Source organism: Schistocerca cancellata, chromosome 3 (assembly GCF_023864275.1).
Source record: "Schistocerca cancellata isolate TAMUIC-IGC-003103 chromosome 3, iqSchCanc2.1, whole genome shotgun sequence".
In the NCBI taxonomy this organism is placed as follows: Eukaryota; Metazoa; Arthropoda; class Insecta; order Orthoptera; family Acrididae; genus Schistocerca; species Schistocerca cancellata.
Window position 1 is genome coordinate 46,723,541 of NC_064628.1, and position 144,179 is coordinate 46,867,719.

General features: G+C 43.6%; 1 long non-coding RNA gene across 1 annotated transcript; it reads right to left on the bottom strand.

Moving 5' to 3' along the window:
- Positions 1 to 15,019: 15,019 nt before the first annotated feature.
- LOC126176041 (uncharacterized) lies at positions 15,020 to 71,414 on the bottom strand. Its single transcript, XR_007535638.1, has 2 exons — positions 71,121 to 71,414; positions 15,020 to 15,174 (listed from the first exon to the last, which is right to left on the bottom strand). It is a non-coding gene; the product is annotated as an uncharacterized LOC126176041 (long non-coding RNA).
- Between the last annotated feature and the right edge of the window lie 72,765 nt (positions 71,415 to 144,179).

Here is a 144,179-nt window from a genome sequence, read left to right on the forward strand (position 1 = left end):
TAGCGTTTATTATTTTCCGTTGCGCACATTCATTTTACACCCGCCTGGAGTAGCATCTTGGTCCGTAACTAAGTCAGCCGAAGAGTTTGGTGTTGCAAAAGGCATCGTATCGTATACTGTAAACAGGGAAAGCTGAAAACATCATCGGGTAGGTCACAAAGAGGACGAAAGTGTGTTCTGAATTATCGTGACAGTGGGTCTTCGAAGAGCATTCTGCCCGCATCTCGTGGTCGTGCGGTAGCGTTCTCGCTTCCCACGCCCGGGTTCCCGGGTTCGATTCCCGGCGGGGTCAGGGATTTTCTCTGCCTCGTGATGGCTGGGTGTTGTGTGCTGTCCTTAGGTTAGTTAGGTTTAAGTAGTTCTAAGTTCTAGGGGACTTATGACCACAGCAGTTGAGTCCCATAGTGCTCAGAGCCATTTGAACCATTTTTTTGAAGAGCATTCTGAAAAAAAAGAGACGTCAGATGTAAAAGTTACTGCAGAACTGAACGTCGCACTCGCTAATTCTGCCAGCACCGAAACAACACGGAGGGAGCTCTGCAAACAAGAGCTTGCAGGGCCAGCTGGAATTCCAACACGACTCATGGGTGATGACGCTGGCCATAGTAAGAAAAAGTGGTGCCGAAACGTGTACTAGGGAGCAATGGAAGAGAGTTTCCTGATCGGTTGAGTCTTGTTTGACACTTCTGGCAGAGTTTACGTCCCGAGAGTGAAGCGCGGCGGTGGTTCGGTGGTGATTTGGACAGCCATATCGTGGTATTCTATGGGCCTATGATTACCCTACAAGGTCGCATCACTGCGAATTATCATATAACCATTTTGGCTGGTCCATCTCATGGTGCAATTTTTGTTCCCCATTGGGGATGCTGTGTTCCAAGAAGACAGAGCCCGTGTCCACGCAGCTCGCATCGCCCAGGACTTGTTTTGTGAGCACGAGGATGAACTGTAGCATCTCTCCTGTCCACCACAGGCACCACGATTCAATATTGAGGGCTAATTGGGAGACAAGGGTTCGTGTTCGCTCTTCACCCCATCATTGTTACCTGAACTTGTCACTGTTTTGCTAGAAGAGTGCTAAAAGATTCTCTTGCTACACACGGCCTGTGTTTATCAGTTCTGAAACGACTGGAAGCTGTTATGAATGCCAAAGGGTTTCCTACACCTCCCAACTGTTGTTTGCATTTATGTGCACATCTGAACTCGATGGTCTCGGCGGTCAGCGTTCAAGAAACTAGGTACTAACTTTTTATGCTCTTATCTCCTGTTCAGTTCATCGGCATTAACATATCGCATACGAAACTCCAACAATTTTCGAAACATCATGGACTGTCTGCATTCTGTCACTGTGGTTCAATTCATGCACTTTGGCGATCGTTACAGGAGTTGCGCATGATGAAGTTCAGCCTGAGTGTTTGCCCTCCGCGACAAACGCACCGTCATATTTAAAGCAATTAAACTGCTCAGTTGCTCTTGCTTGGGACAAAGCTTGCTCACGGAACGCATTCCTTAGCGGGAGGTGGATAGCAGGTACAGTTTGCCGAAGCTTAAAATATAATTGATCCTTTGTTCCTTCAATCCAACCACTTCGAGATTCATATTCACAGTAGATCACGGTGTAAGGAAATCAGCTAAGACTTCCACCCCGATTGTCTCACAATGACGCCATGTGGCAGAGGGGCGTTTGAAAGGCACGCTTGGAGGCACCTCGCGACGGAAATTTCCGCTGCTGATTGTTTGGGTGTAATATTCAAATTCTCGCCGATTTTGGGTATCACCTCGTATTCCTATATTTCTTTAGGAGCTTCGCTTACTATAAAGAGTGATCTCAAAGTGCTATTACACCGTGTTACGTGCCCACAAATTCATAGATGGTCGCATCATAGTAATGTTGGATCATGGCAGAGGAAAACATTGAGGTTCAAAAAAATGGTACAAATGGCTCTGAGCACTATGGGACTTAACATCTGTGGTCATCAGTCCCCTAGAACTTAGAACTAATTAAACCTAACTAACCTAAGGTCATCACACACATCCATGCCCGAGGCAGGATCCGAACATGCGACCGTAGCGGCCACGCGGTTCCAGACTGAAGCGCCTTTAACCGCAGAAAACATTGAGGTACTTGGGCTATTATTTATTATTTATTGCAGAGTGTCCTCCTTAACAATATTATTTTCATAACAGAGTATGATTCTTCTCTATGTACGATCCGAAACGCCCCTCAACATTGCTGGCGTGATGGCGGTAAATGCACTTCGAACAGCATCCTTAAGTTCGTCAGATGTACGAGGTGCATTCAAGTTCTAAGGCCTCCGATTTTTTTTTAATTAACTACTCACCCGAAATCGATGAAACTGGCGTTACTTCTCGACGTAATCGCCCTGCAGACGTACACATTTTTCACAACGCTGACACCATGATTTCATGGCAGCGGCGAAGGCTTCTTTAGGAGTCTGTTTTGACCACTGGAAAATCGCTGAGGCAATAGCAGCACGGCTGGTGAATGTGCGGCGACGGAGAGTGTCTTTCATTGTTGGGAAAACCAAAAGTCACTAGGAGCCAGGTCAGGTGAGTAGGGAGCATGAGGATTCACTTCAAAGTTGTTATCACGAAGAAACTGTTGCGTAACGTTAGCTCGATGTGCGGGTGCGTTGTCTTGGTGAAACAGCACACGCGCAGCCCTTCCCGGACGTTTTTGTTGCAGTGCAGGAAGGAATTTGTTCTTCAAAACATTTTCATAGGATGCACCTGTTACCGTATTGCCCTTTGGAACGCAATGGGTAAGGATTACGCCCTCGCTGTCCCAGAACATGGACACCATCATTTTTTTTTTTTTTTGGTGGCGGTGAATCTGTGTGCTTCCATTGAGGTGACTGGCGCTTTGTTTCTGGATTGAAAAATGGCATCCACGTCTCATCCATTGTCACAACCGACGAAAAGAAAGTCCCATTCATGCTGTCGTTGCGCGTCAACATTGCTTGGCAACATGCCACATGGGCAGCCGTGTGGTCGTCCGTCAGCATTCGTGGCACCCACCTGGATGACACTTTTCGCATTTTCAGATCGTCATGCAGGATTGTGTGCACAGAACCCACAGAAATGCCAACTCTGGAGGCGATCTGTTCAACAGTCATTCGGCGATCCTCCAAAACAATTCTCTCCACTTTCTCGATCATGTCGTCAGACCGGCTTGTGCGAGCCCGAGGTTGTTTCGGTTTGTTGTCACACGATGTTCTGCCTTCATTAAACTGTCGCACCCATGAACGCACTTTCGACACATCCATAACTCCATCACCACATGTCTCCTTCAACTGTCGATGAATTTCAATTGGTTTCACACCACGCAAATTCAGAAAACGAATGATTGCACGCTGTTCAAGTAAGGAAAACGTCGCGATTTTAAGTATTTAAAACAGTTCTCATTCTCGCTGTTGGCGGTAAAATTCCATCTGCCGTACGGTGCTGCCATCTCTGGGACGTATTGACAATGAACGCGGCCTCATTTTAAAACAATGCGCATGTTTCTATCTCTTTTCAGTCCGGAGAAAAAAAATCGGAGGCCTTAGAACTTGAATGCACCTCGTATTATAACGTGTGGCAACAACATTCTGTGTAATGAAACCCCTTAATGCATTGTCGCAAATCCCATTGGGATGGCTATTCCAAAGGTGCAAGCAAATGGACAGAACCACATCCAGTGCGTTTATCAGGAAGTACCTTATGGCGCTCCATCCTGCTGGAACCATACACGACCGAGCAGTTTTCGAACTTGCGGATGTGGAATAAACCAAATACGTACAAGGGTGAGACACTCACTGTGATTCACAACGCAGTCAGAGAAATATGGATGTAGCAAGTGCGTTTCAAACACTGTAGCCTGGATAGTGACATGCGATGGGTTATGTTTCGAATTCTTCATAAAAATGTGTGTGGTTATTACTCCAGAACGAAAAGTTTCTCGCTTTTGCACAGGGGTATATTGGCACACTCGTCTGGGAAAAATAACTTTTCCCCTCGATGCGAGATGTTCGAAAACATCGAGCATCCGATCACAAGCTTGATAACGTTTTTCCATTTCATTATCACTCATTTCGTTAACTTCAAATCATTCTTCATACATTTTTGTAACGTCGAGTGTTCCTGTGACCGATTACAAAAGAACATTTTTGGCGAACTTGCGACAGACGCTGCAGCTTCCACACATATTTCCAGTCGTGTTGGTGGTCGTCCTGAAAGGGCTTATCTTTCATGCAACCAGATGCAAAGAGCTTTTTCTCCCACCGCAATACTGTTGGTTTTAGTGGGGAAGATTTCTGAAACTTTACAATGAAATTATGCTGAATATCTCTCACTGATTTTCCTGTATCCCCGTGTTCATTACGACCCGTTCCTCTATGGTGTACGTCGAATCATCAGCTACGATTTAGATGTGTTTCAGGACCTGCAACAATAAGAGACAACAGTTCATTAACCGATATATTACACAGGGCATAATAAGGCTTTGTGATCACTCCCTATAGTTGGCAGAATACATTTGGCGCATGCCGACATATTGCGCCAAATATGTTTCTTCCAGCACGTCACAAAATCGCAACATTTTACAACTCTTACACTGCAAAGGAAGAGAGAGAGAGAAAGAGAGTTCAAAGCTACTGAGATATGTTACGAAAATTTCAATTCTACATAACAGCTCAGTAGCATGTGATTAGTTTTTAAATTTCAAAACATAATTAAAATATATTGTATTAATGTTCTCAGTGCGCTTGTCGCGTTAATTTTCGATGGGAATTCTGGCTTTCGACAGTAACGATCTTTCATCAGGGAAGCAACTGACTGTGTAAAAAGTAACGGAATCACACAGTTGTCACAGAGCCGTCGCAAATGCCTTCGCCGCTGTAATATGAAAATATTATGAAAATCATTAATTTGGAGCTACAGATTTTAGCCAGTTTACATTACTGCATCACGTACTTTAACCCGATTACAAATGTTATTTCTGTGGGCCACGTAAGTATTGTTTATAGATTACTGATCTCAGAGTAACATACACTATGTCATCGTAAGTATCCGGACAGCCCCAAAAACATACGTTTTTCATATTAGGTGTATTGTTGTGCCACCTACTGCCAGGTACTCCATACCAACGACCTCAGTAGTCATTAGACATCGTGACAGATCAGAATGGGGCGCTCTGCGGAACTTACGTACTTCGAACGTGGTCAGGTGATTGGGTGTCACTTGTGTCATACCTCAGTACGCGAGGATTTATGCACTCCTAAATATCCCTAGGCCCACTGTTTCCGATGTGATAGTGAAGTGGAAGCGTGAAGGGACACGTAAGGCACAAAAGCGTAGAGGCCGACCTCGTCTGTTCAGTGACAGAGACCGTCGACAGGTGAAGAGGGTCGTAATGTGTAATAGGCAGACTGAAAGGTCTCTGTTGGATTCCTTTCATGTTAATTTCTTAAATCTGTTGTCATTTACGGCATAAACTCCTCTTCTAAATTTACTGTGGTGTTTCTGACTATCTAGGAGGAGACTGAGCAGTGAAACGTGTTACTTTTAAACATAAACAAGAGCGATCTGTCACACTACTACTCTTTAAAACACAGTTTAAATGTAATTCATGTCACACAGTCTCATACGGAATCTACATCCGCTTTCTTTTATATACTGTATATGATAAGATACTGTCATTCCCCTTCCCTTCTGTGTGAGAGGATGAATGAGCAAATGTATTTCTAGTTGCATGCTTGATGGGAGCAGACAAGCCTGTCTGCTAGAGAACAGTAGGACCAACGTCGGAACAGGTAGCTATGCTTTCTAAAAGCAGAGAGGTTTCTATTCTTAGTATGGTCCTGTCCGTCCCTTGTCATATTGGTATAGGAAGCTGCCTCTCTGGTCACTTCCGTTTGTATCTGTTAAGCACGCTCGGTAGGAGCCCAGGTCAGTCTGTCTGCGGCGAGCGTCTGAAGTGGTAAGATCTCCGGCTAAGCACGTGTCTGCTAAGTCCGTAGGACAATGGATTTCTTAAGTTCAGCCTAACTGAAAATTTGATCACCTTTATTTCAGGTTTAGCTCTAAAATATCTAATGTTATCTTAAATTGCAACACAGTGTATTTCGAATGTGAAGTTGAGAATATCTTCCGGTAGTTGCTTTGTTACTACTTTGTGAGTAAAGTGGAACCACGTATTTATCAGTAACTCTAACTAAGATCATCAATCTTAAATGCGAATGTGCGTGAGATTATAATGTCTCGTCTTGAAAATATTTTTCTTCTTCTTCTTCTTCTTCGTTTCACCCAACTTTGGGGTACGTTGAATCAATCACTTCTGTGTGTTCTGTGCCTTTCTTTTCGCCCAGTACTGTTTCATTCTTTCTGATCTTGCTTTTCTTTCCTCATCAGAGATGACAATCGTTCTTTTCTTTCTATTTTGGAGCTGGAATCCCTCCTTTCTGTCTTTGCTTATCATTTTTGCGGTCCTGTCTGTGAGCATTTTTTCTGTGATGTGTAGTTATCTTAAGTCTTTCTCTGTTTGGATTAACCAATTTGGTTTGGATTTTTTATTCCTGAAGTAGTCAAACATTCTTTTTGTAAGTCTATTTGGGTTCATTCTGAGAATGTGCCCATAAAACTCAATTCTTCTTTTCCTCATTGTATCCGAAAGTTTTTCTGTGGTTTTGTAGAGTGTTTCATTTTTGGTATGAATTAGTTTGTCGTTATGAAATTTGGGGCCTAAAATTTTTCTCAATATTTTTCTTTCTTTGATCTCTAGCCTTTCAATTGGGCCATGGTTAGTGATAGATAATGTCTCAGCTGCATATAGTGCTTCTGGTTTAATGACAGTGTTGTAATGTTTTATTTTTGAATTCCATGAGAGGGACTTTTTATTATAAGTATTTTTAGTAAGCTGAAAGGCTAGTTCAACTTTGTTTCTTCTTAATTCTATTGCTTTTTTCTCAAGGGCGTTCCAGCTAATCCATTCACCAAGATATTTGAATTCTTTAACATTTCGATCTTTTGGTCTCTTACTTTAAGATATTTCATTGGCTTTTTTATATTTGTGATTATTTTGGTTTTTTCAAAAGAAATTTTAAGGCCTATTTTCTCTGCTTGTTTCTGTAATTCGAGGATCTGTTCTTTGGCTTCTTCCCATGTTTCAGCTAGTAGGGCCATATCATCTGCAAATGCTAGGCAATTAACCTTGATGCCTTTGTTTTTTGTTCCTAGTCGGATTCCACTATTGATTTTCTTGTTCCATTCTCTTACTATTTTTTCTAGGGCACAGTTAAATAACAATGGAGAGAGTCCATCACCTTGTCGTACTCCAGTTTTTATCTCAAATAGGTCTGAGAGTTTTGGAGTATGTGTTGGTGATGGTTTCTCTAATTAGGTTTGTAGTTTTATTGTCTAGGTTCAATTCTTTTAATATGGAGATTAGAGATTCCCTGTCTATGGAGTCGTACGCCTTTTGAAAGTCAATGAATGTGATGACATACGCTTTTGCTCTCGATTTTTGGTAGGCCATAAGATTTTTGAGGTTTAGAATTTGTTCTGGGCAGGATCTTCCCTTTCTGAAGCCTGCCTGGTATTCTCCAAGTTGACAGTCTAGCTGGGGTTCTGCTCTGTTCAAAAGGACTTTAGACAGTATTTTGTATGTTACGTCAAGGAGCGAAATCCCTCTGTAATTGTTGGGGTCTGTTCTGGATCCCCTCTTATGAATTGGGTGAATGAGGGCCATCTTCCATTCATCCGGAATTCTTTCTGTTTTCCATATTTCTTCAAATATGTTTTGGAGAGATTCTATGGCATTTCTATTGACATTTTTCCACAGTTCAGCTGTAATTTGGTTCTCTCCCGAAGCCTTATAGTTTTTGAGATTCAAAATGATTGATTGTAGTTCCTCGACGGTGGATGGTTCTGAGTTAGGACTTGTTGAAGTTGAGTTGCTGAAATCCATTTTTTCAATTGGTTCTTTACAGTTGAGAAGGTTTCTGAAATATTCCCTCAAAATTTTGCAATTATCCCTGTTGTTGTGTGCAATATTACCATTTTTATCTTGTAATTGGAGTGTCGGTGGGCTGTACTTGGTTATTTTTTGTTTAAAAGTTCTGTAAAAGCTCCTAGTCTTGTTTTTGTTGAAGTCTTCGTTGATCTGCAAAAGGAGTTGATCTTCTTGTGCTTTTTTAATTCTTTTGAGGTTTTTACTCACTAGTTTTCTTACACTCAGGAAATTTTGCCTATTATATTCATTTTTCTGAGATTGCATCTGTTGCCATGCTTTCTTTCTTTGCTCAATAAGTTTGTCACATTCCTCTGTCCACCATGCGTGTTTTTTGATTTTGGTTATAGGTGCTATTTGTTCAGCTTTGGTTAGTAGGCTTTCCTTCATTTGATCCCAATTTTGGTTCCTTATATCTTGAGTCGCGAGGGGAAACTCCTTTGAATTCATTATCTTTTCTGGATCGTATCTTCTGCTTTTGGGTTTACTGTTTCTATCTTTCCTTTTGGGGATAATTTTGACTTTTATTTTAGAAAGATAGTGATCAGAATCCAAGTTTGCTCCTCTGAGTACTTTGACATTTTGTATTTCTGTATGGTGTTTCCATTTTATCGCCACATGATCAAGTTGAAATTCACCCAAGTGTGGGTTTGGTGAGGTCCATGTCTTCTGTTTTCTGGGTAGTCTCTTAAAGGCTGTGGATTTCAGGATCAAGCCATGTGCTTGGCAGAGTTCTCCTAATCTGACTCCATTTTGGTTAGTTCTATTGTGCGCTGGGTAGTTTCCAACAATATTTTTGTATTTCTTCTCTTTTCCTACTTGAGCATTGAAGTCCCCCGTAAGTATGATGTTGTGTTTGTCTGGGATCTTTTGCACCGCGTCATCTAGTTGTTCCCAAAAACGTTCCACCTTTTCCTTATTTTTCCTATTGTCTTCATTTATGGGGGCATGTGCATTCACAATTGTGTATACTCTATTAGCAGATTTAAAAGTGAGTGTGGAGAGTCTTTCCGATTGTGATTGAAAGCTGATAATGGAGTCTAAAATACTTTTATCTATTATAAAGCCCGTTCCGAGGTGGGGTGTGTTTTTCATTATTCTTTTGCCTACCTTTCCTTTGTATATTCTGAAACCTCCGGAATCAAAATTGTTTTCATCTATGTATCGAGTTCCTTGTAGTGATGTTATGAGTATTCTATGATGTTTGAGGGTATCTGTAAGATGTTTTAATTTTCCTGTTTTTAAAAGAGAGTTTACATTGAAAGTAGCTATGTAACTTGTTTTTTTACATTTCAATTTGCTTGATGTCTTATCATGTCCCGATTCATCTCTGTGCAATGCTGCAGACTCCCAGAATCCGATAGTCTGCTTGCGCACCTTGGTGCAGTGGATTGTCCACCTGGGGTAATTTGTTTCACATTACACTCTTCCATGATTGATAGTATTATGTAAGGGGTGACTCTTCGAGCCACAAATTTACAACCACGGTTGTTAGCCCTGGAGGTTTTTCCCAGCCGCCCCTAACCTGGGGAACAGACGCTGACCAAAGATCGCCCAATGTGAAACAGTCGCCTTTGGATTTCTGGTCCTGTGTTGGTCCACGGGTGGTATTTTATTTCCCACCTACCCTACATATCTGTAGAGCTTTCCCCTATCCGCCGCCTGGGGACGCGCCCGGTAGGGGAACAGGTTCCCCCTCGGGAAAATATTTTTCAATATAAGCAACTTTTCTTTATGTTCAACCCACGTGGGCTAAACTTTGTGAGACCAGTACCACGTGCTTATACAATTGTTTGACCCAGCAGGTTAATAGTAAGACGATAGTAACCAGTTCGAGGTTTTTCTTTTGTATATTGCTTTTCGATCTAATTTATTTTAATTATCAAAATTATTGTGGAGTTACACTCTTTGTGTAAACCAAGTTGACCACGTGAAGCATGTGGTGTAAGCATCAAAGTAGCCCTCAGCTATTCTTTTCCGGAAGATTTCACAGAGAGTTAGTATGAATTTAGTATACGCGTGTGTGGTAATTTCATGACGGACAGGATTGCACTACAAACGTAACTTTTTTGGGTCAAAATTGAATCTGTTGGTTGTGGTTAATTTCCTCTTGGATATGTTTCAACGTTCTTCGTATGTTATTTTATGAATGCAGTGTTGTATGTAGTCTCCCAATCTTGGCTCCCTATTTGATGTGTTCTGTAAGATTTAAAACTCACATTTTCACAATCCTAAATTAGGCACCAGTTTAGTTATGAATTAAGTTTGATATGCTGAAATTTTAACGGAACAATGATCAATGTTAAAATAAATGTCCAAATATAATCTGATTTATTTCTTTTTATTTAAATTGTCTTTATATATATATATATATATATATATATATATATATATATATATATATATATATATATATATCACCGGTTATCGTAAGGTGAATACTAAAAGATTATAATTAATGTTAGTCTGGTTGGGAATTTGGTAAGCTAGACTGGATCCCTGGTGAAACAGTTGCGCAGTCATGCACCGCTTACACCTCAAATTAATGCAACAACATTACAAGACATCTATCCAGAACGTCACAGAGGAATTCCAAACTGCATCAGGATCCACTGCAAGTAAAATGCCAGTTAGACCGGAGGTGACAAAATTTTGATTTCATGGTCGAGTGGTTGCTCATAAGCCACACATTACGCCGGTAAATGCCAAACGTCGCCTCGCTTGGTGTAAGTAGCGTAAACATTGGACCGATTGAACGGTGTAAAACCGTCGTGTGGAGTGACGAAACACGGTACGCAATGTGGAGATCCGATGGCAGGGTGTGGGTATGGCGAATGCCCGGTGAATGTCATCTACCAGCGTGCGTAGTGCCAACAGTAAAACTCGCAGGCGCCGTCCGCTGTGGCCGAGGGGTTCCAGGAGCTTCAATCTGGAACCGCGCGACCGCTACGGTCGCAGGTTCGAATCCTGCCTCGGGTATGGACATGTGTGATGTCCTTAGGTTAGTTAGGTTTAAGTAGTTCTAAGTTCTAGGGGAAAATTTTTGAAAATTCGGAGGCGGTGGTGTTATCGTGTGGTCGTATTTTGCACGGAGGGGGCTTGCACACCTTGCTGTTTAGCGTGTCACTATCGCAGCAGAGGCCTACATTGATGTTTTAAGCACCTTCTTACTTCCCATTGTTGAAGAGCAATTCGGGTATGGCGATTGCATCTTTCAACACGATCGAGCACCTGTTCATGTTCTAACCGTTCAAATGTGTGTAAATTCCGGAGGGACCAAACTGCTGAGGTCATCGGTCCCTAGACTTACACAATACTTGAACTAACTTATGCTAAGAACAACACACACACCCATGCCCGGGGGGGGGGACTCGAACCTCCGGCGGGAGGGGCCGCGCAATCCGTGACAGGGCGCCTCAAACAGCATGGCCACATCCTTGTAGTGGACTAGCCTGCACAGTCCTGACCTCAATCCAATAGAACACTTTTGGGATGTTTTGGAACGCCGACTTCGTGCCAGGCCTCACCGACCGACATCGATACCTCTCCTCAGTGCAGCACTCGGTAAAGAATAGGCTGCCATTCCCCAAGAAACCTTGCAGCACCTGCTTCAACGTATGCCTGCGAGAGTGGAAGCTGTCATCAAGGCTAACGGTGGACCAACACCATACTGAATTCCAGCATTACCAATGGAGGGCGCCACGAATTTGTAAGTCATTTTCAACCAGGTGTTCGGATACTTTTGATCGCACTTTGTCTAAGACAAAGATAAAAGTTGGTTAGGTTGGATTCAGTTTTTTTCATTTAGCAATTTTTGTCTGATCTGCATAATGCGTGCGACAATCAACAGATTTCGAGATCAGGTAATACTATTCAGTGATGCAAATTAACGCTAATGTTTCTTCACGAATCCAAGACGGCACATAACCTTGTCACTTCGCTGTATGCCAAATGGAAGACACATGCGCGTGTTACAGATAAATTCCGCGACGTAAAAACATCCTTATCCATCGGATGTGTGTGGCTAGGGCCTTCCTTCGCGTAGACCGGTCACCTGGTACAAGTCTTTCTAGCTGATACCACATAGGCGCCTTGCATATCGATGGGAACGAAATGATGAGAACAACTCAACACTCAGTCCCCGAGTGGAGAAAATCCCCGACCCGGCTGGTAACCGAATTTGGGCCCTTTGCAGGGCATTCTTCTGCGCCGACACCTCAGCTCGCACGTAATGATGGAAAGACCATTGAAACGCGAAATGATTTTAAAAATATAAGTGACTGAAGCAGCAGATCGGTAATGTTTTGTACTTTACCTATTTAGTAGCTGCCCTCGAAAAATGGTTATGGATATACACTCCTGGAAATGGAAAAAAGAACACATTGACACCGGTGTGTCACACCCACCATACTTGCTCCGGACACTGCGAGAGGGCTGTACAAGCAATGATCACACGCACGGCACAGCGGACACACCAGGAACCGCGGTGTTGGCCGTCGAATGGCGCTAGCTGCGCAGCATTTGTGCACCGCCGCCGTCAGTGTCAGCCAGTTTGCCGTGGCATACGGAGCTCCATCGCAGTCTTTAACACTGGTAGCATGCCGCGACAGCGTGGACGTGAACCGTATGTGCAGTTGACGGACTTTGAGCGAGGGCGTATAGTGGGCATGCGGGAGGCCGGGTGGACGTACGGCCGAATTGCTCAACACGTGGGGCGTGAGGTCTCCACAGTACATCGATGGTGTCGCCAGTGGTCGGCGGAAGGTGCACGTGCCCGTCGACCTGGGACCGGACCGCAGCGACGCACGGATGTACGCCAAGACCGTAGGATCCTACGCAGTGCCGTAGGGGACCGCACCGCCACTTCCAAGCAAATTAGGGACACTGTTGCTCTTGGGGTATCGGCGAGGACCATTCGCAACCATCTCCATGAAGCTGGGCTACGGTCCCGCACACCGTTAGGCCGTCTTCCGCTCACGCCCCAACATCGTGCAGCCCACCTCCAGTGGTGTCGCGACAGGCGTGAATGGAGGGACGAATGGAGACGTGTCGTCTTCAGCGATGAGAGTCGCTTCTGCCTTGGTGCCAATGATGGTCGTATGCGTGTTTGGCGCCGTGCAGGTGAGCGCCACAATCAGGACTGCGTACGACCGAGGCACACAGGGCCAACACCCGGCATCATGGTGTGGGGAGCGATCTCCTACACTGGCCGTACACCACTGGTGATCGTCGAGGGGACACTGAATAGTGCACAGTACATCCAAACCGTCATCGAACCCATCGTTCTACCATTCCTAGACCGGCAAGGGAACTTGCTATTCCAACAGGACGATGCACGTCCGCATGTATCCCGTGCCACCCAACGTGCTCTAGAAGGTGTAAGTCAACTACCCTGGCCAGCAAGATCTCCGGATCTGTCCCCCATTGAGCATGTTTGGGACTGGATGAAGCGTCGTCTCACGCGGTCTGCACGTCCAGCACGAACGCTGGTCCAACTGAGGCGCCAGGTGGAAATGGCATGGCAAGCCGTTCCACAGGACTGCATTCAGCAACTCTACGATCGTCTCCATGGGAGAATAGCAGCCTGCATTGCTGCGAAAGGTGGATATACACTGTACTAGTGCCGACATTGTGCATGCTCTGTTGCCTGTGTCTATGTGCCTGTGGTTCTGTCAGTGTGATCATGTGATGTATCTGACCCCAGGAATGTGACAATAAAGTTTCCCCTTCCTGGGACAATGAATTCACGGTGTTCTTATTTCAATTTCCAGGAGTGTAGATCAACGAGGACGGGTGAAAGTGTGTGCCCCCACCGGGACTCGAACCCGGGGTCATCCGCTTACATGGCAGACGCTCTAGCCATGTGTGCCACGGAGGGCACAGAGGATAGTGCGACTGCAGGGACTATCTCGCGCACGCCTCCCGCGAGACCCACATTCTCACCTTGTATGCCCACACTCTACATTCGTAGTGCCCCAGCCCAACACACTCATTACTCGTGGAAGACATTCTTACCAAGTCCTGTAAGAGTTCGGGGAATAAGAGTGCATCCGCACAGAAGAAGAAGGTCATGGCCGGTATTGCGAAAACTATATACTTATATAGATATAGTGTCTGTTTTTTCGGACGTGTCCGAAAGAACACACACTATATCCATATAAGTATATAATTACGGTAAAAGTATCAGTCCAGTAGCTGTTACAAAAATATTTATTTTCTTCTGTTTCCGGCGACGAGGAAATGTAAATAATGATAGCGGTACTGATTTTCGTAAAATTAATATTCTTGCTTATTTAGAATAAGAAAACGCAAAAGAGAGAAAATAATATACGACGGATAAAATACGAAACGCTAGTCAACGAAGCGGAGAGCAAGTTTGGAACTTTACCAGCTCATTCGTACTGCAGTAACTGACGAGGATTTCCCTCGAGCGCTGGCTGTCGAAGAGCCAGTACGGTTGCTCTCTTTTTGTCCTCCGTGACCGCTGCGACCCTCGCACCAGCCCGCCGGCAATCGATAAGTCGATGTGCCTGACCTGGGCTTACGTCACTCCGCGGGTCCCCCATCACGCCACCAGTGCTCTCACGTCCATCTTTGTGCACTTTGCGCCTGAGCCAATGAGGGTGGGATAAATAGAACCGTCATCCGGAATAGGAAACGGACGTTTCGCTAAAGTTGGCCTCATTCTGGATAAGGCAGACGGTCCCTGTGATTCTGGAACTGAAACTGGTATGAATTACAGACTGACAAAGCAACAACGATACGAAATGGCATACGATCTCATCATCTATCCTGAAAAATAGAGTGTGGAAGAGGGGTGATTGGGGGGGGGGGGGGAAGGGGCGGTGGATGCCTCATTTATGAATATATCCAAGATTTTCATTGTCGGAGGAGAATGATTTCACATCAACGTTAATGTCTCAAATTAAGTGTCCGTTTTCCACAGTCAGCCAATAAATTAAGCAATTTTTATGTTCTTTTTTTGGAAAAACTGATGAAGTAAATAAACGAAAATCTTTTTTGCACAATATTTATTGATTCATGTACAAAATTTTCCTGGTTTTGTTAAGAAATTCGGTCATCATTAAGCCTCCAATCGAAGAGTTAAGGTTCCTCTGTCCAGAATGAGATGTGTCCATGGCGGAAGCGCTGCACTCTGCAGATCTTATCTGAAATCAAAAAACAAACAATTTTGTTTTGGTATAGAATATTGCGCAGAGAATAATAACAGGTTTTTTTAAATTTGAAAAAATAATAAAATGGCGGACGTTTGAAACAAAGATGTAGTTTTCTCGAGTGTTTTTAGTCACGTTTATTGCAATAACTAATCAATAAATTAAAACAAAAACAGATTATTACTGCTTACGAACATGTCCGAGGAGTAATTCAACCGAATTTCAGAAAACGACATGATTATTAGAGTAGATGCACCAATTAGCTGCTTATAATAAGTAGCCTTTATTGTCCGCCGCTCGTGGTCTCGCGGTAGCGTTCTCGCTTCCCGAGCAAGGGGTCCCGGGTTCGATTCCCGGCGGGGTCAGGGATTTTCACCTGCCTCGAGATGACTGGGTGTTTGTGTTGTCCTCATCATTTCATCATCATCCAGGAAAGTGTCGAAATTGGACTGAGCAAAAATTGGATAATTGTACGGGCGCTGATAACCACGCAGTTGAGCGCCCCACAAACCAAACATCATCATCATCATCATAGCCTTTATTTACGACAGAATGTTTCGGCTTTATCGCCATTTTCAAATACCTGCAATTAAAATTTTGGTGAGAACAGATATGGATGCCAATGTCATTTATATTAAAGTAGCTGTACTGTACTCACGATTAGATCGATGTGACTTTCATATTACGTCGTTAGTGGACTGTTTTATGTCACTGCTTTAATAAGATGGTAAATGATGTCAAGATGTTGAAAATAAAATGCTAATTACGACGTGACAGCCGTTTGACAGTTCCACTCTTAAGACGCTATATGTTTACAAAGATAGTGCAGATGAACACCGATATTATTTTATTAACTAGAATTTGTTACGATTATCTTTGGTTGTTGCATATGTTAATACCGATTTATCCATTTTCGTGTTCTACAAGTTTAATAAAGTTTCTGAGGTAGTTCTTGTGTCTAAATTCTGTATGTTCGTTTAATATTTCTTTTGTGTATTTTATCGTATACATATATATTTATAATTCTTCAAGAAGTTCTTTGCAAAACCTTTTGGTATTCTGTGCAGAATCTGTAGTGCATTTTCGGTCGCATCAGCAGAGTGATTTTGATTTTTCAAGTCTAATAAGAAGCTCGACTGACTATATTCGCTCTCTCTAATGCATTGTTTATAACTTACGTTAAAATTTCTTCCTGTTTGGTCAATGTAAAAGCTATTTCAGCTGAAAATGGCGATAAAGTTGAAACAGTCTGTCGTATATAAAGGCTACTTATTATAAGCAACTATTACATCGAAAAGAAACAGTGAATCAAGAACTCTGTGTAGCACATCTAAAGTTAAATAACAGTGTAACACCTTTAACTTTTGATAATACTGCACAGTTTGTACATAGATATATGTGGAACACAAGCAGACATATTCGACGCACGCATAACAAGAAATTCACAAAAATAAATGTTTTATTATAAGTAGCTATTTGGTACATCTACTCTAATAATCATTTCGTTATCACACACATATTACGCTGCTGGCTGTAAAAAAGGAAAATTTCACAAAGACACCTTTATTAATGTACCGTATCTCGAGCTGCGGAACTGGTTGCGGGGACACTAATAAAGATAGCTTTCTGAAATTGGGGTGAATTTAACCGTCGAACATGTCCGCAAGAAGTAACAGGCTAATTTTTAATTTGTTCGTTAGTTATTGCAAGAAAAGTGACCAAAAACATACGACGAAACTACTTCTTTGTTTCAAGCGTCCGCCATTTTATTACTTCTTCAAATTGTTCAAATGGCTCTGAGCACTATGGGACTTAACATCTGTGGTCGTCAGTCCCCTAGAACTTAGAACTACTTAAACCTAACTAACCTAAGGACATCACACACATCCATGCCCGTGGCAGGATTCGAACCTGCGACCGTAGCGTCACGTGGTTCCAGACTGAAGCGCCTAGAATCGCTCGGCCACACCGGCCGCTGGCATTACTTTTTCAAATTTCCAAACAGCAGTGCTATTACTACGTGCCAATGTCCTATAGTTTAAGAAAACTCTTTGTTTTTTGATTTCAGATAAGATTTGCAGATTTCAGGACTTCCGTTACGGCATTAACTCCTCGGATGGAGGGCTTAATGATGTCCTAATTTCTTTACACGAATTTCTTAACTAAATCCGAATATGTCGTCCAAGAATCAATAAATAATATGCAAAAAGATTTACATTAATGGATTCATTAGCTTTTCAAAGAAAAAAATTGTGAAATTCACTTATTTTGTAGGCTGATTCAGGTGAATGGACCCTTAACAAAAGTGAAGATCATATTTTGAACTGCAGTTTTTACTACAGAGCTCCACGACGTATTCGATAAATTTCTCGTAAGAGTGGCGGTAGATATTCAGTTTGTGGGTCACTGGAGTCATGGGACTGTCGATGTCCTATTCACATTGTGCTAATTCCATGAAAACTGTACTGTAAAGAAGGGTGATTCGTACAACAGTTTTTTAGACTTTCAGAAGGCCTATGTTGCAGTAGCGCGTGAAGCACGTGAATGTTTACTGCAAAAAATCGGTTGTCCCCAGCCATTTCTTTCGGTAGGAGGATCTCACCTTGAAGACGCCCAATTTATGTTGATTTTTGATATACTATGAGATGAATCTACATCTGTATTTTGCGAAACACTACGCAGTGTCTGAAAGGGGATAATTTTTTTTTTGTATTTTGTATTAGCGTTTCTGGAGGCCGAAAGGCTTCTCTGTAGGAATAAACATGCGTTCCGCGGAGACCCATGTCACCAGAATCGATCCCGTACTCCCTGACCTCTGGAAGGCGTTCAATACAGTTCCGCATTGCCGCATAATGAACAGAAGACGAGAGCACGAACTATCAAAGCAGCTTCGTGATTGGATTTAGGAGTTTCTAGCAAACTGAAGACAATGTGTCATTCTCAACGGAGAAAAATCTTCAGACGTAAAAGTATCTTAAAATGTACTGCAAGGGAGTGTTGTAGGACCATTGCTTATCACAACGACCTAGTGGATAAACTCGGAGGCTCTACGGATAATGTTGTATACGGAGAAGTTGTAATGCTGAAAAATTGTAGGGCATTGTAGGAAAACCTGGAGAGGATTGATGCTTTTTAGGGGGGAATTTTAGCTGACCCTCAATATTGAAAAATTTAACGTCTTGCGCATAAGTAGGCAAAAAGACCCATTGAAAGGTCTCTGCTGGATTCCTTTCATGTTAATTTCTTAAATCTGTTGTCATTTACGGCATAAATTCCTCTTCTAAATTTACTGTGGCGTTTCTGACTATCTGGGAGGAGACTGAGTAGTGGAACGTGTTACTTTTATACATAAACAAGAACGATCTGTCACACTACTACACTTTAAAACACAGTTTATATGTAATTCATGTCACACAGTCTCATATGGAACCTACATCCACTTTCTTTTATATACTGTATATGATAAGATACTGTCATCCCCCTTCCCTTCTGTGTGAGAGGATGAATGAGCAAATGTATTTCTAGTTGCATCCTTGAGGGTAGCAGACAAGCCTGTCTGCTAGAGAACAGTAGGACCTACGTCTGAACAGGTAGCTACGCTTTCTAAAAGCAGAGAGGTTTCTATCCTTAGTATGGTCCTGTCCGTCCCTTGTCATGTTGGTATAGGAAGCTGCCCCTCTGGCCACTTCCGTTTGAATTTGTGAGCCACCCTCAGGAAGGGACCAGGGCAGTCTGTCCGTGGCGAGCGTCTGAAGTGGTAAGATCTCCGGCTAAGCGCATGTCTGCTAAGTCTGTAGGACAATGGATTTGTTAAGTTCAGCCTAACTGAAAATTTAATCACCTTTATTTCAGGTTTAGCTCTAAAATATCTAATGTTATCTTAAATTGCAACGCAGTGTATTTCGAGTGTGAAGTTCAGAATATCTTCACGTAGTTACTTTGTCACTACTTTGTGAGTAAAGTGGAACCACGTGTTGATCAGTAACTCTAACTAAGATCATCAATCTTAAATGCGAATGTGCGTGAGATTATAACGTCTCGTCTTGACAATATTTTTCAATATAGCAACTTTTCTTTATGTTCAACCCACGTGGGGTGTACTTTGTGAGGCTGGCCGTATTTGCCGTGCGGTTCTAAGCGCTACAGTCTGGAGCCGAGCGACCGCTACGGTCGCAGGTTCGAATCCTGCCTCGGGCATGGATGTGTGAGATGTCCTTAGGTTAGTTAGGTTTTATTAGTTCTAAGTTCTAAGCGACTAATGACCTCAGAAGTTAAGTCGCATAGTGCTCAGAGCCATTTGTACTTTGTGAGACCAGTACCACGTGCTTATACAATTGTTTGACCCATCAGGTTAATAGTAAGACGTTTGTAACCAGGTTTTTCTTTTGTAAATTGCTTTTCGATCTAATTTATTTTAATTCTCAAAATTATTGTGGAGTTACACTCTTTGTGTAAACCAAGTTGACCACGTGAAGCATGTGGTGTAATCATCAAAGTAGCCCTCAGCTACTCTTTTCGGGAAGATTTCACAGGGAGTTAGTATGAATTTAGTATACAAGTGTGTGGTAATTACATGACGGACAGGATTGTGCTACGAACGTAAGTTCTTTGGGTGAAAATTGAATCTGTTGGTTGTGGTTAATTTCCTCTTGCATATGTTTTAACGTTCTTCGTGTGTTATTTTATGAATGCAGTGTTGTATGCAGTCTCCCAATCTTGGCTCCATATTTGATGTGTTCCGTAAGATTACAAACTCACATTTTCACAGTCCTAAATAAGGCACCAGCTTAGTTATGACTCACGTTTAATATGGTGAAATTTCAATGATCAATGTTAAAATAAATTTCCAAATATAAATTGATTTATATATATATATATATATATATATATATATATATATATATATATCACCGGTTTTCGTATGACTATTACAAGATTATAATTAATGTTAGTCTGGTTGGGAATTTGGTTAGCTAGAGTGGATACCTGGTGAAACAGTTGCACAGTAGTGCAAGGTTAACTTCCCCAGACAGCTCACAGCTTTTAACCTGCTTTTATTGTCTATCAGCACCGCTTACACCACAAATTAAAGCAACAACGTTACACCATCACTGAGTACTCGATTGCCGAACAATTATTGGAAGCATTCACAGCCATAAAATACCTAGGAATGTGCGTGCGGGGCGATTTGAAGTGGATCTTCCGCATAAGACTAAAGCAAATGCCAGCGTGATACTCACTGGGAGGCCCTCAGGAAATGTAGTGTCCCCACAATGGACGTACTCGCAAAACCCTCGTTCGACCAGTAGTTGAATATTGCTTTGTAGTCTGGGATGAGTACCATGTAGGATTGACAGAGGAAACAGAGAAGATCTAACGAAGAGCAGCGCGTTTCGTTACGGGTTCATGTGCATAGTAAGCACGAAAGTGTGCGAGCTAACATCCCAAAGATGTTGGGGCTCACATGCGGGTCGTCTTCGTTATCTAGGGGTTGAACCGCACGTGTCGCATTACACACCGTAAATTAGACACTTGCGACCCTTTGGTTAAATTGACTGGCTGATGGCACGTTTGCGAAATACAAAGTTAACATAATATATCATCATCATCATCATCATCATCATCATCATTTAAGACTGATTATGCCTTTCAGCGTTCAGTCTGGAGCATAGCCCCCCTTATACAGTTCCTCCATGATCCCCTATTCAGTGCTAACATTGGTGCCTCTTCTGATGTTAAACCTATTACTTCAAAATCATTCTAAACCGATTCCGGGTACCTTCTCCTCGGTCTGCCCCGACTCCTCCTACCCTCTACTACTGAATCCATGAGTCTCTTGGGTTACCTTGCTTCTCCCATGCGTGTAACATGACCCTATCATCTAAGCCTGTACGCAACATCTATAGAGTTCGTTCCCAGTTTTTCTTTGATTTCCTCATTGTGGACACCCTCCTGCCATTGTTCCCATCTACTAGTACCTGCAATCATCCTAGCTACTTTCATATCCGTAACCTCAACCTTGTTGATAAGGTAGCCTGAATCCAACCAGCTTTCGCTCCCATACAACAAAGTTGGTCGAAAGATTGAACGGTGCACAGATAACTTAGTCTTGGTACTGATTTCCTTCTTGCAGAAGAGAGTAGATCGTAGCTGAGCGCTCACTGCATTAGCTTTGCTACACCTCGCTTCCAGTTCTTTCACTATGTTGCCATCCTGTGAGAATATGCATCCTAAGTACTTGAAACCGTCCACCTGTTCTAACTTTGTTCCTCCTATTTGGCACTCAATCCGTTTATATTTATTTCCCACTGACATTACTTTCGTTTTGGAGATGCTAATCTTCATAGCATAGTCCTTACATTTCTGATCTAGCTCTGAAATATTACTTTGCAGACTTTCAATCGAATCTGCCATCACAACTAAGTCATCTGCATATGCAAGACTGCTTATTTTGTGTTCACATATCTTAATCTCACCCAGCCAGTCTATTGTTTTCAACATATGATCCATAAATAATATGAACAACAGTGGAGACAGGTTGCAGCCTTGTCTTACCCCTGAAACTACTCTGAACCATGAACTCAATTTACCGTCAACTCTAACTGCTGCCTGACTATCCATGTAAAGACCTTTAATTGCTTGCAAAAGTTTGCCTCCTACTCCATAATCTCGTAGAACAGACAATAACTTCCTCCTAGGAACCCGGTCATATGCCTTTTCTAGATCTATAAAGCATAGATACAATTCCCTGTTCCACTCATAACACTTCTCCATTATTTGCCATAAGCTAAAGATCTGGTCCTGACAACCTCTAAGAGGCCTAAACCCACACTGATTTTCATCCAATTGGTCCTCAACTAATACTCACACTTTCCTTTCAACAATACCTGAGAAGATTTTACCCACAACGCTGATTAGAGAGATACCTCTGTAGTTGTTACAACCTTTTCTGTTTCCATGTTTAAAGATTGGTGTGATTACTGCTTTTGTCCAGTCTGATGAAACCTGTCCCGACTCCCAGGTCATTTCAATTATCCTGTGTATCCATTTAAGACCTGACATTCCACTGTATTTTATGAGTTCCGACTTAATTTCATCCACCCCAGCCGCTTTATTGCACTGCAATCTATTGACCATTTTTTCCACTTCCTCAAATGTGATCCTATTTCGATCATCATTCCTATCCCATTCTACCTCGAAATCTGAAACATTACTGATCGCATTTTCACCTACATTGAGCAATTCTTCAAAATACACCCTCCATCTGCCCAAGGCATCCACAGGATTCACCAGCAGTTTTCCTGACCTGTCCAAAATACTTGTCATTTCCTTCTTACCTCCCTTTCGAAGACTGCTAATTACACTCCAGAATGGTTTTCCAGCAGCTTGACCCATAGTCTCCAACCTGTTTCCAAAGTCTTCCCACATAATACACTCCTGGAAATGGAAAAAAGAACACATTGACACCGGTGTGTCAGACCCATCATACTTGCTCCGGACACTGCGAGAGGGCTGTACAAGCAATGATCACACGCACGGCACAGCGGACACACCAGGAACCGCGGTGTTGGCCGTCGAATGGCGCTAGCTGCGCAGCATTTGTGCACCGCCGCCGTCAGTGTCAGCCAGTTTGCCGTGGCATACGGAGCTCCATCGCAGTCTTTAACACTGGTAGCATGCCGCGACAGCGTGGACGTGAACCGTATGTGCAGTTGACGGACTTTGAGCGAGGGCGTATAGTGGGCAAGCGGGAGGCCGGGTGGACGTACCGCCGAATTGCTCAACACGTGGGGCGTGAGGTCTCCACAGTACATCGATGTTGTCGCCAGTGGTCGGCGAAAGGTGCACGTGCCCGTCGACCTGGGACCGGACCGCAGCGACGCACGGATGCACGCCAAGACCGTAGGATCCTTCGCAGTGCCGTAGGGGACCGCACCGCCACTTCCCAGCAAATTAGGGACACTGTTGCTCCTGGGGTATCGGCGAGGACCATTCGCAACCGTCTCCATGAAGCTGGGCTACGGTCCCGCACACCGTTAGGCCGTCTTCCGCTCACGCCCCAACATCGTGCAGCCCGCCTCCAGTGGTGTCGCGACAGGCGTGAATGGAGGGACGAATGGAGACGTGTCGTCTTCAGCGATGAGAGTCGCTTCTGCCTTGGTGCCAATGATGGTCGTATGCGTGTTTGGCGCCGTGCAGGTGAGCGCCACAATCAGGACTGCATACGACCGAGGCACACAGGGCCGACACCCGGCATCATGGTGTGGGGAGCGATCTCCTACACTGGCCGTACACCACTGGTGATCGTCGAGGGGACACTGAATAGTGCACGGTACATCCAAACCGTCATCGAACCCATCGTTCTACCATTCCTAGACCGGCAAGGGAACTTGCTGTACAACAGGACAATGCACGTCCGCATGTATCCCGTGCCACCCAACGTGCTCTAGAAGGTGTAAGTCAACTACGCTGGCCAGCAAGATCTCCGGATCTGTCCCCCATTGAGCATGTTTGGGACTGGATGAAGCGTCGTCTCACGCGGTCTGCACGTCCAGCACGAACGCTGGTCCAACTGAGGCGCCAGGTGGAAATGGCATGGCAAGCCGTTCCACAGGACTACATCCAGCATCTCTACGATCGCCTCCATGGGAGAATAGCAGGCTGCATTGCTGCGAAATGTGGATATACACTGTACTAGTGCCGACATTGTGCATGCTCTGTTGCCTGTGTCTATGTGCCTGTGGTTCTGTCAGTGTGATCATGTGATGTATCTGACCCCAGGAATGTGTCAATAAAGTTTCCCCTTCCTGGGACAATGAATTCACGGTGTTCTTATTTCAATTTCCAGGAATGTATATAAAAACAGTAATAATATCTCGAACTAAATTAACGACCCATAAATGATCTAGGCCACACAGTTGCGATTTGGTTAGAATAATGTTCATTCCGAAAGCAAATAGCGAAAGTGGTCGTATTTAGAGTTACTGTTAGACTCGAACGGATATCCATTTGACCCAGTTCGATCATTTACAATCTCATTGCGAAATACAAGTGTAATATTCCATCTCGTTATCTTCGCGAAAACTTCACACCAGGCGCGCAGAGACAAAGTCCCGCGATACCACACAACGCGAAATTTTCTAAGTCGCTTCACTTCCTAGTTACCTAAAGACAGACCGTCCGCTTTCGCGTCTCCACCAGCACTGTCCTCTGCCCGTCCCTGGCCGCGTTTCCGAGGCCCGTAATATCCTCGCTCAGCTGACTAGGGCAGTTCCCTTACCTGAATCCGTCCATCTGATTGGCTACAGCTTATTCTACATTATTTTACATTTTAACATATTTAAATAATCAAAACATGACCACTTTCATGTTCTAAATAAAGAAAACAATAATATCCCTTACATAATAAACAAATTCTTTTACATAAAGCCAATACAATTTCCTTCTTAGCTTTGAATGCCACGGCCAGTAGCCTTGCAACCAATGTGCTTCCTGATAAATAAAGAACAAATGTAACCATTATGCACTGAACTTTACAACAAATATTCTATTACTCAGTGATGCAGTAAGGTGTCATGCTGTCATCGTTCAATGTGTTTTGTGTGGAGCAAATGATGATCTGATGCTTAACTGTAAATACTGATAATTTAAATGTACAAAATCTTTTAAACAAATAAAGTTACAGAGTTGATATTTACGACGTTTGTCTTTTTAATGATGCGCTTCTACATGAAATGTCGATCGTTAAGATCGACCAAAGCGTTCAGATTTTAGCATTCAGGTCTTTGTTACAAAACTTGTTAATTTCACTTTAACAGTAAATCTTAAACTATTATAGATACGATCAATTTTCAAGTTTTATTGGGATCACCATGAAATTTTATGGAGGATGGTGCATTAAAATTACTGTGGCTTCATTCCCTGCACTACTGCAGAATTAAATAGTTTTCATAAATGTTTCCCTTTATGGCCGATCTTAGGTTCGCCATATTTAACACTGCTACGTCTCCTTGGCCCCAAAGGCTTCTACTGGGTTCCTCTATGACCTAGGTTCTCATCTGTCTCACTCGAACACTACAACGCTTAGGCCTCAATAGACAATAGACGCCTGTGAATTTCCCAATCTCGTGGTGAAGCTGTGCTCTTTGCAGCATCCCGTCATGGAGGACAGGGTTCGCTTCACAATTCCTGAAGGCTGACTCTTTCAGCCATATACAGTATTTAAATGAGTGCAAAATGCTCGTTAATTCACAAGCGTCACAGCCAATTCCAGTGGCAGAGGCTACGAGAGAGAGGCGTTATTCCATCACGGTATGCTCTACTGTTAAATTTGTGAGAACGTTCGTTTCTATAAGAACCAACCAATGCAATGGTTCCTCTGACGTATATCTGGCGAAAAGACCTTGGAGGTAAACTTTGATAGATTAGAGCCCACACGGAGGCTTACCGCCAATCACTCTTCCCACGAAGCACTGACGATTGGAAAAATGGAAGGGGAGAAGTAACAGAAGTGTACAAATTACCCTTTGTCAAACACCGTAAGGTGTATTGCGGACTATAGGTGTATTAGGCTGGTGCATAAGTTCGTAGTGTTTTTGTTTTGCATGTTGGTATTCCGGTTGCTGTGGGTTTATTTATCGTTTTTTTTTTTTTGTTTCTAGTTCACTGTTGCTATTTGGGTTTACATACTGTCATTTGGAGATGGTGAATGCGGGTGTGGATGCTAGAAAATTTGCCGTGTGGAGAGATCGGAACATCCCTGACATATTTTTCTGTTTGAGCTAAACAGAGGGGAGAGAGCAGCGGAGGCAGCCACAAACATTTGCGCCGTTTATGAGGATAATGCCACTGGACAGAGCACGACAAGAAATGGTTTTCTCGTTTTAAGGACGATCGCTTTGACTTTAGCGACGCTCCAAAGTCAGGAAGACTTTCGGGGTTTGATGAAGATCGTTTAAGGGGCTCCGGAAAGGCTCAAAATCATGAAAAGTTCAATTTTTACTTTTTTGCGTCTTCTGAATCTGCAGTCTATTACCTTTTAATAGATATATAATTTATTCAATTACGAAGACTACAACTATTTTTAAATTTTTTTTGAAATGTGTTCTACATGGGCGTGACCCACTGTGGCGCTGTTAAACTGCTGTCAAATGGTGTTATTATTAACGTTCGTGTTCATCAGGTACATTTTAGTGATGTTAGATAAAGTATGTGTTGTGGCTAACCTGTCATGGTTCAATATATATCGCTGGTGTGATTGTCGATTGTTTCATGTTTATTTACTCTGTCGTTATCTCGAAAATATTCGTAATTAATTCTGTTTCTTGAGTCTCTGTTTTGTTGAAGTATAATAATGAGTAAAAGTAAAGTTATTAGAAACCCTCTGACGGCTTTTAAGAAAAGGAGAAATGTTGGAAAGCCAAAGGTATGTGTTATTACTGTAAATAATAACATTCTAACATGGTACGAGCGATGCTTGCTTTAGACAAGGAACGCCTTCGGGCTGCAGACAGGGCTGTAAAGAGTCTAGAAATACAAGCAAGAGTAAACAGGAGGAGGAATAAGACGAAGCTGGAGGAGGAGTTTGCAGAGGATGAAGATAATCCATCCTATGGACCTGGAATGCACTAAAAAGTTAATCCAATCTTTGTCGCTCGATTCCCAAAACTTTTATTTTCTCTTACCAATTACATGTTTTCTAAGGATCTTTCAAACATATTTGTTTCAAACTTTCAGTAAATGTTACACAGTACCTTCTGCATAATATAACACAGCCTTTTTCCAAAAAAACAGTATATTTTTGAATATATAAATAAAAAATTGCAAAAAAATGTTGTGAATTTTCATTACAATTGAAAAAAAATCATCTTTAATAACTGGACTAAAATTTTGTAAAATCCCTGTGTTAAGTTGTAGCCCATATTCCAATAAATAATCTGTAAAAAGTTCAACTTCCTACCTCAAATACTTTGTGAGGAAAGATGTAATTTATAAGCGTTATTTTAACATCGCAAGTATAGGGCGTTCCGGAGCCCCTTAAGCGCGTTAATCCACAATGATCCATGTCAGTGGACTCGAGAATTGCCAGATGTGATGAACTGTGATCATTCCTCCGTCGTGAATTTGCATGCGATGGGGATGGTTAAAAACCACAAAAATCAGCTGGTGGTGGTACGTGCATCTCTGCTTGCTCGTCTTCACTTGGCTCACGAACAGTACATTCCTATCCTGTATCGTTAATGGTGACGAGAAATGGTGCCTTTATGCCAAAATAAGGAAAAGACAGGAATGGTTGAGCCCAAACAAAGCAGCAACACCCCATACAAAGACCTGCGTGCATTCACGAAAGATAACGTTGTCCGTCTGGTGGAACAGCGACGCTGTGGTGTACTACGACTTGCTTCCCCGACGTGTAACCATCACTGCTGATGATTATTGTCAACAAATGAGACATGTTGCAGACGCAGTCCAAGAGCAACGAGCAGGAAGGCTGCTTGAAGCGATGCTACTCCGTGATAACGTCCGCCCGCATTCTCCTGCACTGACAATACGCATTCTACAGGAGTGCTCCCTCAGATTTTCACCTATTCCGCTCTCTATCGGAGGGTCTATACAAGGGCAATGTACTTGAGGAGACAATATAATGGAATTGGAAGAGGATGTAGATGAAGATGAAATGGGAGATACTGCGTGAAGAGTTTGACAGAGCACTGAAAGACCTCAGTCGAAACAAGGCCCCCGGAGTAGACAACATTCCATTGGAACTACTGACGGCCTTGGGAGAGCCAGTCATGACAAAACTCTACCATCTGGTGAGCAAGATGTATGAGACAGGCGAAATACCCGCAGACTTCAAGAAGAAATAATAATTCCAATCCCAAAGAAAGCAGGTGCTGACAGATGTGAAAATTACCGAACAATCAGTTTAATAAGTCACGGATGCAAAATACTAACGCGAATTATTTACAGACGAATGGAAAAACTGGTAGAAGCCGACCTCGGGGAAAATCAGTTTGGATTCCGTAGAAATATTGGAACACGTGAGGCAATACTGACCTTACGACTTATCTTAGAAGAAAGGTTAAGGAAAGGCAAACCTACGTTTCCAGCATTTGTAGACTTAGAGAAAGCTTTTGACAATGTTGACTGGAACACTCTCTTTCAAATTCTGAAGGTGGCAGGGGTAAAATACAGGGAACGAAAGGCTATTTACAATTTGTATAGAAACCAGATGGCAGTTATAAGAGTCGAGGGGCATGAAAGGGAAGCAGTGGTTGGGAAGGGAGTGAGACAGGGTTGTAGCCTCTCCCCGATGTTATTCAATCTGTATATTGAGCAAGCAGTAAAGGAAACAAAAGAAAAATTCGGAGTAGGTATTAAAATCCATGGAGAAGAAATAAAAACTTTGAGGTTCACCGGTGACATTGTAATTCTGTCAGAGACAGCAAAGCACTTGGAAGAGCAGTTGAACGGAATGGACAGTGTCATGAAAGGACGGTATAAGATGAACATCAGCAAAAGCAAAACGAGGATAATGGAATGTAGTCGAATTAAGTCGGGTGATGCTGAGGGAATTTGGTTAGGAAATGAGACACTTAAAGTAGTAAAGGAGTTTTGCTATTTGGGGAGCAAAATAACTGATGATGGTCGAAGTAGAGAGGATATAAAATGTAGACTGGCAACGGCAAGGAAAGCGTTTCTGAAGAAGAGAAATTTGTTAACGTCGAGTATAGATTTAAGTGTCAGGAAGTCGTTTCTGAAAGTATTTGTATGGAGTGTAGCCATGTATGGAAGTGAAACATGGACGATAACTAGTTTGGACAAGAAGAGAGTAGAAGCTTTCGAAATGTGGTGCTACAGAAGAATGCTGAAGATTAGATGAGTAGATCACATAACTAATGAGAAGGTATTGAATAGGATTGGGGAGAAGAGAAATTTGTGGCACAACTTGACTAGAAGAAGGGATCGGTTGGTAGAACATGTTCTGAGGCATCAAAGGATAACCAATTTAGTATTGGACAGCGGCGTGGAGGGTAAAAATCGTAGAGGGAGACCAAGAGATGAACACTAAACAGATTCAGAAGGATGTAGGTTGCAGTAGGTACTGGGAGATGAAGAAGCTTGCACAGGATACAGTAGCATGGAGAGCTGCATCAAACCAGTCTCAGGACTGAAGACCACAACAACAACATCGAACAATCACCAAGGAACTTCCTTTCCGGGTAAAAATGCGCTCCGCTTCCCCTTAAAACCACATGATTCTACAGTTGCGTAATTGAAAAGTTACCAAGTGTTGACAGACTTGTGCACGATCACTGTGGAACAAATGCGAGGGTTTGAAAAGTATTACCAGTTTCTGGCTTCAGAGGGGTTCTTGAAGCGTATTAGGAGGTTTCTTCGCGTATGGACCATTCAAGATTTTGAAATTTTTTTGTCTCGCTCTTTCGCCAGTCAGACAGGCCTCCGACCATTCGCTCTGCCTTGCATACGATCGACGTCTCCTGTTAGTGCGATATGGAATTCGGCTCATTCGCCTGATCATACTGAAGTACGGACTGCAAACGTTTTTCGTATGTAAACTCGTATAAAAGCGGAGCTTCCCAGTAAATGAATGGTAGGTTGCATTTTGCTTCACCTACAACGAGCCAAACGTTATTACTCTGATATGAGCATGTTCATGGAAAATCAGGAATATAGAAATACGAGTCACTGGAATGAAACCAACAGGGAGTGCAGAGAAGCTACGGCGAAATGGCTGCATGAAAAATGTGAAAAAGTCGAAAAAGAAATGATTGTTGGAACCTGACCCAGCAGACATAAAAGTTAAACCAACATTTCGTGAAATTAAAAGAAAGAGCGGTAACGTTAAGAAAGTAGTGTGAATTCTGTTGTTAAATACTGAGGAGAGAGTGGGTAGGTGGAAAGAGTACATTGAAGGCCGCCATGAGGAGGAGGACTTGTTTGATGACATCATGGAAGAAGGAATAGGAGTCGACACGAAAGAGATAGGAGATCCAATACTGCACTACTGGCTATTAAAATTGCTACACCACGAAGATGACGTGCTAAAGACGCGAAATTTAGCCGACAGGAAGAAGATGCTGTGATATGAAAATGATTAGCTGTTAAGATAATTCACACAAGGTTGGCGCCGGTGTCGACAACTACAACGTGCTGTCATGAGGAAAGTTTCCAACCGATTTCGCATACAGAAACAGCAGTTGACCGGCGTTGCCTGGTGAAACGTTGTTGTGATGCCTCGTGTAAGAAGGAGAAATGCGTATCATCACGTTTCCGACTTTGGTAAAGGTCGGATTGTAGCCTATCATGATTGTGGTTCATCGTATCGCGACATTGCTGCCCGCGTTGGTCCAGATCCAATGACTGTTAGCAGAATATGGAATCGGTGGGTTCAGGAGGGTAATATGGAACGCCGTGCTGGATCCCAACGGCCTCGTATCACTAGCAGTCGAGATGACAGTCATTTTATCCGAATGGGTGTAACGGATCGTGCAGCCAAGTCTCGATCCCTGAGTCAACAGAAGGGGGACGTTTGCAAGACAACAACCATCTGCACGAACAGTTCGACGACGTTTTCAGCGCATGCGTGTTTGGCGACATCGCAGTGAACGCACATTGGAAGCGTGTATTGGTCATCACCATACTGGCCTATCACCCGGCGTGATGGTATGGGGTGCCATTGGTTACACGTTGTTCGCAGTGACGGCACTTTGAACAGTGGACCTTACATTTCAGATGTGTTACGACCCGTGGCTCTACCATTCACTCGATCCCTGCGAAACCCTACATTTCAGCAGGATAATGCACGACCCCATGTTGCAGGTCCTGTACGGGCCTTTCTGGATACAGAAAATGTTCGACTGGTGCCCTCCAGACCTCTCACCAACTGAAAACGTCTGGTCAATGGTGGCCGAGCAACTGGCTCGTTACAATACGCCAGTCACTACTCTTGATGAACTGTGGTATCGTGTTGAAGTTGCGTGGGCAGCTGTACCTGTACACTGCATCCAAGCTCTATTAGACTCAATGCCCAGGCGTATCAAGGCCGTTATTACGGCCAGAGGTGGTTGTTCTGGGTACTGATTTCTCAGGACCTATACCCCCAAATTGCGTGAAAATTTAATCACGTGTCAGTTCTAGTATAATATACTTGTGCAATTAATACTCGTTTATCATCTGTATTTCTTCTTGGTGTAGCAATTTTAATGGCCAGTAGTGTACAATCAGAATTTAAAAGAGCTTTACACGACCTGAGATCAAATAAAGCAGAAGGGATAGACAACATTCCACCAGAATTTCTAAAATCATTGCGGGAAGTGGCAACAAAACGACTGTTCATATTGGTGTGTAGAATGTATGACACACACTTTTCCGAAGATAGCAAGATCTACATCTGCATCTACATTTATACTCCGCCAGCCACCCAACGGTGTGTGGCGGAGGGCATTTTACGTGCCACTGTCATTACCTCCCTTTTCTGTTCCAGTCGCGTATGGTTCTCGGGAAGGACGACTGTCTGAAAGCCTCCGTGCGCGCTCGAATCGCTCTAAATTTACATTCGTGATCTCCTCGGGAGGTATAAGTAGGGGGAAGCAATATATTCGATACCTCATCCAGAAACGCACCCTCTCGAAACCTGGACAGCAAGCTACACCGCGATGCAGAGCGCCTCTCTTGCAGAGTCTGCCACTTGAGTTTGCTAAACATCTCTGTAACGCTATCACGGTTACCAAATAACCCTGTGACGAAACGCGTCGCTCTTCTTTGGATCTTCTCTATCTCCTCCGTCAACCCGATCTGGTACGAATCCCACACTGATGAGCGATACTCAAGTATAGGTCGAACGAGTGTTTTGTAAGCCACCTCCTTTGTTGATGGACTACATTTTCTAAGGACTCTACCAGTGAATCTCAACCTGGTACCCGCCTTACCAACAATTAATTTTATATGATCATTCCACTTCAAATCGTTCCGGACGCATACTCCCAGATATTTTACAGAAGTAACTGCTACCAGTGTTTGTTCCGCTATCATATAATCATACAATAAAGGATCCTTCTTTCTATGTATTCGCAATACATTACATTTGTCTATGTTAAGGGTCAGTTGCCACTCCCTGCACCAAGTGCCTATCCGCTGCAGATCTTCCTGCATTTCGCTACAATTTTCTAATGTTGTAACTTCTCTGTATACTACAGCATCATCCGCGTAAAGCCACATGGAACTTCCGACACTGTCTACTAGGTCATTTATATATATTGTGAAAAGCAATGGTCCCATAACACTCCCCTGTGGCACGCGAGAGGTTACTTTAACGTCTGTAGACGTCTCTCCATTGATAACAAGATGCTGTGTTCTGTTTGCTAGAAACTCTTCAATCCAGCCACACAGCTGGTCTGATATTCCGTAGGCTCTTACTTTGTTTATCAGGCGACAGTGCGGAACTGTAGCGAACGCCTTCCGGAAGTCAAGGAAAATAGCATCTACCTGGGAGCCTGTATCTAATATTTTCTGGGTCTCATGAACAAATAAAGTGAGTTGGGTCTCACACGATCGCTGTTTCCGGAATCCATGTTGATTCCTACAGAGTATATCCTGGGTTTCCAGAAACGACATGATACTCGAGAATTATCGCACAATCAGTTCTTGCATCCAAGTTGATCACAGGAATAATATACAGAAGAATGGAAAAGAAAGTTTAGGTTGTGTTAGATGACGTTCAGTTTGGCTATAGGAGAAGTAAAGCCACCATGTGGCATTTCTGAAGAAAAATCAAGACGCGTTCATAGTCTTTGTCGACCTGGAAAAAGCGTCCGACAATGTCGAATGGTGCAAGACATTCGAAATCCTGAGAAAAATAGGGATAAGCTATAGGGAAAGACGGGTAATATACAATATGTATAAGAAACAAGGAGGCACAGTAAGACTGGAAGACCAAGAACGAGGTACTCGGATTAAAAACGTTATAAGACAGGGATGTAGTCTTTCGTCCCTACTGTTCAATCTATACATCAAAGAAGAAATGCCGAAAGTAAAATAAAGTTTTAACATCATCATCATCATCATCATCATTTAAGACTGATTATGCCTTTCAGCGTTCAGTCTGGAGCATAGCCCCCCTCCATGATCCCCTATTCAGTGCTAACTTCGGTGCCTCTTCTGATGTTAAACCTATTACTTCAAAATCATTCTTAACCGAATCCAGCTACCTTCTCCTCGGTCTGCCCCGACTCCTCCTACCCTCTACTGCTGAATCCATGAGTCTCTTGGGTAACCTTGCTTCTCCCTTGCGTGTGACATGACCCCACCATCTAAGCCTGTTCGCCCTGACTGCTACATCTATAGAGTTCATTCCCAGTTTTTCTTTGATTTTCTCATTGTGGACAACCTCCTGCCATTGTTCCCATCTACTAGTACCTGCAATCATCCCAGCTACTTTCATATCCGTAACCTCAACCTTGTTGATAAGGTAGCCTGAATCCACCCAGCTTTCGCTCCCATACAACAAAGTTGGTCGAAAGATTGAACGGTGCACAGATAACTTAGTCTTGGTACTGATTTCCTTCTTGCAGAAGAGAGTAGATCGTAGCTGAGCGCTCACTGCATTAGCTTTGCTACACCTCGCTTCCAGTTCTTTCACTATGTTGCCATCTTGTGAGAATATGCATCCTAAGTACTTGAAAACGTCCACCTGTTCTACCTTTGTTCCTCCGGCACTCAATCCGTTTATATTTATTTCCCACTGACATTACTTTCGTTTTGGAGACGCTAATCTCCATACCATAGTCCTTACATTTCTGATCTAGCTCTGAAATATTACTTTGCAAACTTTCAATCGAATCTGCCATCACAACTAAGTCATCCGCATATGCAAGACTGCTTATTTTGTGTTCACATATCTTAATCTCACCCAGCCAGTCTATTGTTTTCAACATATGATCCATAAATAATATGAACAACAGTGGAGACAGGTTGCAGCCTTGTCTTACCCCTGAAACTACACTGAACCATGAACTCAATTTACCGTCAACTCTAACTGCTGCCTGACTATCCATGTAAAGACCTTTAATTGCTTGCAAAAGTTTGCCTCCTATTCCATAATCTTGTAGAACAGACAATAACTTCCTCCTAGGAACCCGGTCATATGCCTTTTCTAGATCTATAAAGCATAGATACAATTCCCTGTTCCACTCATAACACTTCTCCATTATTTGCCGTAAGCTAAAGATCTGGTCCTGACAACCTCTAAGAGGCCTAAACCCACACTGATTTTCATCCAATTGGTCCTCAACTAATACTCGCACTTTCCTTTCAACAATACCTGAGAAGATTTTACCCACAACGCTGATTAAAGAGATACCTCTGTAGTTGTTACAATCTTTTCTGTTTCCATGTTTAAAGATTGGTGTGATTACTGCTTTTGTCCAGTCTGATGGAACCTGTCCCGACTCCCAGACCATTTCAATTATCCTGTGTAGCCGTTTAAGACCTGACATTCCACTGTATTTGATGAGTTCCGACTTAATTTCATCCACCCCAGCCGCTTTATTGCACTGCAATCTGTTGACCATTTTTTCCACTTCCTCAAATGTGATCCTATTTCCATCATCACTCCTATCCAATTCTACCTCGAAATCTGAAACATTACTGATCGCATTTTCACCTACATAGAGCAACTCTTCAAAATATTCCCTCCATCTTCCCAAGGCATCCACAGGATTCACCAGCAGTTTTCCTGACCTGTCCAAAATACTTGTCATTTCCTTCTTACCTCCCTTTCGAAGACTGCTAATTACACTCCAGAATGGTTTTCCAGCAGCTTGACCCATAGTCTCCAACCTGTTTCCAAAGTCTTCCCACGATTTCTTCTTGGATGCTGCAATTATCTGTTTGGCTTTGTTTCTTTCTTCAACATAACTTTCTCTGTCTACTGGGTTCTGGCATGTAGCCATTTTTGATACGCCTTCTTTTTCCTTTTACAGGCTGCCAGCAGTTGTGGCGAATTCAATGTTCTCAATTGTTTTATAAATTGTTTGTTTGGAACGACGACGATAGCGTCGGTATGGCATCGTGGCGGCGTTCAATGCAGTTGCCTGTGCAGCAGCAGCAGGGCGAGTGATCCGCTGCGCGGAGCTCGCTCGCTTATATAGGCAGCGCGGACTTCGAAATTTTCTCGGACTTAGAACATTTTCACAGTGCCAGCAGCGCGTTATCCCGGACGGGAGCACTAGGCCGTACCAGGGTGCTCCCGTCCGCTGCTGGCGCGCCGCCACGATTGCGTCAGCCAGAGTTATCAGTATCATTCCACCAAGCTGTTTGCTTCATCCCACTTTTACCCACTACTGTTCCAAGACATTCTTTAGCCACTTCTAGTACTGTGTCCCTGAACCTTGTCCATTCCTTTTCCAATGACTGTAATTGACTACATTCAACTAACTGGTACCTTTCTGAGACCGCTGTTATGTACTTGTGCCTGATTTCCTTATCCTGAAGTTTCTCCACTCTTATCCTCCTACATATGGACCTGACCTCCTGCACTTTCGGCCTCACAATCCCAATTTCACTGCAGATTAAATAATGATCAGTGTCATCAAAGAATCCCCTGAATACACGTGTGTCCCTCACAGCCTTCCTGAATTCCTGATCTGTTATTATATAGTCAATGACAGATCTGGTTCCCCTGCCTTCCCAAGTATACCGGTGAATGTTCTTATGTTTAAAAAAGGAGTTTGTGATTACTAAGCCCATACTGGCACAGAAATCCAAGAGTTGTTTCCCGTTCCTCTTGGCCTCCATATCCTCTCCAAATTTACCCATAACCTTTTCATACCCTTCTGTTCGATTTCCAATCCTGGCGTTAAAATCACCCATGACCAGAACACTGTCCTTGTCCTTTACTCTGACAACTACATCACTGAGTGCCTCATAAAAACTATCCATCTTATCTTGATCTGTCCCTTCACAATGCGAATATACTGACACAATCCTAATTTTCTTGCTAGACACTGTCAAATCTATCCACATCAGTCGTTCGTTTACATACCTTATTGCAACTACGCTGGGTTCCATTTCTTTCCTGACGTAAAGCCCTACACCCCATTGTGCTATTCCTGCTTTGACTCCTGACAGGTAGACCTTGTATTCTCCCACTTCCTCTTCTTTCTCACCCCTTACCCGAATGTCACTAACAGCTAAAACGTCCAGCCCCATCTTACTTGCAGCCTCTGCCAGCTCTACCTTCTTCCCAGAGTAGCCCCCATTGATATTAATAGCTCCCCATCTCATTACCATTTGTTTGCCAAGTCGTATCTTAGGAGTCCCTGGTTGGTCAGTTAGAGGTGGGACTCCGTCACCTCCAAAGGTCCGAGGCATTTTGCTCTGATTGTTGACAGCATAATATTTAAAGTACCAGGGAACAGGTTGCTAGCCTTACTTGCCCCGAGTCCCATTGGGTTTTACCCCTAACGGCTGAGGGACTAACCGGTGGATTTGGTAGTCTTTGCCGTATGAGCACAAAGGTGACCACGACTCAGAATATGTCCGAGATGCCCAGCCTTATTCCAAAGTAACTGGTATCCCGACTGTCGGGACCACTTACTTGGCCACTCATACGCTGCCCGTGGTTCATGAACTAGGACATGACTACAGGAACCCACACCATGAACCACAGTTTCAACAGTGAAATTAAAATTCAAGGTGAAAGGATATCTGTGATAAGATTTGCTGATGAAGTACCTACCCTCAGTGAGATGAAGGAAAGTTACAGAATCTGTTCAATGGAATGAGCAGTCTAATAAGTACAGAATTTGCATTTAGAGGAAAACGAAGAAAGATGAAAGTAATCATAAGTAGCAGAAATGAGACCAGCGAGAAGCTTAACATTAGAACTGGGGACCACGATGTAGATGAATGTAAGGAATTCTGAACCATGACAGCAATATAAATCATGATGTACGGAGCAAAAAGTATAAAAAAAAAACAGACTAGCACTGGCAGAAAGCGCATTCCTGGCCAAGAGTAGTCTACTAGTGTCAAAAAAAAGGCCTTAATTTGAGCAAAGAAATGTCTCAGAATGTACCTTTGGAGTACAGCATTGTATGTTTGTGAAACACGGATTTGGGAAAATCGGAACGGAAGAGAATCGAAGTATTTGAGATATGATACTACACGAATGCTGAAAATTAGGTTGACTGATAGGGTAAGGAATGAGGAGGTTCTCTGCAGAATCGTCGAGGAAAGGAATATATGGAAGATACTGACAAGGAGAACGGACAGGTTGATAAGACATCTGTTAAGACATCAGACTTCAAATTTATGATGATAGAGGGAGCTGTAGAGGGTAAAAATTGTAGAAGAAGATAGAGATTGAAATACACCGAGAAAATAATTGAGGACGTAGGGTGCAAGTGCTATGCTGAGATGAAAAGTTTGGCACGGGAGAGAAATTCGTGGTGGGACCCATCAAACCAGTCAGAAGACTAATGACTCAAAAAAAAAAAAAAAAAAAAAAAAAAAAAAAAAAAAAAAAAAAAAAAAAAAAAAAAAAAAATGTGAAAGGGTCCTGTAGCCACCTTTCATTAGTCCGGTAGCCCAATTTCACAAGTATTTCTCTTTCTTTTCCTTGTTTCTCTTTTCTCTTTACTCTCATAGTGGCGTGATTGAATGAATATGGTTGGGTGTCACGTAGCTAGACGGTGGCGTAGTCTGCTGCAGAAAGTCTGCGATGGTCGTACAGATTCAGCAGCACTGGTACAGAATAGCCTACTCTCGTAGTGGTCAAGTAGGCAAAGAGGTTTGCACTACTTGTGAGAAATCCACCTGCGTTAGGTTGGTGGCGGAAATGGCATCTTTGGGCTTTCCGGTCCACGCGGAGCGTGGAGGAGGCTGGAGAAGAAAAAGGGGGCAATCTGCCGCCGGTACGGGAAGAGTCCACAGCTGTGCTCCAGTCGAAGAAGGGTGAGTTAGACTGACCGCGTGGCGCGTTGTTACTTGGCGAGGGGAGAGCTGTTAGCTTTTGGTCTCGCTTTTCAAATCTGGAAGATTGCTTTGCCTTGTCGCAGCAAGGAATGCTGAACTTTGGCAGATTTTTCTTTTAGCAAATTTCTGTAGCAGACTTGGATCCGCCGGAAGAGCGCCACACATAGGTGTCGATAAGAAGTGAGCACTCGCTTCTGTATGAATGTCTGTTTGCCTTTCACCTTTCTAAATATTTAGAGCTTTGCCTTCTCGTAAATTTTCCTTACTTTATGTGTCCTTCGTCCGTGGGAAGCCAACCACGTGGTAGAACTTTATAGTTGTTGAGCTACCGGCATCACTAACTGTCCGATCGCATGTTTGTTTTAGATAATGTTAACATGATTGTGTGATGTGATATTGTTGGAATTTGGCACTATACCTAGAAATTGTGTCTCCACAAACCATGTGTTATCAGGAATCGTGTACATGCCTCACATCCTTATCTTAGGAATAAATGATTTTATCTACAATTTTCTCTTGTGTTCCGAGATTACGTTTTTGCACCTAAGCCACTCACCTCGTAGCTTTCCCGTTAGCACATCCAATGCGTTTCCTTATGCACAGGTCCAGTGATTAGTCTCCCCTTGCATTTCATAACAAATTCTTTAGGTTAAGTCTTATTTTCAGGTGTGTTGCTGGGAGCTGATCTCATGCAGTGTTCATGCATTTTCTCTTTTATTTCAAATGTTTGATTGTCGTGAACAGTGCACGGGCAATAGTACTAATTACATCGTATCCGCTATGAGCGACCTCACCACGTGTGCATTTTTGTGAGTTTTTGGTCTGTGATCAAATTAATTTATTTTCCGACTCGACCAAACCTTCGATTAATTGTGTGGTTAGAGTCGGTGGCGACCCTAATCTTCTCAAGTTAACTTCACAAGCAATAAGCATTTACATTCCCAATAATAACGTAATAACCCGTAGTAACTGGTTAGTTACAAATGTACGTTTTACAGCGTTGATGATGATCTGTCCGTTGGATGGGGACATTGAACTTGGCGTTCCCCCCCCCCCCCCCACCCCTCCGTGGTGCTATTCGAGAGGAGTAGGCTATATGCCGGATACATAAAAATGGTTCAAATGGCTCTGAGCACTATGGGACTTAACATCTGAGGTCATCAGTTCCCTAGAACATAGAACTACTTAAACCTAACTAACCTAAGGACATCACACACATCCATGCCCGAGGCAGGATTCGAACCTACGACCGAAGCAGTCTCGCAGTTCCGGACTGAAGCGCCTATAACCGCTATATGCCGGATACATTCATCCTCTCGCTTCTCTCGTCATCATATAACATAAAGAGAAGACTGCACTATAAGCGCACCCATCGCACTCACGTACACTCTACAAATACACATATGACACAATTCCTACGTACCCACATCGAGAGGGGCCACTGTCTGCGGAGAGCTGAAGAAGTTTGCTCACCCACTATTAATCGATGAAGTGGGGGGGGGGGGGGGGGTGCAATATGAATTGCTTCGTTCCCCTGCTCCCCGTCGACTACTGTTGGTGCTGTCGTACAATACTGTGGGTCGCAACTCGCTTCGGCCGCACCTTTTGGCACAGCGTCGGCAGCGCAGCGCCGGCCAATGACCCTGCCAAGTCACTTAACGTCGTGACATACTCGTCAGCCCACTTACCGGGTTCCGTTGCCCTGTGGCCGCCGTAAATGAATTCGGCACGGCCCTCGGAACAAAGAGACGGTCACTGATACCTGAAACTGAAACAAATGCCAGCACTTTTCCTGTACATCGTACAAACATACAGTCATTTTACCATCGAACAGACTCCTGTATGGAACACATAGTAATAAGCATCCCTGACTCCCGTATGGAACACATAGTAATAAGCATCCCTGACGTAGAGAAGAGCTGAAAACAAATAAGTTGCCAGGTCAGGAAGGAATCCCAGTTTGGTTTTCTCTCGCCCAGCGCAAAGTCCAAAGCAACTGAAAAAAAAAGCCGGCCGGTGTGGCCGTGCGGTTAAAGGCGCTTCAGTCTGGAACCGCGTGACCGCTACGGTCGCAGGTTCGAATCCTGCCTCGGCCATGAATGTGTGTGATGTCCTTAGGTTAGTTAGGTTTAATTAGTTCTAAGTTCTAGGCGGAAAAAAAAAAACGCACTGACTCCTGTGTATAAGAAAGGTAAAGGAACGGATCCGCAGAACTCCAGACAAATATCCCTAAATCGGTTTTCCTGCAGAATCTTTGAACATGTTCTCAGTTCGAATATAATAAAACTTACGTCCACGAATCAGCACCGTTTTAGGAAGATCGCTCTTGCGAATCTCAGTTGCCCTTTTCTCACATGAGATCCTGCCAACTAACAGGCAACAGGCAGATTCTATATTAAACTTCCTGGCAGATTAAAACTGTGTGCTCGACCGAGACTCGAACACGGGACCTTTGCCTTTCGCGGGCAAGTGCTCTACCATCTGAGCTACCAAAGCACGACTCACGCCCGGTCTCACAGCTTCACTTCTGCCAGTATCTCGTCTCCTACCTTTCAAACTTTACAGAAGCTCTCCTGCGAACCTGCAGAACTAGCACTCCTGAAAGAAAGGATATTGCGGAGACATGGCTTAGCCACAGCCTGGGGGATGTTTCCAGAATGAGATTTTCACTCTGCAGCGGAGTGTGCGCTGATATGAAACTTCCTGGCAGATTAAAACTGTGTGCCCGACCGAGACTCGAACTCGGGACCTTTGCCTTTCGCGGGCAAGTGCTCTTCCATCTGAGCTACCGAAGCACGACTCACGCCCGGTCCTCACAGCTTTACTTCTGCCAGTATCTCGTCTCCTACCTTCCAAACTTTACAGAAGCTCTCCTGTGAACCTTGCAGAACTAGCACTCCTGAGGACCGGGCGTGGGTCGTGCTTCGGTAGCTCAGATGGTAGAGCACTTGCCCGCGGAAGGCAATGGTCCCGAGTTCGAGTCTGGGTCGGGCACACAGTTTTAATCTGCCAGGAAGTTTCACATCAGCGCACACTCCGCTGCAGAGTGAAAATCTCATTCTAGATTCTATATTTCTAGATTTGGGGGTGGCATTTGACACGGTGCTCCACTGCAGGCCTTAACGAATGTACGAGCTTATAGAATAGTTTCACAGAAATGTGAGTGTCTCGAAGACTTCTTCAAGAACAGAACCTAGTATTCATCTTGGGTATTAATAACCGCTTCAGCTGTATTTGGCCCTTTATTACTGTACCACTACCGATTTCGTGGCCACATCTTCAGGTGAACACATGATTAAAACATTAGAGGGGAAAGGCTCGGAATCTTATTTCCCAATATTCGTTGTCCGACAAAACAAAACACGGCTGAAAGACGATGTGTCATGGATTAAAAACTTCCAGATTCCAGTGTGATGGATGGGTCTAAAACAAATCGTACCATAGTGATAGTTTCTCTGATCTACAAGGGGGAGTTGGAAAGTAAGTTTCCCCTGTCGACTGTGGTCAAAGTTGCGTGCGAAAGGAAAAAAAAAGAGAATGAGACCTTAAAGATAAGACATACCTTTATTTTTCTACATAATATCCAAGTACAATGATACATTTGTCACACCACTTTACAAGCTTCAAAAAGCCTTGCAGGAAAAACTCAAGGCGTTGCATACGGAAGAAGCGTCGAACGGCTTGTTCGACGTCAGCATTGCTGCCAAAGCGCCTTCCACTGAGAGTCTTCTTCAAAGCAGGAAACAGATGGAAGTCACTCGATGCGAGATTCGGGCTGTAAGGCGGATGGTGTAGGCGCTCCCAATCAAGAGTTGCAATATGGTTTTGCGTTGCCGTCGTGTGTGGTCTCGCATTGTCATCCAAGAGCAGAACGCCAGATCTGAGAAGAACAACCGCTTTTTCCGAATCACCTCTTTCAATTTCGGTAGAGTGGCACAGTACCACGCAACAATGACGGTTGCATCCTCCAGAAAGTCCAGCAGCAAAACTCCTTTGGCGTCCCAGAAAACGGTGAGTAGCACTTTACCTGCACTGCAGACGGAGTGCTTTTGAACTTGTTTCGGGCAGATGATGAAGGATGTTTCCACTCCGTGGATGCGGCCTGCGATTCGGGCGTGTAATGGTGGACCCAAGTTTCATCCCCCGTCACAATCCGAAACAGAAGGTCATTTCCAGATTCATGATAACGCACACGACCTGTCCCAAGCTGAATGCCATGCGTTGTTCCATGTGTGTCGGGGTCAGTTGGCGTGGCACCTATCATGCTGACACGTTCCTATATCGAATAATGTCGTGGATGATCTTGTGAGCTCGGTCATGTCCGATTCCAAGTTCTGCCGCTACTCAATCGATAGTGATACGTCGGTTCGCTGTAATCGTGTCATCCACCTTCCTGACATTTGCATCTGTAGTGGCCGTGCGCGTCCTGTCCAGGTCTCAGTATGTCCTTCACTTGCTGACGTCCATCTCTGAATTGCTGGCACCATCTCCGCACCGTTTGCCTCGACATCACACCTGACCCATACACCTCAACAAGGCGGTTATGAATTTCTGTGCCTGATACTCCACGTGCCTATTCACAGCGGATAACGCCTGTGACCACGACTCCACAACGCACCTTCTCTCCATTGCTCCGCGAAAAGACTGAGCGGCTGGCCTCCGCTTTGCGCAGCCACTGCGACAGCGCCATCTGCTTGATCGCGGTCGACCTCTACCCAGTGGTGTATTGGTGTCTTGCACGTGCGCGTTCACCTACTCCCCCTCGTATATGGAACCGAGTAAAGAGCAGTTTTTAATCAATGACATGCCGTCTTTTAGCGGACAACGAATGTTGGAAAAACACATTCCGAGCTTTTCCGCTTGAATGTTTTAAATGTGGCTTCTAACGCCATGAAACCGGTAGTGTTACAGTAATAAAGGACCAAATATAGCTGAAGCGGTTATTAATAGCCAAGATGAATACTCATAGCTGTGGTTGCCCCACCTACTAGGTTGTCTGCAGACCCCAGTATGTCGCCCTCGACGAGTGTTCATCAGAGACAAAGGTATCGTCAGGAGTGTTCAAGGAACACAACAGAGAAAATATGGAAACCGGCATATGAAGCTGAGGGCAGAACGATTCCACTGCCGCCATCGTACATTCCGCTTGACTACGAAGATAAATTAGCGAAATTAGAGGTCTTACGGAGGAATAAAGACTCTTGTTTTTCCCTCGCTCTGTTTGAGAGTTTACCAGGAAAGGAAGTGACTTGTAATGGTAAGGGGTACCAGCTGGCTGATCCTCAATGCCTGAAGTCATTTGCAGCTGTACGGTTTCTCGGCAAACGCCCGACGAGTTGTTGTTGTTGTGGTCTTCAGTCCTGAGACTGGTTTGATGCAGCTCTCCATGCTACTCTATCCTGTGCAAGCTTCTTCATCTCCCAGTATCTACTGCAACCTACATCCTTCTGAATCTGCTTAGTGTATTCATCTCTTGGTCTCCCTCTACGATTTTTACCCTCCACACTGCCCTCCAATGCTAAATTTGTGATCCCTTGATGCCTCGAAACATGTCCTACCAACCGATCCCTTCTTCTAGTCAAGTTGTGCCACAAACTTCTCTTCTCCCCAATCCTATTCAATACCTCCTCATTAGTTACGTGATCTACCCACCTTATCTTCAGCATTCTTCTGTAGCACCACATTTCGAAAGCTTCTATTCTCTTCCTGTCGAAACTAGTTATCGTCCATGTTTCACTTCCATACATGGCTACACTCCATACAAATACTTTCAGAAACGTCTTCCTGACACTTAAATCTATACTCGATGTTAACAAATTCCTCTTCTTGAGAAACGCTTTCCTTGCCATTGCCAGTCTACATTTTATATCCTCTCTACTTCGACCATCATCGGTTATTTTACTCCCTAAATAGCAAAACTCCTTTACTCCTTTAAATAACCGAAATTAGAGGTCTTACGGAGGAATAAAGGCTGTTGTTGTTCCCTCGCTCTGTTTGAGAGTTTAACAGGAAAGGAAGTGACTTGTAATGGTAAGGGGTACCAGCTGGCTGATCCTGAATGGCTGAAGTCATTTGCAGTTGTACGGTTTCTCGGCAAACGCCCGACGAGATGGTACCTAAAATTGGAAAAATAGTAAGCACTGTTGCTCTGTATCTATGTCGAATCGAAGGTGGATAAGGTTTCCAGATTTTTTTCTTTAGATTACTTAGTTGTCTTTGCCTCTTTGCTGATTTATGGCTTCCAACTGGTCATGAAATAAGACGTTACGGAGATTCTGCATCACGAGCCAACCTGGCTGATCCTGAACATGTAAGTTTATTCACAGATGTATGCTTCTGATCGATTATGATTTACAGCTCAAAGACGTGGTATCAGAAACTGGAACAACAGTAAGCTTTCTTCTTGTGCATTTGTGGGTGATTGGCAAATATATCAGGTTACTTAATTCTCTGTTTACAATTTTTGGTAGTGCATTTGTTTCATTGATCAAATACAGTCTCTCACTGGCTATCTAACTAGATGTTAAATAGTCTGCTTATGGACATACAAGTAAATTTCATATGATCGTACAGACAATAATGTCATCTGCTGATTTTCCTGTTATACGTACAGTTTTGCTTATTACGTTCCATTTACATGATTGCGCATCGCTATGTGGATGCTACTATTGATATTCACATATGTATCTGACGTACATTTATTTCCTCTTCTCTGGTCTTTGAGACTGACTAATTTTTTACTCTACTAATATCGTGATGTATCCATTTTAATACTTTGACTTGTTGTGGTGGTGGGTAGTGTTTAACGTCCCGTCGACAACGAGGTCATTAGAGACGGAGCGCAAGCTCGGGTTAGGGAAGGATTGGGAAGGAAATCGGCCGTGCCCTTTCAAAGGAACCATCCCGGCATTTGCCTGAAACGATTTAGGGAAATCACGGAAAACCTAAATCAGGATGGCCGGAGACGGGATTGAACCGTCGTCCTCCCAAATGCGAGTCCAGTGTGCTAACCACTGCGCCACCTCGCTCGGTCTTTGACTTGTTCTCGACGCAGAGGTGGCTAAGTCTTCCTTCGGTAATATACAGTGGGGATCGACTTGAGGTGCATACTTGTTGTCGTATGACGCTTCTGCTTTTGGGATTTGACTGGCCTCCTTGAACACTATTGCTATTTTGAAGTAAACAGTGGCCGTTGTTTTATTACCTTATGTGATTTATGCCAGTTTTATCCATCATAACCTGTTGTTGTTTCCATGATATTTGACTAATTTACTACTTAGTCCAAGATGACGTCCAAGTTCGCGCAATGTAATACGCTCTGACTGAGCCAGTTTTAGGGTTTCATTATCGGTCTATTGTCCTAGGAAATCGGTTTCTTTATTTGGTTGTGTAATGCATATGCGCATACTCGTCTCTTCTAAACCTTTCTTCAAATATAGACATTTGGCACTTTACTATTTCTGTTCTCTTACTTTATGTGGGTGCTGTATACAACACAATACTGTAATCATCTTTCTGGTTAAAGCCCTTTCTTGTCAGTTTGCCTACGAAAACGGTTAAGTTTTGTAAATATGGATATTTAGAGATGGTACGAGAGAATTTATTTCATCTTATTTAATAATGATGTCAACTATTCACTTCTTTTTGTAAAATGCCTTCTACGAACTCCGTTCTATTGACTTGACAGTGTATCACTATGACGCTACTAATGATGCTTCAGATATATAGACCATTTCATTCGTTCCAGTCACTGACATCGGTTATACTGCAGTTTTTAAATAATAGATAAATAGCGTGATTGCATACTTGTGGTAATATGACGCGTCCGTCTTTAAATTAGACTTATCTGTGGTTAGGATTTACTAGTATTGAAACTAGTCTTCCATCTTGTCTTTCAGTTCACTCATTTTGGTGTAATTAGAATATATACAATGTCAAAGGTTTAACCACTTTTGGAGGTTTCTGATTTTATTCATATCTACATAATAAACATAGCTTGTGGAACTTCGTATGTGGTGGCCTCATATTGCAAACCTACACATATCTTACTGATCAGTGAGTAATATGATTTTATGTATCTACAGATAGTAAACTCCTTCCATGCAATTCTTGTTGTTAATACTGCTATAAATTCCGAAGACGGCAAGAGCTGACAAGTGCGAGAATTATCGTACAATCAGCTTAACAGCTCATGCATCGAAGCTGCTTACAAGAATAATATACAGAAGAATGGAAAAGAAAATTGAGAATGCGCTAGGTGACGATCAGTTTGGCTTTAGGACAAGGAAAGGGACGAGAGAGGCAATTCTGACGTTACGGCTCATAATGGAAGCAAGGATAAAGAAAAATCAAGACACTTTCATAGGATTTGTCGACCTGGAAAAAGCTTTCGACAATATAAAATGGTGCAAGCTGTTCGAGATTTTGAAAAAAGTAGGGGTAAGCTATAGGGAGAGACGGGTCATATACAATATGTACAACAACCGAGAGGGAATAATAAGAGTGTGGACGATCAAGAACGAAGTGCTCGTATTAAGAAGGGTGTAAGACAAGGCTGTAGCCTTTCGCCCCCACTCTTCAATCTGTACATCGAGGAAGCAATGATGGAAATAAAAGAAAGGTTCAGGAGTGGAATTAAAATACAAGGTGAAAGGCTATCAATGATACGATTCGCTGATGACATTGCTATCCTGAGTGAAAGTGAAGAAGAATTAAATGATCTGCTGAACGGAATGAACAGTCTAATGAGTACACAGTACGGTTTGAGAGTAAATCGGAGGAAGACGAAGGTAATGAGAAGTAGTAGAAATGAGAACAGCGAGAAAATTAACATCAGGATTGATGGTCATGAAGTCAATGAAGTTAAGGAATTCTGCTACCTAGGCAGTAAAATAACCAATGACGGACGGAGCAAGGAGGACATCAAAAGCAGACTCACTATGGCAAAAAAGGCATTTCTGGCCAAGAGAAGTCTACTAATATCAAATACCGACCTTAATTTGAGGAAGAAATTTCTGAGGATGTACGTCTGGAGTACAGCATTGTATGGTAGTGAAACATGGACTGTGGGAAAACCGGAACAGAAGAGAATCGAAGCATTTGAGATGTGGTGCTATAGACGAATGTTGAAAATTAGGTGGACTGATAAGGTAAGGAATGAGGAGGTTCTACGCAGAATCGGAGAGGAAAGGAATATGTGGAAAACACTGATAAGGAGAAGGGACAGGATGATAGGACGTCTGCTAAGACATGAGGGAATGACTTCCATGGTACTAGAGGGAGCTGTAGAGGCCAAAAACTGTAGAGGAAGACAGAGATTGGAATACGTCAAGCAAATAATTGAGGACGTAGGTTGCAAGTGCTACTCTGAGATGAAGAGGTTAGCACAGGAAAGGAATTCGTGGCGGGCCGCATCAAACCAGTCAGGAGACTGATGACCAAAAAGAAAAATTTGTTCTTTAGGGCCTGATGATGGCGTATCATGTCGCCGAAACGGTCGTCTATAAAACAAATTGGAGATGAACTTACAACTGATGGCTTTTTTTTTATATTTATTACATGTATGTCGGATTGCTGTCCCGACATCCAACATAGCAAGACCGGGTGCACCTAAGAAAACTGTTAAAGAGATTCTGCATCACGAATCAACTTGTCTGATCTTCGTCAACATCGCTGATGCCGTGTCGAAAAAGACACTGCATGCCCATCATCATTAGAACCGACACGATTTCCCTGCACGGCTGCTCCAGCACAGCGCTGAAGTCATTGGTCTGTGCACCCGGGTAATCCGAGCGAACTGAGGGATGCGAGCGGACTTGCGGCAGAGGTCGGTACTGAATATCACAACGCTCGACGATCTGCGGAATGTTTCTGTAGCCAGGTAGCATTGTAGAGAACTGTGCAAACGAAGACTGTTTTCTACAGTAAAGTGGAAAAAGAATTGAACCTATGGACGGTGGCGGCGCTGAGTGACTGTGTGGAATCTGTGGTTCAAAACCTATCAACTTCAGTATTAAAAGTGCGATATTGATGGCCATTTGTCTCAGAAACTGCACTTGAAATTTTTAAGATGTGTTGTATATCTCCTTTTCTTATTACAGAACATACTGACAAATAATTAATTATTTGCGAATTTTTAAAGTTATGTTCAGTTTTTTCTTTAAAACTCCACTTTTTCCCCTTTTTAGCAAAAAAAACCTGTTAGATTTGCTGTATTTTGGTAGTTCGGTAGCTGCACTGCATGAGAGGTACTGTCTGTAATATTTCACGAGATAATGGGTCAAATGTTTTTTTTAAAAAAGTAATTTTCAGTAAATTAAGTTCAAAGTTTCAGATGATATCAACATACATATGGAGGCATGGCAGCTGCTAGAAGCAGCCAGGCCCATAATCAGCATTGTCTGTATTCTGTTCTTGATCATCCTGCAATCCTTGACACATCCTTCTTTTCCTACCTCTTGCTTCTTTCATCATTTCTTCTGCTGCACGCAGGGGTTCTATGACTGTAAATCGATCCATTCGTTAGAAGGGTTGAAGCGTATTGGCTCCTGGAGTACTATCAAATAACTCTAGTAGCCTAATTCATCCCTTATTACCATTAATATACGTTGTCACAGTATCATAAACACCTAGATATACAGTTTTCACCCCTAAAAACAAGTAGTTTGGTACTCGGGTCCAAATGACATTACTGAAAGGCTCACTCAGGTTTTACGTGTGACCATGAAGACATCTGGAAAGAAAATCAGGATGAACTAACTCTCTATACACAGATTTAACAGCTTCCATCATTATCTTATTGCCATCCCATAAAAATGCTGCAGTTCATCAATGTTTTCACTGTAAGTTTTTACCATTTAGAGTTTATGTCCTTACAATTCAACTCTTATTCAGTGCATCTATCCTCTTAACATGAACATGAAATCAAGGAATAAATAGGAGAAAGCCACAGCCTTCTAGACTGATTACTTCCAGAGATAAAGACAGTTAAATAAGTAACTGCAGGACTACTGAATATTATTACGTTTCCACTTTTTAATTTGAAATGATAAGAAGTACAATTCCAATTGAAATTATTTGACAAATAATAAATCAAACTTTTCGCAAGAGAACAAACATTATTAAGGGATAATAATTGGAAAATGTCACTTTTAGAACAGTTTCAGCATACTTACTCCCCTTAAAAAGCTAAGAGCAATTATTTTACTAGTTTTTGTTGATTTTCTGTCATTATGGAAGTAGAAATAACAATGGTTGAGATAGACGTATGTAGATGTAGACAATGGCGGTGATAGGATTAACAGTGGTGAGAGTAACATGTACAGTAATATATCGCTCTTTTTTCAACCTAAGAATCGTTGTTATTTAAGGTGAAGTGTAGCTGCAGACAGAAAATACAGCCTATTATAGAATTCTTGCTAAATGGCTATAATGTAGAATAAATTAATAAATAGACGTTCTAACCTTTTCGCGCATTACATTGAGAAGCAAATGTGAAAGGTATAATGTATTCAGAACTTAGAGTAGCTCTGTTAACCGAATATATTTATTTGTGGGTACATTTATAGGGACAATAAAATATCAGGACCACACTGCCCTCCACCTACGCATTCTTGATATACCACCATACGTTAATTGTGGCATATGGTTAGTAACATAACTGTTTTACTATAAGTATTATATTTTATATGTAGTCTAACATTTAGAAAGAAGAATAAAAGCGATAATTACAATGTTTCTATTTGTAGATGGAGAGGAGTCTAAAATCGTACAGGAAACTAAAGTTTTACTGTTGGCCATGCCATCAATGGAATAGGGAACAGAGATAGGATAGGAATGGATAGAGTAGCATGCGAATGTGGGGACGCGATGAGATATAAATAATGAAAGAGGAGAAAAAGGAAGATGACTTGAGCGACTGAAGAACAAAAAAGGATAAGCAGAGTAATGGAAGAAGAAACGAAGTTTTAATTCACTATTAGACAAAGAGGAGTGACCATTACGTAATTTTTTTTAAAGAGGACTTGCTAGGAAGAAAAGTTTTCAATAATTTTTTCTTAAATTTAGTATGGCGCTTAAGTTTGCGTAAACGATGCCTTAGCGTCTTCTAGGGGCAGCAGCAATGAAGAAGGGACTGGATAACGTTTTTTGTTTTATGAAAGGGTAGATAAGAAAAATTAGTGTTCTGATTGTGGTGGAATATGCTAAGAATCAAGTGCATCACCCATGTGCAGCATAAACAAAGCGCCACAAATACTTAAGAGTAATTGACACTAATGTGAAGGACCAAAGACTGACACATATCAACGACTAAACGTTCTTCCACACTCGTAATAGCTGTTGTACTTCCTCTGTCTGTAGCTATCCGTGTAAAATTCACGTCCAGTTGTACCGACGGACATCTGTTGGCAGTTGCTAAAGATTAAAACCATCGGTCTATAGGAACCCAGGGTTGTTCTCAGGAAATATTGTTATTAGTAGGCTATTATTACACTCCTGGAAATGGAAAAAAGAACACATTGACACCGGTGTGTCAGACCCACCATACTTGCTCCGGACACTGCGAGAGGGCTGTACAAGCAATGATCACACGCACGGCACAGCGGACACACCAGGAACCGCGGTGTTGGCCGTCGAATGGCGCTAGCTGCGCAGCATTTGTGCACCGCCGCCGTCAGTGTCAGCCAGTTTGCCGTGGCATACGGAGCTCCATCGCAGTCTTTAACACTGGTAGCATGCCGCGACAGCGTGGACGTGAACCGTATGTGCAGTTGACGGACTTTGAGCGAGGGCGTATAGTGGGCATGCGGGAGGCCGGGTGGACGTACCGCCGACTTGCTCAACACGTGGGGCGTGAGGTCTCCACAGTACATCGATGTTGTCGCCAGTGGTCGGCGGAAGGTGCACGTGCCCGTCGACCTGGGACCGGACCGCAGCGACGCACGGATGCACGCCAAGACCGTAGGATCCTACGCAGTGCCGTAGGGGACCGCACCGCCACTTCCCAGCAAATTAGGGACACTGTTGTTCCTGGGGTATCGGCGAGGACCATTCGCAACCGTCTCCATGAAGCTGGGCTACGGTCCCGCACACCGTTAGGCCGTCTTCCGCTCACGCCCCAACATCGTGCAGCCCGCCTCCAGTGGTGTCGCGACAGGCGTGAATGGAGGGACGAATGGAGACGTGTCGTCTTCAGCGATGAGAGTCGCTTCTGCCTTGGTGCCAATGATGGTCGTATGCGTGTTTGGCGCCGTGCAGGTGAGCGCCACAATCAGGACTGCATACGACCGAGGCACACAGGGCCAACACCCGGCATCATGGTGTGGGGAGCGATCTCCTACACTGGCCGTACACCACTGGTGATCGTCGAGGGGACACTGAATAGTGCACGGTACATCCAAACCGTCATCGAACCTATCGTTCTACCATTCCTAGACCGGCAAGGGAACTTGCTGTTCCAACAGGACAATGCACGTCCGCATGTATCCCGTGCCACCCAACGTGCTCTAGAAGGTGTAAGTCAACTACCCTGGCCAGCAAGATCTCCGGATCTGTCCCCCATTGAGCATGTTTGGGACTGGATGAAGCGTCGTCTCACGCGCTCTGCACGTCCAGCACGAACGCTGGTCCAACTGAGGCGCCAGGTGGAAATGGCATGGCAAGCCGTTCCACAGGACTACATCCAGCATCTCTACGATCGTCTCCATGGGAGAATAGCAGCCTGCATTGCTGCGAAAGGTGGATATACACTGTACTAGTGCCGACATTGTGCGTGCTCTGTTGCCTGTGTCTATGTGCCTGTGGTTCTGTCAGTGTGATCATGTGATGTATCTGACCCCAGGAATGTGTCAATAAAGTTTCCCCTTCCTGGGACAATGAATTCACGATGTTCTTATTTCAATTTCCAGGAGTGTATTTTGATAAAAGCTTATGGCCGCGGTGGAACCTTTAAAAAGTTCTTAGCTTCTGTGCAACCAAAATTTGATTTGTTGGCAGGTTATGTACTACACCTACACTTCGCAAGTTGGTATAGTTATACTGTATATTTCACAAGTCGTTACGTTAAATAATGCTCGACACACCAGTGCCAACAGGCACGCTGTTATGTCAGTATCTATAGTTCACAGACAAATTGCTTGTAGCTTCCCTTGTCCCAGAGAGTCTCATCAGTGTCACTGAGTTGTCTGCAATATTTATTATCTTTGATATTGTTACAGCAAGTGCATGGCATGTACTCTAGATGGTGTATTATCTCTGGCTCTTTTAACTTAAAATTATAACTGTTGTTGTTTGTCTTTAGTCATATAATTTCTTCTGTGTGGTGTAATTAAGCAGATAACCACCATGAATACATCTAGGATCATTTGCAAAAAAATGACGACCTTAACATGCGCTTATTGATAGTGTAAGACGTGTATATTTCTATTGTCTATTGTCAAACCACAATTTATGAAAGATGTTTATACTTTATTAATATGATTAAGTAGGAATAATTAATATTTGTCATGTTGGAAATAATTGTGGTAGCAGGGAATGTATGCACCAAAGTATTGCTGGTAAGAGAGACCGCAAATTGATATAATTTTAAAAAGGGCGGGAGAGACCGCGTATGGATACATTTTAAGAAAAGAGCGGGAAAGACAGCGCATTCATACATTTTGTAATGGTAGCAGGGATTGTCTGCACCAGAAAGTATTGTTGGCAGGAGAGACCGCACTTTAGCGTTCGTAGGAAGTCAGTAGTAAGCGAGATGTGAAGCGAGTTGGTAGCAGGTCTGAAGCGAGAGGTTGAGAGGAGTAGTGTGCCTGCCAGCCACCAGCTACGATTTACAAGAGATTATAAACGGATGTACAGAGACATCAACTAACTATTACCAAAAGAGGAACTAATATTATTGAATTGTTTTCGTTGCGAAACTCAGACTACTGAAGGTATGTTTGCGCAATGCTAGTTGTAAGATTATTGTAAAAAGTAAGTCCCATTTGAACGTTTGTAAAATCATTTCATTACCAACAATAAATATTTCAAGCGTTTTCAGAATATAATTAATTTTTGCCAGCAATGTTGCATTACTGAGTATAATCCATCCCAAAAACCATCAACATAAAACTTTGCAAAAATTTTATTGTTGTCAAGAAAAAGTGTATCTATGAATTACGTAACTTCAGTCAAATTAATTAAAGAATAACGTCAGCTTTGCTATTAAAGAATAACGTCAGCTTTGGTAATAAATACAGCCACTTATTATGACAGCCCACCAGCAGCTAATAGTAAGTATATTCATGTCGCCGTTCGATGTAGCAGTCAGATGGCGATCCAGTAACAGTAAAAAAAGGTAAGGAACAGTTTTGGGTTATTGCAGATAACGACTGAGGGCCACGACGACGACACATTCTATGTTTCGTCGAAATAATCATTAAATCACTTTTAATAAGCAGCAATTAAATTTGTATGCGAAGATTGAGAAAGAGAATAAATTTCAAAGGGAAGATTTCATTTGTTATTATCAAGAGATAGAAATAATAAGGAAAGGTTTCATAGGTTATTGTAAAAGGGAAGGTTGCGTAAAAGAAAAAGAAAAGAGATATAGAGGAGACGGGAAGGTTTCAATAGTTGACGTTTCTGCTAGCGCAGTTACGATAAGATTATGCACCATGAATCTCGTACGACTGAAATGCCGTTCAAGCAGGTGTCGTATCTTCCAATAGTAATTTTGAAGCTTCAGGGATCGGCAGAAAATAGTGCTTCTTTTACAAAGCACTTTTTTCTTGTTTCACAAATCGTTTGTTACCTATTTCAAATGTGCAAAACATGATTTGTTCTGACTGTTACGTTTCAGTTGGTGTATCTTGCTAGATTCATTGTCAATCTTTTGTTTTGAGGTACTTAGTTAGCAGAAAAGTTAAGTCTTGGGATAGGAACATGAGCATTAGACACTTACTCCGTTGTGAGTGGGTGAACTTCAGAGGTTGGAGTTAGCAGTTGGAAAACTGACCAGCAATCATATGGTTTTATGTCGGGTTTTGTCGTTCCCTGGGACTTGACGGCAGCACAGGACCAGGTGTTCACGGCGACGTCTTAGCAGATCCGAGGTGCGGACGCTTCCAAGTCCTGCCGATTCTTAATATTTCGCTTACCTCTACTCAAGTGCCTCAGTCTGACTCACTCACTGTTTGCACAGCTGCCAGTAAAGTTCATGCACACGCGTAGCTGCACAAACATGCGCATGCAAACGCGCACTCATCACCTTTCTCGGAGCTGGTTAGTAACTCCTAACTACACTGATGATTATAGACCTAACATGACAGTGGTGTCTGCTTGTTGTTGTTGTCTTCAGTCCTGAGACTGGTTTGATGCAGCTCTCCATGCTACTCTAACCTGTGCAAGCTTCTTCATCTCCCAGTACCTACTGCAACCTACATCCTTCTGAATCTGCTTAGTGTATTCATCTCTTGGTCTCCCCCTACGATTTTTACCCTCCACGCTGCCTTCCAATACTAAACTGGTGATCCCTTGATGCCTCAGAACATGTCCTACCAACCGGTCCCTTCTTCTGGTCAAGGTGTGCCACAGACTTCTCTTCTCCCCAATCCTATCCAATACTTCCTCATTAGTTATGTGATCTACCCATCTAATCTTCAGCATTCTTCTGTAGCACCACATTTCAAAAGCTTCTATTCTCTTTTTGTACAAACTATTTACCGTCCATGTTTCACTTCCATACATGGCTACACTCCATACAAATACTTTCAGGATAAAAAATAATAATAAAGCAGAATAATAATAAAGCAAATATACTTACCGTTAAATTTAAGAAGGTGTAACTGTTATTGTTATTCGAAACGTTATATATACTATTGTGGTATCATACTTACTGACGTCTTGTTCCTTCATTTTACATAAACTGTTTGCTGTTCTAAGCGCTGTATATACATTATCACAAAAAAACTGAGCAAGTGCGAGTAGGGCTTGCGCATTTAGTTCCCCAGAAAAGTCCGAACATACAAAACGAAACGAGCAGGGGACTTCATTTTATGTATTCAGAGAGAGAAGATTGGATAAAAAAATTTTATTTACTTACTAAAACGTGGCAACAACTTACATTTTATGTTTGTTCGCATTAATGTTCGTCTATTATCCTTCTGACGGATGATGAATGCAGTGTACGTTCAAACGGAAAAAGATAATTTTATGTGATATAAACACAGTTTACCAAGTTTCATAGTTTCATATTTTTTCTTTGTTTTTCCTGTGAAACCTAGCTCTTCACCGAATTTCATGATTCCAGTTCAATGGGAAGTACCCTATAGGCTTTGATGTGTGAATTTGCGAGTTTCAAAATATGTGACTTAAATGGCTGAATCTTTTCATCGAATTGACTCAAAAGCTTAAAATTTTTACACCGTCAAGGGAACATAGAGCTTAGTATGTGACATAATTTGAACTTGATACCCTCACAGGTTCCAGACAAAAAGTTGTCTTAAAATACGAACAGACAGACAAAATGACAAAAAATATATTTTTTTCGTATGATCAACAATTTTAGCAATTTTTTACTTTACTTGTAGTGTGAAAGTTTGCTTCTTACCAAATGTCATGATTCTAGGTCAACAGGAAATACCCTATCGGTTTCGATAAGTGAGTGTTCGAGTTTCAAAATATGTGACATAAATGGCCGGATAGTTTGATTGCATTGACAGAGAAGCTTAAAATTTTTTTCATTGCTGAGGGGTCATAGATCTTAGTATGTGAAGTAAATTTGAACTTGATACGCCAAGCAATTTCAGAGAAAAAGGGTCTTAAACGACGAACGACAAACAGACAGATATAAAATGAAAAAAAAAAATTCTTCCTGTTATATAACCGCAAATTAACAATTTTCGAATTTTTTTCCTTTACTTGTAATGTAAAACATTGCTTCTTAGCAAATTTCATGATTCTATGTCAAAGTGAAGCACTCTACAGGTTTTGACCAGTGAATATTCGAGTATGAAGATACGTGACATAAATGGCCGTTATCTTCTGATTGCATTGACTTAGAAGCTTAAAACGTTTTGCACAGTGAAGGGGACATAGACCTTAATATGTGACATAAACTTGAGCTCCACACCTCTGCCTGTTCATGATAAAAAAAGGTTCCAACGCAGTTGGACAGACAGGCAGCCATACAGACAGACGGACAACAAACCGACTGTATAAGGGTTCCGGTTTTACAGATCGAGGAATGGAATCCTAAGAATGAGTGCAACGTATTCCATATTACCGTCGCATATCGACTAGCACTAGTATCTGTGTAAACTTTGTAGCCGAGCTGGCAGCTGATGCTGTGCTTCGAGATGTTTCATTAACACACATAGGGCCTATTATGATAGTAAGAGAAACATGCCCCTGAAGTAATACAATAAAAGGACACTAAGCGGTTTTGACAGTATTGTAAAACGTCTCGTTTTCTCTTGACACGGTGTGTCGAATAACTTGTGGCGTGATACATGCTGAAGAATGATTTTCTTTGCTGGCTTCGGTTTCATCCAGCCAGTTAGGAAGACTGACTCGGTAAGAGCCACATCCACTTTCTCTGAAAGAGCGCAAATTCCCCAGACCGGTGCCCCATATTCTTCCGCTGCAAAGCCAAGTCCTACAGCCGTCGAGTGCAACACTTAAGGGTTTGCTTTCCGTGAATTTTCTATCACATTCCCGTATGACAGCATTTTTGGAGCGTATTTTTCCGTTTCGTTCTTTATAGGGCGATCTATATTAAAGCATACGATCGAATCTTTTGCCCTTGATCCCTTGGCTTGTTAACAGTGATCTGGTTTCGACATCATAGATTCACCTCCGTTCAGAAGATGACAGACATATGCGGACTACACATCCTGCTGCTAGTGCACGTACAGTTTATCTACTTCAATAGTTAGGCAACTTTTTACTAGTTTTCACTAAAGGATCTTTTCTGTCACAACATATTTTATACTGAGAATAATTTTACACTTAGAGTTGCGATTTGACTGTTACCAGCTTTACACTTTTACATAGTGAATCGTGGCCTTCATTTACAACAATGACAACGTAGATATGTTTGTAGTATGAGCAGCTCTCCGGGTCTCTTCAGTTGGCGACCCACTATGTAACATCGTAACGTATACAACTCACGTGGAGAAATTAGTTTTATTTGAAATATATTTTCCTAGTGTTGTACTATCCCTTTCTTGCTTGATTTTTAAACAGATTCGCCATATCTTGGCAACAAATCGAAACCGGTAGTGATAATATTTTGTGTAACGGCACGGGAGACTGAAATATGTAATTTAAAAAAATCAAATACTTTTGTCTTTCCTGGGTTGGGTTTCATGCGATTATAGTCATAGTACACTGCTAGCCATTAACAGTCGAACACCTTTAAGGCGGAAACGTGAACCTGGCATGGAGTAAACTACATGCTTTGATGAACAAAGGATTAACACTTCAGCTCTGCCATACGAAATATATTCCGTATACACTGTTATTGTCGAGTCTCTCAATATGTTCTTTCTACTCGTATTTTAGTTTGTTGTGCGCTATTCTTCAATTTATATTGAAAAGAGACGACGCTTCCCAGCTCCGCAAGGGTAGCACGATATCCGGCGATCGAGAAGGTAGAGGCAACATGTCGACACTCTGTAGAGCATGTCGGTGAGCGTTATCCTGTTGGAAAACACACCCTGGAAAGCTGTTCATGAATGGCAGAACAAGAAGTCAAATCACCAGACTGACGTACAGATTTCCAGCCAGGGTGCATGAGATAACCACGAGAGCGCTCTTCCTGTCATACGAAATCGCATCACATACCACAACTCCAGGTACAGTCTGTCCAGCACGCAAACAGGTTGATTGCAAGCCCTAAACTGAGCTCCCTCCAACCAGCACTGTCACTGAGGTAGAACCAGGTTTTATCAGGAAACACAACAGATCTGCATTCTGCGCTCCAATTAGTTCTCACTTGACACTACTTAAGACGCAAATCGCAATAGTTTGGGGTCAGTGGAATGTACGCTACAAGGCGTCTGTGTCGGAGCGGTCGCTGAAGTAACCGACTTTTAACAGTTCGTTGTGTCACTGTAGTGCCAACTGCTACTCAAATTGCTAGTGTAGATGCACTACGATGCCCCAGAGCCATACGCCGAGCACGAGGGTCTTCACTCTCGGTGGTGCCATGTGGCCGTCCGGAGACCGGTCATTTTGCGACCGTAGATTCTCATGTGCGCTACATTCCTGCTAGGAATGTATGTAGTAGCAGAAGTAACATCCAGCTTCTCGTAGCTCTATTACACTGCTTATTTAAACTCAGTGAGTTGTCGATAATGAGGTCGTTGTCGCAAGTACATTCTTGACTAACATCGACTCATCACGAGCAATCTCAAAGGTAACTAACACTCACAACCGTTACGGCGTGTATTTAAAGCAAACCTGATTTGCATCCTCATACTAGCGCTACTATGGGTTGTTGTAGGGCCACATTTTTTTCGAGGAGGTAGATCCTACAGGTCCTGTTGCCTGTACCGTCACTAGTAAACGCTACACTATGTGATCAAAAGTACCCGGACACCTGGCTGAAAATAACTTACAAGTTCGTGGCGCCCTCCATCGGTAATGTTGGAATTCAATATGCTGTTGCCCCACCCTCAGCCTTGGTGACAGCTTCCACTCTCGCAGCCATACGTTCAGTCAGGTGTTGGAAGGTTTCTTGGGGAATGGCAGCCCATTCTTTACGGAGTGCTGCCCTGAGGAGAGGTATCGATGTAGGTCGGTGAGGCCTCACACGAAGTCGGTGTTCCAAAACATCCCATATGTGTTCTATAGGATTCTGGTCGGGACTCTGTTCATATTCAATTGCCTCTAAGCACTATGAGACTTAACATCTGAGGTCATCAGTCCCCTAGAACTTAGAACTACGTCAATCTAACTAACCTAAGGACATCAGACACATCCATGCCCGAGGCAGGATTCGAACCTGCGACCGTAGCATCAGCGCGGTTCCGGACTGAAGCGCCTAGAACCGCTCGGTCACAAAGGTCGGCTCGGGACTCTGTGCAGGCCAGTCCATTACAGGGATGTTACTGTCTTGAAACCACTCCGTCACAGGCCGCGCATTATGATAAGAAGCTCGATCGTGTTGAAAAATGCAGTCGCCATCCCCGAATTGCTCTTCAGCAGTGGGAAGCAAGAAGGTGCTTAGAACATCAATGTGGAGCTGTCCTGTGATAGCGCCACACAAAACAACAAGGGGTGTAAGTCCCCTCCATGAAAAACACGACTACACCGTTATAACACCGCCTCCGAATTTTACTATTGGCACTACACACTCTGTCAGATGACGTTCACCGTGCATTCGTCATACGCACACCCTGCCATCGGATCTCCACATTGTGTGCCGTGATTCGTCACTCCACATAACGCTTTTCCACTGTTCAGTCGTCCAATGTTTACGCTCCTTACACCAAGCTAGGCGTCGTTTGGCATTTACCGGCGTGATGTGTGGCTTATGAGCAGCCGCTCGACCATGAAATCCAAGTTTTCTCACTTCCCGCCTAACTGTCATAGTACTTGCAGTGGATCTTGAGGCAGTTTGGAATTCCTGTGTGATAGTGTGGATACATGTCTGCCTATTACACATTACGAGACTCTTCAACTGTCGGCGGTCTCTGTCTGTCAACGAGGTCGACCTGAAGTCTTTTGTGCTGCACGTGTGCCATCACGTTTCCACTCGAATATCACATCGGAAACAGTGGACCTAGGGGTGTTTAGGAGTGTGGAAATCTCGCGTACAGACGTATGACACAAGTGACACCCAATCACCTGACCACATTCGAAGTCCGTGAGTTCCGCGGAGCGCCCCATTCTGCTCTCTCACGATGTCTCATGACTACTGAGGTCGCTGATACGGAGTACCTGGAAGTAGGTGGACCTGATATGAAAACGTATGTTTTTGGGGGTGTCCAGATACTTCTGACCACATAGTGTATGATAGTCTTTTACGCATCAACGTCATTCCAGTCCTTCAACAGCGTGGATGTGTGGGAAGGATCATTTTTATGGAAGATGGCGCTTCTTCGCACATTGCACAGCCAGCGAAGCAGCTGTTTCAGAGGAGTTTTGGAAATGCTAGAATTACCAACCGTCATTCCCCTATAGTCTGGCCATCCAAACCGCCTGATTTTAATCCTTTTGACTTCTGGCTTTGGAGTTATTTGAAAGATGCTGTGTTCAGTGATCTGATTATAAAAGTAGCTGAAGTGAAAGCACGGATTGCTCACCGCATTCTGAACGTGACCCCTGAGACACTTCCATTTCTTGTTGAACATGCTATTTCTCGATTCCAGCATGAGGCAGAAAACGGTGGCATGTACACTGAACATGCCTTGCGCCTCTCTCACGACCGATTTCATTGTCACTTTTTATGCGGTTTTTGTCCTGAGATCAATTAAAAACAATTTTTTCCCATCCAGTAGGATACGACATTTCATGGTGGTCGGGCTTACGTAACCGACAGTGCCACAACCGTTGAAGCGACACCTAATGGAATATTTACCTTAATTTCTTTTCATTTTTTTGTTTTGATAACGTTTCCTCCTTAACAGAGAATATATCGTTCAAATTTGACGTCGGTCTGAGTAGCATGTTTCTTACAGCGTTCTGAAACTGGGACTTTAATTATAATCACCCTGCACTTTAAACACGGCAGCACGCGACCCGTTTACAGACTTACCCGTTTCGGAAATGCTTCCACCCTTGTCCCAAAAGCCAATGATCATGCCTTTTGGAGGTCAGATAAATCTCTGTTTCCACTTTACGACAACAACTGCACTGTTTTCCACATCCTCCTGACACACTTTATATGCACTCCACTGCTAGTGCTGCCTCATGACCTCTGTGAGTGGTTATTACACTTTGACCTCGTACATAGGCTGTGGTCACGTTAATGTGACTATTTCGTATGTATTGCAGCAAGAAAAAGGCGTTTTCAAGAAAAAATAAAGCCAGTTGTATACACCTGTACCAGCTGTGGAAGATGACCATACAAAACGCTTGTTGTCTTTTTCAAACTCATGGAAGCGTGGAAGTTTCGGAAATACACTACTAGCCATTAAAATGGCTACACCACGAAGATGACGTGCTACAGACGCGAAAATTAACCGACAGGAAGAAGATGCTGTGATATGCAAATTATTAGCTTTTCAGAGCATTCACACAAGGTTAGTGCCGGTGGCGACACCTACAACGTGCTGACATGAGGAAAGTTTCAAACCGATTTCTCATACACAATCAGCAGTTGACCGGCGTTGCCTGGTGAAACGTTGTTGTGATGCCTCGTGTAAGGAGGAGGAATACATACCATCCCGTTTCCGACTTTGATAAAGGTCGGATTGTAGACTATCGCCATTGCGGTTTATCGTATCGCGACATTGCTGCTAGAGTTGGTCGAGATCCAATGACTGTTAACAGAATATGGAATAGGTGGGTTCAGGAGGGTAAGACGGAGCGCCGTGCTGGATCCCAAAAGCCTCGTATCACTAGCAGTCCAGATGACAGGCATCTTATCCGCATGGCTGTAACGTATCGTGCAGCCACGTCTCGATCCCTGAGTCAACAGATAGGGACGTTCCAAAGACAACAACCATCGGCACGAACAGTTCGACGACGTTTGCAGCAGTATGGACTATCAGCTCGGAGACCGTGGCTGCGGTTACCCTTGACGCTGCATCACAGACAGGAGCGCCTGCGATGGTGTACTCAACGACGAACGTGGGTGCACGAATGGCAAAATGTCGTTTTTTCGGATAAATCCAGGTTCTGTATACAGCATCATGATGGTCACATCCATGTTTGGAGACATCGCAGTGAACGCACATTGGAAGGGTGTATTCGTCATCGCCATACCGGCGTATCACCCGACGTGATGGTATGGGGTGCCATCGGTTACACGTCTCGGTCACCGCTTGTTCGCACTGACGGCGCTTTGAACAGTGGACGTTACATTTCAGATGTGTTACGACCCGTGGCTCTACCCTTCATTCGATCCGTACGAAACCCTACATTTCAGCAAAATATTGGACGACCGCAATTTGAAGGTCCTGTACGGGCCTTTCTGGATACAGGAAATGTTCGAATGCTGCGCTGGCCAGCACATTCTCCAGATCTCTCACCAATTGAAAACGTCTGGTCAATGGTGGCCGAGCAACTGGCTCGTCACAATACGTCAGTCTCTACTCTTGATGAACTGAGGTATCGTGTTGAAGCTGCATGGGCAGCTGTACCTGTACACGCCATCCAAGCTCTCTTTGACTCAATGCCCAGGCGTATCAAGGCTATTAGTACGGCCAGAGGTGGTTGTTTTGTCTACGGTATACCATTTCTATGTCCCCCGTGGACGTACCTGCAGGCACTAGCCACGGCGGCTTCGCTTAGGATCGGCGGGTTAGCGGATACCGTGTAACGGCGCGTCGCACTTTGTCAGCAGCTGGTGATACGGCGCCGCCTGCTGGTCAGTGACCGCAACGCCGCTCGCGTCGTATCCGCCGCCCTTTGCTCTGTCGCACTGCGACAAGGCGCCACTGCTTGCGCGTTGTTAACAGGCAGAGCCAATCGATCACAGCCGTGTCCGCCGCTCGTGGTCTCGCGGTAGCGTTCTCGCTTTCCGAGCACGGGGTCCCGGGTTCGATTCCCGGCGGGGTCAGGGATTTTCACCTGCCTCGAGATGACTGGGTGTTTGTGTTGTCCTCATCATTTCATCATCATCCAGGAAAGTGGCGAAATTGGACTGAGCAAAGGTTGGGAAATTGTACGGGCGCTGATAAACACGCAGTTGAGCGCCCCACAAACCAAACATCACCCCCGATCACAGCCGCCTGCGACTACGATGCACCCCGTTTCTTATTTAATGCTCGTAGCGTCAGCTGTTCCCTGCGCACACTTTTTCCATCACTATTTCGTTATTTTTTTCTCCGAAGATTGGTTTGACGAATTCATCATCACCATTAGTCGGCTGACTAATTACTACGGTCCGGATTTTAATGACAAGTCATATTTTTTTCTGTACTATATGGTGAATATTAGACCAATTTATACACAAAAAATGGTTCAAATGGCTCTGAGCACTATCCGACTTAACATCTGAGGTCATCAGTCGCCTAGAACTTAGAACTAATTAAACCTAACTAACCTAAGGACGTCACACACATCCATGCCCGAGGCAGGATTCGAACCTGCGGCCGTAGCGGTCGCTCGGCTCCAGACTGTAGCGTCTAGAACCGCACGGCCACTCCGGCTGGACAATTTATACACAAGTCTAGGCATTTTAGTGTCGAAAAATGTATCTTGATTGTGCATATAAAGTCATATTTCAACAAATTTTAGTAATAGGTCATATTGCGGCTAACTTTTAATATAATAGGTCATATTTCCGTCAACTTTTGCCAAAAATGCGTATACACTTTTTCTCGTATCTTACGGGACACACGAATAAGCAAACGAATATGTTGCTCACGAGACAATATTTAATGTGCTATTATGAAAGATAAACAGATAAATTAGTACACAACTTTATTGCTCAGGACTGTAACAGAAAATCGGTGTACCACAACAGTCGTTTCGCGAACATAAAACATTGTTGCACAGAGTCGACAATACGTCATCGCAGTCGCACAGCTGTTCCCAGTAACCAGTTTGAATACAGCCTTTGCCTTGTTCAACATGCCTGCAGCAAACTGCTTGGACAACGTGAAGCTGGGAGGATATGTTCGAGAATTTGGTTAAAATGGTTCAAATGGCTCTGAGCACTATGGGACTTAACATCTGAGGTCATCAGTCCCCTAGAACTTAGAACTACTTCAACCTATCTAACCTAAAGACATCACACACATCCATGCCCGAGGCACGATTCGAACCTGCGACCTAGCGGTCGCGCGGTTCCAGACTGTAGCGCCTAGAACCGCTCGGCCACTGTGGCCGGCCGAGAATTTGGAGATAAGTTCTTTAGTACTGATGGGAAAATATTATTTTGTAAATGTTGTTGTTGGTGTCCTAAAAGTTGATGGCTCCGGAGATATGTTCCTACTAACGTGTGAAGCACTCGATAGAGTAAACAATTCGACGATTGCTATTTTGTTTGACAACTCTCTTAAGCTACTGTGGCTGGATGGTGTGAAAACAGACAACGTTTTGCTGCTTGTGACAGATGGTGCTTCATATATGGCTAAAGCAGCCAAACGGCTTCAGATTCTCCACCCCAGAATGGTGTACGCCACTTGCCTTGCACATGCGTTGTACAGAGTTGCCGAAGAGGTGCGATCAAATTACCCTGACGTGGACAAATTAATTTCCTGTGGAAAGAAAATCTTTGTGAAGGCTCCGCTACGGGTGCAGAAATTCAAGGAACAAGCACCTTCAACGCCCCTCCCACCTAAACCTGTTCTTACACGATGGGGTTCTTGGCTTAATGGTGCTGAGTATTACTGCACCAACAACACCCAAATAAAGACAATCTTCTGTGAGCTTGATAGCGGTGAATCACGTGCTCTCAAAATTGTGAAAGACGTTTTTACAGATACGTTGTCTCGAAACTTGGCATACATGAACGCCAAGTTTTCAGTGATATCAAAAGCCATCAAACGACTGGAAGCTGTTGGCACTCAGCTATGTGAGGCCCTGAGTATTGTGCAACATGTGCAGAGGGTCGAGCTCGTGGTCATGTCGCTGACAAAGTGAAAACCAAATTGCAAAGTGTTCTCCAACGGAATCCTGGATATTCTACACTGTGCAAAATTAGTGTCAGTCTTTCAGGGAATGCCGCAAAATTTGAAGATACTGAAACAAAGCTGAACTCCAGTGACCTGCTTGCCTTCAAATACGCTCCAGTGACGTCTTGTGAAGTGGGGAGGAGCTTTTCCAGGTACAAAACTATCCTCAGTGACAACCGTAGATTTTTGAAAATGGAAAACCTGAAATTGCACCTTGTGATCCAGTGCAACTTTGCAGATACTAAAGATTGACATACAGTGTTAAATAATGTGAAACGCTTTAAATACTATGTAGAAATAAATATATTGTTTTACTGTTTCGATAGATGATCTTTTCACTGTACTTTGTGTTTAGAAAATAAAACATTCAGACATTCAAAAAATAGGTGCTGATTAGCCACAATCCCTACAGAAAGAAAGAACTATACTTACAATATTTTGAGAAGTGAATTTTGTATTACTTTATGGTGAATAAAAAATTAAGTAAACAAACAAGAATACTTTAAGTGAACTTTTATTAAGTCATATTTATTTTTTAAGGTCATACTTATGTAAGTTTTAGGTCATAAATGCTTGCGTATTTCTCTTTTTTTTTGGTAATTAAAATGTGGACCCTGCTCGTTACTGAGTGTCGTGACCTCATTCCTTCATTTATCTCCTGGCTAACGAATCTTAGCATAGACGTCTCCATTCTCAGCGTTCTTCAGTCCTTCGTGATATAATGTGAAGATGGTTGGTTGGTTGGTTTTGGGGAAGGAGACCAGACAGCGAGGTCATCGGTCTCATCGGATTAGGGAAGGACGGGGAAGGAAGTCGGCCGTGCCCTTTGAAAGGAACCATCCCGGCATTTGCCTGGAGCGATTTAGGGAAATCACGGAAAACCTAAATCAGGATGGCTGGACGCGGGATTGAACCGTCGTCCTCCCGAATGCGAGTCCAGTGTCTAACCACTGCGCCACCTCGCTCGGTATAATGTGAAGAGATATATCGGTAATCGTCTTCGCTTCATCCAACCGACTGCTAGCTGCTTTTCCTCGTGCCTTCCATTTGCCTTTGAGGGATTGTTTTATCTAAATTATCCCCTTCTCTTCTCAAAATGTGCCCATGGAGCTGGAAGTATCTTTGGCTGACACGGGAAGATAAACTTCTAGTGATGCTAAGTTCTTCTATAATGGAAGCATCGGTTCTTCTTTTACGTCCATGGTACCAGTAACATCTTTCGTCAACACCACATCTCGAAGGCATCAGTTCAGCTCTTGTCACTAGCTTTCACGATCCAGGTCTCGCAGCCATAGAACAACACAGGAAACTCCACTAGGCGTGTCTTCATTATTTTGTACATTGCCTGGCTCTGCCAGATCTGAATTGGTTTAACCATTGCGTCTCGGCCAAGTACGATTCTTCGTTTTATTTCTTTGTCACATTTTCCTGTGTCTTTGATCAGAGATCCTAGATATACAAAATCATTCACTACCTCCAGATCCTTTAAGCATACTGTAAGTTGAATTTCATCTACACATTGGAGTTTGATAGCCACTAGTTTGTTTTCATGTTTATCCCTAGAACTGAACTTAAAGTAATAGTTTTCACTTTGAAGACCAGAGCCCTAATTCCTCCTCACTTCCTGCAGTGGAACAGTATCATTTGTAAAACGTAGATTGTTGATTTTGTGCCGCCAATTGAAAATCTACCATCCTAGCCATCCAATGCTTCTCTCATGACAGACTACGTAGATGTTATAGAGCTTTGATGACAGTATAAAACCTTGTCTGACTCCATTTTACACATCGAAAAACGCCGAGTATTCACTATCCACATTCGTGGTTCCAGTTTGACAATCGTAAAGACCTTTTAGTAATGATACAGGTGTTTCGGAATACAAACTCATTTAACAATGCTACAACTTGTCCCACATAACACAATCAAAGGCTTTTTTTATAATCTAGGCAACAAATGAAAGCACAGAAATCATGACAGTTTTCAGTTACCTGCCTCAAACTCAAGATTACCTCTCGAGTAGTTTTAGGTGCCACAAAACCTGCTTGTTTTGCAGAAATCTGGGACTACAGGAACGTCTTTAAGCGTTGACTCATTATCTGTAGGAGGAGTTTTCTGTAGTCCTGTAATTGGAGCAGCCACTAACTATGGTCCAGTCTTTACATCATTCACCAGTTTTACACACCGTATTATTCATACATATTAAATGTACAGCACCCATGCATTTCTCTCCCACCGCAGTCAGCATTTCTCTGGAAACCAGCTAGACCTGTTGTTTTTCATATGCTTGATGGCATTTTCGATTTCGCTGAGTGGGATATCAGGTTTCATGTCTGATTCCATACAAATGTTCTCTTCTTCGATGGGATTTCCTTTGCAATAAACTGTTTCACAGTCTTGTTTCCATCTAACTATTGCTAATTTTTGTCACTAATGATATTACTATTTACATCTTCTAACACCCACGTGCGCTGTTTGAATTCTCGAGTAATGCTGTTTATCTTCTTGAAGAGGGCATATATTTCATTTAGCTTTTGTTGCTGGTCTATTTCAACAGTGAATAAAACGTAATATGCGGTAAGGCTATGGTTTAACGGCTGCTTGCAAATTGTACACGTGTGTGTGTACCCGAAACACTATCTTAATTACTTTTTTTAGAGCAATGATTACTTTTTGGCCAGATGAGGAGTTATCCCAGAATATTATCCCGAAGGTCACCAGTGAACAAAAATATATTAACTTATTGATATCTAAGAGCCAAAATTTGACATTTTTTCCTAAGGCAAAAGTAACTGTTACAACATTTCAACAGATCTGCTGTATGATCTTACCAGTTTAATTCTCCATCAATATGAACACTTAGTATTTATCATCCCAGATATGGGTGGTACCAACGAAACGAAAGAGCCGGTGCGAACTTTGCACAGCTTTCAGGTGGACAGCAGAACTTGTAGTACTGAGTATAGACGGAGACCACAGGGAAAACGTAGACATGCGGAGGAGACAACCATCAGCCCGGTTGTCTAACTGCAATGAGGAAACCAAGGACAATCTACCACATTGTAAGGTGTCAGGGAGTGCAGTGGAGCTGACGCTGAAATCATTAAGTATTTGATTATATCATCGCTAGTCTCACTTAACTCTTCTGAACTCTACATGTCATGTGTGGTCTGGCGTCTCCTTACCAGCAACAGGTCCCAGGTTCAAACTAGTCAGTTCTCTAAAAAACACGCTCAGAGCGTCGTTGCGCGAAAGTAGTAGGGAGACACGACATAGAACAACAGAAACCACGCAGAATGTTAGAGCATCAACCATCTCTCTGTAGCATACGATTTGTACTTATGATGTAGTTTCTAATAGATGGAGAGAGCTGCCAATCAGTCGAAAGATTGATGATGAAGAAGGCTAGGTTTATATGAAGATTATTTTTTCTTGCAATACAGAAGATGATGTGCTGTGTTACAAAAATTGATTGACGAAACCAATTTGTGCAGATGAAGGTAATAAGTTTAACAAAAAATCATTTAATTTCCTCCGTATTGATGCTTCTTTGCTACGCTTGGCAGTAATACCTCTACTACTGCAAAGGTGACCTGTTGTGCTTTCTAATTTACATAAAATGGTAGATTATTAATATAGAGCAAAACATTACTGAGCCTATGATCGACCGCCGAGGAACGCTCATAGTGTTTTTCCCCATACATATGATGTGGCGTCACTCTAGTGTGGTTTCTTGCAGCTTACTTCTTGAATACGGACTAATCCAAGCTAGTGATAAGAAGTGTATTCCAGTGAAAATTTCACACAGCTGCTTAGGTGTACATTAACAGTTTGTATCTACTATTATTAACTGCAGGCATGGCAGAAAATATAGGTAGGGCGATCGCTGCAACATTAAGCTTAATTACGGAAAGCAACTTCAATGGCAGCAGTTGCTGTAAACTACACTAAAGCGCCAAAGAAACTGGTATAGGCATGTGTATTCAAATACAGAGATATGTAAACATGCGGAACGCCTATGCAAGACAAGTGTTTGGCGCAATTGTTGGATCGGTTACTGCTGCTACAGTGGCAGATTATCAAGATTTAAGTGAGTCTGAACGTGGTGCTACAGTCGGCGCACGAGGAGTGGGACACTGCATCTCCGAGGTAGCGACGAAGTGGGGATTTTCGTGTACGACCATTTCATGAGTGTACCGTGAATATCAGGAATCCTGTTCAAATGGCTCTAAGCACTATGGGATTTAACATCTGTGGTCATCAGTCCCCACCACTTAGAAATACTTAAATCTAACTAACCTAAAGACATCACACACACATCCATGCCCGAGGCAGGATTCGAACCTACGACCGTAGCAGCAGCGCGGTTCCGGACTGAAGCGACTAGAACCGTTTGATCACAGCGGCCGGCTCAGAAATCCGGAAAACATCAAATCTGCGACATCGCTGCGGCCGGAAAAAGGTCCTGCAAGAACGGGACCAACGACGATTGAAGAGAAATTGTTCATTGTGACAGAAGCGTAACCCTTCGGCAAATTGCTGCAGATTTCAATGCTGGGCCATCAACAAATGTCAGCGTACGAACCATTCAACGAAACATCATTGATATCAAACTTCCTGGCAGATTAAAACTGTGTGCCCGACCGAGACTCGAACTCGGGACCTTTGCCTTTCGCGGGCAAGCGCTCTACTGACTGAGCTACCGAAGCACGACTCACGCCCGGTCTCACAGCTTTACTTCTGCCAGTATCTCGTCTCCTACCTTCCAAACTTTACTGAAGCTCTCCTGCGAACCTTGCAGAACTAGCACTCTTGAAAGAAACGATATTGCGGAGACATGACTTAGCCTCAGCCTTGGGGATGTTTCCAGAATGAGATTTTCACTCTGCAGCGGAGTGTGCGCTGATACGAAACGTGAGCACTTGCCCGCGAAAGGCAAAGGTCCCGAGTTCGTGTCTCGGTCGGGCACACAGTTTTAATCTGCCAGGAAGTTTCATATCAGCGCACACTCCGCTGCAGAGTGAAAATCTCATTCTGGAATCATTGATATCAGCTTTTGGAGGCGAAGGCCCACTCGTGTTGTAATCTCCCCCTTCCTCATCGGCCTACTGGTTTGCTTTATAACTGAGCGTAATCGCATATGCCTAACGAAAATTTACAATGAATAAGGCTATCGTTACCGAAGGAAAATAACACCGGTTAGTTGGAGGAAAGTGTACAACAGATTCTCCTGAAGGAAGAATCTATTCTATATCTAAGTTAAATATAGACGATAATTTTGAAATGGGTGGAATATAGTGTAATCGCTCACGTACTGCGCAGCGAGGAATAAGGGTACCACTTAATATTTAATACAAAAATCACAAAGAAAGCAAGTTAAAAAAGGGATAATTAATCGGTCGCCTGTCAGCTAGGGCAAGCAAATAATCACTGGCGTGGCAACAAAAAGTTGTTACGCTTGTCCACACCACAGCAATTCACGAGAAAATAAATGAATCAGAAAGCACTGAGTTTGTAGTTACTTATTCTGAAATACTAAATTTTGAAAGTAAAGTTAATTAAATTATTGGTTAAAGAAATAACTGGCTTAACTTGAAATTTGTTACGTAAAGAAATAGCTTTCAGTAACCCCAGTATAACGTAATGCAAAATTTAGAAAAAGGCAAGCAATTTAATTTTGATTATTGAAAGATTGATCTGAATTTACTTTAAACAAATGAGCAATTGACTTTACTTTTAAAATAACAACAATAAAATACATACCAAGCCAGCAGAAGTCACTCGCTAAGCTAAATACAGAATAAATTAAATTGCGCACTCTTAATTTGGGCCGTATCTGTAATTATTAGTTTTGCCAGTGAAATTTTACTTTACTTTAACTAGCCTCTGTTATGCAATACAAGAATGAACAGTTACTGGGGCAGAAAATTTAGACTTAGCAAATACAAAAACTGGCAGTAAATATTTAATCAATTTTCATATTATTACGACACTCGGTGATTGCGTGGAAAAGAAAGGGACCCTTCTTGGTAATAATGTCTGAGGACAATGACAACACAGATGCCCTACAAGTTTTAACTATTGCAAGTTATTATACAAGTTATTCATACTTTGTGAAAGAAATGTTGCTGGGAATAGCCTCTACATACTATGTTTGTCAGTTAACAGTCTTACGATATTGTAGCTGTGCGGACGACGAAGAACGTAGCCGGCGACAATGCTGAGCTGCCGTTGTTGCTGCTGCTGCTGTTTGAGAACCCCGAGTCGTCTCCAGAGTCACGGGTAGTTATGGGACAGGCAACAGCTGGAATTGCAGCTTCCTCCACCTGTGCAGTCCTACCGTCTTCTCAGTACTCACGGGATAACAAATCGGGCGCGTCTACATTGGCGAGAGCATAGCTGCACACCGCGTCGGCGGGAGCGCCCGACTAACACTTCCGCACTCTTTCATCACTCAAGCTGCTCTGCCTCTCCTCTGTTCACAACGCGACAGAGACTCTCCACACCCAAAGATAAACAACGGCACAGCTACTGCCATTTCGTAGTTGATATCGATACATTTCAATAAAGTTCCCTTGGCTATTAGCCAGCAATTTAAAATATTTTCATTATAATTACTATCAGTTACATACAGTCAAAATTAAATACGCTAGTGCATCGATTACGTAGTAAATATACAGGGTTATTACAAATGATTGAAGCGATTTCACAGCTCTACAATAACTTTATTACACTCCTGGAAATTGAAATAAGAACACCGTGAATTCATTGTCCCAGGAAGGGGAAACTTTATTGACACATTCCTGGGGTCAGATACATCACATGATCACACTGACAGAACCACAGGCACATAGACACAGGCAACAGAGCATGCACAATGTCGGCACTAGTACAGTGTATATTCACCTTTCGCAGCAATGCAGGCTGCTATTCTCCCATGGAGATGATCCTAGAGATGCTGGATGTAGTCCTGTGGAACGGCTTGCCATGCCATTTCCACCTGGCGCCTCAGTTGGACCAGCGTTCGTGCTGGACGTGCAGACCGCGTGAGACGACGCTTCATCCAGTCCCAAACATGCTCAATGGGGGACAGATCCGGAGATCTTGCTGGCCAGGGTAGTTGACTTACACCTTCTAGAGCACGTTGGGTGGCACGGGATACATGCGGACGTGCATTGTCCTGTTGGAACAGCAAGTTCCCTTGCCGGTCTAGGAATGGTAGAACGATGGGTTCGATGACGGTTTGGATGTACCGTGCACTATTCAGTGTCCTCTCGACGATCACCAGTGGTGTACGGCCAGTGTAGGAGTTCGCTCCCCACACCATGATGCCGGGTGTTGGCCCTGTGTGCCTCGGTCGTATGCAGTCCTGATTGTGGCGCTCACCTGCACGGCGCCAAACACGCATACGACCATCATTGGCACCAAGGCAGAAGCGACTCTCATCGCTGAAGACGACACGTCTCCATTCGTCCCTCCATTCACGCCTGTCGCGACACCACTGGAGGCGGGCTGCACGATGTTGGGGCGTGAGCGGAAGACGGCCTAACGGTGTGCGGGACCGTAGCCCAGCTTCATGGAGACGGTTGCGAATGGTCCTCGCCGATACCCCAGGAGCAACAGTGTCCCTAATTTGCTGGGAAGTGACGGTGTGGTCCCCTACGGCACTGCGTAGGATCCTACGGTCTTGGCGTGCATCCGTGCGTCGCTGCGGTCCGGTCCCAGGTCGACGGGCACGTGCACCTTCCGCCGACCACTGGCGACAACATCGATGTACTGTGGAGACCTCACGCCCCACGTGTTGAGCAATTCGGCGGTACGTCCACCCGGCCTCCCGCATGCCCACTATACGCCATCGATCAAAATCCGTCAACTGCACATACGGTTCACGTCCACGCTGTCGCGGCATGCTACCAGTGTTAAAGACTGCGATGGAGCTCCGTATGCCACGGCAAACTGGCTGACACTGACGGCGGCGGTGCACAAATGCTGCGCAGCTAGCGCCATTCGACGGCCAACACCGCGGTTCCTGGTGTGTCCGCTGTGCCGTGCATCTGATCATTGCTTGTACAGCCCTCTCGCAGTGTCCGGAGCAAGTATGGTGGGTCTGACTCACCGGTGTCAATGTGTTCTTTTTTCCATTTCCAGGAGTGTATTTGAGATATTTTCACAATGCTTTGCACACACATACAAAAACTCAAAAACTTTTTTTAGGCATTCACAAATATTCGATATGTGCCCCTTTAGTGATTCGGCAGACATCAAGCCGATAATCCTCCCACAATAGGCGCAGCATGTCCCCATCAATGAGTTCGAAAGCATCGTTGATGCGACCTCGTAGTTCTGGCACGTTTCTTGGTAGAGGAGGTTTAAACACTGAATCTTTCACATAACCCCACAGAAAGAAATCGCATGGGGTTAAGTCGGGAGAGCGTGGTTGCCATGACATGAATTGCTGATCATGATCTCCACCACGACCGATCCATCGGTTTTCCAGTTTAAGAAATGCGGAACATCATGATGGAAGTGCGGTGGAGCACCATCCTGTTGAAAGATGAAGTCGGCGCTGTCGGTCTCCAGTTGTGGCATGAGCCAATTTTCCAGCATGTCCAGATACACGTGTTCAACCGTTTCTTCGCTCACTGCAGGCCGACCCGTTGATTTCCCCTTACAGAGGCATCCAGAAGCTTTAAACTGCGCATACAATCGCCGAATGGAGTTAGCAGTTGGTGGATCTTTATTGAACTGCGTCCTGAAGTGTCGTTGCACTGTTATGACTGACTGATGTGATTGCATTTCAAGCACGACATACGCTTTCTCGGCTCCTGTCACCATTTTGTCTCACTGCGCTCTCGAGCGCTCTGGCGGCAGAAACCTGAAGTGCGGCTTCAGGCGAACAAAACTTTATGAGTTTTTCTACGTATCTGTAGTGTGTCGTGACCATATGTCAATGAATGGAGCTACAGTGAATTTATGAAATCGCTTCAATCATTTGTAATAGCCCTGTAGTTTCTGTAATACATCTTACGGCTTCAGAATCAAAAGTACAGTCCAAGTTATCAACGAATATTAACCGGCGAAAATTTGGGATAGTGCATTTTCGATGTTACAGTGTGCACTTCCTCACTGCATAACACAAAGCTTTATGCCTCGCCCTGGCCCTTCAACACTGACATTGGACTGTTGATGACTGGAAACATGTTGCCTGATCGGACGAGTCTCGCTTCACATTATCGAGCTGATGGACGTGTACGGGTATGGAGACAACCTCATGCAGAAGACTGTTCAAGCTGGTGGAGGCTCTGTAATGGTGTAGGGCGTGTTGAGTTGGAGTGATATGCGACCCCTGATATGTCTGGAAACCACTCTGACAGGTGACACGTACGTAAGCATCCTGTCTGATCACCTGCATCCACTCATGTTTATGTGTATTTCGACGGACTTGGATAATACCAGCAGGGCAGTGAGACACCCCACATGTACAGAATTGCTACAGAGTGGCTCCAGGAACACTCTTATAAGTACTTCCGCTGGCCACCTAACTGTGCAAATGTGTGTGAAATCTTATGGGACTCAACTGCTAAGGTCATCAGTCCCTGAGCTTACACACTACTTAACCTAAATTATCCTGAGGACAAACACACACAGCCATGCTCGAGGGAGGACTCGAACCTCCGCCGGAATCAGCCGCTGACCACCTAACTACCCACACATGAACATTATTGAGCATATCTGGGATGCCTTGCAACGTGCTGTTCAGAAGAGATCTCCACCCCCTCGTACTCTTATGGATTTATGGACAGACCTGCATGATTGATGGCATCAGTTCCCTCCAGCACTACTTCACACATTAATCGAGTACGTGCTACGTCGTGTTGTGGCACTTCTGCGTGCTGGCGGGGGCCCTAAACGATATTAGGCAGTTGTACCAGTTTCCTTTCCTTTTCTGTGTATCATTTCCTGTTTTATTTACCCTTTCAATCCGGAGAGGTAACCTTTTCGTAAGTGCAGCATCCTTAGATTTTCAAAGTCTTACTTTTCCCCATTTGGTTGAAGATCCGGTGCTGGGCCTGCAGCTCCAGGATCTTATGAACGTTCTGAAAGTGTTGACTGTTTAATTAGCTATAGCACCCTAGTAGTACGATATCCAAAATACTTTAAGGGGCTCCGGAACGCCCTATACTTGCAATGTTAAAATAACGCTTATAAATTACATCTTTCCTCACAAAGTATTTGAGGTAGGAAGTTGAACTTTTTACAGATTATTTATTGGAATATGGGCTACAACTTAACACAGGGATTTTACAAAATTTTAGTTCAGTTATTAAAGATGATTTTTTTTCAATTGTAATGAAAATTCACAACATTTTTTTTCAATTTTTTATTTATATATTCAAAAATATACAGTTTTTTGGAAAAAGGCTGTGTTAAATTATGCAGAAGGTACTGTGTAACATTTACTGAAAGTTTGAAACAAATATGTTTGGAAGATCCTTAGAAAACATGTAATCAGTATGAGAAAATAAAAGTTTTGGGAATCGAGCGACAAACATTGGATTAACTTTTTAGTGCATTCCAGGTCCATAGGATGGATTATCTTCATCCTCTGCAAACTCCTCCTCCAGCTTCCTCTTGTTCCTCCTCCTGTTCACTCTTGCTTGTATTTCTAGACTCTTTACAGCCCTGTCTGCAGCCCGAAGGCGTTCCTTGTCTAAAGCAAGCATCGCTCGTACCATGTTAGAACCTATCTTCATTCCCATATTTCTAAATACCTTGCACCTTACAATGTTGCCATCATTGAAAGTCGCAACAGCATCATATACACCAAAGTGAAGTGTTTCTATTCCAACAAATACAGTCTTGGGGATTCTCGACCATATAACACTATTTACACTTTCATTGGGGTTTTGAGTTTTTCCGTGAATACACTTTTTCAACAGTTCAGGTGCTGCTAAGTCTCTGAAAATAGGTTAGCCACAACACATACTTTATCTCACATCACTAAAATGTACCTGATGAACACGGACGTTAATAATAACACCATTTGACAGCAGTTTAACAGCGCCACAGTGGGTCACGCCCATGTAGAACACATTTCAAAAAAAATTTAAAAATAGTTGTAGTCTTCGGAATTGAATAAATTATATATCTATTAAAAGGTAATAGTCTGCAGATTCAGAAAATGCAAAAAAGTAAAAATTGAACTTTTCATGATTTTGAGCCTTTCCGGAGCCCCTTAAGCAGTCAGGTTTAGAGGACAGCGCAAGTCTAGAAGACTCCCCTTTCAATTGATTCTCTTTCCCGATTTCTGCCACCAAAGTCGATCAGCAGCATAAGAATAATTTATTATCCTTGTGGTGTTTCTAAAATCAAAAATTGGTGCGTCTGTTATGTGACCACTGCAGTGATGGACGCAATCATAACAGAGTTTCAAATCTGCACCTTTGTGTCACCCTCATCAGCATAATATTCGAGTAGAATGCAGAGATATAAACAAATGAAAAAAAAACGTGATAGCTCTGTTAATGAGCTGACACAAGCGGATGGCAACCTAAATTAATTCGTAAGGGACGCATTTCTCTTTCTGGATTGTGCTTTTGAATACATGGATAACAATGAGTAAAAGGGATTCGAGAAGATGAAATCTTCGTTGATGGCAAAAGTAATTTCAATAGAACTAAGAAAGAGGTTCATCACACGTTTTGTTTGGAGTATTGTATTATGTGGCAGGCAGTCATGGGCAGTCAAAAAGAAAGACGAGGAATACGTGGATAATTTTGTATGTGGTTGTAGAGAAAAATACTTAAATTGAAATGAACCGACAGGATAGCGAGAGAAGAAGTATTTCTACGCATTGGAGAGAAAAGCAAGAAATTGTGGGCAAGATGAGGTTTGGCTGGAACATATAACTGGCTATAACAGTGATACATCGAAGGAAAAGATTGCAAAGAAGAGAGATAGAAAATTTGGAATGCTGGATTAAAATTTTAATAAAATTTTACCAACAGATTAAGGAACAGGCGAAGGATGGAGAAAACTGCGCGACGTACAATCGATGCCTGTCGTGAGACAGACACACTGTACAAGAAATTGCGTATACTTACAGTTATGACAACATGCGTACTGCAATAAATGTTCCTCTCCACGAATCCCACCTACATCTTGTCATCATATCGCACCACAGAAGAGTGAGACAACTTAAAAATGCAATGCATGAGAAACCTCAACTTAAGGAAGCAATTCTATGAAACATACATTGAAATACTGTAAGAATTCTTTAAATTTCAAGTAAGTATTGTTGGCAGCGAGTTTCATTGTAATTTTCGTACACGTTGCGGCACTTCACACGTATTTATCATTGACAAAGTAAATGCTGCCGTTTTATGACCTGTATCACTTGTCTTGCACGGGTGCTATATGACAGAGCTGAAAACGATCGACATTATATTGTGCAGTGCTTATTTCCGTATTGCCGTAGTTGGTCGCAAATGCCAACATGCGCAGAAGTCGGTAGAATATATACACAAGGCCAGATAGCCGTCGTTGCCAAATATACTCTCAGCGGGTAATCTGCGATAACGGTTGTGGAGTTTTGTTTTATTTCTGGCCACGGAACTATGACACGGACTTTGCCGATGTAACGGGTCCGTTAACACCGATAGCCTGTCTGAGTATATTTGCTCAAGGCATGTAACTCTCTACACTGACGGAGATGCTTCTAATTCCAGTCCATAACGAACGTGACGTTAGTGCTTCTAGCTGCATTCGATTCTAGCTAAGCAGGTACACAGTATCGCAGTTTAGTTAGCATACAGGCTGCCCCAAACATTTTGTGCGAAAATTATACAGATGGTAAAGATGTTGTTGTTGTGGTCTTCAGTCCTGAGACTGGTTTGATGCAGCTCTCCATGCTACTCTATCCTGTGCAAGCTTCTTCATCTCCCAGTACCTACTGCAACCTACATCCTTCTGAATCTGCTTAGTGTATTCATCTCTTGGTCTCCCCCTACGATTTTTACCCTCCACGCTGCCCTCCAATATTAAATTGGTGATCCCTCGATGCCTCAGAACATGTCCTGCCAACCGATCCCTTCTTCTGGTCAAGTTGTGCCACAAACTTCTCTTCTCCCCAATCCTATTCAATACTTCCTCATTAGTTATGTGATCTACCCATCTAATCTTCAGCATTCTTCTGTAGCACCACATTTCGAAAGCTTCTATTCTCTTCTTGTCCAAACTATTTATCGCCCATGTTTCACTTCCATACATGGCTACACTCCATACAAATACTTTCAGAAACGACTTCCTGACATTTAAATCTATACTTGATGTTAACAAATTTCTCTTCTTCAGAAACGCTTTCCTTGCTATTGCCAGTCTACATTTTATATTCTCTCTACTTCGACCATCATCAGTTACTTTGCTCCCCAAATAGCAAAACTCCTTTACTACTTTAAGTGTCTCATTTCCTAATCTAATACCCTCAACATCACCCGACTTAATTCGACTACATTCCATTATCCTCGTTTTGCTTTTGTTGATGTTTATCTTTTATCCTCCTTTCAAGACACTGTCCATTCCGTTCAACTGCTCTTCCAAGTCCTTTGCTGTCTCTGACAGAATTACAATGTCATCGGCGAACCTCAAAGTTTTTATTTCTTCTCCATGGATTTTAATACCTACTCCGAATTTTTCTTTTGTTTCCTTTACTGCTTGCTCAATATACAGATTGAATAACATCGGGGAGAAGCTACAACCCTGTCTCACTCCCTTCCCAACCACTGCTTCCCTTTCATGTCCCTCGACTCTTATAACTGCCATCTGGTTTCTGTACAAATTGTAAATAGCCTTTCGCTCCCTGTATTTTACCCCTGCCACCTTTAGAATTTGAAAGAGAGTATTCCAGTGAACATTGTCAAAAGCTTTCTCTAAGTCTACAAATGCTAGAAACGTAGGTTTGCCTTTCCTTAATCTTTCTTCTAAGATAAGTCGTAAGGTCAGTATTGCCTCACGTGTTCCAGTATTTCTACGGAATCCAAACTGATCTTCCCCGAGGTCGGCTTCTACTAGTTTTTCCATTCGTCTGTAAAGAATTCGTGTTAGTATTTTGCAGCTGTGGCTTATTAAACTGATTGTTCGGTAATTTTCACATCTGTCAACACCTGCTTTCTTTGGGATTGGAATTATTATATTCTTCTTGAAGTCTGAGGGTATTTCGCCTGTTTCATACATTTTGCTCACCAGATGGTAGAGTTTTGTCAGGACTGGCTCTCCCGAGGCCGTCAGTAGTTCCAATGGAATGTTGCCTACTCCGGGGGCCTTGTTTCGACTCAGGTCTTTCAGTGCTCTGTCAAACTCTTCACGCAGTATCGTATCTCCCATTTCATCTTCATTTATTTCCATAATATTGTCCTCAAGTACATCGCCCTTGTATAGACCCTCTATATACTCCTTCCACCTTTCTGCTTTCCCTTCTTTGCTTAGAACTGGGTTTCCATCTGAGCTCTTGATGTTCATACAAGTGGTTCTCTTATCTCCAAAGGTCTCTTTAATTTTCCTGTAGGCAGTATCTATCTTACCCCTAGTGAGATAAGCCTCTACATCCTTACATTTGTTCTCTAGCCATCCCTGCTTAGCCATTTTGCACTTCCTGTCGATCTCATTTTTGAGACGTTAGTATTCCTTTTTGCCTGCTTCATTAACTGCATTTTTATATTTAGGAAGCAAAAGTCGGAAAGGCCCGGCCGGTTAGCCGTGCGGTCTAACGCACGGCTTTCCGGAGTGGGAAGGAGCGCCTGGTCCGCGGCACGAATCCGCGCGGCGGAGTTGTGTCGAGGTCCGGTGAGCCGGCCAGTCTGTGGATAGTTTTTAGGCGGTTTTCCATCTGCCACGGCAAATGCTGGTTGGTTCCCCTTATTCCGCCTCAGCTACACTATGTCGGCGATTGCTGCGCAAACAAGTTCTCCACGTACGCGTACACCACCATTACTTTACCACGCAAACATAGGGGTTACACTTGTCTGGTGTGAGACGTTACCCTGGGGGGAGGGGTGGGGGAGAACCGCACAATAACCCTGGGTTCGGTGTGGGGCGGCGGAGGGGTGAAGTGTACTGCGGTAGCCGTCGTGGGTTGTGGACCACTGCGGCTGCAGCGGGGACGGAGCCTCTCCGTCGTTTCTAGGTCCCCGGTTAACGTACAATACAATAGTCGGAAATTAGTACTTTGTTTTTCGCTGATATAAACAAGTTACACCTTATAGAAAGAACCTAGGCTCGCAGCAGGAAGGTGTACCAGCTTCTTTGGGTCTTCAGTGTATTTTCCTCAGTATTTTGTTTTGTAAAGGTTCTTTTTTACTTTTTTGCAGGGTCCATGTCTAACTGCGCAGCACACTATTGGTTTCACGGTGGTCCGATATATTGCTGTTTTTGCCTGCCTGGGTAGTAGCATAGATCTTATGATGATATGTGTAGCTCCTGGACATCTTCCCCCCGGCTTGAATTCTCGTTATGATCTCTTATTCTATAATGTTTTGTTGGTCGATGTTGACGCCGAGGTTCGTGAATGGTCTGTCTTTGTATTGTTGGATTCCCGATTGTTAGATAGTTTGGTCCTATTTAAGGTCTTCTTCGTGTTACCATGAACTTTATTTTACTTTCATTTATACCTAGACCTGCTTTCTTAGCTTCTTCCATTAGTACAGTTCCCATTTTCTCCAGGTCTTCGATCCTCTTTGCTATCACTACAATATCATTCGTGAAAGTCAGAGCATTTATCTTTTACTCTATAGTGATTCCCGCACATTCTTCGGTTACTCTCCTCAGGGAGTTGTTGAGTGCCAAATCGAGCTGGGTTTGTAATATAATACGGCCAACGGCCTTGTCGCAGTGGTAACACCGGTTCCCGTCAGATCACACAAGTTAAGCACTGTCCGGCTGGGCTAGCACTTGGATGGGTGACCATCCGGTCTGCCGAGCGCTGTTGGCAAGCGGGGTGCACTCAGCCCTTGTGAGGCAAACTGAGGAGCTACTTGATTGAGAGGTAGCGGCTCCGGTCTCGAAAACTGACATACGGCCGGGAGGGCGGTGTGCTGACCACATGTCCCTCCATATCCGTATCCAGTGACGCCTATGGGCTGAGGATGACACGGTGGCTGGTCGGTACCTTTGGGCCTTCGTGGCCTGTTTGGGAGGAGTTTAGTTTTTTAGTTTTTATGATATATCACCCTGCCTCACTCCTCAAATGTTTCTGAGATCTCCATCACATACAATTTAGTTAGCTTTATCAGCTTGTCCTGTATCCCACACTCTGCCATTATCCTCCACATCTCCTCTCTCACTATGCTGTCATATGCCTCGTTGTGGCCGGCCGGAGTGGCCGTGCGGTTCTAGGCGCTACAGTCTGGAACCGAGCGACCGCTACGGTCGCAGGTTCGAATCCTGCCTCGGGCATGGATGTGTGTGATATCCTTAGGTTAGTTAGGTTTAATTAGTTCTAAGGTCTAGGCAACTGATGACCTCAGAAGTTAAGTCGCATAGTGCTCAGAGCCATTTGAACCATTTTGAGCCTCGTTGTGTCTTAGTGTGAATATTTGGTCGATTGTTGACACCCTTTCTGAACCGCGCTTGCGCTGTGTCTAATATTTCTCTAGTGTATGGGTGGACCTAGTTCAGCATAATTGTTGATGTTATTTCATAGTGGGTGCATAGTAGAGCTATCCCTCTATAGTTCTGTGTCAACATTTTGTTTCCCTTCTTATGTATGGAACATACAGCAGGAATTTTTCATTTCTCCAGCATTAGTTCCTTCTTCCACACCTCTTTTTGTCAATTCGGCTAACCATTCAATGCCTTGTCTCCCCCTTCTTTGATGAGCTCTGCTGATATCATGTCTATACCTGGTGCCTTCCCATTTTTCAGTTGCCTCCTTCACCTCCATTAGAGTTGGTTCTTCGACTAATGGTTGTACATTAGGGCTATTTTCTGCTCTGTTTTCGTTGTCGTGCGTGTCTATCGGGCTGTTCAGCAGTTCTTTGAAGTACCTCATCCAGATCTCTAGATTCGCTTGATTTGTAGTGATCACTTTTCCAGTCTCATCCTTCGTTATCGCAGGCTTAGCTCTGTACTCCTTTCTACAGCTTCTCATTGCCCTGTGAAACTGTTTATTGTTCTGGCTACAGTCCTCCTCTGCCTTCTGTAACTGTTTATTTATGACTGACCCTTTCTCTCGCCTGATTCTTCTCTTCATTTGTCGCGTGGCTGTTCTGTATTTTATTTGGTGTTCATATCTCTTAATGCTCATCCTGTCGTGAACGACCTTCCTAGATGTTTCATTGAACCATCATTTGCGCTTGATATTGTTGTTATTGTTATTTCCCAGTAGTTACTGTGCTGTCCCCTTTATAACTGTCGTTATCTTGTTCCATTTTCTATTGATAGCTTCGCCTTCTTTCCACCTGCTTTCATTCTCTAATTCTATGAATCTATTTCCAAGCTTAATCTTAAACTGTTTATCCACCGCCTCTCCTTTTGACCTACTGAGATCTACTCTTTTGGTTCCTTCACCACTGTTGTTCTTGCTTGATTGTTTTGGCAATGATTGTTTCATCTTTTATAGCAGAAGGCAATGGTCTGATCCTACCCCAAACCCTCTCAGTGTCCTTAGATGTACTGTCTTTTTATGTTTTTTCCCCTCTATCACCACAAGTCTGTTTGGGTCCTGATTAGCCCATTCGGTGAGGTCCATGTTGCATTTTGTATGCCTTTATGGTGCACTGATGTACTGACTATTTTCGTGTTACTAGCTATGGTGAAGTTGATGAGCCTTATACCATTATCATTTTATTCAGTGTGCAAGCTGAACCTGCCTATATGTGGTTGATATTGCTATTCTTGCCCTGTTTTGGCATTTAAGTCTCCCAGCACATTTCTGATGTCCAGCTGGGGTAATCGGAGCACGTCTGGTCTAAGGCATCATTGAATTCGTCTTTTATGTCTTCCTCTTTGTCCTCAGCTGGGGCATGGACACTTTCTGTATTTGCCTTTCATTCTGATGTAGCATATCTTTTCATTGACATTTTCTAGTATCATTGCATTGACCAGTTTGTTATTGTTGTTGTTGTGGTCTTCAGTCCTGACACTGGTTTGATGCAGCTCTCCAAGCTGCACTTTAATTATAATCACTCGGTATCTAATACAACTATTAATTATGCAAAATTTATGTTACTGTGTCCATGTATTGAGATAAATAGCAGCAGTGATTAATGAGATATTATTTTAGTTGGTTTATAAATATCTGAGGATTTTCAATTTCCTGCGTGATATCTACAGGCAATCTGCTACAGACTTTTACACAAGCCTATAAAAGCCGATTGTGAATTATAGAGAGGGAAGCTTTAGTCTATACGGAAATTATTTCCACTTTTAGTATTGTTCCATCGTGGTATGGAGCCAACCCAAAATTGGATAATCCAATTCTGAGGTTAAGTAAACATCCGCTGTTTGTTCCGTACCGCATCAACAATAGCTAACTGAGGCCGGGGCAATTCGGATTCAGGAATCACCATTCTACAGCACAACTCTTGTGCGTAGCAGAACATATGATACGGGGCTACAACACAAACACGGCAACAGGGACGGTGATTCAAGACGTCGAAAGTGCCTTCCACTTTGTCTGACACAACTGCCTCATACGCAAACTGGATGGCTTTCGTATGTTTTATACACTCCTATCTCAAAACAGAAGTCTTGGCATTGACAATCAGGGCAAACAATGAGCGCAGCATGGTGTACAGGCATGTTGGGGTCCTTAATGTTTAACCTCTGCATTAATGACATCCTAGCGAAACATAAGATGATGATGGCCATCTACGCTGATGATACAGCTATCCAGGTTCAAGACTGGAATCCATCAAACGTTGACTCACGACTACGGACTGCACTCAGAGCTACTGAAGCGTGGCTGGGAAAGTGAAGTGCAGAGTAAACATTGATAAGTGTGAAGCAGTTCTGTTCACACGCAGACAGCAACACGGCTGACGAATAACACAACACACACGTTCAAGACGATTCCATATTCCGTGAGAAAGCGAGGTACCTATGTGTCTGCCTGGACCGGAAACTGGCTTGAGGATGGAGGGGGGGTGAGAGGGGGACAATACACACTACCGCAGAGTAACATATCTTTGTCTGTGACACTACGTCGCCAGCCGAGTGCATGCGAGGCTCTTCAGCTCTATCCAATCTTCCGCAGCAAAGTACACTAAATAGGAGGTCTTCTTAGACCACTGATGACATACGCAACTCGAGTATGCGGAAATGGAGCTCCAATTCATCTGCGCCGCCTGCTGATAATTCAGAACAGGGTTTTGCGAAGCGTAACAATGTTCTACTATACACATTCACCACGGGTATGCACACTGAGACCATCCTCGAGGTATTGAAGACACTCTCCAGGAGACATTCGAACAACCCTTTCATCCCAAACTTGGGAAATTACGATCATAACCTGTAGTGGGAGCATAACAGACAAAAGGAACTCTTTAGTAGGGAAAACTGAACAGCTACGGATAGTTAAAAGTGAAAACGACGCAAAAAACTAGATCGACGAAACCTTATATCGCTGTGAGCCTGATGTACTCTACCAGCTATACAGGGCTATTACAAATGATTGAAGCGATTTCATAAATTCACTGTAGCTCCATTCATTGACATATGGTCACGACACACTACAGATACGTAGAAAAACTCATAAAGTTTTGTTCGGCTGAAGCCGCACTTCAGGTTTCTGCCGCCAGAGCGCTCGAGAGCGCAGTGAGACAAAATGGCGACAGGAGCCGAGAAAGCGTATGTCGTGCTTGAAATGCACTCACATCAGTCAGTCATAACAGTGCAATGACACTTCAGGACCAAGTTCAACAAAGATCCACCAACTGCTAACTCCATTTGGCGATTGTATGCGCAGTTTAAAGCTTCTGGATGCCTCTGTAAGGGGAAATCAACGGGTCGGCCTGCAGTGAGCGAAGAAACGGTTGAACACGTGTATCTGGACATGCAGAAAAATTGGCTCATGCCACAACTGGAGACCGACAGCGCCGACCATCTCTCAACAGGATGGTACTCCACCGCACTTCCATCATGATGTTCCGCATTTCTTAAACAGGAAATTGGAAAACCGATGGATCGGTCGTGGTGGAGATCATGATCAGCAATTCATGTCATGGCCTCCACGCTCTCCCGACTTAACCCCATGCGATTTCTTTCTGTGGGGTTATGTGAAAGATTCAGTGTTTAAACCTCCTCTACCAAGAAACGTGCCAGAACTGCGAGCTCGCATCAACGATGCTTTCGAACTCATTGATGGGGACATGCTGCGCCGTGTGTGGGAGGAACTTGATTATCGGCTTGACGTCAGCCGAATCACTAAAGGGGCACATATCGAACATTTGTGAATGCCTAAAAAAACTTTTTGAGTTTTTGTATGTGTGTGCAAAGCATTGTGAAAATATCTCAAATAATAAAGTTATTGTAGAGCTGTGAAATCGCTTCAATCATTTGTAATTATCCTGTACATTAAAAACAGTAAGCAAACGGCTCTCGCAGCGAAGCTGGGAACATAGAAAGGACAAATAAACCCCATATCCCATACCATAAATGTTACTCATTAGATAATTTTGTAATAAAATGGACCACTCTGATGATGACCTTGCGGTTGGCCCAGGATACATCATCGGCGCCCAGCAACAGCAGCAACTTCTCCACTACTAACAAACCTTTGACAATCCATGAACGGCCGCTGTTAGCAGTACAGGTCAGCCAACAGCATCACCACTCCCACAGACTGTCTCACAGGCATCTTTTTTTTTTTTTTTTTTTCTTTCTCACGGCTCACCGAGGCACATTTTTCTCTCTGCTCTAAACTGCTACTGTTCAAAGGTTTCTGTGTAAACTGACCTACAAAACTTAAGAGTGCAATGGATAAAGTACCATAAGACAGTAAACACTCGGTGGAGATGAATGAGAATGCACAAGCATGTTGCGAGAGGTCTCCCAGTCGTGCACAGAGAGCAGAATGTCACAAAGCACAACATACTGGTCGTCGTGCAAAGAGACAACCCACATGTAGTCTTCGTGACACTCTCAACTACAGTAGTAGATGACCGCTGCATCGTTCAACAGGCAAGAGCTTCAAAAAGTGGGTACAATTTCAACAATATTTAACAGGACTTCACCTTTTTTTTGCAATGGTGCCAGAAGCATAGGGATTGGACCAACGAGGTTGGGAACAGATTTAGTCTGAGTAGTAATTGTTGACTTACACTCTCACAGCTAGAGTTGCTAACACGTAATGCCCCCAGGGACATTTTTGAACATGATCGACCTCATACTCACTGGCCAACGTTATTGTGCAACAGTAATTCTTCCGTATGTGCGTCTCTTCAGGAGTGCATTCGGCCCTGACTGCCGGCCGGTGTGGCCGTGCGGTTAAAGGCGCTTCAGTCTGGACCCGCGAGACCGCTACGGTCGCATGTTCGAATCCTGCCTCGGGCATGGATGTGTGTGATGTCCATAGGTTAGTTAGGTTTAATTAGTTCTACGTTCTAGGCGACTGATGACCTCCGAAGTTAAGTGGCATAGTGCTTAGAGCCATTTGAGCCATTTTCGGCCCTGACTTCATACTTCTCGGTAACAACGCGCTCGTGGTAGAGGGGTAGCATCTTTGGTTAGTAATAAAAAAATCCTCGGTTCCAGGTTCGAACCCCACTTAAGGTTTGCATCATACACTCATGTAAATGGAAAAAAGAACACACTGACACCGGTGTGTCAGACCCACCATACTTGATCCGGACACTGCGAGAGGGCTGTACAAGCAATGATCACACACACGGCACAGCGGACACACCAGGAACCGCGGTGTTGGCCGTCGAATGGCGCTAGCTGCGCAGCATTTGTGCACCGCCGCCGTCAGTGACAGCCAGTTTGCCGTGGCATACGGAGCTCCATCGCAGTCTTTAACACTGGTAGCATGCCGCGACAGCGTGGACGTGAACCGTATGTGCAGTTGACGGACTTTGAGCGAGGGCGTATAGTGGGCATGCGGGAGGCCGGGTGGACGTACGGCCGAATTGCTCAACACGTGGGGCGTGAGGTCTCCACAGTACATCGATGTTGTCGCCAGTGGTCGGCGGAAGGTGCACGTGCCCGTCGACCTGGGACCGGACCGCAGCGACGCACGGATGCACGCCAAGACCGTAGGATCCTACGCAGTGCCGTAGGGGACCGCACCGCCACTTCCCAGCAAATTAGGGACACTGTTGCTCCTGGGGTATCGGCGAGGACCATTCGCAACCGTCTCCATGAAGCTGGGCTACGGTCCCGCACACCGTTAGGCCGTCTTCCGCTCACGCCCCAACATCGTGCAGCCCGCCTCCAGTGGTGTCGCGACAGGCGTGAATGGAGGGACGAATGGAGACGTGTCGTCTTCAGCGATGAGAGTCGCTTCTGCCTTGGTGCCAATGATGGTCGTATGCGTGTTTGGCGCCGTGCAGGTGAGCGCCACAATCAGGACTGCATACGACCGAGGCACACAGGGCCAACACCCGGCATCATGGTGTGGGGAGCGATCTCCTACACTGGCCGTACACCACTGGTGATCGTCGAGGGGACACTGAATAGTGCACGGTACATCCAAACCGTCATCGAACCCATCGTTCTACCATTCCTAGACGGGCAAGGGAACTTGCTGTTCCAACAGGTTAATGCACGTCCGCATGTATCCCGTGCCACCCAACGTGCTCTAGAAGGTGTAAGTCAACTACCCTGGCCAGCAAGATCTCCGGATCTGTCCCCCATTGAGCATGTTTGGGACTGGATGAAGCGTCGTCTCACGCGGTCTGCACGTCCAGCACGAACGCTGGTCCAACTGAGGCGCCAGGTGGAAATGGCATGGCAAGCCGTTCCACAGGACTACATCCAGCATCTCTACGATCGTCTCCATGGGAGAATAGCAGCCTGCATTGCTGGGAAAGGTGGATATACACTGTACTAGTGCCGACATTGTGCATGCTCTGTTGCCTGTGTCTATGTGCCTGTGGTTCTGTCAGTGTGATCATGTGATGTATCTGACCCCAGGAATGTGTCAATAAAGTTTCCCCTTCCTGGGACAATGAATTCACGGTGTTCTTATTTCAATTTCCAGGAGTGTAATTAGCACTGGTGGCCGAAGGCTTTCGGCACGAGAAGTCACCCTCACCGTGCTAACAGCCTTGTCAAAGAGGGCGGAAGAGTGGAGTGGACAGAGGTTCGCCCTTGGAGTGGGAAACTGCCACCAAAGGCTTAAGAATCAACAGTGATCAAAGGCGTCAGGACGCAAAGGCAATAGAAACCTCTGCATTAAAGACACATTGTGTGTATCCATACGACATGTGGCCTGTAAATAGGAAAAGTGACATGATGATCTCTTCATTGGCAAAACACTCCGGAATAGTCTCCCATTTGGATCTTCGGGAGGGGACTACTAACGCGAGGTGATCATGGGATAAAGATTGAATAACCAACAAATGGATAACGTTTTACAAATCGGGTCGCGGAATGTCAGAAGTTTGAAAATGAAAGGCAAGCTAGAAAATCTGAAAAGTGAAATGCAAAGACTCAATCTAGTGGGGGTCAGTGAAGTGAAATGGATAGAAGACAGGGATTTCTGGACAGATGAGTATAGGGTAATATCAACAGGTGAAGGTATAACGGGAGTAGGATTCGTTATGAATAGGAAAGTAGGGCAGAGAGTGTGTTACTGTGAACAGTTCAGTGATAGGGTTGTTCTTATCAGAATCGGTAGCCAATGAACGCCTACAACGATAATTCAGCTATGCATGGAGATGTCTCAAGCTGAAGATGAAGAAATAGACAAAGTATATGAGGATGTTGTAGGGATTTTGCAGCACATAAAGGGGCACGAAATTCTAATAGTCACGGGGGACTGGAATGCAGTTTTAGGGCAAGGAGCGGAAGAAAAGGTTACAGGAGAATATGGGGTTGGGACAAGGAATGAGAGAGGAGAAAGATTAATTGAGTTCTGTAATAATTTTCAGCTAGTAATAGCGAATACTCTGCTCAAGAATCGCAAGAGGAGGAGGTATACTTGGAAAAGGCCGGGTGATACGGGAAGATTTCAGTTAGATTACATCATGGTCAGACAGAGAATCCAAAATCAGATACTGGATTGTATCCAGGAGCAGGTATCGACTCGGATCCCTATGTAGTGGTGATAAAGAGTAGGTTGAAGTTTGAGAGATTAGTCAGGAAGAATCAATACGCAAAGAAGTAAGATTCGCAAGTACTAAGGAATGAAGAGATACGCTTGAAGTTCTCTAAGGCTATGGATACTGAAATAAGGAATAGCTCAGCAGGCATTACAGCTGAAGAGGAATGTACGTCTCTAAAAAGGGCAATCACAGAAGCTGGATAGAAAAACATAGGTACGAAGAAGGTAACTGCGAAGAAACCATGGGTAACAGAAGAAATCCTTCAGCTGATCTATGAAAGAAGAGAGTACAAAAATGTTCAGGGAAATTCTAGAATACAGAAATACAAACCGCTGAGGAATGAAATAAATAGGAAGTCCAAGGAAGCTGAGACGAAATGGCTGCTTGAAACATGTGAAGAAATCGAAAAAAAAAAAAAGATTTTTAGAAGGACTGACTCAGTACAAAGGGAAAGTCAAGACAACCTTCGATGAAATTAAAAACAAGGGCGGTAACATTAAAAGTGCAATCGGAATTCCACTGTTAAATGCAGTGAAGAAAGCGGATAGGTGGAAAGGGTACGCTGAAGGCCTCTACGAGGAGGAAGATTTGTCTGATGTGGTAGAAGAAGAAACAGGAGTCGATTTAGAAGAGACGGCGCATCTAGAATCAGAATCAGAATCTAAAAGACTTAAGATCAAATAAGGCAGAAGGGTTAGATAACGCTACATCAGAATTTCTAAAATCATAGGGGGAAGTGACAACAAAACGACTATTTTCGTTGGTGTCTAGCATGTGTGGCCGAGCGGTTGTAGGCGCTACAGTCGCAGGTTCGAATCCTGCCTTGGGCATGGATGTTTGTGATGTCCTTAGGTTAGTTAGGTTTAAGTAGTTTTAAGTTCTAGGGGACTGATGACCTCAGAAGTTAAGACCCATAGCGCTCAGAGCCATTTGAACCATTTTTAGAATGTATGAGTCTGGCGATATACAATCCGACTTTCGGAAAAACATCATCCACACCATTCAAAAGACTGCAAGACCTGACAAATGCGAGAATGATCGCACAATCAGCTTAACAGCTCGTGCATTCAAGTTGCTGACAAGAATAATATACAGAAAAAAGGAGAAGAAAATTGAGGATGTGTTAGATGATCATCAATTTGGCTTCAGGAAAGGTAAAGGCTCCAGAGAGGCAATTCTGACTTTGCGGTTCGTAATGGAAGCAAGACTAAAGTAAAATCAAGACACTGTCATGGAATTCGTTACTACCTAGACAGCAAAATAACCAATGACGGACGGAGCATGGAGGACATACAAAGCAATGGCAAAAAGGGCAGTCCTGGACAAGAGAAGTCTACTACTATCAAACATAGACCTTAATTTTAAGAAGAAATTTCTGAGAATCTACAGCACTGTATGGTAATGAAACGTGGACTGTGGGAAAACTGCAGTAGGAGAGAATCGAAGCATTTGAGATGTGGTGTTACAGAAGGATGTTTAAAATTAGATGGACTGATAAGGTAAGAAATGAGGAGGTTCTGCCGGCCGGCGTGGCAGAGCGGTTCTAGGCGCTACAGTCTGGAACCGCTCTACCGCTACGATTGCAGGTTTGAATCCTGCCTCGGGCATGGATGTGTGTGATGTCCTTAGGTTAGTTAAGTTTAAGTAGTTCTAAGTTCTAGGGGACTGATGACCTCAGATGTTAAGTCCCATAGTGCTCAAAGCCATTTGAACGATTTTGAACCCTACCACCAAAGTAGAGCATTCCAAGCATGTGGCCTGCATGGGAGCACGCCCCAGAACATGCATTGCCATCTGAGGTGATCACACATCCTCTTGAGCATCATATCACGCCTTCTGTAATGTCCAGGGCAGAATCATAAAACGCGATGACTTCAGCGTCGTTATTGTCTTGTTCGTCTCACTGTGTATTTCTTTCCACTACCTTCTGTAGTTTCGTGTAGCAGTTATTTATGCGCTTGGTCCACATTTCATCAAGCTACGTTACTTGGCAGCGACACTTATGCGACGGTTAGTTTCGTTGTTGAGTTTTGCACACCAGTGTACTACATTCCAGGTGGAACCTTGTAACTGATCATACCCAGACGTATGGACAACATCGCAGATTCGGAATCCTACGAGTACCCGACGGAAATGCTAACCCTTTTCGCCGAGTGACAGAACATTTTTATTGTGGTCACCATTCAACTACGAACGTGGAGCGGCCCGATGCCTCCGGTTGCCGCATGCTCCAGAAGTATTGAAAGATAATACTCACGAATGTCTTACAAGCAGAGGCGTTAGCAGGCGCGCTCTTTAATAGTTCTTAGAGCTTGCTGCTTTTCAAACCTGGAGTTAATTTCCTTTTCTTGATTTTTTTAAAGTTGGCACTGTCTAATCTGGAAGTGTCTCGCGCAATAGAAATGTCATATTATACTGTGGAGTATTTTCCTCAGCTAATTTCCATCTGCAAACTGGGCACGATTCAATTCTTTAAAAATGCACGCGAAATATTTGAGGCTTCAAATCAAATGCACGACTGGAACTTCTGTTAGATTTCAGTTTTGGCAGCACTTGGCCACAACCGTCAAGATTAGGTATTTTGTGTATGATAAATTTATTAAAAGTGCATAACTATGTTTCATTCTTACTGTTCAACCTATATCTATCTGATCTACCTGACACTTCGTCCAGAAAATACTGCTATGCCGATGACCTGGCTCTAGCCGTCAAGCACCAGGAAATGAAGACAACAGAAGAGATTTTAGCCAATGACCTATCTGCATTAGACAATTACTTCAAAATCTGGACACTCCAACCCAGTGTGAGTAAAACAGAAGTGTGTTGCTTCCACCTAAACAACCAGTTGGCGAACGTAAAACTGGAAGTAAGTTTCAGAGGCAGAATTCTTCGTCACAATTGGAACCCAAAATATCTTGGTGTCATCCTGGATCGTACATTATGCTTCAAACAACACCTTCTCAACTTAGCTCAAAAGCTGAGGACTCGAAACAACATCCTCCATAAGCTATGCGGAACTACCTGGGGATCTTCAGCAACCACCCTGCGAACTTCAGCTCTAGGCTTGGTATACTCAAGTGCTGAGTATTGTGCACCTGTTTGGATGAATAGTCATCATACAGGGCTTGTTGATACGCAGCTGAATACGACAATGCGCATAATATCAGGCACAATTAGATCTACTCCAGTTTATTGGCTTCCACTGTTAACCGCTATAATGCCTCCTGATCTACGCAGATGTACTGCCCTTATGAGAGAATTCCACAAGATCTCCAGGAATTCTAACCTACCCGTGCATAGCGACCTGCCACTTTTTAATCGCAAGAGACTGAAATCACGTCATCCAACTCTGTGCGATGTTGCTGACATGGTTGCTAAGAATTTCAAACCTCTCGAAGAATGGAAAGGTCGGTGGAAGCAGTGACAGATGCGCACCTGCATAACATCTTCTCATGTGCTCCACTTCCAAGTGGATTCGACTTACCACGCAAGACCAGGTCTACTCTCAACAGAATCCGTACCAGCCATGGGCGATGCAGGGATGCTCTCTTTAAGTGGAAGAAGCTGCCTGATCCAGCTTGTGCTGCGGGGCTCCATACCAGACTGTTCACCACATTGTCAGTGAATGCAGGATTCGAGCCTATCACGGCGCCAAAGAGGACTTCCTGCTAGCAACTCCAGATGCAGTGCGCTGGATTGAAGGACTGGATATTCAGTTGTAAAGACAATCTTAAGTTTCTTGTGCGTCAATATGTGCATGTTGTTGTTGTGGTCTTCAGTCCTGAGACTGGTTTGATGCAGCTCTCCATGCTACTCTATCCTGTGCAAGCTTCTTCATCTCCCAGTACCTACTGCAACCTACATCCTTCTGAATCTGCTTAGTGTATTCATCTCTTGGTCTCCCCCTACGATTTTTACCCTCCACGCTGCCCTCCAATACTAAATTGGTGATCCCTTGATGCCTCAGAACATGTCCTACCAACCGATCCCTTCTTCTGGTCAAGTTGTGCCACAAACTTCTCTTCTCCCCAACCCTATTCAATACTTCCTCATTAGTTACGTGATCTACCCATCTAATCTTCAGCATTCTTCTGTAGCACCACATTTCGAAAGCTTCTATTCTCTTCTTGTCCAAACTATTTATCGTCCATCTTTCACTTCCATACGTGGCTACACTCCATACAAATACTTTCAGAAATGACTTCGTGATACTTAAATCTATACTCGATGTTAACAAATTTCTCTTCTTCAGAAACGCTTTCCTTGCCGTTGCCAGTCTACATTTTATATCCTCTCTACTTCGACCATCATCAGTTATTTTGCTCCCCAAATAGCAAAACTCCTTTAATACTTTAAGTGTCTCATTTCGTAATCTAATACCCTCAGCATCACCCGACTTAATTCGACTACATTCCATTATCCTCGGTTTGCTTTTGTTGATGTTCATCTTATATCCTCCCTTCAAGACACCATCCATTCCGTTCAACTGCTCTTCCAAGTCCTTTGCTGTCTCTGACAGAATTACAATGTCATCGGCGAACCTCAAAGTTTTTATTTCTTCTCCATGGATTTTAATACCTACTCCGAATTTTTCTTTTGTTTCCTTTACTGCTTGCTCAAGTATATGTAATTTCATGATATGTCTGTATTAGCCATACGCTAAATAAACAAAAAAAATGTTTCATTCTGTAAGTAGGTTGTTTAGATTTTTATATTGGTAATGCCACGTAGCGCTCTGTATGAAAATCACTGGCTGTGCTGTGTGCAGTCTGTGGCTAGTTTGCATTGTTGTCTGCCATTGTAGTGTTGGGCAGCGGCAGCTCGATGTGAACAGCGCGTAGCGTTGCGCAGTTGGAAGTGAGCCGCCAGCAGTGGTGGATGTGGGGAGAGAGATGGCGGAGTTTTGTAATTTGTCATGAACTGCTATATATATTATGACTATTAAGGTAAATACATTGTTTGTTCTCTATTAAAATCTTTCATTTGCTAACTATGCCTATCAGTAGTTAGTGCCTTCCGTAGTTTGAATCTTTTATTTAGCTGGCGGTAGTGGCGCTCGCTGTATTGCAGTAGTTCGAGTAACGAAGATTTTTGGTGAGGTAAGTGATTTGTGAAAGGTACAGGTTAATGTTAGTCTGGGCCATTCTTTTGCAGGGATCTTTGATAGTCAGATTGCGTTGCGCTAAAAATATTGTGTGCGAGTTTAAGCACAGTCTCGTATAAATTGTTCAAAGGGGACGTTTCAATTGTGACAGTGTATTAACTAAGTAAATATTAGCAGTTCCAGTTTACTGTAATATATTAACCTATTTTGACAATCTCCTGACAAATGATCAGATTGGTGAGTATTGTATTCAAATGTATTATGTTTTTATATTATACTTTCTGACTGTTGTACATCCACGAGAATCATCTCATTTTTGGGTCTATGCAGGGAAAACTGAGTCTAATCTAATCTAATTTAAACGACAAATGATGGTCTTGTGGCAATGAGATGTTTCATGTGTCCATTTAATATGCGGCGCACGTGTTTGAAAAATGCTTGAACACTTCTCACTGTGCACCACGAAATAAATTTTGAATACTACTGCTTAGATGGAGCACCGTACGGAGAGCAAACTGAAATGACTCTAGAGACTCTTGCTTAGCAACCAAACTGACTTTCTTACGACGCCATGAACGGTAGCCAATTAGCACCAACGGACAAGGCCCCCTGTCTCACAGGAGGGGTTGGGCAGACAGAACAGCACGGACAGTTTGTTCGTGGAAAGCCTGCGGTCTTCTCCACGTGATCTTCATTGCTGCAGACGGTAGCAGCCCGTTAGGCTTCTCACACGGGAACTTTCACGTTTCCCCGCGCTCCCCCCCCCCCCTTCCCCATCACCAACTCCCTCCACTTTCCCCCGGTCCCTACGCAGTGGTCCACGAAGCGCTGAGCAGCACAGCACGGCTGCAGCATCACGGGACTCTTAGCCAGCGGTGGCGGATGGGCGATAACCGGGACGCGGCGGAAGCGATAAACCGGCTGAATGCGGTCGCATCTGCTCGCCAGACTGAGCTGCAGCCAGCCACTGTAGCTGAGACTGCGAGCACGCGCTTGTGGTGGAACAAATTGACGTAGCGCGGTAAGGAGTGAATGACCAAGAGAGAAATGCTGGCGCTAGAATGAAATAGCGCAAGCCTTTCTCCTCTTCTGTTCATCTTGTACGTCAACAAAGCTTCACAAGTACAGTTAATAATCTGAGTGGAGGGATATCAGTCGTGACACTGTTATCCTCTACGGAAGTGAAGAAGATTTATAGGACCTTCTGAAATCAGTGAAACGTCTACTGAGTGCAGAGCGGGTCGAGAGTAAGCCAAAGAAAGACAGAAGTGTTGAGTAACAGCAGAAATGACAGCAGCGAGGAATTTTACGTCGAAATTGGAAATCATATACAGTTTAATAAGCCACAGCTGCAAAATACTAACACGAATTCTTTACAGACGAATGGAAAAACTAGTAGAAGCCGACCTCGGGGAAGATCAGTTTGGATTCCGTAGAAATACTGGAACACGTTAGACAATACTGACCTTTCGACTTATCTTAGAAGAAAGATTAAGGAAAGGCAAACCTACGGTTCTAGCATCTGTAGACTTAGAGAAAGCTTTTGAAAATGTTGACTGGAATACTCTCTTTGAAATTCTAAAGGTGGCAGGGGTAAAATACAGGGAGCGAAAGGCTATTTACAATTTGTACAGAAACCAGATGGCAGTTATAAGAGTCGAGGGACATGAAAGGGAAGCAGTGGTTGGCAAGGGAGTAAGACAGGGTTGTAGCCTCTCCCCGATGTTATTCAATCTGTATATTGAGCAAGCAGTAAAGGAAACAAAAGAAAAATTCGGAGTAGGTATTAAAATCCATGGAGAAGAAATAAAAACTTTGAGGTTCGCCGATGACATTGTAATTCTGTCAGAGACAGCAAAGGACTTGGAAGGGCAGTTGAACGGAATGGATGGTGTCTTGAAGGGAGGATATAAGATGAACATTAACAAAAACAAAACGAGGATAATGGAATGTAGTCGAATTAAGTCGGGTGATGTTGAGGGTATTAGATTAGGAAATGAGACACTTAAAGTAGTAAAGGAGTTTTGGTATTTGGGGAGCAAAATAACTGATGATGGTCGAAGTAGAGAGGATATAAAATGTAGATTGGCAATGGCAAGGAAAGCGTTTCTGAAGAAGAGAAATTTGTTACAATCGAGTATAGATTTAAGTGTCAGGAAGTCATTTCTGAAAGTATTTGTATGGAGTGTAGCCATGTATGGAAGTGAAACATGGACGGTAAATAGTTTGGACAAGAAGAGAATAGAAGCTTTCGAAATGTGGTGCTACAGAAGAATGCTGAAGATTAGATGGGTAGATCACATAACTGATGAGGAAGTATTGAATAGGATTGGGGAGAAGAGAAGTTTGTGGCACAACTTGACCAGAAGAAGGGATCGGTTGGTAGGACATGTTCTAGGGCATCAAGGGATCACCAGTTTAGTATTGGAGGGCAGCGTGGAGGGTAAAAATCGTAGGGGGAGACCAAGAGATGAATACACTAAGCAGATTCAGAAGGATGTAGGTTGCAGTAGGTACTGGGAGATGAAGAAGCTTGCACAGGATAGAGTAGCATGGAGAGCTGCATCAAACCAGTCTCAGGACTGAAGACCACAACAACAACAATACTGTTAGACCATTAAATGGTATCTTTTGCATTCGGCACGTCTCTAGGCGAACAAATAAAGTGGTATTGTGTTTAGTGGTCGACAGCATTGTGACGCACGGCTCACTGTTGGACACTGAAAGAGAGATAAAGGGGGAAAACTGAGGCTGTCGAGATGGATGGGTTGCGGCGGAGCGTGAGAGAGACCCACTTTCATCGACTGAGGAATGAGTATGTAAGAATGGAGAAGGATGCTGTCAACCAGCCACCTAAAGGATTGATGCTCGAGCGCGGGACTCGTCCTACGGACGGAGGAACAACGATGGCGTCAGTGTTTGCTCAGCTGGTCTGCGTCAGAGAGTAGGAGCCGAGACAGGCGGAGGGCAACGTGGAGCGAAACCATAGTCGTGGACAAGAGAGTTCTGTCGGAAGAAGATTGATAGGATACAGATTTGTGTCATCTGAGAAAAGGCGACTGCTGATAAACGGAACCCCTGCTAAAGTAAAGTAAATGATACAAAATTGTTAAGGCTTTCGTGGCCACTTGTTGACAAACTGCCTATTGGCTTCTGTCTCGGGTTCTTTGGCCGACGTTCATCTAATGATTTTTCTGACGTTTCGCCAGCACGAGTGGCTGGCATTGCCAAAGCTTCACCCTCCATTGCCGGTGGTGAACTGGAGGCGAGCTCGCGGCCGCAGACTATATGTACCTGGCGCGCCAACGTCCGAGGGCTTCCCCGCGGTCATTTCCGGTGCGGTTCTCCTCTTGCTACCTGCGACGGTCGTTCGCTGCAGTACGGGAAGCCAGGATCCGTTTACCTTAAGGCTTTCCTCTTTCTTGTTGAAACTGTTCGCGTGTTTTTTGGATTTCTACAGCTTCTCTGAACAAGCGCGTGTGATAGTGCTTCTCTACAGCCAGAACTTCCGTGTCGGCGAATTTTATTACGTGGTCGGTCTCATTCAGTGCGTGCTCTGCCACGGCCGATTTCTCCACCTGCCCCAACCTGCAATGTCGCTTATGCTCTTTGATCCTGGTGTTAATGGATCGTCCAGTCATTCCGACATAAACTTTTCCGCATGTGCAAGGTATACGGTATATTCCCGACATTGCAGGTGGGTCTCTTTTCTCCTTCGCCGATCTAAGACACTCTTTGGTCTTCCTTGTCGGTTTGAAAATCGTCTTTACGCCGTGTTTGCGCAATATATGGCCGATCCTATCCGTCACTCTGGGAATGTATGGCAGAAAGGCCGTACCCGACATTTCTTTTTCTGGTTCCTTACTTCGCCGAATGTTTGGCTCTGTTACACTTCTCATGTAATTTGTGGAGTACCCATTGCTCCTCAGAACAGTTTCCAGGTGTTGCATTTCTCGTTTGAGGTGTGTCGGGAATATACCGTATACCTTGCACATCCGGAAAAGTTTATGTCGGAATGACTGGACGATCCATTAACACCAGGATCAAAGAGCATAAGCGACATTGCAGGTTGGGGCAGGTGGAGAAATCGGCCGTGGCAGAGCACGCACTGAATGAGACCGACCACGTAATAAAATTCGCCGACACGGAAGTTCTGGCTGTAGAGAAGCACTATCACACGCGCTTGTTCAGAGAAGCTGTAGAAATCCAAAAACACGCGAACAGTTTCAACAAGAAAGAGGAGAGCCTTAAGGTAAACGGATCCTGGCTTCCCGTACTGCAGCGAACGACCGTCGCAGGTAGCAAGAGGAGAACCGCACCGGAAATGACCGCGGAGAAGCCCTCGGACGTTGGCGCGTCAGGTACATACAGTCTGCGGCCGCGAGCTCGCCTCCAGTTCACCACCGGCAATGGAGGGTGAAGCTTTGACAATGCCAGCCACTCGTGCTGGCGAAACGTCAGAAAAATCATTAGATGAACGTCGGCCGAAGAACCCGAGACAGAAGCCAATAGGCAGTTTGTTAAAGTAAGTGAACTGGGGACCAGAAATGTATTTTCTTCGCAAGATCAGTAGTAGCAAGTGGAGCTATCGACCACAAACGTTGAGAACGATGGCACTAGCAACATGTTACAGTGCTGCGGAGTATACGTACACACTGCGGCTATAAATCTACCCCTGCAAAGGTAGTTGACAAGGCATTTAACTAAACGGGAACGCTTATCTCAGTTTGTTTGAATCTACGCCGCTTGTAAAACTCTGCCAGCTCGTAGGTGTAGCGGCACCAGATACTCGTCGTGAAGTAGCTGGGAATGCGGAGAGCACAAATCAGGTTAATCAGGAAAAATATCCATTACATGGTAAAAGTTCCAGCAGCCTAAGGTTTGAAGTCCAGAAGGAGTTTCCTCGTTTTCGCTTCGGGCTTGCAAACAGCAGCAGCTACAGCTACCAAACAAAATTGTTGATGTTTCAAGAATAACTCTGCCTGGCCTCTCTCTTTCGGAAATCCTCTCAAGTGGGCATGAACAGAATTTGATCGCGTGGTGGTCATCTTGCCGCCTTCATCACAGAGTTGGAAGATCCAGGAGTGATGTCCAGAAATGGTGCCTCCCTGTACATACCAGCAAGTATGACTGCGGACAAGTACAGACAATGGAACACCTACTGCAGTGAGTTCTTTCACAGAAGAAGGTCTTCCGCTTGCAACTGTGACCGTGTGCATTGAAATTTCAAGATTTTGGTCAAGAATAATCTCATGATTCTTTCGTTTACTTGCTTTTAATTGTAATTACCTTGTATTGTATTTGTGTCTGACTCGAATAAATAATAATACTAGAACTGAAGAAATTCTGCTACAATGGAAGTAACTCATCATCGACATAGAAGGAAGTAGCAGACTAGCATAGACAAAGAGAATATTCCTCCCCAAAAGATAAAACATACTCGTTACTTGAGAAAAAATTTATGAGAACGTACTTCTACCTCCGGAGCAAAGCAGTGTATAGAAGTGAACCATAGATTGCGTGAAAACCGGGAAAGATGAGAATCGAAGTCCGGAAGTCTTTTGCCCTTTTGGGCGTTCTGTATTAATGTTGGACCATGCCTCATTAGGCAGTTTGTAGTTTTAGTGTGTTCCGAAGGAGGCGTGGTTATCCGCACCGAAACCTAGGTCAGCACCCGGTTTCTACTTGCAATCGAGGTGGGTTCTTTATAATCATTAAATTGTTCACGATTGCTGGCGCACTGCAATGTTAAAAGTTCTCAAGAATCGAAGGGTTTCCGTTTCATATGTGGTGTTAAAGAAAGATGCTGAAAATTAAGGTTAACAGGCGGCTTCGAACTCGGAACTATCAAAACAAAACAAAACAAAACAAAACAAAATGTTACCCAGTATTCAGAGCATGCGGACCGCCTACATTTATGTACTTCATCTTAATTGAGGCATTGTCGAACGATATTTCCTTCTGTCTACTGGGTGCTTCAGTTTCGTTGTATATTTTGGTTTGTACAGGATGATCAAAAAGTCAGTATAAATTTGAAAACTTAATAAACCACGGAATAACGTAGATAGAGAGGTAAAAATTGACACACATGCTTGGAATGACATGGGATTTTATTAGAACAAAAAAAAAAAAAACAACAACTAAGTGTTGCTAGACGCGTGAAAGATCTCTTGCGCGCATCGTTTGGTGATGATCGTGTGCTCAGCCGCCACTTTCGTCATGCTTGGCCTCCCAGGTCCCCAGACCTCAGTCCGTGCGACCATTGGCTTTGGGGTTACCTGAAGTCGCAAGTATATCGTGATCGACCGACACCTGTAGAGCTGCTGAAAGACAACATCCGACGCCAATGCCTCACCATAATCCGGACATGCTTTACAGTGCTGTTCACAACATTATTCCTCGACTAAAGCTATTGTTGAGGAATGATGGTGGACATATTGAGCATTTCCTGTAAAGAACATCATCTTTGCTTTGTCTTACTTTGTTATGCTAATTATTGCTATTCTGATCAGATGAAGCGCCATCTGTCGGACATTTTTTAAACTTTTGTATTTTTTTTTGTTCTAATAAAACCCCATCTCATTCTAAGCATGTGTGTCAATTTGTACCTCTCTATTGCATTATTCCGTGATTTATTCAGTTTTCAAATTTATACTGACTTTTTGATCACCCGGTATTGGCAAAAGGAAGGAAGATTAGTGTTTAACTTCTAACTGACATCACAGTCATTAGAGACGGAACACAAATTTGGGCTGGCAAGGAAATCAATCGTATCCTTTTTCAGGGGAACCGCCCTGTCATTCAGCTTAACTGATTTACCGAAACCTCAGAAAACATAAAAATGGACGGCCGGGTGAGGCCACTGTGGATGTCAACATTACGACATCACAGATGTTGCGCCACCCCACGTCCACGTTTCGCTGCCAGGATGCGTTTACGACCATCACACGGTGCAGAAGTGAATTATATCCTCAGTCCACGAAGAAGATCGAGAGAGCTCGACGCGGGCTCCGAAAGGAAAACATAGCTACAGTCGTAGCTGAAATGTGGGTGCAACGGAGGGCTGTACTGGAAAAGTACGGCAAGCACAGAAGCACCAAAGACTTGCAGCGACGATGGCACTATGCGTTTGGAACTCTGCCACCAACACATCGGACACTGCGCCAGGGCTAAGCTTGCAACCAGCTGTGCCGTTCATGTACGCAAGGGGGAAATCTGGGCGACTGCGACCAGCAGGGTGTAAGGGCTTCGGTGTTGCAAAACCATCGCAAACTGTGAATTGCTGTGCACGCGGATGAACCTTCAAGTGTTCGGCGAATTGTGAAGGCTACAATGTGGAAAGTGGAACGCCAAGGCTACCTCATAGCATGAATAAAGAAGAAGACTTCAGTACTGTGCTTGGCTTTGGAGGTACGGTTCCTCGAATAGTGGAAGTTTCCATATCGTTTGCAGACTCAGCTACACAAACGTAACACTGTTTTCTCCATTTCGCCTGAAAAGTGCGAAACTCCATTCCTCAGTCACAGCACACAAAATCTGTTATTCTCAATATCTGAAGTCGTTGAACGCTTAAGAGTGCCATGGGTGTTGACGCAAAAACTAAAATAACTCGTTCGTAACAGGAGATAAAAATCGGTTTTGGCTCTATAAACAGCACCTTGAAATACAGACGAAAAGCGAAATTTCACGTTTTCAAAACGTCATTTCTACTCTTGAATGCCGACGATTTCAGTTGATTTGCTGGTGTTACTAAACAAGATTCTGGCAACGAAGCTGTATAGTTATATACACAGAGAACTATATTTCTTAGGATTCGGATAGTTTACGGAAAAACGGCTGCGTATAATCGTTCGTATCAGCCGAAATTTCGATAGGTAAACTCCCTGTCATTTTCAAGAGGCTACCTGGAATTGGAATCTGTAAGATGAAAGCATAAGATATGAATATTACAATAAATTTATTGTCTAGGGAACGAAGTAAATGTAAATTCCAACCAGTAAACAAACAAATACTTCAACAAGGACGATAGATGTGAAACCTCCCCTTAGAAAAATTTATGAATTACTGTGCTGGTAAACCCCTTACATTATTTGATTTTCAAACAGGTGAGCATAACTGAACTTACTCAGACATTTTCTTTACTTATTTTGATCAACACTAAACTGACACACAATATTTTTAGCGCAACACAATCTGACTTTCAATAATCCCTACAAAAGAATGGCCCTGACTAACAATAACCTATACCTTTCATAAATAACTTATCTCACAAAAATCTTCGTTACTCGAACTACTGCAATACATCGAGCGCCAATACTGCCAGCTAAATAAAGGATTCTAACTACTGAAGGCACTAGCTATTGACAGGCATAGCTAGCAAATGAAACATTTTGATAGAGAACAAACAATGTATTTACCTTAATAATGTTCAAAAGTCATCATATATATATATAACAGTTCATGATATCCAGTATTAGAAATTTACTCTTTCTGATGGACACACGTCCAGATAGTCCGCTCTCAGAATTCTGCCATCTCTCTCCCCACATCCACCACTGCTGGCAGCTCACATCCAACTCCGCAACGCTATGCGCTGTTCACATCCAACTGCCAAACACTACAATAGCGAAAATTCCAACAATGCCAACCAGCCACAGACTGCACACAGCACAGCCAGTGATTTTCGTAGAGAACGCTACGTGACGTTACCAACATAAAATCCTAAACAGCCTACTTACAGATGGAGCACCTGATTGGTGTATTTTGGTGTGTAAATGGTTATTTCTTTACTAATTTTGCAACAAAAGCACTGTAGTACAATTGTATTTAAAATAAATAATAATGTACACTATGTACCTCATTGTTAAGTTCTCTCTGAATTAATCACAGCATATTAAAACAAATTTTCTGCAGCACTCCGAGATCATCAGTGCCGCCGGCCTCTGTGGACGAGCGGTTCTAGGCGCTTCAGTCCGGAACCGCGCTGCTGCTCCTGTCGCAAGTTCGAATCCTGCTTCGGGCATGGATGAGTGTGATGTCAGGTTAGTTACGTATAAGTAGTTCTGAGTCTAGGGGACTCATGACCTCAGACGTTAAGTCCCATAGTGCTTGGAGCCATTTGAACCATCATCAGTGTTGTACGACGCAGTTATGTAGGTGTAAAGTCGTCTGTTGCCATGTGTTCACATTTCGTCGCTTCTTTCTTGTAATAATGCTGTCTTCCTAGGTTGTCTTAACTGCTCCTCAGCCAGGTTACTGATATCCATGTTCTCCTCTCCTGGTCATTCTTCGAGGAACGACTCCTGGCGTAAATAGTGATTTTCTCGTGAATGTCATCTGGAGTTGCATTCAAGGCAGCTGGAATGCTTGAGAAGTTATTTTCTTTGTTTTCATCTTCGTAGGCCTTGCTGGCTTTAAATAGTCTTATTTGTTTCTCCATATGGGGATGCAAAAAGCACTGCCTCTCAATTGAGAGTCTGTGTGGCCGTCAAACGTTCGTAGGGTATCAGAAGGAGAGAAAGTACTGGCGGAAGTAAATCTGCGAGGGTGGGTCGTTAGTTGTGCGTGGATAGCTAATTCACTAAAGTATTAACGTGCGAAAGGCAGTTTTAATCTGCCAGGAAGTTTTGTTGGAACAGTAGTAATACATGATGTGTTGAATGGAATGAACAGTTTAATGAGTACAGAATATGGATTGAGAGTCAATCGAAGAAAGACGAAAATAGTGAGAAGCAGCAGAAATGACAACAGTGAGAAACTTAAAAGCATAGTTGGGGATCACGAAGTAGACGAAGTTAAGGAACCCAGCTAACTAGACAGCAAATTAGTGGATGACGGAAGGAGTAAGAAGGACATAACAAGGAGACTAGCACTGGAAAAAAGGGCATTCCTCGCCAAGAGAACACGACAAGCGGTACTTGTTGGTCACTCTAAGCTCATTAGCCCAAAACATCGGGAATCCGTTCCACCTCTTATCCTAAATGGAACAAATATTAACTTCTCTCCCTCAGCAAAGAGTTTGGGAGTAATAATAGATGAAAATCTAAATTGGACAGAGCACGTAAATGCAGTGTGCAAAAAAGCATCAGCATCCCTTCATGTCCTACAAAAATATAAAAAACTCTTCCCTTTCGATCTGAATAAGAAATTAGTACAAACGCTTATACTCCCAATCATTGACTACAGCGATATTATCGTACAAGGCCTCTCTCAGGAAAATTCCCGACGTCCAGAACTGGTCATGAATGCCTGCGTCCGATATATCTGTGACGTTCGACTTTTTGATCACATTTCACCAGCATATGCAAAATTGTCCTGGCTGCGTGCAGACAAACGCAGAGATTTCCATACACTCTGTCTCATCTACTGCCTTATAAATGTACACTGTCCCTCATATCTCTCCTCGTCCCTAACGCTCATGTCGGAACAACATGACAGAAACACACGTTCCCATTATAATAAAATCCTCTCCGTTCCACTGTATCGCTCAGTCACCTTCTCCACTTCCTTTACAGTAGCGGGAGCCCGACTCTGGAATAACCTCCCTTGTTGTGTTAGAGAACTTAAAAACATGCCCGGCTTCAAAAAACAGTTAATGGCGTATCTACTTAAGCAACAGTAATGCCTTCCTCTGTACATGAATGCACTTCACCTCTTTAATTCCCTCTTTCCCCCTCCTTAAATCTCCCTTCCCCAAAACTAGTAAACATCTACTTTACACACCAAGATATTATGTACATCTGCACAAACCTTCATTACTATTGCCAGTCCTTCTCATGTTTGTCATTATTATTTGATTTTTTTTACTGTTATTATTATTGCTTTTATCATAATCTGTATGTATAGCACCTGTTGTAAAAATACTGCCGCATTTACTTTATTAGGTCTTAGTCACTACTCTTTATTCATATTGTCACTAGAGTAAGCTAATTTTCTCATTTAAACTATTGTCATGATGTAACTCTGATGTGTGAAATGCTGCATGTGTGGAACACTGGTCCGATGTAAGAGAGGGCCTGATGGCCCTAATCTGATCAGGTTAAATAAATAAATAATATAAAACATAGGTCTTAATTTGAGGAAGGAATTTCTATTGAGAATCTACGTTTGGAGAACAGCAGTGTATGCCGCGCGGAGTGGCCGCGCGGTTTGAGGTGCCCTGTGTAACGTCTCTTAGCAAAAGACGTGTTATATGTGGTAAAAAAGAAAAGGAGAAAAGAATAATAGAACTGGATGATTGTAATTGCGTGGGCAACGATTGTGTGAACTTTATGTAATAAAGAGAAAGCATTATGTGTCATGTTTTGTTCTTGTATAGAATTATGTACTGATTTTTTAAAATAATATCTGTGTCGGCGAGTACTGAAACCGCCACAGACGATACTTATTAAATATCAAACAAAGATGAGAATGTATGACTAGTATAAATAGTAATGACCCAACATTAATTTCTCTGTCGTCTTCTTGTAGTTAACGTGAGTAGGAAGAACATGTGACGTTATATTGTACGCTTGCGTAGCATTCTTTTGTCAAGATTGAGAGAAGGACGCCATTAGACATGGATTTGTAAAGGTGTGTAATAATTTAATCTGTTTAAATGTTTTGAATAGAGGTACTTCGTGAAAACATGCATTATGATTTGTAATAAGCTTGCCTGGTATTTTATCCCATCCCTTTAACACATTTTCAGTTATTTAAATATTATTCGTGGTGCAGAGCTGCGCTACGAACGAACGAGTCGCTGCCGCGGCGCATTCAGACTGCATTAAATGAAACCAGTGATACCACAAAGAAGCGGACAGGTAATAGTGAACTAAAATTATTTCTTTCAGCTTCGGAATTGCAGGGCAGAGCAGCAGATTTTATAATGTCTTTTACAGGTGGACGTGGGCTGCGGATGATATATTATTAACAGTGCAAAAAGATAATTTACCTTGATAACATAAAAGAAATCTTGCTGTGCGTAGTTCTGGTCTGGCAAACCTTATAGTAAAAACATCTTTTTCTATGATAATAGTCTCATGTTATCGTGTTAGTCGTGGTACTTATTGGTGTCTTACTGTTAACAAAAATCCACTGCAAAATTTTGATGTTGAACAATCACTGCGTACTGTAACATCAGTATTGATAACGAAATAATTTTCAGTAACCTTTTCAGTAACTGTAAAGTAAGGAAGATATGTTGAACTTTATGGCTAGTTACAATAACGAAAAAAAATGTTCCTTTAATAGAAAGCCAGGTCCAGAACAATAAGAACATAATATACAGGGTTATTACAAGTAATTGAAGCGATTTCACAGCTCTACAATAACTTTATTATTTGAGATATTTTCAAAATGCTTTGCACACACATACAAAAACTCAAAACGTTTTTTTAGGCATTCACAAATGTCCGATATGTGCCACTTTAGTGATTCGGCAGACATCAAGCCGATAATCAAGTTCCTCCCACACTCGGCGCAGCATGTCCCCATCAATGAGTTCGAAAGCATCGTTGATGCGAGCTCGAAGTTCTGGCACGTTTCTTGGTAGAGGAGGTATAACACTGAATCTTTCACATAACCCCACAGAAAGAAATCTCATGGGGTTAAGTCGGGACAGCATGGAGTCCATGACATGAATTGCTGATCATGATCTCCACCACGACCGATCCATCGGTTTTCCAATCTCCTGTTTAAGAAATGCCGAACATCATGATGGAAGTGCGGTGGAGCACCATCCTCTTGAAAAATGAAGTCGGCGCTGTCGGTCTCCAGTTGTGGCATGAGCCAATTTTCCGCGGGCTGCGCGTGGAACTTGCCCGCACGCGTTCAACCGTTTCTTCGCTCACTGCAGGCCGACCCGCTGATTTCCCCTTACAGAGGCATCCAGAAGCTTTAAACTGCGCATACCATCGCCGAATGGAGTTAGCAGTTGGTGGATCTTTGTTGAACATCGTCCTGAAGTGTCGTTGCACTGTTATGACTGACTGATGTGAGTGCATTTCAAGCACGACATACGCTTTCTCGGCTCCTGTCGCCATTTTGTCTCACTGCGCTCTCGAGCGCTCTGACGGCAGAAACCTGAAGTGCGGCTTCAGCCGAACAAAACTTTATGAGTTTTTCTACGTATCTGTAGTGTGTCGTGACCATATGTCAATGAATGGAGCTACAGTGAATTTATGAAATCGCTTCAATCATTTGTAATAGCCCAGTATTTTGTTCCATCATCTTTCGGGCGTGCATTCGGGACAGTGACAATTCTTTTGTTTTGTTGAATATTAATGATCCAAAGAAAGTCACAGCACAGCATCACTAAAAGGTATTTCGGGGCTCTTTTCGTAGCAACATATTTTATCTCATATATTAGTTGTTACGCGAGTAATAATAAAACAAAGCAAATAGTGAGCCAGCGAAAACTGCCATGGATTGCGGCGCCCCTCCCACTGGAGGTTTGAGTCATCCCTCGGACATGGTTATGTGTGTTGTTCTTAGCATAAGTTAGTTTTAGTTAAAGTAGTATGTAAGTCTAGGAACCGATGACCTCAGCAGTTTGGTCCCTTAGCAATTCACACACATTTGAATTTAGCATTGTATGGTTGTGAGACATAGACAGTCGTGGGGGGCCGCATGAAACCAGTCTCGTGAAATTTAATAATTCGGCTTTCCGTCTACGGTTTCAGTACCGAAATGATCCACGAGAGATGGGATGGCAGGTTGGTGTTGTTGTTGTCTTCAGTCCTGAGACTGGTGTGATGCAGCTCTCCATGCTACTCTATCCTGTGCAAGCTTCTTCATCTCCCAGTACCTACTGCAACCTACATCCTTCTGAATCTGCTTAGTGTATTCATCTCTTGGGCTCCCTCTACGATTTTTACCCTCCACACTGCCCTCCAATACTAAATTGGTGATCCCTTGATGCCTCAGAACATGTCCTACCAACCGATCCCTTCTTCTGGTCAAGTTGTGCCACAAACCTCTCTTCTCCCCAATCCTATTCAATACTTCCTCATTAGTTATGTGATCTACCCATCTAATCTTCAGCATTCTTCTGTAGCACCACATTTCGAAAGCTTCTATTCTCTTCTTGTCCAAACTATTTATTCTCTTCTTCAGAAACGCTTGCCTTACCATTGCCAGTCTACATTTTATATCCTCTCTACTTCGACCATCACCAGTTATTTTGCTCTCCAAATAGCAAAACTCCTTTACTATTTTAAGTGTCTCATTTCCTAACCTAATTCCTTCAGCATCACCCGACTTAATTCGACTACATTCCATTATCCTCGTTTTGCTTTTGTTGATGTTCATCTTATATTCTCGTTTCAAGACACTGTCCATTCTGTTCAACTGCTCTTCCAAGTCCTTTGCTGACTCTGACAGAATTACAATGTTATCGGCGAACCTCAAAGTTTTTATTTCTTCTCCATGGATTTTATTATTGTTATACAAATTTGGCCGTTAAAGACCGTGAAAACAGTTATTTCTTGCGCTTCTGGGAAGTTTTCTTTCTCTCAGTCCACACTTCTTGCATTCTTGCGCTGAAGGCGGCTTTTCTCTCTTCAGACCATTTAGTTCCACAAGTCTTCTTAATTTTCACACCGAAACCCGTGCATGAATTCATTTTTTTTCTACAACGGTTTCTGTGAAATATTGTTTCCTGATCTATGTCCATTTCTTTTAGATCTCTTTCTGTGTTGATAAACCATAAATTTTTATTTTTTAGATTTGCGATGTACGGAAGTATTCATCCTCATGATGTGAGCATAAAAGGAGCATCTTCTTTTTCTAATTTCGTCTGTAATTTTTCTGCACTTCGTATACACTTCTTTGTTGCTTTTTAGTCTGTATACAGGCTTGCCTTGATCATCTGTTATTTTCCTGTGTCCAAGAATTGTCCTCACAATTCTTCTTTCACGATTTTCTGTCTGTTCTGCGTATGTAAAATTTGCCAGTGTTTCTGATGCATATAGTATCTGCGGTCTAATGACAGTCTGGTGGTGTCTGAGTTTAATGTTTTTGGATATACATTTTTTGAATACATTTGTCTGTAGTAGTGAGTTGCTGTCTCTAGTTTTTGTATTCTAGCCCTGCAGGCTGGATGACCTTTTGCCACAGGCTGAATTAGTTCACCAAGATATTTAAAATGTTTAGATACCCGTATTTTCCCGTATTTCGTAGTTATTTTCTTTGGTGGATTTTTGATATTTGTAATGATTTCTGTCTTCTCAAATGAATGGATTTTAATACCTACTCCGAATTTTTCTTTTGTTTCCTTTACTGCTTGCTCAATATACTGATTGAATAACATCGAGCAGAGGCTACAACCCTTTCTCACTCCCTTCCCAACCACTGCTTCCCTTTCATGCCCCTCGACTCTTAGGCCGGTATTACACTATCAAATTTCTTTGTCAAAGATTTGATCAAAGATGTGATCCAATATTCCGTCCAATATATTTGACAAAGATCTTTGACGTAGCGCTAGAGGGGGTATTACACTGTCATCAGATTTTTCGTCAAAGTTCGAGATGGCTGACAACAACTTGTTATTAACCGCAGCAGTTCTACGTACTCCAATTGCATTGTGTGCACATGCGGAAAAGAAGTGGGGGAAAAATGGAACCATACATACGAGGTTGACAGTCTTAAAAGTCCTGGGATTACAACTTGATAATAAATTCAGTTGGGAGAAGCACACCACAGAACTGCAGAAAGGCCTTAACAAATCTGTATTTGCAATTCGAGTTTTAGCAGACATAGGCAACATAAAAATGAAAAAGCTTGCATACTTTCATTTCATAATGTCATATGGGATAATATTTAAGGGTAAATCTTGAAGTCAAACAAGTTTTCAAGGTCCAAAAGCGTGTAATACGCATTATTTGTGGAGTAAATTCACGGACCTCCTGCAGAAACCTCTTCAAAGAACTGGGTATACTAACTACTGCCTCTCAGTATATTTACTTCTTAATGAAATTTGTCGTAAATAATATATCTCTTTTCCCAACAAACAACTCAGTTCATACTGTACGTACAATACCAGGAACAAAAATGATCTGCACAAGGACTTAAAAGCAATTACTTTAGTTCAAAAAGGGGTACACTACTCAGGAACACTCATCTTCAATAATTTGCCAGGAAACATAAAACATTTAGTTAGAAATAAAGATCAGTTTAAAAGGAGCCTGAAAGACTTACTACTGGCTAACTCGTTCTACTCCATTGGCGAAATTTTTAATAGAAACAAATGATGTATTTATTCATACTATTAGTATTGTTATTTCAGCTTTAAAAAAATCGACATGTCCCACATCCAAGAGGCTCTCCTCAGCACGGATCTATGGAACGAAAAAGTAATCTAATCTGGGTGAAGCCGTGGGTTTTACGACGACACGATAAAAGCATTCAACAAAACTTGTTACGTGAGTTTACAGTGGAAGACGTCAAGTCGTACATCAATTACTTAAGAATGGATGAGCATACATTTCTGTATGTGCTCAATGAAGTGTATCCTCATATCACAAAGCACAATATTCACTTAAGAACTGCTACATCTTCAGTTATGTTAGGTTAGGTTAGGTCAGGTTAGGTCTCTAATCTTCTTAATCTATTTTTGTATTCAGGGTGCCTCACGTTGTAAAGCGCCTCATCAGCTTCAGACATCTCTATTAATTTTGTAGTTGTCGGCACACACCAATTGTATTTATCGGCAATGGTTATAAAAACACTACAGACGACAGTACGCTACAGCGATGCTAGCGCTCCATGTAGTAACATGTCACATTGCAGTGAACAGAAGACAAGCGGTTTCTTTGATCAAACATACAGCGAGGCCCTAGATTTGATCAAATATTGGACGACATTTGACAAAGTCCCTATTACACTATCAAATATCTTTGACAAAGATATTGGACAAAGATATTGGACAAAGAAATTTGATAGTGTAATACCGGCCTTATAACTGCCATCTGGCAGGTATGGATCTTGTAATCGACTTTGCATACGGATAGCTGGACGGACGTCTGAAACGCGCTCCTAGCGAATCGTCACGAGCATCGGAGTTGTGAATGAAGCAGGAGAACAGAGCGGACTGAGATGCTGCACTGTGTAAAGCGTGCTAAACAGAACGCGTCTCCTGCGCTGTGAGGGTGTCGCAAGAGCGGGAAGGCTGCGCCGCGGCCAGAATAGAAAGCGAGCCGCCGCTTTCCCCCGCAGTGTCGGCACACTTAGAGGCGGAACCTCGGAACAGCTGGTGCGGCTTTCTCGCCGCAGCTGTCCGGCCACTTAGGGCGCCTCGCGACTGTCTTCTGAAGCAATAATTAGCACTGTTAAGTAAAGCTGTGGTCAACCCGGTGGTTGGTTTCCACTCTGCAGAACTCCCGTAGGTGGTATGCCGCTGTCTTCCTCCGTCCGAAACTGACTTCGCTAGGGGGTCATACACTGCAATTACAAGCGACGCAACGTGAAGAAGACGGAAGTCGAATTCGTGACTCAATATTCGCTATCGTCTTTACCTGTTAGTCAACTACGAGGGGTGTCCAGAAAGTAAGTTCCGATCGGTCAGAAAATGGAAACCACAGTGAAATTGCGATGAAGCTTGCTTGGGGGCTTAATGGAAAAGAAAGGATAAATGCAATAATTTTAGTAGCTGTGTGTCCGATTACGAAGTCTAGTAACCGGTTGGCCATGACTAGTATTAGCACGCAATCTGACTGTATAAAATAAAAATAAAAAATGACAAGAAATTTCCATTAACGCAAATGATTAATTAAGTCCCCTGCAACTATAAAAGCTACGAAACAAACAAAGCACAAGTGTAACTGTTCTGTGTGTGGTTCAAATGGTTCAAATGGCTCTGAGCACTATGGAACTTAACATCTGAGGTCATCAGTCCCCTAGAACTTAGAACTACTTAAACCTAACTAAGCTAATGAGATCACACACATCCATGCCCGAGGCAGGATTTGAACCTGCGACCGTAGCAGTCGCGCGGCTCCGGACTGCAGCGCCTAGAACCGCGTGGCCACCACGGTCGGCGCTCTGTGTGTGGTAGTGTGACTCAATGTACATGTATCTAGCTCGGTTCTTCCTCAATAGGACAAGATATTTTAAACACCATTTACAATGAACTAATTGAAAAACCAGAAATACTATAATTGCACATAGACACGAGAATTACAAGTCTAATACATGAACACGAGCCAGATGCTTTGTTGACTGAACCTGTGACCAAGAGGCATTGTCATTAAAGAAATCTGTAATTTTTTTTTTTACCTCAATATATATTGACGAAAAATACTCTGTGATAATTGCAACATCTTCCATCTATACATTACACCAACCGAACGGCATCTACTCTCTCGCCCAACAGAACAACAACTGCCCTCGACATCCTCTGAACTACTACTGCACCAATGGAGGCGGCGGAATAATAATCTTTGGCGCAATCTCTGGCGCTGTGACTCAGTGTAGCCACCTTTCAAGCTTTGCACATATGTGTTCGTCAGTGTTCCTAATTGCACCGTCGATCTCATCACGCTGCACTTTGCATTTATGAGCGCACAGTGAGCACTTAAAGACGCCTGGAAAATATTGTCTCCCGTCAAGTATAGGAGTCTGCCGAGAGATTTCGCCTGAGTTCATGCAACCCCACAAAACATAACTGTCATTCATTTCCTTCTTCGTGACAATTCTTGGTGGCACACTGCAGGGTCGATGAAGATGCTCCTGCACCGTTTTCGATGGGAAGTGTTTGATCACTCACCATACAGCCCAGTCTTGCCCCTCTGTGATTTTCATCTCTACTCACATAAACCGATGGCTATGAAGACAACGTTTCGGCACAGACGACGAGCTGCAGACCAACGTAGAATTTTGGCGGAAAGCACAGGCTGCTACCTTCGACGACGAGGGTACTGGAAAGTTGGTACAACACTACGACAAATATCTAAGTCTGAGCGGCGACTGTGTAGAGATGTAGCTGGAAGGTGTAGCAATCTGTTGCAAATAAAACATTTCTGATTTTCACCATAGTTTTTGTTTGGCGACCGATTTGAACTTACTTTATGGACAGCTATCGTACTATTTTGCCCAATTCGATGTCATTTCTGCACACCATTATTAGAGAGTTGTCCGCCTTGGTAGGCGAGTGGCCAAGCGGACGACCCAGATTCGATTCGTGGTACTGCCAAGGACTTTTCCTTGGTGGGAGGACTGGTACACGGTGACTCAGCCTCTTGATGCCAATTAAAGAGCTACTTGAACGAGAAGTAGCTGCTCTACGGTCTGGAAAGCCTGCAAAAGCGGCCGGGAGAGCGGTGTGCTGAGCACATGCACCTCTGTACCGCATCCACATGAGGTCGAGGAAGAGAGGAGGACGCGGCGACCGGTCGTCATACCTTCTCTCCTCAGGGCCTTTACATAGAGCTGTTTATTAGATAACTGGAATGGGATGACAATGCAGAGCATACATTATTTTTTTTAAAACGGGTACAAAAATACATATGTTTTTGCTTTTAGCAAAGCGCAATTTTGTTTTTTAACCCAAACATGTTTCACTGTGGCTGTAATATCTTCAGTGGGCTTTTATTTTATGGTAAAGATAAAGAATGTTCTTTACTGTTGTATTCATGTAACTATTAGTTTTTAAATCATGACTACACATATTTGAAAAAGCACATAAAATTATGAATTCATACCCTTTTACCACATAGTGTGGTTTTTCTGAAGTATTGTGTTTCTACAGTGACTGTTTTGTTCCACAGTTTGTCATCTGCAACCACTTATATCTTAAAGTAGATAAATTGTTCAAGCCAAAATTACGACTTGCAAATTGTTATTCCTATGCCTGAAATTAAATAATTCTATGTGTGCATGTGTAAGCGTGCGTGCATGTGTGTGTGTGTGTGTGTGTGTGTGTGTGTGTGTGTGTGTGTGTGTGTATGTCTGGGGTGGGGGGGAGGGGCGATGGGGTGAGAGCTCTATAGGTTGGTCTTGTCTAATAATTCTTTGAGGGAAGAGAGCAGAGTTCCATTGCAAAGAGCCGGCCGGGGTGGCCGAGCGGTTCTAGGCACTACAGTCTGGAACCGCGTGGTCACTACGGTCGCAGGTTTGAATCCTGACTCGGGCATGGATGTTCAGGGTGTTACAAAAAGGTACGGCCAAACTTTCAGGAAACATTCCTCACACACAAATAAAGAAAAGATGTTATGTGGACATGTGTCCGGAAACGCTTAATTTCCATGTTAGATCTCATTTTAGTTTCGTCAGTATGTACTGTACTTCCTCGATTCACCACCAGTTGGCCCAATTGAAGGAAGGTAATGTTGACTTCGGTGCTTGTGTTGACATGTAACTCATTGCTCTACAGTACTAGCATCAAGCACATCAGTACGTAGCATCAACAGGTTAGTGTTCATCACGAACGTGGTTTTGCAGTCAGTGCAATGTTTACAAATGCGGAGTTGGCAGATGTCCATTTGATGTATGGATTAGCACGGGGCAATAGCCGTGGCGCGGTACGTTTGTATCGAGACAGATTTCCAGAACGAAGGTGTCCCGACAGGAAGACGTTCGAAGCAATTGATCGGCGTCTTAAGGAGCACGGAACATTCCAGACTATGACTCGCGACTGGGAAGATCTAGAACGACGAGGACACCTGCAATGGACGAGGCAATTCTTCGTGCAGTTGACGATAACCCTAAAGTCAGCGTCAGAGAAGTTGCTGCTGTAAAAGGTAACGTTGACCACGTCACTGTATGGAGAGTGCTATGGGAGAACCAGTTGTTACCGTACCATGTACAGCGTGTGCAGGCACTATCAGCAGCTGATTGGCCTCCACGGGTACACTTCTGCGAATGGTTCATCCAACAATGTGTCAATCCTCATTTCAGTGCAAATGTTCTCTTTACGGATGAGGCTTCATTCCAACATGATCAAATTGTAAATTTTCACAATCAACATGTGTGGGCTGACAAGAATCCGCACGCAATTGTACAATCACGTCATCAACACAGATTTTCTGTGAACGTTTGGGCAGGCATTGTTGGTGATGTCTTGATTGGGTCCCATGTTCTTCCACCTACGCTCAACGGAGCACGTTATCATGATTTCGTACGGGATACTCTACCTGTGCTGCTAGAACATGTGCCTTTACAAGTACGACACAACATGTGGTTCATGCACGATGGAGCTCCTGCACATTTCAGTCGAAGTGTTCGTTCGCTTCTCAACAACAGATTCGGTGACCGATGGATTGGTAGAGGCGGACCAATTCCATGGCCTCCATGCTCTCCTGACCTCAACCCTCTTCACTTTCATGTATGGGGGCATTTGAAAGCTCTTGTCTACGCAACCCCGGTACCAGATGTAGAGACTCTTCGTGCTCGTATTGTGGACGGCTGTGATACAATACGCCATTCTCCAGGGCTGCATCAGCGCATCAGGGATTCCATGCGACGGAGGGTAGATGCATGTATCCTCGCTAACGGAGGACATTTTGAACATTTCCTGCAACAAAGTGTTTGAAGTGACGCTGGTACGTTCTGTTGCTGTGTGTTTCCATTCCATGATTAATGTGATTTGAAGAGAAGTAATAAAATGAGGTCTAACATGGGAAGTAAGCGTTTCCGGACACATGTCCACATAACATATTTTCTTTATTTGTGTGTGAGGAATGTTTCCTGAAAGTTTGGCCGTACCTTTTTGTAACACCCTGTATTTGATGTCCTTAGGTTAGTAAGTTTTAAATAGTTCTAAGTTCTAGAGGACTGATGACCTCAGATGTTGAGTCCCATAGTGCTCAGAGCCATTTGAACCACTACATCTCAATATTATTGAGTGTTTGTGGTCTACATTGGAGAGAAGGGTGCATGATCGCTGTCCATCGTTACCTGAACTTGCCACTATCTTGAAGGAAGAATGGTGTAAGATTTCCTTGAAAGCCATACAGGACCCGTATTTACCCATTCTGAGACGACTAGTAGCTATTTTGAATGTCAATGTGTTTCTTAGAAGCGTTAGGCGTGATAATGTGTTTCTCGGGCTGCCCTATTTTTGTCCAGCCACTGTAGGTGCTTTCATTGGGCGTTTTCTGTTTCTCTCTTACCGCTCTTATGAAGGGTGCTGTTTCGTGCCCGAACTTTCGTAACTTCCTCTGCAGCGGGTGTTGGAAAACACCACGCGTCACGGGAAAATTACCCGCCCTTGAGATCGATCTCCTCGACTTCAGCCACCACGCATTTAGTTGAATAAGGGGAAGCCCATACCATCATTTCCAGACGAAACAAAGGCAGTGTTTTCTCTCCTATGGAAAACTGTTTGTGACCACAATACTTGACAGGACTAGCACGCAGGCACGGCCAGGAAATTGTGCCAATACATCATTGTTAACTTGTACTGTTTTCCGATATGCTGGACGCACATTCATTTAGTCGTATTGTACTTTATTTTTAGTCCTACTTTCAAACTTGACGTCCAACTCTCTGTTATGTTCGGTATTTTTTACAAGCGCAAATAACTGTATCAATGGAACTAAATTTACTGAAAGAAATGAATGGAATAATGAACATGAAATCGATGACATCTTTTCCAGTGAAAATTATTTAAAAAAAACTGAACTTCAATGTAGAACCATCTTTAGCGACGTAAGCATTTAAGAAATCGTTTTCTTTTGCTTTTATGTTATGAGAAATAATTTATCTTCCTTGACATACCAATGTGTGGCTAGATGTCAGAATACATCTGCAAAGGCGCGGAATTCAGTTCACGGTTGGTGCGCAGCTATTTCCAATTACTTATCGCTCTGCTCCCCTTGCCTGTGAAATATTAGCAATGAAAAGTTTATCCACTACCAAGATCCGAACCGGCTTCCCTCTGAGACGAGCACCGCCGCACAGGTGTTCCTTAGAGGCTCCGAAGGCGGAATGGACGGAGGTAATATGTTGTCTGACTCTTCATCGTACGGTCTCTGACACATGACGTCTCCCTCGAAGCGCCTGGAATTTGTTGGCATACTCGTAACATTCTCTCGCTTACTGGATGATCCAGTGTAGAAACGTTCCACTCTTCGTTGGCTCTTTCTTATATCTTTTATTCCTCCAACCTTGTAAGCGTCTCGGACGAACAATACCCATATGGGTCTAACAGATGGGTCTTGTGTGGATGAATTACATATCCTTAAGGTTCTTCCAGTGAATCTCAGCCTGGGACATAGTTTTCTTGCAGTTACTTTCATGTGGTCAATCGAGTTAAGGGCGCTCCTGATGATTGCTAGCCATCTCACGGTCTACCCATCTCACGGTTCTTACAGTTTCTAGTAGTTTTTCACTAACAGCATAATTTAATAATGGTCCTTCATTAACGACATAACCGAACAGTAATGCCTTTCGACTATTTGTGCGCTGTTTGTTTTTTGGTCATCAGTCTACTGACTGGTTTGATGCGGCCCGCCACGAATTCCTTTCCTGTGCTAACCTCTTCATCTCAGAGTAGCACTTGCAACCTACGTCCTCAATTATTAGCTTGACGTATTCCAATCTCTGTCTTCCTCTACAGTTTTTGCCCTCTACAGCTCCCTCTAGTACCATGGAAGTCATTCCCTCATGTCTTAGCAGATGTCCTATCATCCTGTCCCTTCTCCTTATCAGTGTTTTCCACATATTCTTTTCCTCTCCGATTCTGCGTAGAACCTCTTCATTAGTTACCTTATCAGTCCACATTCGTCTATAGCACCACATCTCAAATGCTTCGATTCTCTTCTGTTCCGGTTTTCCCACAGTCCATGTTTCACTACCATACAATGCTGTACTCCAGACGTACATCCTCAAATTAAGGCCGGTATTTGATATTAGTAGACTTCTTTTGGCCAGAAATGCCTTTTTTGCCATAGCGAGTCTGCTTTTGATGTCCTCCTTGCTCCGTCCGTCATTGGTTATTTTGCTGCCTAGGTAGCAGAATTCCTTAACTTCATTGACTTCGTGACCATCAATCCTGATGTTAAGTTTCTCGCTGTTCTCATTTCTACTACTTCTCATTACCTTCGTCTTTCTCCGATTTACTCTCAAACCATACTGTGTACTCATTAGACTGTTCATTCCGTTCAGCAGATCATTTAATTCTTCTTCACTTTCACTCAGGATAGCAATGCCATCAGCGAATCGTATCATTGATATCCTTTCACCTTGTATTTTAATTCCACTCCTAAACCTTTCTTTTATTTCCATCATTGCTTCCTCGATGTGCAGGTTGAAGAGTAGGGGCGAAAGGCTACAGCCTTGTCTTACACCCTTCTTAATACGAGCACTTCGTTCTTGATCGTCCACTCTTATTATTCTCTCTCGGTTGTTGTACATATTGTATATGACCCGTCTCTCCCTATACTTTACCCCTACTTTTTTCAGAATCTCGAACAGCTTGCACCAGTTTATATTGTCGAAAGCTTTTTCCAGGTCGACAAATCCTATGAAAGTGTCTTGATTTTTCTTCACCCTTGCTTCCATTATTAGCCGTAACGTCAGAATTGCCTCTCTCGTCCCTTTACTTTTCCTAAAGCCAAACTGATCGTCACCTAGCGCATTTTCAACTTTCTTTTCCATTCTTCTGTATATTATTCTTGTAAGCAGCTTCGATTCATGAGCTGTTAAGCTGATTGTACGATAATTCTCGTACTTGTCAGCTCTTGCCGTCTTCGGAATTGTGTGGATGATGCTTTTCCGAAAGTCAGATGGTATATCGCCAGACTCATATATTCTACACACCACGCTGTACGTTACAGTTATTGCACCGATCGCTGATCCTCTGCAAGTTTTCTCTCTCTCTCCTTCCGAACAGGCCTCGGAAGGCCCAACGGTACCGACCTACCGTTGTGTCGTCTTCAGCCGAAGGTCCCATTGGATGCAGAAGCGGAGGTTCAAATGGCTCTAAGCACTATGGGACTTAACATCTGAGGTCATCAGTCCCCTAGACTTAGAACTACTTAAACCTAACTAACCTAAGGACAGCACACACATCCATGCCCGAGGCAGGATTGGAACCTGCGTCCGTAGCGGTCTCTTACTACGGGCATACAATGACAAAGGTGAGGTTGACATACACTCCTGGAAATGGATAAAGGAACACATTGACACCGGTGTGTCAGACCCACCATACTTGCTCCGGACACTGCGAGAGGGCTGTACAAGCAATGATCACACGCACGGCACAGCGGACACACCAGGAACCGCTGTGTTGGCCGTTGAATGGCGCTAGCTGCGCAGCATTTGTGCACCGCCGCCGTCAGTGTCAGCCAGTTTGCCGTGGCATACGGAGCTCCATCGCAGTCTTTAACACTGGTAGCATGCCGCGACAGCGTGGACGTGAACCGTATGTGCAGTTGACGGACTTTGAGCGAGGGCGTATAGTGGGCATGCGGGAGGCCGGGTGGACGTACCGCCGAATTGCTCAACACGTGGGGCGTGAGGTCTCCACAGTACATCGATGTTGTCGCCAGTGGTCGGCGGAAGGTGCACCTGCCCGTCGACCAGGGACCGGACCGCAGCGACGCACGGATGCACGCCAAGACCGTAGGATCCTACGCAGTGCCGTAGGGGACCACACCGCCACTTCCCAGCAAATTAGGGACACTGTTGCTCCTGGGGTATCGGCGAGGACCATTCGCAACCGTCTCCATGAAGCTGGGCTACGGTCCCGCACACCGTTAGGCCGTCTTCCGCTCACGCCCCAACATCGTGCAGCCCGCCTCCAGTGGTGTTGTAAGTAGGCTGTTTAGGCTTTCTTTATGTAAGTTTGCTGTTTATGTTTTTTATTGGCAACGTTACATAGCACTCTGTATGAAAATCACTGGCTGTGCTGTGTGCAGTATGTGGCTAGTTTGCATTGTTGTCTGCCATTATTGTCATGAACTGCTATAGCTGGATGCGAACAGCGCGTAGCGCTGGGCAGTTGGAGGTGAGCCGCCAGCAGTGGTGGACGTGGGGAGAGAGATGGCGGAGTTTTGATAATCTGTAAGACTGAATGTCAATTATGAATATTAAGGTAAATACATTGTTTGTTCTCTATTAATATCTTTCATTTGCTAACTATCCCTATCAGTAGTTAGTACCTTCAGTGGTTTGAATCTTTTACTTAGCTGGCAGTAGTGGCGCTCGCTGTTTTGCAGTAGCTTGAGTAGCGAAGATTTTTGTGAGGTAAGTGATTTGTAAAAGGTATAGGTTAAAGTTAGTCAGGGCCATTGTTTTGTAGGGGTTATTGAAAGTCAGATTGCGTTGCGCTAAATAATATTGTGTGTCAGGTTAAGCACAGGCTTGTATAATTGTTCTAAGTGGACGTTTCACATGTAAAATTGTTCAAAGGGGACGTTTCATATGTCGACCCTTAGCCTAGGATACCTCACTGGAATCTTCTGATTTTTTTCTTGTAGTTTGTGTATTTAGTGTAGCTTTTGTTTATTGCTAGCGCGTAATTGTAGAGAGAATCTCCTTTGTAGTTGCAGTCTTTCATTGTTGTACAGTAAAACAGTTGTGGCATGCATGTAGCTTTGCGCCAAGTATTTCGCTGCTGCAATTAACTAGATATTATTTTCAGTGCTATGTTAATATGTTCTCTTGTTTTTGCTATTCAAGTTGTGCTTTTCTGTGTTGTCGTGTGAAATATTATGACAATAATGGCGTGTGAAAAACGTAACACTAGGCTCCAAACTAAATTGAGAAATAATAGTGACGACGAGCGTAGCTTATCAGCACCACTGGGTAGTGAATTAACTAATATTCAAAGTAGTAATTTGGTAACTGTGCATAGGGAAATGGAGCGGGCGTCAGACAATGGCGTAGGCAGTGAAACAGGTAGTGAACAGGGAAGCATTGTCGATCGATCGGTCGGCAACAGCTCGCCTCAGGAATCCGAAATGATAGGACACAATTTTGCAAATACTGTAGATTCAGGTTTTGCGTCCTCACCGTTTTCTCAAATGAGTCAAGACACATTTTCCGCTTGTCAAAATGTGAATGTTGCCGGTGCAAATTCACTGCCGAAAAGCACTGAGGAACATGTTTCAGACACCAGTGCATTGTTATTACAGTTAATGCAACAAATGGGACAAAGGCTACAAAAGTTAGACACAACGCTTGAACAAAATCAGAAACAAATGGGACAGAATCTTCAAAAGTTAGACACAATGGAACAAAATCAGAGACAAACACAGCAAAAGCTTCAAAAGTTAGACACAATGGAACAAAAGCTTCAAAAGTTAGACTCAGTGGAACATATGCTTGAACAAACACGTGAAGATTTAACTACTGAGTTACATAAAATAGAATCGAAATGTCAGAAAGTCTGTAATGACGTAAAAACACAAATTTGTGAGCATTTCCAACCTATTTTTTCGCGTCATGAGAATGTATTACAGAATCACGAAGCAGCCATAAAAGAACTGCAAACCATTGTTCATGAAAATCATGAGACCTTGTGGGCTAAAATTGACTCAGTTGCATCTACCGATTCGGTTACGCAACTGGCAAAAACTCAGGAAAACTTAAAGAACACAGTAGATTCGATTTCAACACAAATGGACACTCTGAAACTTGGTTCAGAAAAACACACTGAGGAAATGTGTTCACTATCGGAGAAAGTAGCTGAACTTTCGGATCAGGTCACTAACTTATCTACAAAGGTAGATGATGATCTGAATGACACAAGACCCGTAGCCTTCACTGACACAGAAGACTATGAACAAATAAGAAAATTCAAACAAAATCAAAATCAAATTAATACACAGTATAAAAGAGAAATCCGGGAAGTACAAGATCAGTTGACGCAGGTGATACAAGAATTACGTATTTCAGAGGACACTCGCGCCCCAATACTGGAAGAGGGACATAGAAATACGGAAAAGCCACAATATAATAACACAGAGCATTTCGGTAATTATGAAAGAAATTGGCAAGGTGCACCGAATTTTGAGATGGAACCGCCGACACGACGTAACAATGACCGATATGTGACTCGCCGACATGATGATTTTGACTATAAGCTGTTCATTACTACACGTAAATTCAAAACATTTAAGAATTCTGGCAACGACATTCATCCACAAGCGTGGCTCCATCAATTCTCTCATTGTTTTCCTCCCAACTGGTCATTAGAACACAGATTAGAATTTATGTGTGGCTACTTGGAGAATGAACCAGCTGTAAGAATGCGATCGGTCATTCACGATTGCCACAGTGAAGGAGAATTTTACCATGCCTTCCTCTCAGCATATTGGTCTCAAGCTACACAAGACCGCGTAAAACATAGCATCATGATGATGAAACACTTTGAACAATCTGAATTTTCCAGTCTTGTCAAATATTTTGAAGACATGTTGCACAAGAATCAGTACCTATCAAACCCATACAGCCCCTCAGAACTCATCCGCATTTGCTTAATCAAACTGCCTGAACATTTACGACACATTATTTTGGCAGGACGTTGCAAAGACGACATTGAAGCTTTTCAGGGACTGTTACAAGAACTGGAAATTGACACAGACAGTCGTGGGATGCGAAAACAGGAAATCAATCACTACAGGTCACATCCGTCACAATTCCGTGACGACAGAAATAATAACTGGACACGACAAGTCTATTCTTACAACGCAAATCGTGACCAAAACAGACACGCTCGTTACTTGAAAACATATGATTTTTGTAATGCGTTGTGGGCACACAGCTGTGTCAAACACCTGGAGAATAAACCATTAGGATGTGCCTTTCATCGCTAATGCGACACCCTCGTTACTTAAAAATTTATGATATTTACTGAAATGCCAAACAAAATGACAAGAAATATTTTTACATCTGCACACCTGATTATGACAAGAGTCTTTGTACGAGAGTTGAGAGCAATTAACTTATGAAATGAAATGTCACATGACTACTGAATGACATTTTTATGCTTTGGTTTGTGTAATTGCTTATTTCATTTGATGTCTGGTTTCCAGCTGTGTTGCAGCATTGCTTTTATAAAATGAGATGCATTTGCTAATGTGAACTCTTTCTGTCAACAGATCTATTAAATGATAATTTTGTAATCCACATTCTTTAAAAAAGGAGCACTTGGAAAGGAAAGAACAATAAGAAGTAACTCGTAACAGTAACACTTAATTTTCTTTTCAGGTACATGGTAATATTTTTTTTTACAATAAGTTGTTATGGTGCACCACTTTAATTACATAGACATTAAGATGACCACTTTAATTACATAGACATTAAGATGTGAATATGCATTTCCCTTGTCTGCATTGTTGTTTTTCCTGTAATAATTTTTCTGCTTGAGCTACGTCATGTTTAGGTATAAGTTGCTGCTGTTTGCCAGGCATAGTGTTACTGAATTGGACTTTGTGTTACTCTTCTAAGCTAGTTTTTCTTGTTTCCTGCATTGCCTTATATTAGTTGTAATATTGCACTTGCTTTGCTAATTTACGCTGCTAGCTTTGCCAATTTGCATTTTTTGTCATTTCTGTTTGTGTTGATTTGTTGTGATGCTGCATTGCCTCGTCCCTTGGTATATATATCTGAGCTCAGTAGATTTAAGTTAGCTTAAGAGGGGGTAGACTATATAAGAAACTGACTATGGAGAATAGGTAAAGAATGCATTGCGAAGAAAGATTTGGGCCCCAATGAGTATTGTACAATCAGAAATAATTATTTTGAAAGAAATATGGATAGAATACAGGAACGAGGTATAGGTAGGATTTTCTTGGAAATAAATGATGAGGTAAGCAATGTGTGAACATATAAATACAGAAAGCATGCTTGGATAGGATTTTTTTGGTGGAAACAAATGTTGAAATAAGACGAAAGATCTATCGAATGAAGTTGTGGGGTGGACTGCAGTACCAAATGTTACACTGAAAACAAACCCTGTCCTTTCCTTTTGTGTTATCCCACTATGTGTTTGGGTACCCTTGTGTATTTGTGTTTTTCCTGTCTTTATATGTTTAGCTGATGAGAGCTCTGTTGTAGACTTTTTCTAATAATATGTTATTTACTTTGTAAAGATGCTTAGACATTATTTATTCTGTGTTGTTTTAATGCTCATGTGTGAAGTTGAATTTTTAAAAGCGATTCTGATCTTTTATGTATGTACTCATGTCATCATTCCTGTAACACTGATGTATATGTTTATTTCTATTGTTTTGTAAAGCCTGAACTACAAATATTATCTGTATTGTTATGTTTTTAATGATGTATTTTGTATCTTTGTAATTGTATTCTTATGTTATATAATTGTAATTGACACCAGTCACTCAAATTAAGTAACTTGTAAGCATTCATTTCACTGCACACATTTCTGTTGGTCATAGTATATGGACAATATGTGAGAAGTAGGGACTGTTAGTGTTTGCACGTGTGTTAATAATTCAGCAAGGGACTGGATAACAGCATTGCTGGTTCTAAGGACAATTCCAAAAACTTTGTGAGTGCACAAGTGGTGGTTATGGACTTGCTCTATTATCCGCAAGACTCTTCAATGGTGATTGTGCACCTGCACAGTCGCAACAGATGGCTGCTGGCCATCTCTACAAGGACAACAGTGGGTCTGCTCCTCTGGTGGCCCACCAATACCATACTCTCTACCAGGACTACAGTGGGTCTGCTCTGTGATGACCTACCTACCAATCTTCTTCAAAACGTCGAATGACTCTGCTGTGGGTTTGCTCTGTTGTGGCCCATTACCTGTCAGCATGTCAAGAGTCAGCACTGTCTTTCCGTTGTAAGGACAACACTACTTCTTCAAGACTGCATGGAAATCCACTACTTCTGTGTGCAATTTTTTTTACTAATGAGACTTTGTGAACAAACACCTGTAATTACTATTATGATGAACAATCTGGACTGTCTTTATGGACTGTGAGAAAATTTTAGCTTTTGACCAACATTGTATCAATAAGTGTGTGCATTGGATATCTTTGTTAGTGTAATTATGAAAAATTTTATCAAATCATTATTGGCCACCGGCCAAAAACATTTTGTAAAATTTTTTGTGGGGAGCATGGGGGCTATGTAAGTAGGCTGTTTAGGCTTTCTTTATGTAAGTTTGCTGTTTATGTTTTTTATTGGCAACGTTACATAGCACTCTGTATGAAAATCACTGGCTGTGCTGTGTGCAGTATGTGGCTAGTTTGCATTGTTGTCTGCCATTATTGTCATGAACTGCTATAGCTGGATGCGAACAGCGCGTAGCGCTGGGCAGTTGGAGGTGAGCCGCCAGCAGTGGTGGACGTGGGGAGAGAGATGGCGGAGTTTTGATAATCTGTAAGACTGAATGTCAATTATGAATATTAAGGTAAATACATTGTTTGTTCTCTATTAATATCTTTCATTTGCTAACTATCCCTATCAGTAGTTAGTACCTTCAGTGGTTTGAATCTTTTACTTAGCTGGCAGTAGTGGCGCTCGCTGTTTTGCAGTAGCTTGAGTAGCGAAGATTTTTGTGAGGTAAGTGATTTGTAAAAGGTATAGGTTAAAGTTAGTCAGGGCCATTGTTTTGTAGGGGTTATTGAAAGTCAGATTGCGTTGCGCTAAATAATATTGTGTGTCAGGTTAAGCACAGGCTTGTATAATTGTTCTAAGTGGACGTTTCACATGTAAAATTGTTCAAAGGGGACGTTTCATAGTGTCGCGACAGGCGTGAATGGAGGGACGAATGGAGACGTGTCGTCTTCAGCGATGAGAGTCGCTTCTGCCTTGGTGCCAATGATGGTCGTATGCGTGTTTGGCGCCGTGCAGGTGAGCGCCACAATTAGGACTGCATACGACTGAGGCACACAGGGCCAACACCCGGCATCATGGTGTGGGGAGCGATCTCCTACACTGGCCGTACACCACTGGTGATCGTCGAGGGGACACTGAATAGTGCACGGTACATCCAAACCGTCATCGAACCCATCGTTCTACCATTCCTAGACCGGCAAGGGAACTTGCTGTTCCAACAGGACAATGCACGTCCGCATGTATCCCGTGCCACCCAACGTGCTCTAGAAGGTGTAAGTCAACAACCCTGGCCAGCAAGATCTCCGGATCTGTCCCCCATTGAGCATGTTTGGGACTGGATGAAGCGTCGTCTCACGCGGTCTGCACGTCCAGCACGAACGCTGGTCCAACTGAGGCGCCAGGTGGAAATGGCATGGCAAGCCGTTCCACAGGACTACATCCAGCATCTGTACGATCGTCTCCATGGGAGAATAGCAGCCTGCATTGCTGCGAAAGGGGATATACACTGTACTAGTCCCGACATTGTGCATGCTCTGTTGCCTGTGTCTATGTGCCTGTGGTTCTGTCAGTGTGATCATGTGATGTATCTGACCCCAGGAATGTGTCAATAAAGTTTCCCCTTCTTGGGACAATGAATTCACGGTGTTCTTATTTCAATTTCCAGGAGTGTATATGCTGATTTACCAAAGTCTTTATTTGCAAGTTCAGCCATATGATAGGTACGGTAGGCAATAATGTCTCTATCTACAAAGCTTTCAAGTCCACCAACACTGTCCGCCGCTCGTGGTCTCGCGGTAGCGTTCTCGCTTCCCGAGCACGGGGTCCCGGGTTCGATTCCCGGCGGGGTCAGGGATTTTCACCTGCCTCGAGATGACTGGGTGTTTGTGTTGTCCTCCTCATTTCATCATCATCCAGGAAAGTGGCGAAATTGGACTGAGCAAAGATTGGGTAATTGTACGGGCGCAGTTGAGCGCCCCACAAACCAAACATCATCATCATCACTCTCCACCAACACTAGGTACTCCACGCCCGGGTTCCCGGGTTCGATTCCCGGCGGGGTCGGGGATTTTCTCTGCCTCGTGATGGCTGGGTGTTGTGTGCTGTCCTTAAGTTAGTTAGGTTTAAGTAGTTCTAAGTTCTAGGGGACTGATGACCATAGATGTTAAGTCCCATAGTGCTCAGAGCCATTTGAACCAACTAGGTACTCCAAGTGCAATGGCTACAGTAAGCCAACCATTACCATGTGAAAAGGTATCATTCATGTCTATACTAAAATTAAGTCTGCAACCACAGAAAACACGTGGTCTGTCGACAAGGGCAGTGGCAGCAACACTCTTGACTTGTGTGCGGTTTTTCTTGTCAGCAGCAGTTGTGGAGAATTCGATGTTTTCAATTGTTTTATAAATTGTTTGCTTTGAACGTCGACGGTATCTTCTGTATGGCATCGTGGCGGCGTTCAATGCAGTTGCGTGTGCGGCAGCAGCAGCGCGAATCAGCCGCTGCGCGGCGTTCGCTCGCTTTAAGTACATGCGGCAGCTTGGACTTAGAATATTTTCACAGTGCCAGTAGCGCGCGTTATCCCGGACGGGAGCACTAGGCCGTACTAGAGTGCTCCCGCCCGCTGGCGCGCCGCCACGACTGCGTCAGCCAGAGTTATCAGCGTTTACTAGTTAATTATCAACGAAGTCAAATGATCAGGCCGTTGTATGCGCAGATTCAAATGCCTCCAGAGACGGTATCACCAAACATGTTCTTCAACGTTCTTCTAAAGCGGAACAAGAGAGCGATACGAAAACTGGACGTGGGGCGATAGTCAGGATCGAACCCGAGCCAAAGGTTGAGCAGTCTGGTGCGCTGTCATCTACGCTACGAGAACAACTGACACTAACTCTATATGGCGGGCCGCTTGTATTTGCGCGCGCCATGACTTAATTGGTAACTCCATCATCATCATCATCATCATCATTTAAGACTGAATATGCCTTTCAGCGTTCAGTCTGGAGCATAGCACCCCTTTATACAGTTCCTCCATGATCCCCTATTCAGTGCTAACATTGGTGCCTCTTCTGATGTTAAACCTATTACTTCAAAATCATTCTTAACCGAATCCAGGTACCTTCTCCTCGGTCTGCCCCGACTCCTCCTACCCTCTACTGCTGAATCCATGAGTCTCTTGGGTAACCTTGCTTCTCCCATGCGTGTAACATGACCCCACCATCTAAGCCTGTTCGCCCCCGACTGCTACATCTATAGAGTTCATTCCCAGTTTTTCTTCGATTTCCTCATTGTGGACACCCTCCTGCCATTGTTCCCATCTACTAGTACCTGCAATCATCCTAGCTACTTTCATATCCGTAACCTCAACCTTGTTGATAAGGTAACCTGAATCCACCCAGCTTTCGCTCCCATACAACAAAGTTGGTCGAAAGATTGAACGGTGCACAGATAACTTAGTCTTGGTACTGACTTCCTTCTTGCAGAAGAGAGTAGATCGTAGCTGAGCGCTCACCGCATTAGCTTTGCTACACCTCGCTTCCAGTTCTTTCACTATGTTGCCATCCTGTGAGAATGTGCATCCTAAGTACTTGAAACCGTCCACCTGTTCTAACTTTGTTCCTCCTATTTGGCACTCAATCCGTTTATATTTCTTTCCCACTGACATTACTTTCGTTTTGGAGATGCTAATCTTCATACCATAGTCCTTACATTTCTGATCTAGCTCTGAAATATTACTTTGCAAACTTTCAATCGAATCTGCCATCACAACTAAGTCATCCACATATGCAAGACTGCTTATTTTGTGTTCCCATATCTTAATCTCACCCATCCAGTCTATTGTTTTCAACATATGATCCATAAATAATATGAACAACATTGGAGACAGGTTGCAGCCTTGTCTTACCCCTGAAACTACTCTGAACTCCAACGCTAATTAAATCGGAAAAGGCGCAACGTATAGAATTTTTCTTAGTAGTTATTTTTCAAGCACAACCTATCGATCAACACCCTTAACAAGCTTTACAGACTGGTACTGACTATTTTGTAGGCAACAGCATCGCCTTCGATCAGCGTCAAGGAACTTGAGACGATATCCACTGGTTCATTTCAGTATATTGTGAACAGTTACACTCCTAGTGATGCTGATGATGTTTTGTTTGTACACTCCTGGAAATGGAAAAAAGAACACATTGACACCGGTGTGTCAGACCCACCATACTTGCTCCGGACACTGCGAGAGGGCTGTACAAGCAATGATCACACGCACGGCACAGCGGACACACCAGGAACCGCGGTGTTGGCCGTCGAATGGCGCTAGCTGCGCAGCATTTGTGCACCGCCGCCGTCAGTGTCAGCCAGTTTGCCGTGGCATAAGGAGCTCCATCGCAGTCTTTAACACTGGTAGCATGCCGCGACAGCGTGGACGTGATCCGTATGTGCAGTTGACGGACTTTGAGCGAGGGCGTATAGTGGGCATGCGGGAGGCCGGGTGGACGTACCGCCGAATTGCTCAACACGTGGGGCGTGAGGTCTCCACAGTACATCGATGTTGTCGCCAGTGGTCGGCGGAAGGTGCACGTGCCCGTCGACCTGGGACCGGACCGCAGCGACGCACGGATGCACGCCAAGACCGTAGGATCCTACGCAGTGCCGTAGGGGACCGCACCGCCACTTCCCAGCAAATTAGGGACACTGTTGCTCCTGGGGTATCAGCGAGGACCATTCGCAACCGTCTCCATGAAGCTGGGCTACGGTCCCGCACACCGTTAGGCCGTCTTCCGCTCACGCCCCTACATCGTGCAGCCCGCCTCCAGTGGTGTCGCGACAGGCGTGAATGGAGGGACGAATGGAGACGTGTCGTCTTCAGCGATGAGAGTCGCTTCTGCCTTGGTGCCAATGATGGTCGTATGCGTGTTTGGCGCGTGCAGGTGAGCGCCACAATCAGGACTGCATACGACCGAGGCACACAGGGCCAACACCCGGCATCATGGTGTGGGGAGCGATCTCCTACACTGGCCGTACACCACTGGTGATCGTCGAGGGGACACTGAATAGTGCACGGTACATCCAAACCGTCATCGAACCCATCGTTCTACCATTCCTAGACCGGCAAGGGAACTTGCTGTTCCAACAGGACAATGCACGTTCGCATGTATCCCGTGCCACCCAACGTGCTCTAGAAGGTGTAAGTCAACTACCCTGGCCAGCAAGATCTCCGGATCTGTCCCCCATTGAGCATGTTTGGGACTGGATGAAGCGTCGTCTCACGCGGTCTGCACGTCCAGCACGAACGCTGGTCCAACTGAGGCGCCAGGTGGAAATGGCATGGCAAGCCGTTCCACAGGACTACATCCAGCATCTGTACGATCGTCTCCATGGGAGAATAGCAGCCTGCATTGCTGCGAAAGGTGGATATACACTGTACTAGTGCCGACATTGTGCATGCTCTGTTGCCTGTGTCTGTGTGCCTGTGGTTCTGTCAGTGTGATCATGTGATGTATCTGACCCCAGCAATGTGTCAATAAAGTTTCCCCTTCCTGGGACAATGAATTCACGGTGTTCTTATTTCAATTTCCAGGAGTGTAGGTCTCTCAACTGCGTGGTCATCAGCCCCTGTACAAAGTCCCAATTTTTACAAAGTCCAATTTTTACGCATTCCAACCTAGTCACTGTCATAAATGATGATGATGAAGATGAAATGATGAGGACGAAACAAGCACCCACTGCGCGGGCAGTGACAATGCTCAACCCGGCAGGGAATCGAACCCACGACCCCATAAGCCAGAGTCAGCAACGCTAGCCACTAGACCACGCGCTGCGGACAGCAAGTCTTCGTGCAATACTAGGTAAGCTTGTCTTTTGTTCACTAAACGACAGTGCGGGACTGTGTCGAAGTCACAGATAATTTCCAGAGAATAAATTAAGCGAGAGCCTGCCTAAATATCACGTAATGTTCAATACGCATTACATATTAGCTGTTAGCAACCTGACGAGGAACGCGAAACCCGGTCCAGCAGTTGCCAGACTGTGTATAATTTTATATCCGGCTGATAAATTTCGGAAACCGGTAACTGAGATGTTGTTGCCTGGCAGTTAAAGAGGGAGAAGAAATATATGAGCAAAATTATGGAATGAAACTATTTAAAATAAAATTCCTTGTCTTTCCCTTACAGTGAAGTGCTTTATTGGAGTACTGACCCATTGTAAAGTTAGTGCCTTTTCAGTCAAATACCAGCAAGCTGGTACTAGGGTAGGTGGGCCTAAAAATGGGAAATATTTGGAAGGGGATTTCGCGATGCATAATTTGCCTTACAGCTTAAGGAAACTTCTCTAATATCTTGATCGGAACTGGGCAATGTGAAATATCTTGTATTTAATTCTGGGCAATACATCCCATTCAAACAAATGAGAACTGCTATTTTGTCGAAAACTGACATTCTGAGCCCGTGGCTGTGTACAAAAGAAGTTCCACCACATGGAAGTATATATACGAAGATGGCGATATTACGAATCTTTGTATACATGAAACTTCTTAGTGTGTGAGTGGTGCTTTAGTGCATCATACAGTTTTCGATACTGCAATGTGACAAGCAGTCTACACTGGAACGTAATGGCGCGGATTTTTCATCGGCACCACCACACCAAGGAAATTTCATCAGTTGGGAAAACAAAAAGCGAAAGCTAATGTAAAATATATCTTAACTTGAACTAGCCGTCTGAAGATGAACCTATCGGTTCGAAACCGGTACCGGCGCTATTTAAATAAATAAATAGCATTATGAAAAGTGGGTGTTGCTGTTTTCTTCTGTGTAAGAGTCAACCTATACAAATGAGAATTTGTTGTATGCGTAAGTGTATTTGTTTTTGTTTATACAGAATAAAGTCTACGCCTTGGTCGACTTGCGCAGTGCACCTGAGTCACTGCCGATCGCAGGCAAGACAAACGACGCCGACTGATGTTTAAAATACGAGAAGATGTCGCTCAAAATCCCGTACAAGGGGGAATGCCACTTCTAGAATAAGCCTAATCGCATCAGGAGACTCAACAGTCATGAAATACGCATCTGTTGGAACAATGTTGCTGGTAAAATGCCAATAAAAATTAAAATAAAAGTTTTTAAATAAAACAGCTTAGGATCGCATGTAAGTTGTTAAGATTCAAAATTTGTACGAAAAAGATCGGACAAAAGATTATTCGTTCTCCGGCGTCCACTGCTAATGTTTCAGATATTGTATGACGAAAGTAATAACTGGGGAACTTCAATACAGTGGCTGTGCTCGGGGCTGAGCTTTAAATTCTGCTACCTAGTTCACTGCAGAAAGCACCTGGGTTTTCCAACGATAAGAACGGACGACCGTAATGACCGCTTTGCGATAGCGAAACACGCACAGACTGAAAAACAAAGAGAGGTGAATGACCTGCAGAAACTGAAGAGACTTATTGATAGGATTTAGGAGAGAAAGAGATTAACCGAATATCTCCATCTAAGACTCTAAGTCGTCCAGAGACCGAACGCTAGATAACGTTAGCCTTTTACGCCTCCACCATCACATTGCTCGTAACAACGGAGATCGTCTTTGTCAACTCTGATCCTGTGGCGCGTTACTTTTTGCTGTTGTGGCAAGCGCCTTTAATGAGCGTGCTAGTAAATTTTCAGGCGCGTGGTTTTATAGCCGCGTTCAAAACGCCACTTTTGTGTGAATGGAGAGACGACTGACTGATACAGACTATTATCTACAACAGAAAATAAGATTAAGGACTGGAAATCAAATGTCGGACGGGAGCAGCACTGGAAGGGGCGTTGTACAAGGCTGTTGCCTCTCTGCTTTGTTGTTTAACTTACACCTGAAGAGGTTATTGCGAAAGGCGTAGACGAAAAAAGAGGAGTGGGTGTTGGTAGAAAGAGAATAGTGCATAAAATTTGCTGATGACATGGTATTACTGGTAGAAAGTGAACGATCTGTAAATAAAATGTTAAACGATCCGAATGATTCTTGTTTGGAATCAATACAGAAAAAAAAGAGTATAGTGGTCGCAAAGAGAGGAGAGTGGCACAAATTAAGACAGAAGTTAGGACAAGTTATTAGGAGACAGGCAAGGGCATTGAAATACACTACTGACCATTAAATTTGCTACACCACGAAGATGACGTGCTACAGAAATTTAACCGACAGGAAGAAGATGCTGTGTTATGCAAACGATTAGCTTTTCAGAGCATTCACACAAGGTTGGCGCCGGTGGCGACACCTACAACGTGCTGACATAGGAAAAGTTTCCAACCGATTTCTCATACACAAACAGGAGCTGACCGACGTTGCCTGGTGAAACGTTGTTGTGATGCAGTAATGGCGTCTGATTAACAGGGGCTCACCTGTACCGTTGTGTTTGCGTGTGCTTGGCCATAGATGTTACGTCCTTACAAGTATGTCTTTTGGTCTTTTATGTTTCCATCTGTGGTTGTGGTCGTAGTTCCCCAGATTCAGAATAAACGGGTTCTGCTAATGTCTGGAGTTTCTGTATAGTCTTGTGGTGAGTTTGTGGATTACCTCCGTGAAAGTCTCAAGGCGGTATTCCCGGTGAAGGTCCGCGATGCGTGTGTATCGTGGAGCATTGCTTATGATTTTGAGTACTTTGTTTTGTATGAGCTGCAGACGGCGCAGGCCTGTAGGCGCAGCGTATCCCCAGACAGGAGCCGCGTACGTCATCAGGGGTCGAATAAGAGTCATGTACATGGACCTCGACACCCTTCTGTTCAGTGTGCTACGCCTGTTGAGCATAGGGTAGAGCTGTCTGAGCCTCGCGCTAGCTCGGTTGGTCATGTGTTGTATGTGGTCCCTCCAGAGTAATTTCCGGTCCAGCCAGACACCGAGGTATTTGACTTTCTCACGGAAACGTATTGGGCGTGCATGTAGAGTTATTGGTCTGCCGTATCGGTGTTTGCGCAGTTGCTTCGGTCTTCTAGTGAACAGAACGGCTTCGCACTTATCGACGTTTACTCTAACACGCCATTTCTCCAACCAAGGTTCAGCCACTCTGAGTGCAGTCTGTAAGCGTGACGTAATGTTTGATGGTTTCCAATCTTGCGCGACGATGGCTGTGTCATTCGCGTAGATTGCCATCGTTGTGTTGTGTGTGGTTGGGAGATCGTTTATGTAGAGGTTAAACAGTAGGGGCCCTAGGATGCTTCCCTGGGGTACTCCCGCGTGTATACCGTGTCGTGTTGATTGTTTTCCCTGCACGTCAGTGTTGAAACTCCTGTCTGTGAGGTATGAGTGTATTAGACGCACCAGCCCGTCGGGGAATCCTGCGTCGCTGAGTTTGCGAATGAGGCCGTTGTGCCATAGACGGTCGAAAGCCTTTTCGATGTCTAGGAACACCGCCCCTGTTGCTTTGTTTGTGTTGAAGCCATGTGTTATATGTTCAACGACCCGTAAGAGTTGTTGTGTTGTGGAGTGGTGATTCCTGAAGCCGAATTGCTCCGGTCTCAGGATGTCATTTGTTATGCGGTGCCTAGTGATGCGTTTGAGAATCACCCTCTCAACAATCTTACTGAGCGAGCTCAGAAGGCTGATGGGTCGGTAATTTTGTGGGAGGCTGTGGTCTTTCCCCGGCTTCCTGAACATCAGGACCTTGGCCGTCTTCCAAAAGGCGGGGAAGTGTTGGTGTTTTAGTATGGCATTCGTTATGTGTGTTAGGTACTCAGTCGCTTTATCCGTGAACTCCTGGAGGACACGGTTTTGAATGCCATCATGACCAGGGGCTTTCCTAGCAGTGGAATGCATGTGGACGGTACGGGCAGGAGGTTGCACTCAAGTGTACCGAAAAATTTTCAAAAGAGTGGCGGAGGACGAGGTGGGGAGGACAAGGCAAGAAGTATCCTTTTTAATGCGAAGAAATGGATGGATCACAGACAATGGTCGCTAGTTCACCTCCGACGAATATTTTCACGGGAAATGCCGGGACATGCTTCCCACTGAAAAGAAGAGACGGGAATTTCACTGACGGAGTGCTAAGCACTTAGGAGAGAAACGGAAACTTCCTGAAATTCTGAAAGGTGTATGAGCTTCAGGCGATTGGCTGGCTGATTCATGCCTCAACTAGTTGGAGGTAATGCTTTTGTAATGTCCGTGGGATTCGTCGCTTGAGCGTTTATGTAGATACCCCATGTCTAGGTGGCGGGGGGGGGGGGGGGGGCATTTACTGTGTTCTCTGCAGGGATCGATCGAAGACACTTCTTTCTGCGGATCGACCAACAGATTTTGTTGGCGAGAGTCAGGGCGGAGAATCTGGCAGTTAGATATTCAGAACTGTTGATTTCGCTGCAAGGAGCGCATGTAAAGTCGCTTCCCTGTCAACAGGATTGTTATTCCGTTTACTCGAGTGACAATTCCTTACCTCTTTGTGGGGTATGACACGAACTATAGTGCTTCTTTACGGAAGAACACTTGAGTCGAATTCAGTAAGTTTGACTCCGTATTCTGTCTCGCACTGACGTAATTTCCGTCTGGACTTTGGGGACAGCATATTGCTCCATTGTGTAGGCTGTGAATTATAAGTACGTCACGCAGAGTGGCCAGCGCCCCAAAGAGCACGTCATCAGTGCAGTATAACTGCTGTCCGTATTTCAGTAGATGATACGTACATTTCGGTTCAACGGACAGAGAAACACAAACTATTCCATCTGCTTGTCCACTGGTCTTTTTCTGAAAGTGCCACTCAGGGTGTAGGTCTTCTGTTTCTCATCGCTAATCAGCTACAGCCAACTCTGTGTCCGTCTAGTAAAAGAGGGCGCGGTCTAGAGAAAGTCGAACTTATTTTTTTACCAACCTCGAAATTACATTTAGGGTAGAATCTGGCATTGTGTACTTCATATTTATCTAAATTTTTGCACTCTGAATGATTTTTGAGAATAAATCATTTGCGGCATTCGAGTTATGATTCAATCTAACAGCATCCCGATAGGAATAATTGGTTTGATTTGCTAGATTGAAGTGAAGTAGAACCACAATACACATACTACGTTTTATGGAAATTCCTAGGCACAGGTTATCAACCGCAGGATCATTTTAATCATTTGTAGATGTGAGAATTCCATTGCGGAGACAACATTAAGCAACCGCACATACACACACTATTATGTTATAAACACCACGAGGTTTACAAAATAATAAAAATAAAATTTGTGTTGTCCCTGGAAACAATAAGATAGGTGACGTGGAACTGGAACTGGTGCCCAAGTAAGCACTTTATCCATTCAGTAGTGCAGGGCCGTAACTCTGGAAACACCGTGCTCCTCCAGTCTTTGCCAGCAGGTCTAATTGGCACACGTTGTCAAACGAATGTCACATATGTTTCCTTGTACGTATCTGGCACGCACTGCCGGCGTGATCACGCAAGTCTGCCACAACGTTGCCTGTTCTTGCCACAGGTATTTCCTTGGGGTTTTTCCTGTGAACAAAAAACCTGACTGATTATTATTACATCAACACACTAACTATTACTATAAAGAGCTTAGTTTCTAGCACCTTAACGAAACATAGCTGTATAGTATCCTGAATATACCTGTTGGCCGGGCGGAGTGGCCGAGCAGTTCTAGGCGCTACAGTCTGGAACCGCGCGACTGCTACAGTTGCAGGTTCGAATTCTGGCTCGGGCATCGATGTGTGTGATGTCCTTAGTTAGGTTTAAGTAGTTCTAAGTTCTAGGGGACTGATGACCTCAGAAGTTACGTCCCATAGTGCTCAGAGCCTTTTTTTCATACCTGTATGCACAATCTGTGAAAAATTTGTAATGATAAATGCAACGCGACCTATTACACTACCTATGCAGCAAGCCTAAATTCGATGCACGCAAATAAATAATAAATAAATTTAATTGTCGAATTTATTGTTGGACAAACGAAACTATGAAAGTGCACTTTTTCTGCGTGTTATTTGTGCTGTATGCAGACGACGTTCGCGTACTCCCCTTGTGTTTGTTATATTCAAAAGTGTATTAATTTAATATGACCAACGGGAACTGCAATGGAAAAATAACGACGAAATAATATTCTACAATCCTGGAGATGGGCCTTCGGGGTTGGAATTGCGTCGCATGTTAAATAAGAACTGTCTGTGACTTAAGGCTGATGTTACTTTCTTTATACTTTACGAATGTAAATCAGTCATGGCTCCAGCAATAGGCACTGTGCATAAAAATAAGGAATCTTTATCAACCAAAAAGAGGAGACTTTTCAACTGTAGCAATCAGTCAGGCTGAGAATGTAAATCTTGAATCAACTTGTGGAAAAGAATACGAATTCTCATTTCTAAAGATCTCTTTTCATGTGAGGTTTACGAGGTAACAAAAGGCATTACTGTTTTGTTGAGCAACATGAAGCTTAGAAAATGACGTATTGATTACTGCGTGGAGTGTAACTTTGCAGCTTCATTTCAAGATGGCTCTGAGTTGTGGACTTTGGAACTAAAGGTCCATCTGATGAAATCTTGTCGAGGTATCAGCTGAGTAACAACGGCTCTTCAAGACGCCGACAAGATTACATCAACGAAACACGGTGCGCATTCTCATGAGAGCCAATTTTTTTCACCTATCTAAAAAACATACAAAATTGACAAATGTTACACATAAGCTAAAGAAAATGTTCCGACTTCTACCGAAAAAAATTACTGATGTGCTTTTTTATGTTGCGCTTCACAATTTCTGTTCTTTAAAAATAGCATTTTTTTTTAATTTGAATTTATCCACTTCTAACAGTTGTTTTGAAGAAAGACACAGTTTTACTCACTAGTTAGAAAAAAGTAGTATAAGGCAAGCGTTTTGGGCAATGAATATGAATTTAACATCATCTATTCATGAATTTTATCAGACAAAACATGTGCCGGCCGGAGTGGCCGAGCGGTTCTAGGCACTCCAGTCTAGAACCGGGCGACCGCTACGGTCGCAGGTTCGAATCCAGCTTCGGGCATGGATGTGTGTGATGTCCTAAGGTTAGTTAGGTTGAAGTAGTTCTAAGTTCTAGGGGACTGATGACTTCAGAGGTTAAGTCCCATAGGATCGCCTACACTGAGAAATTAGAGCTGTGGTAATGCACATGATGCGGACCCACGTGTCCGCTCCTTCCCTGCCACCTTCCACTCGCCCAACAGCTTCTCCACGGTCTCCCTTCCTCATCCCACCCACTTCTTTCTTCCCCTTCCATCCTTCCTCTATGCCTACCTCAACCATACCCTCCTCCCTCGCTTTCTCTGCCTCCAGTCTCTTCTGCAACTCCTTCTTTACTTCCTCCCCCATTCCCTACCACTCTCTCCTACTTCACCTCCTCCACCTTCTCCTCCTACCCTACCTCTTCCTCAAAAGGTATTGTTGTGTATCCTCAAGTTTTTCTCTATCATTTTTTGTCTTTAGAAGTATGGGGGAATTGTCTTTAGTTGCTTCAGGAATTTTTGACCATACACTAGGTTTGTTCCATAGACACTGTTTTTGAAAGCTTATATAAGTTGCCATCCTGAAATACGCATTCTAACGCATCATTCAGAAGCTACTGGTATTCTGCTGTGAAACTCTGTTACATACTGCTGTGAAACTCTCTTATATAAGAAATTGTCCATACAGTTTCAGCACAACATCAAATGAAGTGTCTTCGTTATGCGGGTTTTAAGTGCTGTTATTCTAAATTCTTCATGAGAAGAATACGAGATTGAGATTTTAAAATTAATGTGTTTTGTCATCGATGAAAATATGGTTCTTGGCGTTAACAATTGTAAGATGGCAAGAACTATGCCCCTTACGTGAAGTCATTAAAGATCATCGAACTCACGTTGAGCGAACAGTAGGGCTGAACAAAAATGACTGATAATGCACAATGCATCTTGTAGAGGGTATAGTATGGACGTATTGGAATAATTAATGTCGGGTGATGGTTTTAAAGTAATTCACACAACATGAAAAAATTGTGGAAATGCGTCGATTTCCTGGAGGCTAGTTTATCCCAGGGAAGTATCAGAGTTGACTGCGGCTGGGTGGCGGCTGGGGAGCGGCGACGGGAAGCGACAATAGGCAGCTTAGGGCGGTTCAAACTCTGAGAAAGCGGTAATGGGGCGCGGCCTCCAGCTGCCTCAAGATGAGTGACAGTGAGGGGTTGGTTGACCCCATGCTGGTTTACCAGGAAGCAGACGGAGAACTTGTACGCCTGTTAATAAATGTCTGTTGTTCCGTTTTCAGTGAAACATGCGAGAAAGCCGCACAAAGCTACGGTGGAGAGGTCAACAGAGGCCGAAATATGCGTGTTCGTGACTATAGCAACTTCACGCTGAATTCACGGTGCACAGAGTCTGAAGTAAATCAGGTGAAGAGCGACAGAATGAAATACGCCGGCGTCCAATGGGAATGTAGGACCAAGGAATTTGAAGTACTCTTCTGGGAGTCAGAATTTCGGAAAAATTGGTGTTTTATGCAGACGCTAACCTTGATGGGTGGCCTGGGAGGAGCTAAATAGCAGATGTTGAGAGGAAGGAAAATTTTGTGGGAATTTGTTCACTTCCTAGAGCAGACATTGGTCAGCGCTGGGAAGCGACGCATAATTAACGCGACTGGCGCTGCAATTGGCGTAAGTGATTTTGCTGGAGGGGAAACCGTGGCGAAGAGCGGACTGGCAGAAGTCTCAGGAGAGGTCTTCCGTTCCCAGCTTGCCTAGAGTGCGGACGTGGCGTCTTTACTCAGCTTGCCTGAGAGAGAGTGAGCATCTCTGCAGTTTAGGACTTAGCAAACGGAACGATTGAGCTTGGAGATAGAAAGTTTTCGTTCAGCTATGTACTGAGCAAGATAGCTAGGAGTGAACAGACGAGCGCAGCCTTGCAGCACCACGAGGCCGGCCGACGTCCGCACAACGACGCTGCCCCGCCACGCTGAATTCGGTGATTTTGTGCCCGCTCTGGCTTGAGTTAGGCCACTGATTAATTTGTTGGATCACGCTGGCAAAGTTTCCATGAGGGTTTCGTGGGCCATGTATTGTAGAATTCTTCTCGCACTTCGCATTATGCCTGGGTCAGTCGATAAGAATTAATTTTGGTTTATCGCGTTTTACTCCATGTAAATGCAATTTATTCCCACTGCCTGTTATGAGAGTCATGTAATGTGATGATTGAAGGTCGTGAGTTAAAATAAATTTGTGCTAATCGACTGCATCTGTTTTCATTCAAGTAGTTGATATCCCAAGTCACTTTCTTAATTAATTTAATGTTCAACATTTGCATCTGGTGTTCAATAGCTGAATATAACATCAATCTGCACCCCTTTTTAATTAAAAGGGATCAGTTATGAATCAATTAATGTCAACACTGCCACCGCAGTTCAATCAGGAGTCACAGGGCCTTATCACTTTCTTTGCATTATCCAATAATGCGGCAGTTTTGCACTCTCTATTGATCTGTTAGTCGATTAACTGGGGTGAACACACGCCAAAACCAGATAAGTGACTGGTGGGGTGTTACACAATATAACCATTTAGTCCAGAATGTTTGTTTATGCTGATGACTAGATGATAGCAAAACAACACAAATAAACCAGATCATCGAAAATATATTAACGAAAGACCTGAGTACTTTGGGAGAGTACTTTCGTAAATGAAGACTTCACCTGAAGCATAATAAAACTGAATCTGCTTCCAGTATAGCCATTGTGAAATACGTGATGTGACAATATAGTAATGAGACTGATGTGAAAAAAAATGTTGCTTACCGTTTTAGTCAAGTTTAGTGTTTCTTCCTTCAAAGTAGTTCCCTTCTGATTGCACACACTTTTTCCAGCGCTTCTGCCATTGGTGGTTACATTTCTGGAACTCATCTCCTGTAATATCCTCCAAGACTCTCGTCACAGTTTTTGGACGTCTTGTGTTGTTTGAAGATCGTGTCCCTTGACCGCCGTTTCGACTCTTGTAAATAGAAAAAGTCGCACGGAGCGATATCTAGTGAATAAGGTGGCTTTGGTAGTACTGAAATTTGTTCTGAGGTTAAAAATTGCTGTACTGACGGAACAGGATGGGATGGCGCATTATCGTGATGCAGAATCCAATTATCAGCAATATTGGCACGAAGTCTTTCTAAAATTTCTTTGTAGTAATATTGGTTAACTGTTTGTCCAGGAGGCACCCACTCTGTATGAACAAGTCCCTTGGAATCAAAGAAGCACACAAGCATGCATTTCACTTTTGACTTTGACATGCGACCTTTTTTTGGTCTTGGTGATCCCTTTGAGCACCATTACGAACTTTGGCGTTTTGTCTCTCGATCGTACGGAAAAAAAAATCAACTTACATCACCAGTGGTAACACGGCTCAACAATTCTGGATTGATTTCCGTTTGCTCTAACAGACGAGCTGCCACATTTTTCCGTGTTTATCGCTGTTGTGGTGTGAGATTTTTGGGGACCATTTTTGCACAAATCTTTCTCATACCAAGATCTTCAGTTATAATTAGACGAACTGTTACTTGATTGATGCCGGCCGAAGTGGCCGTGTGGTTAAAGGCGCTGCAGTCTGGAACCGCAAGACTGCTACGGTCGAAGGTTCGAATCCTGCCTCGGGCATGGATGTTTGTGATGTCCTTAGGTTAGTTAGGTTTAACTAGTTCTAAGTTCTAGGGGACTAATGACCTCAGCAGTTGAGTCCCATAGTGCTCAGAGCCATTTGAACCATTTTGAACTTGATTGATGTTCAGTTCTTCTGCAATCATTTTCACGGATAATCTTCAATCAGATCATACGAGTTCACACACCCTGGCCAAGTTGACATCCGTCCGTGGGCCGGCCGCGGTGGCCGTGCGGTTCTGGCGCTGCAGTCCGGAACCGCGGGACTGCTACGGTCGCAGGTTCGAATCCTGCCTCGGGCATGGATGTGTGTGATGTCCTTAGGTTAGTTAGGTTTAAGTAGTTCTAAGTTCTAGGGGACTTATGAGCTAAGTGTTGAGTCCCATAGTGCTCAGAGCCATTTGAACCATCCGTCCGTGAGGTTGACGGTCGTCCATTGTGGTCTTCATCTTCAACATTCGTTCTGCCTTCACAAAACATTTTATGCCAAAGAGAAACTTGAGCTCTTGACATAACCTCCTCTCCAAAAGCCTTCTGAAGCTTACCTTAACTTGTCGTCGTGTTTTCACCCAATTTAATGCAAAAAGAAATGGCATACCGTTGCGCAATATTATGCGGTTTCATTTGCATGACTAGCGACACGAATATGTGCTAACGTATTTCAGCACAGCTCACGATTGAACAGTTGCATCGATGTTCCACTTGGACTAGAACCAGCTTATAGACCGAGGTCAAAGATATTGTGCTTACGCAAACCTGCAGGGTTGCCACACCTTGAAAAGAAAATCAGTCTTACTACTTTGTTGTCACACCTCGTATACTTCCTTTCATCTGAGTAACAGCCTAGCCAACAGTGAACTGGACGATTTTTCGGGGTAGGCACCTGGCCCACAGCAAGTATTCGCGGTACCTTGGAGTTATACTCGACACAAGGCTGTCATTTAAACGGCAAGTAACAGAGACTGCAGCTAAACTGAGGTCAAGAGATAATATTCTCCAAAAATGTTGTGGTACAAAGTGGAAACCAGCGATTTCAACCTTCCGATCGTCCACTCCTAGCCTTGTCTACTCGGCGGCAAAGTATTGCAGCACTGTTGTCAGGTATGCAACTAAATCAAACAATGCGGACTGTTACTGCCACAATCAGGTCCACTCCAGTACTCTGGCTACCGCCCCTGAACCGCATTGCAACATCTAACCTGAGAAGAAAGAATAATCATCCAGAGGAATATACAAAAATCTGCAACAACGAGGAGGACCTGCCTGCTGTCCAAATCAACATATTCCGATCCAAACATACCGCCCTCAGAACAGCTAGCAACCTGGTGGATTCTAACTTCAGTCTCCACGAAGTTTCGAAGCAAAGGTGGTATAGGAAGACCCCAACAGAGCTCCAGAGCTTTCTCCAAGCCAACAACGAGCCATGGGAACTCTATCTGCACCGAAGGACTAGCAGTACACTTACTATAGTCCGGACGAACCATGGGAGGTGCGGTGACCTACTATACAGATGGGTAAAGACTGCCACTGCAGAGTGTGGTTTGACAGACTGTCAGACACACTGTTGAAGAATGCCCTAAAAATTCGCTTTCTAGACAGAGTACCCGTGGTCTAGGGGTAGCGTCTTTGATTCATAATCAAAACGTCTTCGGTCCCGGGTTCGATCCCCGCCACTGCCTAAATTTTGATAAATAATCAGCATTGGTGGCCGAAGACTTCCGGCATAAGAAGTCAGCCTCATTCTGCCAACGGCCTTGTCAAAGAGGGCGGAGGAGCGGATAGAGGTTCAGGGCACTCTCTTTTCCCAGGGGTAGGAAATTGCCCCTAAAGGCGGAAGAATCAGCAATGATCAACGACATGACGATGCAGAAGGCAATGGAAACCACTGCATTAAAGACACGTAACGTGTATCCACAGGACATATGGCCTGTAATTGAAGAAGTGTCATGATGATCTCTCCATTGGCAAAATATTGCGGAATAGTCCCCCATTCGGATCTCCGTGAGGGGACTGCCAAGAGGGAGGTTACCATGAGAAAAACACTGAATAATCAAAGAAAGGATAACGTTCTACGAGTCGGGGCGTGGAATGTCAGAAACTTGAACGTGGTAGGGAAACTAGAAAATCTGAAAAGGGAAATGCAAAGGCTCAATCTAGATATAGTAGGGGTCAGTGAAGTGAAGTGGAAGGAAGACAAGGATTTCTGGTCAGATGAGTATCGGGTAATATCAACAGCAGCAGAAAATGGTATAACAGGTGTAGGATTCGTTATGAATAGGAAGGTAGGGCAGAGGGTGTGTTACTGTGAACAGTTCAGTGACCAGGTTGTTCTAATTAGAATCGACAGCAGAACAACACCAACAACGATAGTTCAGGTATACATGCCGACGTCGCAAGCTGAAGATGAACAGATAGAGAAAGTGTATGAGGATATTGAAAGGGTAATGCAGTATGTAAAGGGGGACGAAAATCTAATAGTCATGGGCGACTGGAATGCAGTTGTAGGGAAAGAAGTAGAAGAAAAGGGTACAGGAGAATGTGGGCTTGGGACAAGGAAT